The sequence below is a fragment of the Sus scrofa genome, chromosome 1 (assembly GCF_054392235.1).
Source record: "Sus scrofa isolate SSC_HxYL_T2T_F1_AM1 chromosome 1, Sscrofa_HxYL_maternal_Yorkshire_Landrace_v2.0, whole genome shotgun sequence".
In the NCBI taxonomy this organism is placed as follows: domain Eukaryota; kingdom Metazoa; phylum Chordata; class Mammalia; order Artiodactyla; family Suidae; genus Sus; species Sus scrofa.
Genome location: NC_139383.1, coordinates 74161010 through 74268827, shown reverse-complemented (window position 1 = coordinate 74268827; position 107818 = coordinate 74161010). Strand labels below are relative to the sequence as shown.

Below are 107818 nucleotides of genomic sequence, written 5' to 3'. Positions count from 1 at the left end.
TTCAACCAGTAGAGACAGATCCAGAAGTGACACAGGTATTGGAATTAGCATACAAAGAACTTAAAATATCTACTATAAATCATGTAGATATATTTGAGAATGTAAAGGAAAACATGAGCATGATGAGGAGAGATATGAAAGATACTTACTTTAAAAAGAACCAGACACTTGGATTCTAATATTCATGCTTCCACAAAATGGCTGTATGACCCTGAAGAATGACCTCCCCTCTCTGGGCTAATGACATCCCTGCAAATACTCTCTTTCTCTCAATCTCTTTCTCATCCCGTAAATTCTGTACCCTACATATCTACAGGTCTCCATCTCTACTCCCTAAACTATACCAAGTCTCCTATCCTAATCACCACCACACCCAATCCTTTTCTCCTGCAATAGCCTGAGACATTTTTCTAAAAGGAAAAATGACCTGTGCTTCTCTTTTGGCCTTTCACTGCCCTTAGGATAAAGTCCACAGTTCATATTACAGACTCAAGTCCCTTCCTGTTGTGGTCCCACCCTGGTTGCTCCTTTGAGCCTTTCTGGAAACCATTCTTCCCTATCCCTCATGGCTCCACTTCTATCCTTTCATCTTGAGACTTCCTGCCTAAAACATCTCCTCTAATGATTTTTCAGTCAGTTAATTTCTGATCCCCTTCATTGAATTGCCATGCTAAACATCACTTCCTCAGGGAAGGCGTCCCTACCCACCTGTATCCCTCCCCATAACTCAGTTAAGTGTTGCTCCTGCTGTGTACTCTTCTGTGTCTCTGATTCAATGATCACAGTACTTATCTCACCATAGGATAATTGCCTACTTGTCTCTCCTCATCCCAACCTCTGTGCCTGTTCCTCAGAGTATCCCAGCACCCAACCCAATGTCTGGTTATAAAAAGAATGACGGTTTACCATCTGTAATACATAAGGGTACGGCTCCCTCCATCCCATGCCCGGAGCCCTGTTCTAGGCCATGCCCCTGTAACCCTGCACTCCTGAAACAGCCTCAGGTCAGCCTCCCGCCCTGAGGGTCTCCGTCATCTAATCCACCGCTCACAGCAGCAAGAACCATTGTCCTCAAGCATCATTTTGATCCTATCACTCTCCTTCTTAGAAGCCTACAATAGCTCCAATTGCCTCTTGAATTAAATTAAAACTCCTAATCATGGGTTTCAAGGGTCTTTACCAATTAGCTGCTTCCCTTCCCCCACACATAACTGCTGCCATCTTTTCACAGGCCCTCAGGCATGGCTTCTCCTGCTGTCCTGCAAATCTGCTTCTTGTCCACCTCCCTCCTAAGCCCACCCCTACGGCCCTCTCTCCTCCTTTCTTAGCTTTCCCCGCCTCCTCTTTCTTTCTCCCAAATCATAGCCTTTCCTCCACTTTCAAACTATTGTTCAATCACCATTTTTTTTCTTTTTTCTTTTTCTTTTCAGGGCTGCACCTATGGCATACGGAAATTCCCAGGGTAGAAATCAAATCAGAGCTTCAGTAGCCGGCCCACAACACAGCCACAGCAACGAGGGATCCTTAACCCATTGAGTGAGGCCAGGGATCAAACCTGCATCCTCATAGATACTAGTTGGACTCTTAACCCGCTGAGCCCCAACAGAGAACTCCTCAATCATCATTTTCTTCATGACAGTTTCCTAAATCAACTCCATGTGGCTGTGTCCTTCCTATCATAACTGTTTTCACATGTGTAGAATATTTGTGCTTGTATGTATGAGGTAAGCATCCCAGGCTCTGTGGCTTCTGCGAAAGTACTTTTGGTATTGTCTGCCCTATTAGAGTCCAACAACTCCAAGGACAGGGATGATGTCTTTTTATTCCTTGGGGAAATCTTAGTGTAGTGGTTAGCAAGAGGGACATGAACAAACCTTTCTGAGGGCCCACGCTGTGTCAGACACTGTGCTAGGAGCTTAACATCTGTTATTTTATGTCTGCCTGCCAATAACCTGATGAATTAGGAATGATTATTCTTTTTTTTTTTTTGGTTTGTTTTGTTTTGCTTTTTTTGTTTTTGTCTTTTGAGGGCCTCACCAGAGGCATATGGAGGTTCCTAGGCTAGGGGTCCTGTTGGAGCTACAGCTGCTGGCCTACACCACAGCCACAGCAATGTGAGATCAGAGCTGTGTCTGCAGCCTACACCACAGCTCACAGAAACACCAGATCCTTAACCCACTAAGCAAGGCCAGGGATCAAACCTGCATCCTCATGAATGCTAGTCAGATTCGTTTCCTCTGAGCCATGATGGGAACTCCAGGAATGATTATTCTCGATTTATGAATACACTGGGAGACAGGGAGGTATATATAATTGGCACTGCCACTGATAAAAGTCTTCGTGATCCAGAATACATGCTCTGTTCTCCTGCCAAAGAAGCCACGTTTCTGGAAGAGTGGACCTTCTGATGGAGTGCCCCAGAAGGGCACCTAAGTCAGGACACATACTCTGCCCGTGTTGTGTCCACGCAACATATGCAGTGTTGACTAGCACTTTATACCTGAAGAAGATGCTCACCAAGCTCACACCTCGTGGCTCTGATAGGGATGGAGTAGGCACAAGTAGTTGTAGAAGTCCCAGTAAGGGAAGATAGATAAAGAGGGAAACACAGGGGACATTGGGAGACCACTGTAAATTAATAATTGCTCAAGAAAGCCATCAGAACAAGGCAGGCTTGCTATACTAGTGGAGGTGCAAGAATTGCCTCAGGTCATTGGGTTGGGGATGGGATGAGGCCTGCATTCAGATTCAGACCAAGGGCAGGAGTCTGAGGACTGCCCTTTGGTGGATTTGAATACATAACATTTATTGGATACTGAGGAGGAGCTACTGCTAAAAGAAAGAAAGGAGTTCCCGTGGTGGCACAGCAGAAACGAATCTGACTAGGAACCATGAGGTTGTGGTCTGATCCCTGGCCTCGCTCAGTGGGTTAAGGATCCGGTGTTGCCGTGAGCTGTGGTGTAGGTCACAGGTGCGGCTTAGATCCCACATTGCTGTGGCTGTGGTGTAGGCTGGCATCTGTAGCTCTGATTAGACCCCTAGCCTGGGAACCTCCATATGCTGCAGATGAGGGCCTAAAAAGACCAAAAAAAAAAAAAAAAAAAGGAGAGAAAGAGGCGGTCTTTTCCAACCCCGCTCACCTTTCCTCCGGGAACAGCCTCCTTGCCTTCCCACTTGCATCTCTCACAGATGTCCTATCCTAATAAATCTATTACTTGCCCATCACTTTGTCTATCACTGAATTCCTTCTGTGCATGAAGAACCTGAATCTCAGTAAGTCCAGACACCGTGTGAGTGATTTTAATTTAAAACCGTGGGTTCAAGTCCCAATCTGGGTCTAGGCTGGGTTCGAGTCCCAGCATGTGGGTTCAAGTCCCTGTCTGTGTTCTGGATAGGTTCAGACCACTAGTGAGGTCAGTTTCATCTCTTTCACCATGTTTGCTTGTCTGGGTCTCATGAGAGTAAGAAAAGGCTCCACCTACAAATGATTACTTTTTAAATTTTAGTTAAAGATTCCTTTACGAATCTGGAGTTCCCGTCGTGGCTCAGTGGTTAACAAAACCCGACTAGCATCCATGAAAACGCGGGTTCCATCCCTGGCCTCACTCAGTGGGTTAGGGATCCGGCGTTGCTGTGAGCTGCATGAGCTGTGGTGTAGGTTGAAGACTCAGCTTGGATCCCGCATTGCTGTGGCTGTGGTGTAGGCTGGGCTACAGCTCTTTTTGGACCCTTAGCCTGGGAACCTCCATATGCCCCACGTGCAGCCCTAAAAAGACAAAAAAAAAAAAAAATTCCTTTAAGAATTTGATGAGAGCCATGGACTTGACCCAGAAAAAATTAATAAACATATGACATTTATGTACAAATCAGGGTATTTGCAGACCCTCTTCCCCCTTACTTCTAGCCATAGGTTTATCTAGACCGCAGGCCTACGGAGAGAACTGCATGTTCTCCTTGTGCCTTTCCTATTTTACAGAATCCAGAACCTGTTAATGGTAAGTTTTTGAGGACTCTGTGTCAATATCATTTATGGGTATGTTTCAAAATATATGCTGCCTTAAGTCTTTAATTTCTTAATGATGCAAAGGCTAGCTTTAAAATGGAAACCTACATGAAAGCCTAGGGATTGAAAAGATGTCAGAGAAGGGGCTTTTGGGAAAATAAACTTTATGACCTGTCATTCTGGTTGTGCCCATATTAATTTGTGATGTCCACTGTTGGTTTTAATCACAGCACCTTAATCTCCAGGAAAGCTTTCATCATGATTGTTGATAACATTATCACTTGTTTCAGCCTAACTTTTTGAAGCACTGAGGCGCCAGAGTCTGTTTACAAAGGGACACTCCTTTTTTTTTTTTTTTTTTTCTTTTTAGGCCACCCCCGTGGCATATAGAGGTTCCCAGGCTATAGCTCCAGGGGTCAAATTGGAGCTATAGTCTACACCACAGTCATAGCAATGTCAGATCTGAGCCGCATCTGCGACCTACACCACAGCTCATGGCAATGCCGGATCTTTAACCCACTAAGCCTAGCTAGGGATCGAACTTTCATCTTCATGGATCCAGTCATATTCGTTTCTGCTGAGCCAAGATGGTAACTCCAAGGGAAGCTCTTTTTCACACTTCCACACTTCCCATATTTCTAGTTTTAACGGTGCTCTTTATTGATTTGAAATGATTTTTTTTTTTAAGAGCTGCACTTGAGGCATATGGAAGTTCCCAGGCTAGGGGTAGAACTGGAAGTGCAGCTGCCAGCCTACATCACAGCCACAGCAGCACCAGATCCAAGCTGCATCTTCGACACATGCCACATCTTGTGGCTACACCTGATCCTTAACTCACTGATCGAGGCTAGGGATTGAACTCGCATCCTCGTGGATACTAATTGGCCTCTTAACCCACTGAGCCACAACAGGAACTCAGAAGCTCCTTGTCAAACAGTAAACTCTTTCCTGAGACACTCTTCCCTTTGTAGTTGAGGAGAAAGGAAAAAATGCTGGTATCTTTGGGGAGGTTGTTTGAGGCTGAAGAGTGACATCTCTCGGTGGAAAGGTAGAAGGGGTTTCTTATTAGGTCACTTTTAACTGGAACGTGTTGGAGACCTAGTGTCCATGGCTTCAAAGTATCTGTGAACTCCCTAAAGTTGTATGCAAAGTTTTGAGTATAAAATGTGCATTTTTCTGAAAAAATGGTCCAGAGCTTTCATCACGTTCTCAGAGGGTTCTTTGCTCATGAAACATTGGCCCATTGAGTTGAACCTGTGTTTTTTAAAATATTTCACATCCGAATATTACGTGCAGCAGAACCACTGAGAGGAGCATATCAAACACTCAGATTCCTGGGCCCCACCTGCAATGCTCCAAAGTAGAATCTCTATGGCCATTACCTGGGGCTCTGATTCTTTAACCATCCAGGTGGTTTGGTTAAATTTCTGAATTAGCTAAGTTTCAAATATCTAACATCATCTGTTAAAATATGATCAATAATTACAGTATAGGGAAGTAGTTATACTTATCTAAATAGGCCTGGGTTCAAATGCCAGCTCAGCCATTTATTAGCTATTTAACATTGGCAAATTTTGAATCCCTCAGAACCTGAGTTCTCTCATCTGTAAATATGTGACTAAATAATGTATTAGTCTTGAGATAATATTGCCTAATACATTCTTATTCACCATTCACTGTCTCTCTTAACATTGAATCCTCCCCCAAATCTCCAGATCTAATTATTTTTCAAAAGATTTATGAGACTTTTTTCCATAGAGACATTATCAATAAAGAAAACAAAAGCGATTAATCATTTTCCACAACCATCCACATGCTATGCAGAAAGAGGTTTGGTTATGCTATCAAATATGCCTGAACTATAAACCATAAACCAAAATATTCTTTGCCTCACTAAACAAATTAGCAATATTCATATTCTGTAGGTTATAACTCTCTCTGTGGACTCTAGTGATTTTAGAAAATGGAAAGCATAAATACCAGTATTTACCAACAAGGACCAAGTCTTTCATGCTTAATAGGCACATTATTGAGAATGTTTGATTTAATAGAGAATCTACTTACAAGTACACCTTCAGAAGCAAACAGCAAAAAGGAGAAAGGAAGAAATTCCTAGTTTTGTAAAACCAGTTGTAAAATCCTAAGTTTGGTAAGTGCACCCTCACCAGCGCTCCTCACTTCCAATCCCATGCACACACTGTGTTGTTTCAAGCCAATTCCCTCCCTCTGGTGATTTTGCTACTTTATCGTAGCTACTTTCTATCATTGGAAAATTGTTTACAGGAATGTTCATTTTTACCTACCAGAGAATATTTACCCTGGTTCATGATATAAGCAGAAAAATCTAAAGGAAATAAAATGCCTACGTTAAAACAACCAACTATTTAAAATCTTTTTCACATGGAGTTCCCATTTGATTAACTAAAAAAAAAAAAAAAAAAAAAAAAAAATCTAAGAATTTGTCCCTGGTGCCTTTTTTGAAGCTAGATATTTATTTAGGTTCCTGGTGGAAGAGGACTTGTCTGTTTGGAGCCTAAGAAACCGTGGCTCTATGGAGAACTGATAGTCAAGAGGAAGAATGCAGGCAGAGGTCTGGTTATCTTAAATGTATCACCTTAGCATTTGTCAACCCATTTATCAAAAAATCTTGAAGACGATAAATTCAGGTTTCATATTCTTTGATTGCCATCTGCTGGTGGTCCTCCATAGTAGAAAGTAAAAATTCCCAGGAAGATTGCAACTACCTGGTTATCGCTTGATTTTAAGTAGCTCTCAAACCCCCAAAGAGAATGGTATTTTTAATGCTCACATGATACCAGAGAGTCATGCCAAAGTTCCAGAGACCATGTCTCTCAGAAATATACTTTGCCTGGTTGTTTCCTGGGAAGATAGTTGCACAGCTACTAGGCATCACTCTGCAGAGACAGTTCCTTATTAGAGAAAGCAAAAACAAAAACTCTTTGTTTAGAGCAGTTTTAGGTTCACAGCAAAATTGAGTGGAGAATACAGAGTTTCCATCTACTCCCTGCCTCTATACATGCACAGATTCCCCCACTATCAATATCTGGCACCAGAGTGGTACATTTGTTACAATCAATGAACTTAAATTGACGCATCTTTATCACCCAAAGTGATAAATAGTGTACATTAAGGTTCACTCTTTGTGTTGTAAAATCTATGGATTGTTTTTTCTTTTTATGGCTTCACTTGCAGCATATGGAAGTTCCCAGGCCAGGGGTCCAATCAGAGCTGTAGCCACCAGACTATACCTTAGTCACAGCAACGCCAGATCCGAGCCACACCTTCGATGTACACTTCGGCTTGTGGCAATGCTGGATCCTTAGCAAGTGCAGCCAGGGATTGAACCTGCATCCTCATGGGCACTATGTTGGGTCCTTAACCTGATGAACCACAATAGAAACTCCAATCTATGGATTTTGACATGTATCAAGAATATAATGACATGTATCCAAAATTGTAGCATCATACGAAATAGTTTCACTGCCCTAAAAATCCCCTGTGCTGCATCTCTTCATCCCTTCCTCCTTAACCTTAGCAACCTCAGATTTTTTCACTGTCTCCAAGTTTTGCATTTTCCAGAATATCATTTAGTTGGACTCATAGAGTATGTTGGTTGGAATAATACAGTTACAGTTTTTCCAGACTGGCTTCTTTTGCTTAGTAATGTGTGTCTGAGTTTCCTCCTTGTCTTTTCATGGCTTGATAGCTCCTTTTTTTTTTTTTTTTTAATATCAGATAGTACTCCATTGTGCGGATGTAGTAGAGTTTGTTTATCCATTCTGTTTGGAATGTCCTTCAACTGGAGTTTGTTCGTCCTTCCACTGAAGGACATTTTTTGTTGCTTCTAAGTTTTGACAATTATGAATAAAGCGGCTCTAAACATTTGTGGTCAGGTTTTTCTGTAGATATGTTTTCAACTTATTTGAGTAAATACCAAGGAGGGTGATCGCTGCATGGTATGGTAAACATTGCTCATTTGTAAGAGGACTAAGAGGGCAGCCCTGGCCATAAACATCTAGTTTATTTTATTATTTATTTGTTTGCTTTTTAGGGCCGCACCTGTGGCACATGGAAGTTCCCAGGGTAGGGGTCGAATTGGAGCTGTAGCTGCTGGGCCTGCACCACAGCCACAGCAACGCTGGATCCAAGCTGCATAGGCAATCTACTCTGGAGCTCAGGGCAATGCTGGATCCTTAATGCACTGAGTGAGGCCAGGGATCGAACCCAAGTCCTCATGGATCCTAGTTGGGTTTGTTATCACTGAGCCACGATGGCAACTCCCATAAACATCTATTTTTAAAATCCATTTAACGTTTAGTCCCTGGGCCCATGATGGGCTTCAGGTGTTCAGAAATCCCACCAAAATTATACATAAACTATTGGGTCATGTGACTTTTCTGGGGACATTGCTCATTTATTTTATCAGATGCTCAAAGGTGGTATGGCTCAGGAACAAGCTCCCAGGAAACTTTGAAAAGAGTGTGGTTGAGGTGCCCACGCAGGAGATGTGACAGGTCTGTAGGATTTCTCTTTGCCCTCAGACATCCATTACTGGAGTTGGAATTAGAAAATAAGAAAATTATGGAGTTCCCGTTGTGGCTCATGGTTAACAAATCCGACTAGGAAGCATGAGGTTGCGGGTTCGATCCCTGGCCTTGCTCAGTAGGTTAAGGATCTGGTGTTGCTGTGAGTTGTGGTGTAGGTTGCAGTCACAGCTCGGATCCCATGTTGCTGTGGCTCTGGCATAGCCTGTGGCTATAGCTCCAATTAGACCCCTAGCCTGGGAACCTCCATATGCCATGGGATGGGCCCTAGAAATGACAAAAAGACAGAAACAAACAAACAAACAAACAAAAACCAAATAAAAATATCATCTTCTTTAAAAAAAAAAAAAGAAAAGAAGAAAATTAGGGAGTTCCTGCTGTGGCTCAGCAGGTTAAGGACTCAGTGTTTCTGTGAGGATGCAGTTCCTATCCCTGGCCTCAATCAGTGATTAAGGATCCAGCGTTGCCTCAAGCTTCCGCATAGGTTGCAGATGTGGCTTGGATCTGGTGTTGCTGTGGTTGAGGTGTAGGCTGACAACTGTAGCTCCAATTTGACCTCTGGCCAGGGCACTTCCACATGCCACAGATGCAGCCATAAGAAGGAAAGAAAAGAATCTACCACGGCAAATAGTTTATTACTATATTTTTAATCTTACAATGACCCAATGCTTATAAATTATTTTTATTTTATAAAAATAACCAAAGGAGTTCCTGCTGTTGTGCAGCAGGGTCAGCGGCCTCTTGGGAGCTCTGGGGTGCAGGTTTGATTTCCCACCCAGCACAGTGGATTAAAGATCTGGCATTGACACAACTGCAACTTAGGTCATTACCGTGGCTTGGATCTGATCCCTGGCCCAGAAATTCCATATGCTGTGGGGTGAACAAACAAACAAAGATTAGAAAGATTACATTGCTCAAGTTTGTACAGCTAATCATGGGGCTGAAATTCAAATGCAGACCTGTTTAGACACCACTTCTGAATAATAAAGACAATAAAACAAAATTCTGATGGAGTTCCCCTTGTGGATCAGTGGTTAACGAATCCAGCTAGGAACCATGAGGTTGCAGGTTCGATCCCTGGCCTCACTCAGTGGGTCAAGGATCCGGCGGTGGTGTAGGCCAGCAGCTACGGCTCCGATTGGACCCCTAGCCTGGGAACCTCCGCATGCCGCGGGTGTGGCCCTAGAAAAGACAAAAAGACAAAAAATAAATAAATAAATAAATAAAATAAAACAAAATTCCAATGTTTGATGATTTCATGAGGGAAAACAGAGCTGCACACCATCAGTGCTGAGGAATGGGGCCTGGCTCCCTCTGTTGGGGGGTACATGGGGGTCCCCCAAAAGGAGAAAAATGTCTGAGCTAAGTCTTCAAGGGCAATAAAGACCTGGCTAGGCAGAGAGGATGAAGGCAGAGATGAAATTCCAAGTGAGGAAGCAGCACAGGCCATGACTTAGAACATGAGAAGGAGGCTGAATATATAGTCAAGGTGACTATACTCCAAGAGTGTCTGGGATATAGTGAGAAAATGACTGTATTCTAGCAGCTCCTGAGGTATGGTCATTCTTACTATATCCCAGCAGCTCCTGGCAGGAATGACTTGCCACTTCTTGGGGCAATAGGACAAAGATCAATCATGCTTGGTCTTAAAGGGAAGAAATTTCAAAAGTGAATACAAAATAGATAAACCAGACTTGATCAAAGTTATAAACCATTGTGTTTCAGAGGATACCATCAAAAAAGTAAAAAGATAACCCACAAAATGGAAGAAAATATTTGTAAATTATCTGTCTAATCTGGGATTTGTTCCAGAATATGTAAAGAATGTTTACAACTTAACAATAAAAAGACAAACAACCTCATTTTTAAAAGGGCAAAAGATTTGGATATACATGTCTCTAAAGAAGACATACAGGAGTTCCCGTCATGGCTCTGTGGAAATGAATTTGACTAGCATCCATGAGGATGCACGTTCCATCCCTCGCCTTGATTAGTGGGCGTTGCCATGAGCTGTGGTGTAGGTTGCAGACTTGGCTTGGATCCCGTGTGGCTGTGGTGTAGGCCAGTGGCTACAGCTCTGATTCGACCCCTAGCCTAGGAACCTCCATATGCCTTAGGTGGGGCCCTACAAAGACAAATAAATAAATAAATAGGACATACAAATGGCCTGTAAGAATGTGAAAGATGATCGACAGCACTAGTTGTTAGGGACATGCAAATCAAAATCACAATTAGGTATCACTTCATGTTCACTAGGATGGCAAAAATTAAAAAAATAAAATAAAAATGATGATAGCAAATATTTATGAAGATGTGAAGATATTGCTGTGGGATAGTGACCAGTCTGAGCTCACACTGCTTGCCACACAACAGGCCAATAAGTTGAGAGACAAGGTACTGGGACAAGGAATAGTGACTTTATTTGGAATGCCAGGGGACCAAGAAATAGTAGACTAGTGTCCCCAAACCCACCTTACCTGAGTTAGCATTCAGGCTTCTTTTATACTAAACAGGAGGCTGTGTGGCTGGTTGTTGCAAACTTCTTAGTGCCCGACCCCAAAGGTGATGTGATGATCCTTTATTCTTAGAGCTGTCCATGTAGGTCTGCTCCCAAAGTTCCTGTAAACCTCCAACAAAACAGATGTTATTCTCTGTCCTGCAACTTTTTATCTCTGTATGAATGAAAAGCATTATACCTTTAAAGGCAGGCCTGGGAGGCAGAGCCTTGAGAATGGGGTATTAGGTATATTTCAGGCTATAAGCAACATTCTCTCACAAGGGTGTCAAGCCAGCATGACTAAGCACAGGCAACTTGGCAAAAGGTTAGAGCTAAAGGAGAGATCCAACCTGGAGTCAGGTTTGTTCTTCTCCATTGCAGAATTACATATGGGGAAGAAACTTTGGAAGACTGTTTGGCAGTTCTTCAAAATGTTAACCATGGAGTTACTATGTGACCTACCACTCCTAGGTGACCTTACCACTCTTAGGTATGTACGCAAGAGAACTGAAAACAGGCAACCAACCAAAAACAGATACATGAGTGCTCATAGAAGTCTTATTCAGCCAAACAGGAGAAACAACCCAAATGTCCATCAGGACAACAAAATGTGGAATGTCCATATTCTGGAAGATTTTCTTCTTTGGTCTTTTTCAGGCCACACCCATAGCATATGGAGGTTTCCCGGGCTAAGAGTCAAAATGGAGCTATAGTCGCCAGCCTAGCCACAGGCACAGGCACAGCAAGGTGGGATCAGGGCCGAGTCTGCAACCTACACCATAGCTCATGGCAACACCAGATCCTTAATCCACTGAGCCAGGCCAGGGATCGAACCTGAGTTCTCATGGATGCTAGTCAGGTTCGTTAACTGATGAGCCACAACGGGAATTCCTCTGGAAGATTATTGAGGCATTAAAAGGAAGGCAGTACTGTTATGTGCTATAGCAGGAGGGAGCCTTGGAAACATGTAGATAGAAAGAAGCCAGTCACAAAAGACCACATGGCATCTGATTAGACTTATATGAAATATCCAGAATAGGCAAATTCATACCAACAGAAAGTTGATGGGTGGCTTGCCACAGGCTGGAGGGACTTGAGGTAGAGTGAAGGATGACAGGGTTTCTTTTCCAGGTAATACAATTTTAATCCTCTCAATAACCTATGATGAGAAAATTGAAGTAGAGAGAGATGGGGCTGGTATTCAAACTCAAGTACTGTCTTTTTATAACACTTTATAACTTTTCAAAGCTCTTTCATGCAAATGGAATAATATATGCAGAAGTGCTTTGTGGATGATAAAGTACTATGCAAATGAAAGTAATTATAACTATTTTAATGTAATCTGATTTGACCTCCATGGTCTTCCTGTGAGAGAGGTACGGTGTGTAATATCTTATCATTCTGTAGACAAAAACAAACACATGCACTTGTGAAGTACAAAGAAAGGTGACTTGCCCAAGGTCACAATGTGAGTAGTGGCATGTTCAGAACTAGGACCCAGATTTTGAAAGTTTTGTACTTTTATCTCTTGAGATGATAAATTCTGCTAAGTATTTTTTTTTTTTTTTGGCCAAGCATATTTAAATTACACTAATTATTAGAGTTAAAAAGTTTAGTGTTCATAAATAAATCTTTGGACTATCCCTTCTGCTGTATTTTTTTTTTCTTTTTTTGCTTTTTAGGGCCTTGCCAGAAGCATATAGAGGTTCCCAGGCTAGGGGTCCAATCGGAGCTGTAGCTGCTGGCCTACACCACAGTCATGGCAATGCTAGATCCGAGCTGCATCTGTGATCTGCAACACAGCTCATGGCAACACTGGATCCTTAACCCACTGAGCAGGGGCAGGGATCAAACCTGCAACCTCATGGTTCCTAGTCGGATTCGTTTCTGCTGCGCCACCAAGGGAACTCCTCTTCTGCTGTATTTTTAATTCCACTCACTCCCCAAGGGCCTTCCTTCTCTTCCTCATCTTGTCCCTTTCCTCTAACTTCCAGACACTGACACACCCTTCCATACACACTCCAGAAACCAGGGAGGAGCCATCCAGGCTTTAGATCCGTCTTAGTTAACACAGGGAAAAGGCATTCATCCTTTTAACGGAATGGGACCAGGTCACTAGCTCTTAAGAGAAGGTCAGAGTATAGTTACTAGGAGAAAAATGGATGTCTTAAGGTGACCATATGACTTTTGAAAATCACTCTTCAAGATGATTAAATGTGCTTGATTTTAGATGCCAGAGGTCTGAGGAAATTAGCAATTCCCCAAATGTAAGACCTATTAAGAACAAATGGTAGGGGAATTGCTGTTGTGGCTCAGTAGTAACGAACCCAATTACTATCCATGAAGATGCGGGTTCTATCCCTGACCTTGCTCAGTGGGTTAAGGATCCAGCGTTTTGGTGAGCTGTAGTGTGGGTCACAGACTCGGCTTGATCCCATGTTGCTGTGGCTGTGGTGTAGGCTGGCAGCTACAGTTCTGATCCAACCCCTAGCTTGGGAACTTCCATATGCTGTGGGTGCAGCCCTAAAAAAAAAGACAAAATAGAAAAGAACAAATAGGAGTTCCCGTCATGGAGCAGTGGTTAACGAATCTGACTAGGAACCATGAGGTTGTGGATTCGATCCCTGGCCTTGCCCAGTGGGTTAAGGATCTGGCGTTGCCGTGAGCTGTGGTGTAGGTCGAAGACCAGGCTCGGATCCCGAGTTGCTGTGGCTCTGGCTTAGGCCAGCAGCAACAGATCCGTTAGACCCCTAGCCTGGGAACCTCCATATGCTGCAGGAGCAGTCCTAGAAAAGGCAAAAAGACAAAAAAAAAAAAAAAAAAAGAACAAATGATAGCATTTATTCTTACCTTTATCTACCAGACCAGAGCTTGGCCTTTCACTGGCCATTGAGGCCCAAAGCCAGAGTTTATGAGATGTAAGATTTCAGAAAACCCTGCATTGGGGGTTTGGCTTGTGAATGGTGCTTGGGGACAAAGTATCTGCTTAGGAGACTGAGGCTACTTACCTTAACTACTCAGCTACCCAATTCCCATCCCCCATAAAGCTTGGTTCTGGACTTGTTTCTTGTACCTTTGAGTAAATTACAGCTTTAACCTTCTGTAGGGATTGGAGATAAGGCTGTTATCTAAAACTGAGAAGGATCCGGAGTTCCTATTGTGGCTCAGTGGTTAACGAATCCGACTAGGATCCACGAGGTTGCGGGTTTGATCCCTGGCCTCACTCAGTGGGTTAAGGATCCAATGTTGCTGTGAGCTGTGTGAGCTGTGGTGTAAGCCAAAGACTTGGCTTGGATCCTCATTACTATGGCTGTGGTGTAGGCGGTGGCTGCACTGATTAGACCCCTAGCCTGGGAATCTCCACATGCTGTAGGTGTGGCCTTAGAAAAGACAAAAAGACTAAAAAAATTAAAAAATAAATAAATAAAATAAAATAAAACTGAGAAGGACCCAAGCCACTTCTAGAGTGGGCATGGGAAATTCGTGGCTGCTCAGGATGGGCCCAGCCCCAGGGAAGGGCAGCAGGGCGTGATTTTTATAATGTTCCACGCAGAAGAGAAGCTAGAAACATCCTATGATGGACAGAAGACAGAGGGATGGAGAGCATGTCATATAAACACGGCCACATCATCATTATTTACTAAGAAAAAAACTCAGCAATTCATTCTCTCCTGTTCTTGCAGCCCCATCCTTGTCCGTCTTCCCTTCCTTCCTTCCCTTCCTGACGGAACAGTGTAGATGCTGAGCATCTTCACATGGCTCTGTCTTTCCTTTTCTTTCTAATCCTCACACACTGGCTCCCCCTGAAACTGATCCCAACCACTTCCTTGTGACTGCTCTTGATAAAGTCATTGGCTGTTGGCTTATACCATAGCCACAGCAACACCAGATCTGTGCCATGTCTGCAGTCTACAGGCCACTGATGGATATCAGTGGCAACCATTTTGCTGAAACTACTAGACCAGCACTTCCCAAAGGGCATTTCGACAGACCCTTGTTAGGCCTATATTTAAAAAGAAGGCAATGGTCAAATAATTTGGGAAACCTCATCTTAGAGATTTACATTCCTATTTACATACCAGGGATTTGAGGGTGTGCTTCAATCCCCTCTCTTCTCTTGAGTTCTCTCTCCCTGCCTGATTCTAGTTTAGGACATCTTCATCTGACAACTTTGACGGGGGTGGGTCACAGCCTCCTTTACACTGGCATCTGACAGTCCAGCAGCTCTGTACTTGTTCTTCTGTTCATTTATTGGAGATGGAACTGGAGCGGCCCTCATGACCAGATTAGGAACACATATCTGAGGGCACTGACAGCCTGAGCCAATGAACTTGAAATTAAATTTTTCTTCCTTCTTTTTAATCCTCCTCATGCCCTGTCATCATAACTATATTAATGATATCATCATGGAATTTGCTCATAGATTAAGGTCCAGATTCCTTATTCTAATTGGATCTTCACACTCTTTACAAACTGGCTCCACACTTATCATCTTTTTTTTTTTTTTTTGGTCTTTTTTGTTGTTGTTGTTTTTAGGGCTGCACATGAATGGCATATGCATGGCATATGCATGGCATATGGAGGTTCCCAGGCTAGGAGTCAAATTGGAGCTGGAGCTGTCGGCTTATACCATAGCCACAGCAACACCAGATCTGTGCCATGTCTGCAGTCTACAGGCCAACTCACAGCCATGCCAGATCCTTAACCCACTTAGTGAAGCCAGGAACTGAACATGCATTCTCATGGATACTAGTCAGGTTCGTTACCATTGAGCCACAACGGGAACTCCCATTCTTACCATCTTAATTTCATAACTGGGCAACTTTGCTGGACCCAAGCTGAGACTCAGATACTCTAGGAGAACCTTGGTGACCCTCTTCACCTTGTAGCTTTCTGCATTTATTGACATGCATCAGAACTGAGGAGTCCTCTGGGTAAAATACTTGAACTCTGTCCACAATTGCAGTTAAGACATATGCAGACATGTCTGATGGACTGTGGGTTCCCAGTGGAGGCTAGGTCTCTGGGAGAGCCCACTAGTAAGTAAGAGGAATCTGGTGCAGGATGCAGGTCAGGGAACAGACATAAAGAGGAACCTCTCTGTCCTGGAGTCAGATGCTTGTATCCCCAACTCACCTCCACTCTGACTACATGTGTGCCCCTGGGCGTATTTATTTATCTCTCTGGGTCTCCTTCTCCTTGTGTGGAAAATGGGTGCACTTATGGTACCTACTAATTTATAAGGTTGTTTGAGAATGAACTGAGTTGATTTATGCAAAATACTTAGCGAAATGTTATCAGCAACCAGGCTTTAGCATCATGGAGCCAGTAGTGAGCATTTCTGGATAGAGTAGAAGCCAATTCTGGATCTTCCACTTCTTTTGTATGCTCTGGGGAGAAAATGCCTACATGTGTGAACTGGAGGTTCTGTGCTCCTTTGATGCTCAAGAATCCTTTTTGTGGGAGTTCCCGTAGTGGCGCAGTGGTTAATGAATCCAACTGGGAACCGTGAGGTTGCTGGTTTGGTCCCTGGCCTTGCTCAGTGGGTTAAAGATGTGGCGTTGCCATGAGCTGTGGTGTAGGTCACAGACGCGGCTCAGATCCCGAGTTGCTGTGGCTGTGGTGTAGGCCGGTGGCTACAGCTCTAATTAAACCCCTAGCCTGGGAGGTTTATATGCCATGGGAGTGGCTCAAGACAAAAAGACAAAAAAAAAAAAAAAAAAAAAAAAAGAATCCTTTTTGTGGATTTCTCTACTTGCTCCTCTCTGCCCATCGCAACTCCAGAGAGCCCTCTACTGCCATCATACATTCCCAGACAAACAAAATAGTAATACTAGAGTATATTCTGTTGGCAAAAGAAATGGCATGGATTTTAACAATCAGGTGCAAAGGCTCTAGCCTTTAGGCCATGACAACAGTGGTAGTGAGGGCTGGGCAGTGGCCTTTCTGGGAGCTTTCTAGTCTGAGCCTGCAGGGTTGCAACCTAATAAGCCATGGCTAAGAGCAATAAGCATGTCCAAAACGGCCACACAAGAGAGCTTCCTGGTTATTTGCACAACTTTTGCATGAGGCTGGATGTCTTGCAACCTGCCAAGCAGGAATGGAGAGCCATCAAGATTGAATGAATGAATCCAAATCTTGTGAAGCCTATACGCTTGAGCGATGTTTGCATGGTTTTAGCAATCATTGGTTGAAGACCTACTGTTGCCAGGCCCTGGGCTGGGCAACTTTCATTTACTAAGCATGCACACAAAAATTCTTTCCATTTTCCAGATGAAATCCAGCCATTTCCCTAAGGCCTCCTGGGTTGCAAGTGGTAGAGCCAGGATTTAAATTTTAAGCTGATTTGGAAGACTAAGCTCTTACCTTCTATACTATCGTGCCTTCTCCATCAACACTCTAGAGATATTTTTCAGTATTGGACACACTCTTTTTTAAAAAACTCAATAAGTTTTTTTACATTTATAGTTAAATAACAATTTATAGCATTTCCATCCCAAACCCCCAGCCCATCCCCCTGTACCCCCTCCCCCAACTTGTCTCCTTTGGAAACCATTGAGTTTTTCAAAGTCTGTGAGTCAGTATCTGTTCTGCAAAGAAATTCATTGTATCCTTTTTTAAATTTCCTTCTTTTTTTTTTTTTTTTTGCTTTTTAGGGCTGCACCTGTGGCATGTGAAGTTTCCCAGGCTAGGGGTCAAACTGGAGCTGCAGTTGCCAGCCTTTGCCACAGCCACAGTGGGATCCGAGCTGCATCTGTGACCTAAGGCAATGCCGGATCCTTAACCCACTGTGGGAGGCCAGGGATCGAACCCGAAACCTCATGGATGCTAGTCGGGTTTGTTAACTGCTGAGCCATGATGGGAACTCCATTGTATTCTTTTTTAAGATTCTACATGTAAATGATAGCATATGACATGGGTGTCTCACTGTCTAACTTCACTTAGCATGATAATTTCTAGGTCCATCCATATTGTTATAAATGCCATTATTTCTTTCATTTTTATCGCTGAGTTGGACACACTCTTTAGCTAAATTTTGTCTAGATCTATCTCATCAGATTTGTTCTGCCATTCTTTCCTCCTGTGTTTCCTCAAATGCCATGATATTCACTATGTTTTATAATGTCCTACCTACATGAGAGTCACGGCTACCCGTCCCTTCTATCTTAGCATATTTGGCATAGCTATACATACTCTTGCTGCTTTTACCTCTTGATACAAGATTGGCGGGAATATATACAGCTTTGCCTCTCAAAGTGTAGTTCATGGTCCAGTAGCATAAGCATCGTCTGGAGTTTGTTAGAAATGTGGACTCAAAGAACATCCCCTGGACTTACCAAGTTCATTTATTAATATTCTCCAGGGGAGGAGTTCCTGTCGTGGCGCAATGGAAATGTATCCAACTAGGAACCATGAGGTTGCGTGTTCTATCCCTGGCCTTGCTCAGTGGATTAAAAATCCGGCAACATTGCTGTGAGCTGTGGTGTAGGTTGTAGACGCAGCTCAGATCTGGCATTGCTGTGGCTATGGTATAGGCCAGCAGCTGTAGCTCCAATTCGACCTCTAGCCTGGGAACCTCCATATGCCACAAGTGTGGCCCCAAAAACCAAAAAAAAAAAAAAAAAAAAGATTCCCCAGGGGATCGTTGAGCAGAAGCCCTGAAGCCACCAAGTTTTGGAGTAGTTCCTGATCTAGTTCAGAGTTTTCAAAAGCTAACCGATTGCTGGATTTAGCAGAAAAGAGCACTCAAGATGGATCACCTCATAAGAACTCACCTGGGGGCCACTGGTGGCTCAGTGGGTTAAAGATCCAGTGTCGTCACAGCTGTGGCTCTGGGTCACTGCTGTGGCACAGCTTTGATTCCTGGCACAGGAACTTCTGCCAATTGTGGGAGCAGCCAAAACAACAACAAACAAACAAACAAAAATAACCTCATCTGCCCCAACACTTAATCCCTCAACATTTATACAAGGGTATAAATTTTTGTGGTGATGGAAAGCTACTACAGTAGGAAGAGACTACAAAAAGTGCTTCGAAATGAAGAGGGGCTTAACTTTTATAAATTATTGTACTCCTTCTAAAATTTGGTTCCCATTTCACAGTGGGAGATGGGGAGGAAAGTTCTTTTTTTTTCCTTCTACTTTAGGGCTGCACCTGTGGCATATGGAAGTTCCCAGGCTGTGGGTCAAATTGGAGCTGCAGATGCCAGCCTACACCACAGCCACAGCAACACTGGATTCTTTACCCACTGGGAGAGACCAGGGATCGAACCCACATCCTCATGGATACTTGTTGAGTTGGTAACCCACTGAGCCACAGCGGGTAGTTCTGGGGAGGAAAATTTTGATATAATTGGTACAAGGAATGACCTAGGCATTGGCAATTCCCCAAGTGATTCTTACCTGCAGCAAAGTTTGAGGACCACTGAACAATTGTGAATACTTTCTTCATTCAGATAATTTAATTCTGGGGTCTATATTGGATTCAAAGATAATTTTAAAACAAAGTTTCCCGTATTTCTTTGATTTTAAGACTCACCTGGAGTAATTGCTAAAAATGTAACAACCAGGCCTCACCCCCAACCCACTGTGTCGAAATCACCAAGGGCCTGGAAGCTGTAATTTTAACCAGCACCTGGGTGATCTGCTCCTCCTCAGACAGGAGTTTGGAAAATACTGCTTTCAAAAACTAGTGAATCGGGAGCTCTAAAACCTGTAACAGCTGATTTTGTCATCTTCCTGTTTCTGGAAGAGTATCTGATCCTCACCCATCAAGAATGGCTTTAATTTAAAAGCACAGAAAAATATCTAGGCATCATTCTACAGCTTTCTGAAGGGAAATATTTTCTTCCTTTCCTTCATCTCTCTTTTTTCTTCCCTCCTTTCTTCCTTTCTTTCTTCTTCCTCTCTTCTTCCCTCCCTCCCTTCTTGCTTTGTCTCTTCTTTCTTCTTTTCTTTCTTTCTTTCTTTCTTTCTTTCTTTCTTTCTTTCTTTCTTTCTTTCTTTCTTTCTTTCTTTCTTTCTTTCTTTTCTCTTTCTCTTTCTCATTTCTTTCTTCCCTCCCTTCTTCCTTTGTCTCTTCTTTCTTTATTTCTTTCTTTCTCTCTTCTTCCCTCCCTCCCTTCTTCCTTCCTCCCTTCCTTCTTTCTTTCTTCCTTTTCTTCTTTCCTAACGTGCAGCATGCTGAAGTTCCTGGGTTGAGGATCAAGCCCAAGCCATAGCAATGATAATGCAGAATCCTTAACCTCTAGGGAACTCTGGGAAATGTTTTCTTATAAAATGAGAGCCTAGCACAGAGCTTGGCACAGGGTCACAATATCTGCTAGGTAAATGAATGAGCAATAATAACTCTGAAAAGAAACGATCACCAGAGGGCTGTAGGAAGGAACCAGCAAGGAGATTGTCTCCCTTAATTCCTGGCTGTTAACTTCTTGTTCATACACAAATTATAGTCACACACACATTTAACCAGTACAACAGACTTCGCTTCAGCAAACCTGACATATGACAAACAGGCAATTTAGGAAGTGGTTATTCATTGTGCCAAAGGATGACTTGATTTATAAAAATGAGTCACTAGAGCAGTGTGGTTTCCAGACAAGCAGCATTAGCATCACCTGGGAACCTGAGAGAAATGCAAATTTTTGGGCTGCCCTTCACTGCCTGAATCAAAACACTTTAGGGGCGGGGCCCAGCAATCCACTAACAAACCTTCTAGGTGATTCTCCTACAACTCAAGTTTGAGAGCTACTGTGCCACAGGTATGAGAAGCTCCTCACTTGATAAAAGAATGCTCAAGAACGTACTTACTGGAGGTTCCCATGTGGCACAGTGGATCAAGGATCCGGCATTACTGCAGCTATGTTGCAGGCTACAGCTATGGTGAGGGTTCAGTCCCTGGTCTGGGAACTTCCACATGCCATAAGTTCAGCAAAACAACAACAAAAAACCCCCCAAAAACCAAACATACCTACTGTCAAAGACCTTATTTGTATTCTATGATTGAGCATTTCTATGCATCTTCAGAAATCTTCCAGGTTGTAGTCCAGTGTTTCTTTAATAAAGCATTTCATGTATTAATAACTATCATTTACTATGTACACATTTAATAAGAACAAATATAGAATGTATAACAGAAAAAAATCACAACACATTGGACATGGTGAGGATTAGTATTTTTTAATGACATTTTCAATGTACTAAGCCCTAAGGTAAAATATATTTCTTGCTATGAATAATGGTTAAAAATAATCTGAAAGGCACAGCTGTGCATGGCACAAAGTTTGGTAGTTCTAATCCATACAAACAGAGAATAATATGTATACATGTATACAGAAGGGCTAATTATAAAAATCACATCAGTAATACCTGCCTAGGAAGATTATTCCTTAAGGTTCTAAAAAGGTTTTTTATTTCTGTGGTCCTGTCTCAGATTCAAGCAGGGAGTTTGATTTCTTAGGTTCATTGGTTTTTTGTCTCTCAGAGTCTCTGGGTTTTAGTGAGAGGAGATATAGTTACTTGGCAAATCATTAAGACATCTATGCTAGACCACCAGTATGTGCGTAATTCTATGTACACCTAACAACTGTTTAAGAAATTCATTTAGCATTTTCCTAATGTGGAAATAAATGAAGATCATCCAAATAAGAATAAACAGAGGCTATTTATTCAGAACTTCTATAGCAAGAGATTCTGCCACTGTCACCTGGGTTTGGCAGACTCAAAGCCAGGCAGGGAAGTAGGGAAGATTTAGGGTGAAAAAAATGGAAGTTCTCAGTGTGGGTTTTTTTTTTTTGTCTTTTTACCATTTCTTGGGCCACTCTCGCGGCATATGGAGGTTCCTAGGCTAGGGGTGGAATCAGAGCTGTAGCCACCGGCCTATGCCAGAGCCACAGCAACGCGGGATCTGAGCCGCATCTGCAATCTACACCACAGCTCATGGCAACGCTGGATCCTTAACCCACTGAGCAAGGGCAGGGATCAAACCGGCAACCTCATGGTTCCTAGTCAGATTTGTTAACTACTGAGCTATGACGGGAACTCCTCTCAGTGTGCTTTGATTGTAGCTTGTTGGTGTGGAGAAGCTGGAGACAGCCTGACTGGGAGTGGGGTATGCTGTGTGATTGGTTAGGGCAGCATATTTAGCTGGTTGATACTGATTTGGAAATGGGGGCAAAACATTAGAAAGCTAGTCTGATATTCTGGGCCAATTGCTGAAGAGGTTGCGTTTTGGCTTCTTGGGTTGGTTGGAAGGGTTGTGGGTAAGAATTGAATCTTCGTATAGGTCTGGCCATTGTCTCACTACCCATAAAGCAAGGATATTATTGAATCTAGAGGACAAGTTGCCACGTCTGCTTCAGCTTTCCTTCCTTCCTTTCTTCCTTCCTTCCTTCCTTCCTTCCTTCCTTCCTTCCTTCCTTCCTTCCTTCCTTTCTTTCTTTCTTTCTTTCTTTCTTTCTTTCTTTCTTTCTTTCTTTCTTTCTTTCTTTTCTTTCTGCACCTGCGGCATATGGAGTTTCCCAGGCTAGGGGTCGAATTGGAGCTGCAGTTGCCAGCCTTCACCACAGCCATACCAACATGGGATCCTAGATGAGTCTGTGACCTATATCACAGCTCACAGCAATGCGGAATCATTAACCCACTGAGTGAGGCCAGGGATTGAACCTGAGTCCTCACAGATACCAGTGGGTTCGTTACCATTGTGCCACAATGGGAACTCCCTGCTTTCACTTGCTTCTGAAGTTACTCAGCCTCAGTCTCCACTGTGGGTGGTATTGCTGCAACCTTAGCAATTCTGAGAGGTCAAATGTCTAATATTCTCTTTTTTCAACTAAAGGTCTCAGCAAGATGCCAACTGCAGCACATGAAGTAATGGATAGAGGACCTCACCTTTTAACTGCCTGGTTACCATGGACCAATGACATTCTTGGTGGCATCTGCACCCTGTCCAAAATATGCGAATCTCCCACTTTATGGGGCAGAACCTTCATCTTATCATAGAAGATGAAAACACTAAGGACTCACTTTCCAGCCTCCCTTGCAACCAGGGTATGGCTGTGACCCAGGTTTTGCCAACTGAACACACCTGTAAAAGCCTTAAATTCCCTCTTTATGTAGATGCAAAAATTCCATGATGTATTCTATTTCCTATTATCTATACTTTCTGATATTTTATAGTAGGAACCAGAAAAAATGAGGAGAAACAAGGGAAGGAAGAAAGGAGAAAAAAAGAGTCAGTGGAACTTGTTTTAAATGGGAGATTTTCGACCAGATTTTTGCAGTATAGTTATAAAAGATGTTATCACTGGAGGAGACTGAGTGAAGGATAAATGGGTCTTCTCTCTACTACTTTTGCAACTTCTTGTGAATCTATAATTATTTCAAAATAGAAAGTTACAAGAAGAAAAGGATTCCTGGCTGCTGTGTAGAAAACAGATGTGAGGCAGGACAGAGGTAGGAAAGCAGAACTGGAAGTAGAGAGTGAACAGGATGTGAAATAACAGGAGTCAGCTGAGTGAGGTAAGGTATGTCAAAGAAGTCGTTTTGGGGACATAACTGTTGTATTAGATCTAAAGAAGATTTGATTGATATCAAAGAGTAGAAACGATATTCTGGGTAAAGGAGAAAGAAAAAAAATAGTAGAAATTGTGACGTGGTTCACCCTCTTGTTTTCTGCAGGATCATACTTAATCTATGCTAGCCAAAATCATTTCTTTTTTTCTTTTTTAAAAAAGGCATCCAAAGGAGGATAATTAAGACTCCTCAATTCTAAAAGTTTCAGGACCCACAGATATTTGGTTGTCAACAAGATGATTTATGTTTTTCCTAAAGTTCTAATATCTATTGAGAAGTTTTATCCTCCTTACTCAAATATACACCTTTAAAATTGTCTATAGTGATATCTTCTGTTTATTTATGTCCATTCTTCAAATTATACTTTAATCTGGGTGGGGCATTTCATTAAGTGCTATTTTATAGCTTACTGTGAAATGTCAATCATTTATTCATTAAGCAGTATAGATATGTTGGTATGAATATATTAATTCATAAAAGAATAACCTAAGTTTATTGATACATTGTTGACAAATGACTTTAGTACCATACATTCTCAGGTTTAGTAATCACATAAGTAGGGATAGAATAAGAAAAATATTGACAGGTCCTATACACTTACGAAAAGCAAGGAGCTAAAATACAAACCTGCTCCCAATATGGAAGAAAACCACAGTCCTCAATTCCCCTTTTAACAGTGTTCATGCTTTTAGAGTTGAGCATAATCAAGTTCTAATGTCTTTTTAACCCACACCTCCCTTCACATTCTCTCCATATGTAAGATTGGGGTTTCACTGAGTCCAAAGGGACTTGAGAAGCTAGGGAATGAAAGAACTGCAGTGGGTTAGTACATTTTCCCTAAAGTTCCAACATGTGGGTCACACTTTGAAATTTCAACTGGAATAATGTTGAGGAAGAGTTGATAAATAATACGTATTGAACAAATGTTACTTTGTTGAGGAACTATTGTCATTATGATGATGTAACTTTTCCTCTCTGTAAGAGCAAATAAAAAAGAACTGTTTAATTTGTATGGGGAGAAATTTAGCTCTTAATGGAGAAAATCCTGACACTGAAACAAAGGAATAATAGATATAACATTAGAGATGATTTGCTAGGCTTTGTCAGTGAAGGTTATAGTAGGTTGGGAGTAAGGGGGAAAGACTGGAAATTCTTGCTTGTATCTACTTATTAATTCGGTTCTTTCCAATCTCTTTGATGTTAATTGCATTAATCAGAAAATTAAATCACATTGACTATGGCTACCCAAATATATTTTGGTGTGTATACATGTAAGTCAACACCAGTAGTTACAAGGATGACTTGCAATGAAGGAAAAATTCACTCTAAGGAAAAAGCAAATTATTAAGAGGAACCAAAAAATAGGCTTTCTACACTTGCGAGACCGTATCTGCCTAGAAATTGAAATGAAATTGATTAAAATACTCATTCACAGACACATAGAAATTAAAAAAATTCTTTTAACATGTCCTATTAGACTAGAACAAAATGTGCTTGTAGCTCTGTTGCTACCATATTCACTCACTACTATTAAATATTTCATTTGATGATATCTTAAAAGAAACAATTGTGTTAGCTTAAAAAAAAAAAAATCTCTGAGGAGTTCTTGTCATGGTGCAGTGGAAACGAATCTGGCTAGGAACCATGAGATTGCAGGTTTGATCCCTGGCCTTGCTCAGTGGGTTAAGGATCTGGCATTGCCATGAGCTGTGGTATAGCTTGCCGACTCGGCCACATCTGGTGTTGCTGTGGTCTAGGCTGGCAGCTGTGGCTCTAACTAGACCCCTAGCTTGGGAATCTCCATACACCCCGGGTGCAGCCCTGAAAAGCCAAAAAAAAAAAAAAAAAAAAATCACTGAGTCAGAAATTGTGATTAAGGGTATGATTCAGATTGCCTTTGGAGACTATTTGGGTCATCTAAGTTTATCTATGATGGGTAACATTAAGTTCTAAGACAAATGTGTTTATACCTTCAAAAACAGAGGAAACATTTTCAAATCTCTAATATTTTAATTTGGTAAAAAAAATCATATTTTAGACTGGTCTTAAGTTTAGCAAATAAATGTAATTTGTTCAAAATCTTGTTTCATGGTTCAGTTCTGTTCAAGCCACTCATATGCATGACCTAAAGCTGCAGTGAAAGAATTACTCTTGCAGAAAAAAAGTCAGAAGGGGAAGATTTATCATGAATAATTTATATTGAAACAAGATTATAAAACTGATGTGTTATCTTTATACTAATGCTGAGAAAAATGTATAATCAAAGTAATAAAAAAAACCCTGACCAGTTCAGAGTTATTAAAACCTGGGAATACTTAATAGCAAATTCCACATAAACAAAAGGAGCTTCAGGATCCTATCCACTTCAGTTGAGCCAATTTTAAGACTAATTTGTTTCTGAAGCAAGGCAAATTGTTTTGAGCATATCAGCACTGGATGGTCACAATGTGATCACAATGTTGTGTTGACTTCATAGTCCAATCCTCTTCTGCTCACTTGTCTCTTTTACTTCTTCTCTTCTAATATAGTCTTTGAAAGCTTTATACAGAAAAAAAATGAGGAGGGCAATGCAGAGAAAATGATTTTCTGAAATTTCCCTTCAAAATGGACATCCAAAAGGGAAGAGAGAATATATGTGAATACAATCTATTATGAAGGAAGTCATCACTGATTATGATAAATACTATTTTTGAGGACATGAAATAAAAGATGATGTGATTAGATTTCTCTTCCAGTAATGGCAGGTATATTGAAAGGAGCCTAGTAAATAGACTATATAGCCTTAAAATGTTTTAAAAATAGTGTTATATGTGGTATTTGTTTATATCATTATTTTTCTTTTGAAAAGCATTTTTACTATAGCTCTTTTTATAAATCCTCACAACCACTCTGTGAGTCGGGTGGGCCCTTCCTTTCGGTCTCCTGAGGGTAGATGGAGAAGTTGGGATAGGCCCCTGCCAGGGCTGCCGCGGGACAGTGGGGTCCTTCGCATATCAGGGCACCAGCCCTCCCCGCTCCCAGCTCGGCTGATACCGGCCTCTGGGATCTCACAGTCAGCGAGGGGAGAGGCTGCGGAGAGCGACTGCTCCCCCCGCGGTCCCTCCTCCAACAGCTGAGTCCTGCCCACCTTCTGCAGGGGCGGGGGTGGGGTGGGGTGGCAGCAGTTCTGGGGAGTGTAAGGGTCCGCGATGAGACGGTGGTCGTGGGCACTGGCTTTGTGGCGTCAGAGTGACTGGGTTTGAATTTGAATCTCCAGACCTTTTTTTACGGTGCCTGACTTAAGGCAGTCACTCAATTTCCTCATCTGGAGAGAGGACATCCTTTGATTTATCCCAAGGGGTTCACTGACTTAAAATAGTCAACGATTTAAAGCAATGAAGGTCTTAGTCTACTGCCCCTGCCGAAGAAAATGCTACAAATATTATCAGTTCTGGGATAGGTAGGTCACTATCTCTACTACTTTGGGGCATCTCCAGCTGCAAAATGGGCGCAATGTAGATTGCAGTCTTTTAATGGCACACATTACTTTGCCAACAATCAAACAAACCAGAGAAAAACAAAACCCCTCACCATCCCTCCTCTCCTTCCTGCTCTGGAGCCACTCAGTTTTGACACTTGTTTCCGGGATCTGAAGGAGCTGGATCCTAACCCAAGGAAATATTCTTTTTTACGTTTTTATTTTTTATTAAAGCCGCGTTGATCTACAATTGTGCCAATATCCCTGTACAGCAAAGCGACTCAGTCATATATAAATTCTTTTAAAAATATTGTTTTCCATCACGGTCTACCTCAGGAGATTGTATATCAGTAAACACTGTTATTAACTAGGAAAACAGAAAAGTGAGAAGGCAGGACGGGTGAGGTAGGGATGCCGAACAGGTGAGGCAAGGAAGCCTGAGCTATACTTCGAACAGCGGTGACCCGGACCGCAGTCAGGTGAACCCCGCACGCGTGGTTCGGGAAGCCCGGGATAGGACCCTCGAGACCATAGCGCGACCTGGGGAATGGAAACCGAGAAGGGAGCGAGAGGGACTCTAGAGGAAGGCAGCCGCGGGCCTCTAAGGGAGGAGCTACAGGAACTCGAAGGGCGGGGCTGAGGTTAAGGGGGCAGGGATAAGGGCGGGGCCTCGCGGAATTCTCCGGCTGCGCGCGCCACGTCTCCCTCAGAGAGCGTGTGAGGGAGAGGCTGGAGGGGGTGGAGGGGAGGGAAAAACCGAGAGGGGCGGGAGCTCTGTCTTCTCGCGAGATCGGGAGTCGGCAGCGGCGGTGGCGGCGGCGGTGGCGGCGGCGTGTCCGTGAGAGTAGCGTGGGGGCGGGGAGGAGCGGCGCCGGCGGCGTAGGAGCTACGCCACACCGGGCCGGGGCGCTGGGAGCTGGAGCACAGAGGGGGGTCGTGGCGGTGGCGGTGAGAAGAGGGAGGCGGAGGAGGGGGCGCCATGGCGGGGCAGCAGTTCCAGTACGATGACAGCGGGAACACCTTCTTCTACTTCCTCACCTCCTTCGTGGGGCTCATCGTGATCCCGGCCACATACTACCTCTGGCCCCGAGATCAGAATGCCGGTGAGTCCCGCTGGTAGCTGCCGTGGACCTGCGCAGGCCCCTCCGGCTCTTCTGGGCCGCGCGGCTTTTGCCCGCTCCGGCCCAGCCCAGTCCGCTGCGCTTGGGGTGATACCGCCCGCGCGGCCCGGCCTCGCGTCCAGGCGTCAGCCGCTGGCGGCGCCCGGGCTCAGCTGTGTTTCCCTCCGTGCCTCTCCAGGCTCCTCTCCACCCCCTTCATTGTCCTCCTCTGGAGTTTCGCTTTGCACCCTCTCCTCTATTGTTCTGGCGGCTCCTGGCAGCCTCGTCCAGTCTCTTTGTCTTCTATTCCTCGGCTTTTATGGGGGTATTTTTCTTTATGGAGGGAACAAGATGGCATAGGGAGGATGGGAACTGGAAGATGAGAGTAGAGAGTTGGCTACGGAGGAAGCCGAGCGAGCAGGCTCCACTCTGAACCCTCAGCCCACGGTCCCCTTTCCCCCACACCCCCGTTTGCCTGTTGCAGCTGTCGTTACAGATGTTTTGGGCACAGTCAGAGCTGGGTGGCATCTATAGGACGCCAACTGAGCTCGCCAGCCGCCCCTCCCCCCGTGCCTTTCCCCTATTGCCTTTTCATTTGTTCACTTACACTGCGGGGGTTGGGAGCAATGCTGTTATTCCCCTTAGCAAAAAAACAAAACAAAAAAACCAGGCTTTTCTCTATTTCCTTTTCTTTGGAGTTTCCTGTTTATGGCGGAAAAAGTGCAAGTATGAAGGAAGGATTAAGTCTATAGGTAGTTCATTTGTGAGGTAGCGGGTGCATTTGCTTTTAGTTCTAAATCTTTTCACGTTAAACAACATTGGATTAGAACACAGAATTATATAGATTCTTTTCAAGGCATTTTATGTTCGGATTGTTTGGATTCCATTTGTTGCACGCCGCTAGGACGTATGGCAGGTGATATTCTTAAAACTGATGCTGGAACTGCAAGGCCCTAATAGGTTGTTTTATGGTAGCGTTAACAGTAACGAGTAGGTTTTGAGTAAGAACAACCTTAGGAAGGTTTTCTTATTCACAAAAGCGTGCTAACTTGAATAAATACATTCTCTCAAGTTGGGTGTGGTGGTGGTGGGGTCTAGGTTGTCCAGCTGATATACTGTACTTTGGGGACATTGTTAACAGGGAAACATTAAACCAACTCAGAAACTTATTAGGCTTTAAGACATTCAGTGCTCTGTAAAATTCTTCATTTACATAATGGAACTAAATTAAATTAAATTTAGGATAAGTAATAACAAACGATTCCATCTTTTTATATATTTGACAGTGATTTTATCCACTAGGTGCCCAAAGTTGGAAACTTTCTTATTCAGTGGATAGTTTATGATAGTTGGATTTTGGGCTGTTGTGCCTTCTTTTTCTAAGTATATTTAAATTGTCTGGGTTTTTTGGATAGTGGTTGTATATAAGTGATGTAGTCTTAGTATCGTAATGGTTTTCTGTATCTGCAAAACATAGACTACTTTGGTAATTTTATTTCTGGTTAAAAGAGTGTATTTTTCAATATAGTAGTTTATTTTCACTTACTACCCATTTGTGTGTGTGTGTTGGTTGTGTGGAAGACAAAGGTATTGGGAGAGTAGGTAGGTTTGGTTAGAATGTGTTTTGAGAAGCTGCTCTGATTTCAGAAATTATTTTAATCCACACTGGATTTTTGAAACTTGAAAATCATATTTTCATGGTAGGTTTTGTATTACAAAATTTGCCTAATAACTTATAGACAAGTCATACTTGAGCCCTTTCAGCATATAGTTGGTCTTTGGAAGAGTGGTAGCAAATTAATACTTATTTATGTATTATGGACTTCAAATATTACTTTATTTAATCCTCTTAAAAACACAAGGAAGTCAGTACTATTATTATCATCTCCATCCTTACATGAAGAAACTGGAATTTAAAGAAGTTAAGTAACTTTGTGGTGTGGTGGAGACTGGTCGGCTTAGCTTCTAAGCCCTTTTTGTATATTCCATATTGCTAGACAGGATTAGGTGTTGATTTGCTCCTTCTTTACCTCTGGCTCTCTGCGTTGGACTTGCTTTAGTCTATGAGAGTGCACAGGTTGATGTATTTTTTTGGTTTTGCCCAAAATTGCATTATGAAAATTAAGGTGGATACTTAAATGCTCTTTTAATTATCATGAAAATTAGTGTACACCGCTTGGACTTTTTCTTGTGTATCTATCATAGTCACTTGAATTGTTTCTTTAGAATTACAGTGGTATTGGGAGTTCCCGTCGTGGTGCAGTGGTTAACGAATCCGACTAGGAACCATGAGGTTGCGGGTTCGATCCCTGGCCTTGCTCAGTGGGTTAAGGATCTGGCGTTGCCATGAGCTATGGTGTAAGTCGAAGACGAGGCTTGGATCTGGCGTTGCTGTGGCTCTGGCGTAGGCCGGTGGCTACGGCTCTGATTAGACTCCTAGCCTGGGAACCTCCATATGCCGCGGGAGCGGCCCAAGAAATGGCAAAAAAAAAAAAAAAAAAAAAAAAAAGACAATAGAATTACAGTGGTATTGAAAGGATGTTTTTCTCATAGTGACTTTTTACTGAGGTACAATTTTAATATCTTGAATATCAAAGAAAAATCTTGAATTATGGGTTCACCCAGATCTCTGAAAAAGAAAATTCTTTCAAGTGTTTGCAGAAATTATTTGGTGACTTGTACTGATAGTAAGCTACTTACATAATTTTTATTTATCTCACTTAAAAAGTAGTCGAAATTTGAGGTTGGAGTGTTGTTGTTTGATTATTGGTGCTGTTTTCGATCCTTAAGGGTTTTTTCTGGTAGGTACTGTCGTTCCAAAATTTGAAAAATCCTGTAGTATATCTGCCCTCAAGGGTTTTGAATAAAGCATGTGGATCTGTAGTATTTTTGAATAACACACAAGTGTTTGATTTTGAAGTTTATTTAGTTTTCCTGTGAAACTGTTATGTAGCCAAAAGCAAAAATGTAGGTGTGTGACTTTGCACTTCAGAGTTCTTATAGCAGTCTTGACTTTTCAGGGGTATCTTCTATATGAAGCATAATAAGATTTTCTTTGTCAGCAATTATATATACAACCTTAAAACAACCTTGTTTCAATGTTGCTCTTTTGGGAATTGTTGAGCTCTTGAGTACATCAGAAAGCATGGTGCCATTTCAGAGTGGAAAATCTAGGATTCTAAAATGGAAATACCTTGGTTATTGGCATAGTTGATATGTTCATTGAAGTTACTCTGTTATCCAAAACATTATTATTGGAATCCTTTTACCTGATTTTTGTCTAATCTCTTGGGTCAACTGTGCTTGTAATTAATGCCCCTGTTAATAGTTGAAGGGTCCTATTTATTTTACTTTCTTGGTTGTTTGCAAATTGGCTGAATAAGGTGACTGAGTAATTTTCCAGACCATTATGGACAAAAAGCTCTGTGTGAAGTAATAATATGGGAGACTGGATTTCCTTAGAATAGTGGTTCTCAACCTAGGCTACTCCTTTTTTTTTTTTTTTTTTTTTTTTTTTTTGCTTTTTAGGGCAGAACACACGTGGCATATGGAGGTCCTCAGGCTAAGGATCAAATGGGAGCTACAGCTGCCAGCCACACAGGATCGGAGCCACATCTGCGATCTACATGACGGCTCACGGCAATGGCAATGCCAGATCCTTAACCCACTGAGTGAGGCCAGGGATTGAACCCGCAACCTCATGGCTCCTAGTCTGATTAATTTCTGCTTCGCTACGATGATAACTCCAACACTGGCAACTCTTTAGAATCACTTGGGAGCTTTAAAAACTCTTAGAGCCATCACCAGATACCCTGATTTAATTGGTCTGGAGTGGGTTCTATGTATTGGTTTTTTAAAAGGCCCATATGTGATTGTAAATCAAAGCTAGGTTTGAGAAATGTTGCTGCATAGGTAGTGGTTTTTTGCTGGAGTTGTCATTTTTGAAAGTTGTGTATTTCTTTTGATTTGTATTCTTTGATAAAACCTTTAATGCCTTAGCCTTTTTGTTTTACAAAGCTAAGAAGGACTTACTGTAGAAAAGTGCTGTAAGTTCTTGTAGTTGATAGCTGAATATTTTTGTTACACTCTCAATAGTACAAGTTAACAGTGATATTTGACGAGAAAAATAACTGTGTGTAATTATTAGAAATTCATGTAATCCAGGGAGGGCTTCTATTCTTTTCATAGTTTAAGGATAATATAGATCCTTTGAAATAATATAAAATGTATCATTACTGTCCCTAAATTTTGATTTTTTGACTCCTTGATCTTACTTTACTGCCTAGTTTTGAAATCTGGATCTACCAATTATTGTTTTATCTTAGGCAAATGATTTAACTTTGTGTTTTATTTAGTTTATCTATTTGTAAAATAGAGACAGTAGTTATCTGTTTCATATAATTAAATTAATAAGGTAGTATATGTAAAGTATTTGGACTAGTGTCTGGCATATATTGGATCTCTTAGCGCCTGCTATTTTTACTGGTTACTTAGACTTTCTGCAACAATATGATTCTCTACTTTTGTGCTCAGATTTTTCCCCCCCTATTGTTTGAAAGGATTAATGAAACTTTAAAAAAAGTTACATTCTTTTATTCTTTTTTGCTTCCTCCCTCTCAGTGCACAAGTGATTTAACTCTCTGACTTGGGAATGTGAGTAGGAGTCCACTTTTAGTGCTTAGTAGTAAAGTAAAAAAAACTCAGAATTTAAAATTAGAGGTTTTGGCTTTAAGTTACAGCCTAGGCCCTATTTAGTTGTTTCTGAACTTTGATCCTCATTTTCTAGGGGCAGTAATAATAGCCTGCCCTACCTACCCAAGAAGCAATGATGAGAAGCAAAGAAATAAGTTAATATAAAATGCTTACTTGTGAAACTAAATGCACTGTAGAAATTCCTTCATTTTGCATTTTGCAGATATTTATAAAGCACAATACTTTATGTTAGATGATGCTCCTAGGTAATGGATCAGATTTTTTTTTTTTGGCCTGACCGTGGCATGTAGAAGTGCCAGGACCAGGAGTTGAACCTGTGCCACAGCTGTGACCTGAGCCACAGCAGTAACAATGCCCGATTGAGCGCCCTTGGTGGTGCGGTGGGTTAGCAAAGATCGGGTTTTTTTTTTGCCCTTGGCTGCCCCATGCCATATGGAGTTCCTGGGCCAGGGCTCAGATCTGAACCACAGTTGTGACCTACGCTGCAGTTTCAGCAATGCCGGATCCTTTAACCCATTGTGCTGGGCTGGGGATTGAACCTGTGTCCTGGCACTGTGTTGCTGATCCCATTGTGCCATAGGGGGAACTCCAGGATCAAATTTTTAAGCGCTTATAGCTTTTGTTTTAGTTGGTTGCATATATGCAGTGCAGAAAGGATCAAAAGGAAGAGAACAAAAATTGCTTTATAATTCTTTCACTCAAATCATTGAGAAATGATTAAACATTTTGGTGTATGCATCCCCTTAGGATTACTTTAAACATAGTTCCTTCCCTTGTGGGGGAAGACCACCACATTACTCTCCCCCCCCCCCCGCCCCCCCGCCGCCACAATCTGAGACAGATAATTGTGATCCTGGCCTCAACTCTGCTGCTGTTCATTGAATATTTATTACCCTCAAGGGTGGGGAGTGCTGAATGCACTCACCCACTGTAGCACTTCTAGCTAGATTCATGTGTTTTGACAGTTTTATTAGTGAGGTTTAGGTAGCCAGCTTGCCTAAAACCATATTGCTGCTAGGTGAAAGATCAGGTTGGACCCAAATCCTTCTTATGCCAAAGCTTCTCTTCGTAGCCACTGCCTTATATTACCTCCTGTAATTAATACAACACATTGTAAAAAGTCTTAAAGTACTATGGGAGCACAGAGGAAGGGGAGAATAATTCTGTTTCGGATGTGGGTGTTTCATGTAGAGAAGGTGATTTGAGATCTTAAAAGGTAAGTAGGAGAAGTGCATCCTAGATGTAGAGGAAAGCATATGCAAAAGCATGGAGCTGTTCAGTAGGTGGTAAAGATTTAGCAATTAGGCACTTGGGAGCAAATCAGCCATTTTAATAAGTTTATACTTTATCTTGTAAGTTGTTGGGTGAACAGTGGAGGTTTTTCTAAGTAGCATAGTTTACATGGTCAGTTTTGCTTTTGTGGGGCATTCAGTGGAGAATATTGTGGTGGAAGGCAGTGGGGTGGGAGGTGGTGGTGATGGGGTGGAGAAAAATTCGATGGAGGAGTCTCAAAGGGCTTATTATTAGTCCTTTGAGATGTCAGGATATAGGCGAATGAGCATATTAGAAAGAGAATTCTAAAACAGTGTTGGCTATTTTTGGAATATAAGTACCCTGGAGGGAATGAGAAAGTGGAGTGTAGATTTTGAATTTTCACACATTTCTGTTTTTATTTTTCTTTCTCTTAAAGCTGTTTGGTGATTGGCATAATAAGAACATATTAACTTTTATTGTTTTGGTGCCGAGTGCAGGGAAAAGGAGGAGATGAACATTTTTGTTTAAAATGAAATATTGGTTGTATCCATTGATTCAGTTTATCTAGATGATTTCTAATTACAATAGAGTTGATTAACTCAATCACTGGTTGAGTGGATGTTTTAAATGGAAAAAAAATTGGCTAGTTATTGGCTTTGTGTTCAAAGGAGTATATTTTATGGATGCTCATATTAAACTTAGAATATATAGTCTTCCTAAGATTTTAGATTTTGAAGGGATATTAGAGATCTGAGAAGTTTGAGTCCTTTTAAACTAAAGTCACATTCCCTCTCTGTTCTAACTGGACAGAAAGGGTATCAGAAGTGTAGCATATATACACTTAAGTCCCACATAATATAGTAAACCAGCTGGGAAATTGGCAGTGTGAATTAGAGTACAACATTTAGGTTTTATAAATGTGGGACAAACATTGGATTAGTAAATGTATTATATAAAAGTGTTTTTATTTAAAAGGTCATCTTACATTCTTGCTTGATCTTGGAGAACCTGAAAACAAAGATAGGTTTATTTTCATTTTCTTAGTTTTTTGTTTTTGTTTTTTTTTTTTTTTCTTTTTAGGGCTGCACCCACGACATGGAGGTTCCCAGGCTAGGGGTCAAATTGGAGCTACAGCTGCTGGTTTATACCACAGCCACAGCAAAGCAGGATCCGAGCCGAGTCTGTGACCTACACTATAGCTTACAGCAACGCCAGATCCTTAACCCACTGAGCGAGGGCCAGGGATCGAACCCGCAACCTCATGGTTCCTAGTTGGATTCTTTTCTCCTGAGCCATGACGGGAACTCCTCTTAGATGTTTGTTTGTCATACTTCTTATTCACAAATAAAGACAGTCATAAAAAATATATTCATATTGTACTTGGACTTCCTTTTTACAAAATTTTCTGTTACCAGAATTTATTGTTGAGAAATGTTTTACACCATCTCATCATCACATTGTTTGTTTGAAAGGCATTATTTTTCTTTCTCTTACTAAATGAAACCAAGTCCCCCTAAAAGCCAAGTTCCTGCGCCAAGTTTATAATTAACCTTTCAGTCCAAAACTTCATTCCCTTTCTGTCCTGCACCTGTTCCCCCAGGATTGAGGTATATCAGAGAAAAGGGGGCATTGAAACTGAGCAAGACCTTGTAAGATCTCCCAGATACAAATGCCCCCTCCATGTCTCCCATTTCTTGTTTGTAGAAAGACTGTAGTCTCCTAGGCCTTCCCTGGGTTCCAAGGAGCAGGCATAGGTTGTTACTAAGTAGGGAAGTGAGGGAATGTAGAAGCAAAAGAAAAGCGGTTAAACAAGAATAGTTATGACTATAGTTGGGATAAAACAGAGTCCTAGTTCCCCTTAAGGGATATACAGAACAAGGATTTCTTTGACTTGTTCTTCAGGAACTAAGGATCCTCCCCCCCACCCCCACCCCCTTGCCGTGCAGAACATGAGGATCCCAGACTGGTTGGATCCCAGAAGGTTGCTGATTGAGATTCTTGAAACACCACCATGTTACCTCATCATCAGCCAGTCAGAAGAAAGCTATGCATCCTGCAGCCCTTGCCTCCCAATGTTGCCTTTAAAACCTCTTGCATGGGAGTTCCTGCTGTGGCGCAAGTGGATCAGTGGTGTCTTGGGAACTCTGGGGCGCAGGTTCAACCCCCAGACTAGCACATTGGGTTAAGGATCCAGTGTTGCCCGCAGCTGTTGTTTGGGTCACAGTTGCAACCTGAATCTAATCCCTGGCCAGGGAACTCCATATGCTGCGGGGAGCCAAAAAACAAAATAAAACAAACAAAAAACCCTTGCCTGAAAACACTTGTGGAGTCTGGGTCTTTTAAGCATCACATGGCGCCTGCAATAAATGTTATACTTTCTTGCATTGCAACCTGGTGACAGTAGATTGGCTTTGATGTGTGGTGGGTGAGTGACCTGAAAGTTCAGTCCAATAACCTAAGCTGTTCCTTACATTTGGGAATTATTTGTGTCAGTATGGATGAAGGAATTTTCTCATATGGATTCCAGATCTTTTTCACTTTAGATTTTTGCCTGTTTAGTTAAATCTAGTGAGCATTCACTGTTTGCCTGTACTAGGAGCAGTAGACAATACAAAGATGAATGCAATATAAATATAGTCTTTTTTTGATAGAGTTTATAATCTGGGTGGGGTGGGAGAATTAAGATTAGACAAATGCACAAATTGTATCTGAAGCACAGCAAAGCGTAAGAGAAGTGAAAACATACTATGGAAGTTAGCTGGATAAAGTATTTGCATCAAGTTGGGGGTGATAGTAGGTAACTAGAGGTGAGGAAAGGGCTCTTTAGAATGGGTTGATTTTTTTATTTTATTTTTTATTATAGTTGATTTACAATATTCTGTCAATTTCTGTTGCACATCCATATGCATTCTTTTTTCACATTATTCTCCAAATTCCATGGCAAGTGATCAGATATAGTTTGCTGTGCAATACAGCAGAATCTCATTGCTTACCATTCTAAAGGCAGTAGTTTGCATCTACTAACCCCAAACTCCCAAGTCCTTCCTCCTCCCTCTTGGCAACTGCAAATCTGTTTTCCATGTCCATGAGTTTGTTTCTTTTCTGTGGGAAGTTCATTTGTGCCCTATGTTAGATTCCAGATATAAGTAACATCACATGGCATTTGTTTTTCTCCTTCTGACTTACTTCACTTAGTATGAGAGTCTCTAGTTCCATCCATGTTGCTGCAGATGGCATTATTTTGTTCTCCTTTATGGCTGAGTAGTATTCCATTGTGTATATGTGCCACATCTTCTTAATCTATTCATCTGTTGATGGGCATTTAAGTTGTTTCCATGTCTTGGCTATTGTGAATAGCACTGCAGTGAACATAGAGGTGCATGTATCTTTTTCAGTGAAAGCTTTGTGTGGATATATGCCCAGGAGTGGGATTGCTGGGTCATATGATAGTTCTATATTTAGGTGTTTTTGTTTTGTTTTGTTTTTTGTTTTTGTCTTTTTAGGGCTGCACCCATGGCATATGGAGATTGCCAGACTAGGGGTTGAATTGGAGCTGTAGCCACTGGCCTACACCACAGCCACAGCAATTCTAGATCTGAGCTGCATCTGTGACCTCCACCACAGCTCACAGCAACGCTGGATCCTTAACTCACTGAGTGACACCAGGGGTCGAACCTGTGTGCTCGTGGATACTAGTCAGATTCGTTTCCACTGAGCCATGACAGGATCTCCAATGTATTTAGTTTTCTGAGGTACCTTCATACTGTTTTCCATAGTGGTTATATCAGTTTACATTCCAGAGTGGGTTGATTTTGATTGGATTGTCAAAAGATGAGAAAGATTTAATGGGTGAAATAGAGAAGGGAGGTGCAAAGAAGAAATTACATGAGCAAAAATATAGAGGCTGGAGAGCATGAAACATGTTCAAAGTACAAATCAAATCAATTGGAGCACAGTTTCACAGAGTGAAAAAAATGTGAGAAAAGCCCAGAAAATTTGATTTAAGTCATATCAAGAACCTTGTATGTCTAGCTGAAGAGTTTGTATGTGATTTGGTTGACCAAATGTCAATTTGAACATTACAAGTTAATGTAATAACATCTTGTAGATTAAGAAGCAGACAGGAGAGAGAGTTCCCTTGTAGCACAGTGGTTTAAGGTTCATGTGTCATCACTGCAGCATCCCACGTCACAGTTGTGGTGAAGATTTGATCCCTGGTCCAGAAACTTCCACATGCCATGTGCATGGCCGGAAAAAAACAAAAACAAAAACAAAAAACAGACAGGAAATAATATGGGCCTGAACAATGGTGGTGGCAATAGGAAGGTAAGGGACATACTTGAGATATTACTCGATATATTACTTTTTTCTTTGCAAATTTTTATTGTGGAGGAATATGTATAAAACAAAATTTGTAGTTTTAACCATTTTTTTTTGTCTTTTTTTTTTTTTGCTATTTCTTGGGCCGCTCCCACGGCATATGGAGGTTCCCAGGCTAGGGGTCGAATCGGAGCTGTAGCCATCGGCCTACGCCAGAGCCACAGCAACGCGGGATCCGAGCCACGTCTGCGACCTACACCACAGCTCACAGCAACGCCGGATCGTTAACCCACTGAGCAAGGGCAGGGACTGAACCTGCAACCTCATGGTTCCTAGTCGGATTTGTTAACCACTGCGCCACGATGGGAACTCCAGTTTTAACCATTTTAAATATACGGTTTGGTAGTATTAATTATATTCATTGTTGTGCAACCGTCATCACTATCTGTTTCCAAAAATTTTTTACCACCCTAAATAAGCTCTGTACCTATTGAGCAGTAACTTCTCATTCTTTCTTTTCTCCAGCCCCCAGTAAACTCTTTTTGTCTCTATAAATTTGACTATTTGGATATTTCACACAGGTGGAATCATACTGTATTTGTCCTTTTGTGTTTAGCTTATTTCCTATTAGCATAATGTTTTCTGGATTCATTCATGTTGTAGCATGTATCAGAACTTCATTCTCCTTATGTCTGAACAATATCCCATTATATGGATATACCACATTTTTATTCACTCATCTGTTGATGAACACGTGGGTTGTTTCTATTCTTTATCTAATGTGAATAATGCTACAGTGAACATTGGCATACAAGTGTTAAATGTCTGAGTTCTTTTTTCAGTTCTTTTGGGTCTGTTCCTAGGGGTGGGGTTCCTAGGTCATACTGTAATTCTGCTTAGCTTTTTTTTTTTTTTTTTTTTTGTCTTTTGTCTTTTTGTTGTTATTGCTATTTCTTGGGCCGCTCCCGCGGCATATGGAGGTTCCCAGGCTAGGGGTCCAATCGGAGCTGTAGCCGCAAGCCTACCCCAGAGCCACAGCAACGCCGGATCGTTAACCCACTGAGCAAGGGCAGGGACCGAACCCGCAACCTCATGGTTCCTAGTCGGATTCGTTAACCACTGCGCCACGACGGGAACTCCCTGCTTAGCTTTTTGAGGAACTTGCTGAACTGTTTTCCACAGTGGATGCATCATGTTACATTCCTACCAGCAATGTATGTGGGTTCCAATTGCTGTACATCCTCTTCATGTCTTATTTTCCACACACACACACACACACACACACACAATTAGTCATTGTAGTAGATGTGAAGTGGTATTTCATTATGGTTTCGATATGCATTTCCTTAATGGCTAATGTTGCTTAGCATTTTTTCATATGCTTTTTAGCCATTTGTATATCTTTTTTGTAGAAATGTCCATTGAAATCCCTTGAAATTTTTGAAATTTTTACTTTTTTAGGGGTGGGAGCTCTGAGGCATGCAGTTGCTTGATATGGGATGTCAGTTCCCAGACCAGGGATTGAACCTAGGCCATAGTGGTAAAAGTACCCAGTCCTAACCACCAGGCCACTAGGGAACTCTCCTTTACCTTTTTTTAATGGCTGCAGAAGTGGCGTATGGAAGTTGCTGGGCCAGGGATTGAATCCGAGCTGCAGGTGTGGCAGCGTCATATCCTTAGTCCACTGTATTGGGTTGGGGATCAGACCCACAACTCTGCATCAAGCTTAGCCACTGCAGTTGGATTCTTTTAACCCACTGCACTATAGCGGGAGCTCCCCTTTTGCCCATTTTTATTTTTAGTTTCTTTTTACGGCTACACTTGCAGCATGTGGAAGACCCTGGGCTAGGGGCTGTATTGGAACTGCAGCTGTTGGCCTCTGCCACAGCCACAGCAACTCCAGATCCGAGTTGTATCAGAGACCTACGCTGTAGCTTGCGGCAACACCACATCCTCAACCCACTGCAAGGCCAAGGACCGAACCACATCCTCACGAACACTATGTCAAGTCCTTAACCGGCTGAGCCATAGCGGGAACTCTGCCCATTTTTAAATTGAGTTGTTTATCATTTTCATGTTGAGTTGTAGGAATTTTTCATATATTCCAGATATGGATTCCTTAGTTAAATAGTTTACAGATAAAATTTTTTCTCATTCTGTAGATGGTCTTTTTGCTTTTTTGATTATATCCTTGATGCATAAAAGTTTTTGATTTTGGTGGTGGTCCAATTTATCTTTTTTTTCTTCTGTTGCTCATGTTTTTGCTGTCATATCTAAGAATCCATCGGCAAATCAAAGGTCATGCAAATTTACCCCTATGTTTCTTGTAAGAGAAATACAGTTTTAGCTCTAACATTAATTTTGAGTTAATTTTTTTTTTTTTTTTTGGCTTTTTGCTATTTCTTGGGCCATTTGTGTGGCATATGGAGTTTCCCAGGCTAGGGGTCTAATCGGAGCTGTAGCTGCCGGCCTACACCGGAGCCACAGCAACGTGGGATCCCAGCCGAGTCTGCAACCTACACCACACTCACGGCAACGCCGGATCCTTAACCCACTGAGCAAGGCCAGGGACCGAACCCACAACCTTATGGTTCCTAGTCAGATGCGTTAACCACTGCGCCTTGATGGGAACTCCTAATTTTTGTATTCAACGTGAGGTAGGGGTCCAGTTTCATTCTTTTCCATTTGGAAATCGAGTTGTCCAAGTACTATTTGTTGAAGAGACTATTCATTTTCCATTGAATGAACAACAGCGTTTTCAAAAGTCAGTTAGCTGTTGGAGTTCCTGCTTTGGCACAGTGGGATCATTGGCATCTCTGGAGTGCTGGGATGCAGGTTCAGTCCCTGGCCTGGCACAGTGGGTTAAGGATCTGGCAACAGGTTGCAGGAGCAACTTGGATCTGACCCTTGACCTGGGAACTCCGTATGTTCTGGGGAGGTCACAAAAGAAAAAAAAATGAGTTGGCTATAGATGTGTGGATAGTATCTATTTTCATGGGATAATTTATTGAACATAGTTTACCAGTGAGGACCTTTTAATATTAGAAGGCCAAGTCCTTGACTTCTTTTCCGTTCCCACTTCTTCCCTTTGGTGATCTCCTCTAGTTTCAAGGAAATATCTGTGTGACTTATCAGGCTTATATTTCCCAAACTTATATTTCTAGTCTAAAACTCTCTTTTAACTCCAGAATTGTATGTATTGTAAGTGCCAAGTACACATTTTCATTTGCATATCTAACAGACATCTTAATATGCACAAAACTGATTTGATTTATTTTTGTCTCCACTCCAACTTTTTTTTTTTTTTTTTTGGTTGCATTTGAAGCATGTGAATGCGTGAAAGTTCGTGGCCAGCAAACAAACCCGTGCCACACCAGTGATGATGCTGATCCTTAACCCACTGAGCCACCAGGGAACTCCTTCCCAACCTTCTTGACCTATAGTCTTCTCCATCTCAATTCATCACATCTGTTTCTTCACCTGTTCAGGCAAGAAGTCCTGAAGTTATCCTTGGCTCATTGCTTTGTCTGATGTGCCATTTTCACACTGGTAGTGTCTCTCGTTGGCTCTACCTTCAAATATATATCTAGACTGGCCATTTCTTATTGCCACCTCCACCATTGTGGTTTATCGCCTGGATTATCATTAGTCCTCTAACTAGTGTCCTTGTTTCTACCCTTGCTTCTTGCAGTCTACTCTCAAAATAGTAGTAGAGTGATCCTTGTAGAGCTGAAGGCAACCTGTGTTACTCTTCTGCTCAGAACCCTTTAAGGCTCTCCCCTCTCAATTGCAGTAGAAGCTAAAATCATTAGAGTGGCCTAGGAAGTCCTTCATGATATTTTTATTTCATTTCTTAATACTTTCTCTCTTGTCCTTTCCATTCCAGTCACACTGGCTTCTCTATTGTTCTTTTTTTTTGGCCTTTTTTAGGGCCACACCTGAGGCATATGGAGGTTCCCAGGCTAAGGGTCGAATCAGAGCTACAGCTGCTGGCCTACACCACAGCCACAATGCCAGATCTGATCCGCACCTGCGACCTACTCCGCAGCTCACAGCAATGCTGCATCCTTAACCCACTGAGTGATGCCAGGGATCAAACCTGTATCATCATGGATACTAGGTAGATTCATTTCCTCTGAGCCATGATGGGAACTTCCTCTTTGCTGTTCTGAGAGCACAGGAGGGAGGCACACGCCTTTTGAACCTTTATAGTTGCTGCTTCCTGTGCCTGGAATGCTTTTCCTTTAGATAGCCATATTACTGCCTTCCTCATCTTTATGTCCTTGCTCAAATGCCGTCTTCTCAGCGATGCCTTCCTTGAGCAACGTATTTAAAATTAAGTTTCTTAGTTTGATACTGCTCTCTTCTCCACTAGAACATGAGAGCAGGGGTTTTTGTTTTGTTTTCTGCTGTATCTTCAGTGTCCAGAAACATCTAGGCACATAGTAGGTACAAATCACTATTTATTTATAAAGGAGTTCTCTACATTCTTTTCAGATATTTATATAGTGCCTTCTATATTCTCAGCAACTGGAAAGGGGAGAGGTGATATATATATATGAGATAACAGTCCCTGCCCCCAAGGGTTTGAGGACATATTGATTAAAAATTGGCTTTAATACTGGTTGCTGAAGAATAGTGGTGCCATCCATGCAAACTGCTGAAAAGAATGTTTAGTCCTATTTCCTGTTTTAGAAGGGAGCTTGTAAAAATGTTAAAAAATTTAAATTTAGTGATTCTACTTCTGGGACACTGTTCTAACGATATAGTTTTAAATACTAATAGAACCAAAGAGAAATACTGTGATATTGTGACTTACGTAAATGACCAGATATATATTCTTATGTATATTTAATCTTTGTCTACAGTTCCTGCTTACTCTTGAAATTTCCTAAGTGTCGAAAGTGATATAAAGGTGTCTTTTTTTTTAAGGGCCACACTGGCTTTATGGAGGTTCCAAGGCTAGGGGTCGAATCAGAGCTGTGGCCTCTGGCCTACACCACAGTCACGCAATGCCAGATCCAAGCCAAGTCTGCAGTCTATACCACAGCTCATGGCAACGCTGGATCCTTAACCCATTGAGCGAGGCCAGGGATCGAACCTGCATCCTCATGGATACCAGTCAGATTCGTTTCCGCTGAGCCATGATGGGAACTCGTAAAGGTGTCTTTTGTTATGTGAATGAGATGACTTTTGGAATCATCTAAAGAAGGACTCTGCTGGTCACCGGGAGAACCAGCTGTATGACTGATTAGAGGAACTCTGAGCCCTATCCCCCGATCTTCAGGGAGGGTGGAGGCGCTGGAGATGGAGCTCAGACGCCAGTGGCTAGTGATTTAATTGGCCATTCCTGTGATATGAAGCCTTATAAAACTCCAAAAGGATAGAGTTTGGGGAACTTCTGAGTTGGTGAACACACGGAGATTTTGGAAAGTAGTGCATCCATAAAGGGCATGGGAAGCTCCTTGCCCTTTCCTCATACCTTGCTCTGTCTTCCATCTGGCTGTTCCTGAGTTGTATCCTTTTATAATAAACTGGTGATCTTGTGAGTAAAATGTTCCTCTGAGTTCTGTGAGCTGCTTTAGCAAATTAATCAAACCAAAGGAGGAAGTCGTTGGAACTCCCAATCTGTAACCTGGACTTGTGACTGGTGTCTAAGGTTGGGGAGTGTGGGTGTACGGTCTTGTGGGACTGAGCCCCAACCTGTAGGATCTGATGCCAACTCTGGGTGGATAGGGTCAGAACTGAGTTAATTCTCAGACATCTAGCTGGTGTTTGAATTACTCATTGGAGATGTGGGGAACCTCCCCACCCCTACATTGGAAATTGAGTCTCAGAACTGTAGATGCCCATGATACCAAAAAATTAGAAACAGTTTGTGTAATTATAGAATCGTAGGTATATTATGGTGTCTTAATTCATTTGGTTATTAGTAGTTATTAAATGATATTTACAGTGAGTTTCTAAACATGGGAGATATTTAGAAATTAAAATATTTTTAATATTTATATTAAAAAGTTGTAAATTATAGGCAATGTGATTTTAACACAAACTTTAGCTTTGTGTATTTGTGTCTCTTAATTTATACACTGGTACATTATAGAGTGCTACTCTTAATTAGATTTTGTATGTCCTCTTTGTTCTCGTGTCTGAGAAACTATCACCTGGGCATCTGCTGCATTTGGGAGGAATTGTAGATGTCATCATTACTGCAGAACTGTCCTTGAGGGCCTTGATTGAGCAGCCCCTCAGCCCTCTAACTGAAGGAAGTACCTTACTCCTAGAAGTTAGTTGCTGGAATTTCCTAGTTTAAATATGACACTCACTTGGAGCACAATGTAATTTTTTTTGGAATTCTCTACCATCTTGCACATCTAGTTCAGTTTAAGAAATATAACTTGAAATGAATCATTCCAACTATTGAGATTTTCCTTCTTTTTTTATTGTTATCTTCTTAGAGACAAATACCTCATAAAAGCCCTTATATCCTACAGATACGAAGAATGGTTCTGCTACAAGTTGAGCTAACACAAACAAAAAAGATCTGCTAGCCCCCCCCCCCCCATTTATGTGCTACACTCTAATTCTGAAGTCCTTGCAGTAGTTTCATTTGTAGTACTTTTTTTTTCTTGTCTGTAAACTTTGTTTCACCAGATTTTTTATTAGAGGTATCACCTAATCATTTATTTTTAGCTACTCCTTGTTCCTAAATTTTTTGACTTGGATTTCTTCATATTACATTTTCTGCTTAGGAGATATAGCCAGGCCTGGTTAAGTTAATGAGAATATGGACACAATTTATTTTAGCTGCTTTTGAGACTTGTCCAGGCAGTTTAACTATTCTTTGATTAAGGCAGGCGATTAAAATAACATAATTAAGTGCATAGGGCTATGAATTTAAACCTGGGCACAAGACCCAACTGTATTCTTTAGTGGTTATTTCTGATTCCTTTGGTACCCTTTGCAACTTTGGGCACATTATTTAACCTCTCTGATCCTCAGTTTTGTTTGTTTTTTTTTTGTTTGTTTTTTTTTTTTTTTAAGTATAATGCATGCATGCATCCATACCCCCAGTGTCGTTTGGAGGTCTAAATGAGATAATTCAGGCATTCAGCAAATATTTATTAAGTGCCTACTATTTGCCCGGCGTTAAGTTAGGCAGTAGAACATACGGGTGAACAATATAGACAGGATCCCTGTTCTCTTGACTCTCATATCTAGTGGGGTGGGAGATAATTGATGTACTATGTATAAACAATCAAAAAATATCAGTGATAAATATTGTATAGAGAAGTGGAATGTTCAGAGAAACTTTTCTTGAGAAAATTTCTTCAAGCCAAGTGACAGAAGGGAGCCAACCCTTCAAAGATCTGAATTGAATGAAAAAACTTTTTTCAAGTTGGGGAAACAGTTGTGTACAGAGTCTTAAAGGCAAGGAAGAATTGAATATATTCCAGAAACAGAGAAGACCAAAGTGGCAGGAGTGTGGCAAGTGAGGAGAAGAATCTGGGATAAAGTCAGAAAGGGAGCTGGGGTGCTGATCATGTCTGTAAGCCAGGTGTGAAGCTTGGGCTTTGTTTTGGCTGCACTGGGAAGCTCTAAATTTCTAACGGAGAAGTTGACAATGTCTCCTATTTCTTAATGAGGTGGGAAAAAAAGGTTTTTGGCCAGCTCGAATATATATCCTTTTCAGGATGAAGTCATATCTACTTAAAATGTTTAATTGATACATTTTAGTTGCATATTTAAAAATCATCTACTACAAAATGTAGGACTTGAAAAATTCAGTTTTATCCCCTTATATTTCAGGAAACAATTATTGTTCATACTCATGTGTTCAACCTCAGTGTCTTTGTAATCACCAGAGCTATTTTATGACATAGTCATCTAAGAGGTTTTTTGGAATGTATACATTTTTATCTGCATTTGTTTGGGATATGGTACTTTTGGGTTCACTGGAAATTTTATTTCAAGCTACATCTGTAGCATTATGTAACATTAGGTGTTTGACCATCCTGTAGACATATATTTTTAATCTCCATAATGTAACCGCTTTTTTTTCAGGTGTTCTTTACAAAGTTTGCTTACAGTGACGGCTGACACTTGTAAGATATACTTCCAGGGATAATTGTGGAATATCTAAATTTTTTATTTTTGCCTTCAGAGGCCCTCTAAGTATGCCAGAATACCATTAATTGAGATTGTTGTGGGCTGTCTTCCTCTAGCTTTCTTTGTTTTGTCTTTTAAAATAATCAAGCCCCCAGTCTCCCCCTCCCTCAAGGTGTTCATAAGTACTCAAATAAATAGTGATTCTCTTTGCCTGCCGGAAAACTTATAGGGGAATGGAAAAAAAAGTAATTGTTGCCGTATCACCCCCAGCCTTTCCTTTCTTCTTTCACTCCGTAACATTCAACTTGCTTTCCATGACCCCTCTATAGCTGTGTGTTTTGGTGTGTGTGTGTGTGTTTAATATTGTCTCTAGTGGGGAGACGCTTTTGGCATCTAGTGGATAGAGACTGTAATGTAGCCAAATAACCTCTAATGCACAGGACAGCTGTCCACAGTTTCGTAGTCCAAAATGTCAGTAGTGCTGGGGCTAAAAATCTCTGCTCTATGGTACTTGTTTCAGTACTATAAAGGGAAAATAAAATTGAGGTGGGTAAGTGTATGCTATAGTTGGTATGTTGCTATCCAGTCAAGTACCAGCTGAATAGTTCTTGATCTATTTGAACTGCTTGGTTTGTATTGATTTGCACTTAACGTTGCACTTACATAGTCTTTCGGCATTTGGTATAGAGGGTTCTGAACTTTGGTGGTATGGTGGTTCTACTCTGATCCAAATTGTTTTCAGTTGCCTTCTGGGTTTCCTTCTCCACTGCCAGTGTATGCATAGTGGGTAGGGGGCAACTGAACTTCGGGTTTCTGAAATCCTTCCAATTTAGGTAATCTGTGATTGTGTGTACTGGGTAGTGGTGATAGTGAGTAGTGTTTAGTCTAGTCAAACCTCTACCCCAAATCTAAATGGTTCTGACTTGAGAATGACACATCATGGCTAAATATTCAGATTCAGATTAAGAGCATAACAGAAGCTTTAGTTTCTTAGTCTTTTTTGAGATTAGGATGACTAGGTTTTGGTGGTCTAGAGCAATGATTCTGAATTTTTCATTTCCAAATTATCATTTTCATGCCTTTTCTATTTTAAAGCATCCTGGGAACTAAACTGCACTACATAGTGAAATGTTTCCTATTTTTTAAATTAATAATTTAAATTAAGAATTTTAAGTTAATAATTGGCCCAATAATGAGTGAACCAGTATCATCACATTGAGGTAATATATTCTCAACTAGCTGCAGAGAGAATTTGAGTAGCTGGAAAACTAATGTATAGTCTCTTCTAGACTCTTTGGAATATTGAATATAAGCTTTTGATTCTTGTTATTACTTTCTTGGACATCTTAGGGATTTAGGAGTAGTTTTAGGAGTCACTGAATTTTGGAAAGAAGTGTGGTAGATTTTATTTTCTTTAAGGTAAGTTATGTTATCTGTATCATTAAGCTTTATTAATTTTAGTAATCTGTATTGCAAGGCATGTTCTTAAAATTTATGTCTCAGTGATTTTTATAATCCTTGAAATATCAAAATGTCTGTTGATATATTTATTTGAACTGAAAAATGAAGTCAGACTTTTTTGGACCAGGTTTGATTTGCCTAACTGGTTTAGCAGTGAGGACTGCCTTTACCAATTAGGTTATACAGCATATTTTTTCTATAAATTGAATGATTTACGATAATCTGCAGTTTCAGGTTTTGACAAAATGTAAGGTAGAAGATAATGCTCTTCTGGTTATCATTGTGTCATATTGGCAAAAGTGTGTACTTTTTATTTTTAAAAATAAGTTTTAGTCTTTAGAGTTTTAACTCTTTGAACATATGAGATATTTACAAGTTGCTTGTGGTGAAAGTGTAACATATTTTACTCTTATTTTAGTAATATATCAATTCGTAATATTTAAGTTCCCTTGCTAACACACACACAGTAGCATTAGAAATTTTAACATGTATGGTGTTCACATTGTGGCTCAGTGAGTTAAGAACCTGACATAGTATCTGTGAGGATGTGGGTTTGATCCCTGGCCTTGCTTAATGGGTTAAAGATTGGACCTTGCCACAAGTTGCAGGGTAGGTCACAGATGCAGCTCAGATCCAGTGTTGCTGTGGTGTAGGCCTACAGCTCCAATTCGATCCCTAGCCCAGGAACTTACGTATGCTGCAGGTGCCACCTTAAGAAAAAAAAAAAAAAGATGGAGTTCCCGTAGTGGCTCAGTTGTTAACGAATCTGACCAGGAACCATGAGGTTGTTGGTTCCATCCCTGGCCTTGCTCAAGGATCCGGCGTTTTCGTGAGCTGTGATTAGGTCGAGGATTCGCTCGGATCCCGCATTGGTGTGGCTGTGGTCTAGGCCAGTGGCTACAGCTCCAATTAGACCCCTAGCCTGGGAACCTCCATGTGTCGCGGGTGTGGCCCTAGAAAAGACAAAAAAAAAAAAAAAAAAAAGACAAAATCAAAAAACAAACACACAAAAGAACAAAAAAAAAAAAAAAGAAAAAAGAAAATTTAACATGTAAAACCTTATGATGTTAAACTTTACTATGATAAACTTACTTGTGTTCTTTGGTAATATGTGCCATAGCATTTAAAAGTGAAATGTCTTGAGGACTGCAACTTACTCTATGGAAAGGGGAGGGGAGGGAACTAGAAATAAAGGCAAGACTTGCAAAATGTTAATAGATTTAGGTGAAGGATATTGTTCATTGTAATATTCTTTCAGTTTTTCTGAAGGTTTGAAAATTTTTAATATAAAATTTGGGGGAAAAAGTCACAGGGAATAAAACAAATTAATTTTAAGAGGTATGTGTCAGTATTATAAGAAATGATTTACTGGGATAAAAATATATTACATTATGGTAAAATTATATGGGGGAAGTAGAGTGAAGGGCTTGTTCATGAATTCTTATAAATGGATGAAGGTGGGTATGAAATTGCTATGGTTTTTAGATTTCATTGGTACAAGAGAAGGAACAGTTTTATTTTAAAATGTCAGTTTGTTTTAAAAATGACATCTATTGCAACTCTTCAAAATTACAATGAAAATTTTGGATGCCAAATTAGAATTCTACAAAAAAGTACATGATTTAAAAAAATTCTTTTGTGATAAGCAGGTACACAGGTCTGGCTAACATATTTTCAGCTCTTCAGGTTCTAGGAATATGGTGCTAAGAGTTCTCTTGGTTATGCTATGGACTGGCAGGTCATTCTGCATGACAGATGGATGTGACTCCTTTAGGCAAGGCACTGTATAGCTTATGAAGCACAACCATAATAACCTGCCCCCAAATCCGGACTACTCCCACAGACATATAAACTTTATTTTCAGCTGCTAAGGGCAAGCAAAATATGTTGTTATGTCATTTTTTTAAATCACAGAATTGTTTTATCACCTTGTAATTTCCTTTTTCTATAAATGTGAATAATTTCTTTAAAAACTGTATCATAAGTTAATGATATTACTTAGGTAATTTTTGCTCGCTGTGAAACTAGTAATTTTATAAACTAGAAGTGTATAAATGAATTTCTTCTTTTTCTAAGTGTCTTTTATTTATTTTTTTCTTTTTAGGGCCGCATGTGCAGTACTTGAAAGTTCCCAGGCAAGGAGTCGAATTGGAGCTGCAGCCACTGGCCTGTGCTACAGCCATAGCAATGTAGGATCTGAGAGGAGTCTGTGACCTAAACCACAGCTCATGGCAACCCCAGATCCTCAACCCACTGAGCAAGGCCAGGGATTGAACCTGTGTCCTCATGGATCCTAGTAGATTCATTTCCGCTGAGCCACAATGGGAACTCCCATTCCAAATGTCTTTTAAAAACTGTCTGGAGGGACTTTGTAATAGTTTGACTTGAGGTCATTCATGTAGAATTTTGGAATATGTGCTATGAGTGTTTAGTTGTACTGGATGTCACTGTGTTACTGTGTAAACCATACCCTATAGTACTTATTGATTGACTTAAATATTCTCATAAAATGTTAAGGTGTTAATTTTGGATGTTAGAATGAGGCATACAAGGTGCATGTACACATTGTGCAAGACTTTGGGGGCTGAAAGCCACGTGTACTTTCTCTTGAATAGAAATATTGGGAGAATATCATTCCTTGGAATAGATAAAGCTATCTGGTTAATAAAGAGACTTCAGAATTGTTCTTATAACCTTATCAGATATTTCCTTGGTTTTATACTTAAAATGGGAGACTGTGGAGGCTTAATTTAATGAAATACAGATTAAAAAATCAGTGGTAGTTTCAATATTGTCAATAATTTAACCGGGAAAATCAGAAAATTGACATGATTGCATTTCGTTTTCAGACCTGTTCAAGTTTTGTCACTTGTCTTAATGATGTCCCTTATAGCAAAAGATCCATTTTGCAATCACACATCACATTTAGTTGACATGTTTCTTTAGTCTTCTTCAATCTGGAACAGTTCTTCAGTTTTTCCTTGACTTTGAGGACACAGGCTGATTATTTTGTAGAGCGAACCTGAATTTTTGTTGTCTGATGTTTTCTCATGATTAGATTCAAGTTGTGTATCTTAGAGAAGAATTTCACAAAACTGATTCTTTGTTCTTCTCATTGCATTCTCTCAAGTGCTATATGATTGCATTTTGTCTCATTGCTGGTGATGTTCACTGATCACCTGATTACTATTGTGTCTGCTGGATTTTCTGAATTAGTTTCCTATTGTTGCTTTAACAAACCACAGCACACCACAACCTTAGTAGCTTAATATAACACAAATTTATTCTCTTATGGTTCTGGAGGCCAGAATTCCAAGATAGGTTTTTCTGGGTCAGTGATGGTGTTGGCAGGGCAGGTTCTTTCTGGAGGGTTTAGATTGGAGTCCTGGTCTCTTTGAGCTTCTAGAGACACCCTGTATTCTTTGACGTGTGGCCCCTCCCTCCATTTTCAAAGGACCTCTCTCCAACCTCTGCTCCCATTGTTATATTCTCTTCTCTGTCTTTGACTCTCCTGCTTCCTTATAAGGACCCCTGTGATTATACTGGGACCACTCAGATAATATAGGATAATCTTTAATTTAGTCACATTTGTGAAGTCCTTTCTGCCATGTAGGATAATATGTTCACTGATTCTGTGTGGGATATGGTGGACATCTTGGAGGGGGGCAATTATTCAGCCTATCACACTTCCCCACTGTAAAATCATTCTTTCCCTTTCGTAAGATTTTGTGGGAAGATACTTGAATCTCTGGTTCCTGTTAGTGGAGAATGCTGTTTAGAAATCAAGAGCTGAATGCTAGATGGGCTGTTGAGATGTCATTGTTTCTAGGCTCACTTAATAGAGTTAGGACATATGTATGCATGTATGTAGATCTACATCTGTATTTCTCTATTAAAAGATATTAATCAGTTCATACCGATACTTTCAGTTCCAGTCCCACACCACAGAGTTCATTCATGTTTTCTAATTTTTCATATATGTAACTCCTTGCTTTGACAGTGAAAAACTGATTCCAGTTATCCTTAATTGTTAACTTACTTGATCAGTCCCCTACATATTACCAGTCTCCTTTTCTGCCACCACTCCTTCTGCTACATGGATCACTCTTCAGAACATATGGTTCTGATACTTCCTGCCACATAGCTCTCTCATGGATTCTTTCCTCAAAGCATGGTGATAACAGGGTAGTTGGACTTCTTACATGGCAGCTTTGGAACATTCTATTATATGCAAAGATCTTTTACTAATCTGACATCTCATTTAAGGACTTTGGTTTTATAGGTTTTTTTTTTAATATTGTGAAAAAATTTTTATTTAATATTAGCCAGCTGGACTCAGTTTAAATGATCTTGTTCTTTTGGCAACATGCAAAGCATCATAGTCAGGAACCAGTCAAACATATACTTTCTTCTCTCCATCAGGCCTGATCCAGGGTGTTGACCTTGGCCTTATCAGTGATGTAGAGCTTCTTCACAGTCTGTTTGTTCTGGTGCTTGTTGGCTTTGGTATCCTTAATGAACACAAATGTGTTGCTGTCTCTGTCTCCTTCCTGGCCACTCAGTGCTCAGGGGGAACTTGAGGATGACATAGTTGTTAAGATTCTTGCTCTTCCAAGCATAATTGGGCTGCCTTTGGAGTGTCTTGGGCCACCAGAAGGTGCGTTACATGCAGATCTTCTTTTTCCCTTTTTTTTTTTTTTTTTTTTTTGTGGTTATGAATGCTTTTTTGCATTGTTGCCTTTTTGGCCTTCCAAGCTTTTGCTTTGCCTTTGGCTTTGGGAGTGGCAGGGGCTTCTTTTTTGCTTTCTGCATGTCATCTTCATAAAAAGGTAGATTTTTATTTTAAAACTTACTTAAATTTTTTTTTAACTTTTGGGGAGTTATTCAAACCAAGTGATTGTGGTGAGCTTAGTAAAATGATATGTTATATTTTGGCTTTGGTTTAATTCCTTTTTAGTTGAATTACAGATTTTTTTTCCTGGGGACTAAAATAATAACTTTTGTTATAACTCTTTTATTTATTTATTTTTTGTTTTTATTTGCCATTTCTTGGACCGCTCCCGCGGCGTATGGAGGTTCCCAGGCTAGGAGTCGAATCGGAGCTGTAGCCACCAGCCCATGCCAGAGCCACAGCAACTCGGGATCCGAGCCGTGTCTGCAGCCTACACAACAGCTCACAGCAACACCGGGTCCTTGACCCACTGAGGGAGACTGGGGATCGAACCCACAACCTCATGGTTCCTAGTCGGATTCGTTAATCACTGAGCCACGACGGGAACTCCTTATTATAACTCTTAGATAAACCTATTTTAACTTCTTATGGGTTTGGGTGACTTCTCATTTAACATAATTATTTTCATGTTCAAAGACTGTCATTTCTGCTTAGCTTCCTTAATAAACTGTACATTCCAACTATTTTATACTTTTGTTTACTTCTTATAGCAGAAGGGAAAGGAGGAAAGAATTTTTTAGAAATTACTGATTATGTAACTAATATTTTGGATTCAAGTCACTTTTTAAGTTTTTCAATTAGAATTTGTCTCACATGAAAAATGGTTGCCTGGTAGTTGAATAAAATTTTCCAGATAGATCATTTGTTCTAAGTGGTAGAAAATTTGGCTTATTTGTGAATTGTTCTTTTTTTTTTTTTTTTTTTTTTTGTCTTTCCGCTATTTCTTTGGGCCGCTCCCGCAGCATATGGAGGTTCCCAGGCTAGGGGTCCAATCAGAGCTGTAGCCACCGGCCTACGCCAGAGCCACAGCAACGCGGGATCCGAGCCGCGTCTGCAACCTACACCAAAACTCATGGCAACGCCGGATAGTCAACCCACTGAGCAAGGGCAGGGACCGAACCCGAACCCGCAATCTCATGGTTCCTAGTCGGTTCGTTAACCACTGCGCCACGACGGGAACTCCTGTGAATTGTTCTTAAAAGGTTTAAATAGCACTTTCATGTTCAAATAAAATGTTAGCATGATAACGAAGGCTAGTATGGTGTTAATTCTAGTTTTGCCTTCATTGTGAAAATGGTTTAACTTATCACCTTATTTTTCTTTTTGTTGACAGAGCAAAATCGGTTAAAGAATATTAGAAAAGTATATGGAAGATGTATGTGGTATCGTTTACGGTTATTAAAACCCCAGCCAAATATTATTCCTACAGTAAAGTAAGTAATTGGTTTCAATAAAAAATCATACTTTGTGCTTACTCTTTGCTAGGTATCATCTAAAATAGAGGTATAATGATGAATAAAACATGTGTCTATAAAGAAATTGTAGCCTTAGTAAGGCTAAGATGTGATTAGTAAATTTGAGAGCAATGTCAAGAGTGGTTTAGAAGTTCAAAGGGGAGAGAGCATACTTCTGACTTGGGAGAGGATGGGGAGGAGTTCAAATCTTGAAGGAAGACCTCACATATCTTGTGTCAGGATTTGAATTTTATCTTAAAGACTATGGGGAAATCTTTAAAAGATTGTCAAAAACATGGAAGTGACACAGTCAAGTTTGCATTTCATGAAAATTGAATTTTATGGAGCATAAACTATGTGCCAGGTGCTGTGCTAGGGTTTTATATGCTATCTCATTGATTTTATATTAAGTTCAAGGTTGATGTTTTTGCTTTTTCTCAGATGAGGGAACTAAGAAGATGAGGTAACTTGACCAAGTTCCTACAGCCAGAAGTGGTGAAAAGGGGACCTAGTTCCCCTTTACTTTGGCAGACTAGTCTGCTTAAACAGGCCATTAGCATGTTTAATTGGAGCAGGTGTCTTTGGTTTTGCAAGGCTGTGGGGTATGCTGATTAGAGCCTAGGCTTTGGACCTTCACCCTGAGTCACTAGTTTAGTGGTAGAAAGTAATGGGAGGCAAAAGAGTTGCTATTATTGGAGGACTGTATCCTGTGAATTACCTACATGTTATCTATCCATTATTAGGAGGGCAAGACCTAACAGAGGAAATTAGTAAAAGTAGAACCAGTTTTTTTTTTTTTTTAAGGGCTGCACCCATGGCATATGGAGGTTCCCAGGCTAGGGGTCTAATTGGAACTACAGCTGCCATCCTACACCACAGCCAGAGCAACACCGGATCCTTAACCCACTGAGCAAGGCCAGGGATCAAACCTACAACCTTGTGGTTCCTAGTCAGATTCGTTTCTGCTGCACCACGATGGGAATTCCGAATGAGTTATTTTTAAATCTTGGTTTAAATTATGATAGTTTTCAATATTTAAGGGGGTTTAAATAGTTTTCTTTGTGAAGTTTGACTATGGCTTAGTTCTTTTGTAGAGGGAGGGAAAGCTTAGCTTTGGTGATAACAGTTCTTCAGTGGTGTGAAACTAAAAGGCAAAATTGATGTTTCAAGAGTAGTTTCACATTCATTATTTCTTCTTTGCTGTTGCTTCTCATTTTAAATTAAACTTTTATGAGGCAACAGTGCAAATATTTTTGGCTTTCCAGTCTCTTATTTGTTGGACTTTGTGGGTATCTCAAACTCAGTTTTCAAGAGAAAAAACCTAACTCTGTGCTGTTTTTATTAGTGACTAGTAAAGAGATTTACTTAAATAGAAGTACAGATCAATGGATGTTTAAGTAAGGAAGAATTAAATAATACTGGTAAAAATTTAGATAAGGTCAGAAATTATCAAAACCTTTTTGCTACTTTTTTGATGCAATTTTATTATTATTTTTTATAATGATCATAACAATCTAATTTCACAGGATTTCCATCCCACAGCCCAAGCATATCCCCCCACCCACCAAACCTTCTCCTCCAGAGACCATAAATTTTTCAATATCTGTGAATCAGCATCTGTTCTGCAAAGAAGTTCAGTCTGTCCTTTTTTCAGATTCCACATGTCAGTGAAAGCATTTGATGTTGGTGTCTCATTGTATGGCTGACTTCACTTAGCATGATAATTTCTAGGTCCAACCATGTTGCTAAAAATGCCGGTATTTCATTCTTTTTAATGGCTGAGTAATACTCCATTGTGTATATGTACCACATCTTCTGGATCCACTCCTCTGTCGATGGACATTTAGGTTGTTTCCATGTCTTGGCTATTGTATATAGTGATGCAATGAACATCGGAGTACATGTGTCTTTGCGAGTCGTGTTTTTTTCTGGATAGATGCCCAGGAGTGGGATTGCTGGCTGAAGTGGTAGTTCTATGTTTAGTTTTCTGAGGAAATCTCTATACTGTTTTCCACAGTGGTTCCACAGTGGTTTACAATCCCACCAACAGTGTACTAGGGTTCCTTTTTCTCCACACCCTCTCCAGCATTTATTGTTTGTAGACTTTTGGATGATGGCCATTCTGGCTGGTTTAAGGTGGTACCTCATAGTTGTTTTGATTTGCATTTCTCTAATAATGAGTGATGTTGAACATCTTTTCATGTGTTTTTTGGACATCCGTATGTCTTCTTTGGAGAACTGTCTGTTTAGATCGTCTGCCCATTTTTGGATGGGGTTGTTTGTTTTTTTGGTATGGAGCTGCAGAAGGTGTTTATACATTTTGGAGATTAATCCCTTGTCCTTTTTGCTACTTAATCTTGAAGTATCCTTTCAAAATTAAGCAATCATTGTGTAATACTCTAATTTCTGGAAGCTGCTTCCAAAATGACTTTTAAAGTATGCTTAAAGAAAAAACACAAGGAGTTCCTACTGTGGTGCAGTGGGTTAAGAATCTAACTGCGGCAGCTCAAGTGCTGTGGAAGCTTGATCTCTGGTCCAGCACAGTGGGTTGAAGGAAGAAACCACAAGACTTCAAGTTAATTACTGAAGCCATAAGTAGAGAAAATGCTAATCTTTTCAAAGAAACTAAACATGCTTTTAAACAATCGGTGGGGAGTTGGAGTGGAGTTCCCACTATGGCTCAATGGGTTATAGCCCAACTACTATCCATGAGGATTTGGGTTAGATCTTTGGCCTTGCTTAGTGGGTTAGGGATCTGGTGTTGCCATATGATGCACAGGCCTCAGATGTGGCTTGGATCCTGTGTTGTTGTGACTGGTGTAGGCTGGCAGCTGGAGCTCCTTTTTGACCCCTACCCTGGGAATTTCCAAATGCCATGGGTGCGGCCCTTAAAAAAAACAAACAAAAAAAGAAGCAGGGGGGAAAAATTGGGAAATAAAGGAGTTCCCTGGCGGCCTGGTGGTTAAGGATTCATACTGTCACTGCTGTGGCTCCAGTCACTACTGTAGTGCAGGTTTCATCCCTGACCTGGGATTATCTGGATGCCATGGTGAGGCCAAAAAAAAAAAAAATTGGGCCCAGAGTGTGATGTAATCCATTATATTTCTACCTTTGCTTTAGGAAATCAGAGCATGGTTTTCTTGGTTGTGGTAGTTTCCATCAGCCTAGGGATTCTGTCATGAACCTCTCTTCTCCTCCCTTGATTCTTTGGCTCAGAGAGCCAGATGCTACACATAGTGCATCTAACATGGGATGTAGGATAGGTTAGGGGTTTGATCCCTTTCTCTTCTACCCTTGTTTGCTTTAAAAATTTTACTTTAGTGATTTTTAATTTCACCTTTATCTTTGTTTTCTGAGCTTTGTAGCATTTTTGGAAAATTGGCAAAATGTGGCATTATTAAATTTGTGGAAATAGAATATATTTAGCAAACTTTAAGTTTGAATCAGAAGTTACTATTTTATTTTTGTTATTCATTCAATAAGTATTTATTGAGTGCCCAGTATGTATGTGTCAGGTATCATGTACTAGGTGCTGATATACTGTGGTTAACAGGTACTGGCAAGTTAATAAATAATGATAATAGAGTCTAATGAGGGTTGTGGGAGGAGGGCGTGCCAGCCATGAAAAAGCAGAGATAGGGCTCTTAACTCTGGCTTGAGACAGAAGGCTTCCTTGAATAAGTGAGGTCCAGGCTGAGAGCTGAGACTTGGGTGAGAGTTACTAGTAACAGCCAATAACTACCATGAATTGATTGTTTACTATCTGTGAGGCACCTTCTAGGTGCTTTATATACCTAATCTCTAATTCTCAAACCCACCCTAAAAGTTGGAAACTGAGCTGTAAAAGACTAAGCAACTTGCCAGGATTCCTTAGTTAATAAGTGGTAAAGCTGGGATTTGACTTCAGGTAGTTTTGCCCCAGAGCTTGTGTTCTAAACCACCTGTCTCTAGATAGCGAGGTAAAAGTGGGAATATTCCAACTAGGGCTCCCTCTTTGTCTCTGGGCATACAGACAGTATGAAAAGCAGCTTGCAGTATTATGTCTTTTATAAGGTTTAGAGCATTAGTTTGGCCAGATGGAAAGAAATTTGCAGCTGAGTGCCATCTGTGTTTGTTAGTCTCAGGTTAGTCAGAACTGAATAAGATCCTGTCCATGTGCTCAAAGAGTTTTGCAATGAGTCAGAGGAGGAAGATCTTGTGCTTCTTTGTGACTGAAACCGTGTTCTCTCCATTGATCCTCTTGACAGCAGTTAAGGATTGCTTCTTGGAGGGTAGATAATCTGAGTTGTCTTGAAGGATGAATATAGTTTGGATATGCATAGATAGGGAGTGGAAAGACCCAAGAGAGCAAAAGCATGGTGGTGGGAAAGACTTAGGGGACTTTGGGAGATGGGGATTTAATTTTGTTTGAAAAACCAGAGTGATCAGAGTTAAGGAGGTGTGTTGGAACTGGATCTCAGAAGCTTATTCCAAGTCAACACGTTTAAGCTATGTTCCTACTAAGAGACCTTAAACACATGGAATGCTTTCTTTCAGTATTTGAAAATAAGTTGCTTTAGTTTTGTTTGATTAGACTTATGATTCGTTTATCTCTCTAACAATCCCTACTTAATGTAACAAATTGTGTTACAAATGGTATAAAAAATAAAATTATTCAGGAGTTCCCGTCATGGTGCATCGGAGATGAATCCGACTAGGAACCATGAGGTTGTGGATTTGGTCCCTGGCCTTGCTCAGTGGGTTAAGAATCTGGCATTGCTGTGACATGGCTTGGATCTGGTGTTACTGTGGCTCTGGCATAGGCAGCAACAGCTCCGATTAGACCCCTAGCCTCAGAACCTCCATATGCCATGGGTGTGGCCCCCAAAAAAAGACGAAAAATAAAAAATAAAAAAGTAAAATAAAAATAAAATTATTCACTTCTCTTTTTAATTTAACAGTAATCTTCTGTAGCAAGTAATTTTAATGGCTAGATAGTATTTCTTTGTGGATATACTGTTATTTATCTTTTGATGAACATTCATGTGTATGTGTTTTTCGCTCTTTACTTTAGAAACTTAATTTCTTTCCTTCTGAATTTCTTAAAGTGGAGTAGATTGATTGTTAAAAAGGTATATACTTCTTTGGGGCATTTGTTATTGCCAGATATTCCTTCAGAGTGTAGAGTGTATGGGAGCCCATTTTTTTTTTAGCCTCTCCAACACTAGTAATATCAGTCTTTTAAATATTTTTACTAAATAGAACATATCAAAGAGAAAAAATCAGGTTTTTTCAAACTATATGTTCTTTTATATTTTCTTTAACTTGTTAGGCACATCTTTCTATGTCTATTAGCTAAAAATTTTCCATTGTGTGACTATAACTTGGTCTCCTATAATTGGTTTATTTGATTAGTTCTCTGTAAATGGACATTAAGGTTGTTTTCAAATTTCTACTATTATAAATAAGGCTGTTTATTTATTTTGCCCAATTGACCTATTTTTGGTAGTTTACTAAAAGTGTAATTACAAGGTCAAGAGCAATTCTTTTTTACTTTAAATGGTTAACTGAATACTAATATATTTTGATCTAATGTCGGGGGTCCAAAAAGTTTTAATGAGGTGAATTAACTTCTTACCAAAAATTCTGCAAATGGTAACTGAGAGAATATTACACGCCAGGCACAGCTTTATTCTAGAGAACTTAAAGGTGAAAAAAGACACTGTCCTTGCTGTGACAGCTTACAACTCAGTGATTATAGAATTTGAGTCTAGGAGTTCCCGTCGTGGCGCAGTGGTTAACGAATCCGACTAGGAACCATGAGGTTGCGGGTTCGGTCCCTGCCCTTGCTCAGTGGGTTAAGGATCCGGCGTTGCCGTGAGCTGTGGTGTAGGTTGCAGACGCGGCTCGGATCCTGCGTTGCTGTGGCTCTGGAGTAGGCCGGTGGCTACAGCTCCGATTCAACCCCTAGCCTGGGAACCTCCATGTGCTGCGGGAGCGGCCCAAGAAATAGCAACAACAACAACAACAAAGACAAAAGAAAAAAAAAGAAAAAAAAAAAGAATTTGAGTCAATACCACAGTGGTAGATGAGACTGCTTTAGATTGTTTTATGCCTTGATCTTGCCATACTGTCTTTAGAATCTTAAAGGAAAACCATGTAGATATATTTATACTTTACTTGTCTTTTTTCTGAACAGGAAAATAGTTCTGCTTGCAGGATGGGCATTGTTCTTATTCCTTGCATACAAAGTTTCCAAAACAGATCGAGAATATCAAGAATACAATCCATATGAAGTATTAAATTTGGATCCTGTAAGTAGTATTTTTATATAATGTACATTATTTTTTAATGATCCTATGAAAATACTAAAGGGGTCCACATTCTAAAAGAAATTGAGCTGTACCTAAAGAAATCAGACTCTGGTCAGTTAAAATAAGATAACTAGTCTATTATTATTTTAATGTATTTATATTTTTTAAACTATAGATGTTGATTGTCATCCCATTAAGGGTTGGTTTATAATTGCTAAAATGTAAAAATATTTGAAGATGAGATAAGTTAGCATATTTTAAAAGGTTGGTTTAATGCAAAGTTAAAACCATGTGGTTTATTGATGTTAGTTGGATGATGAAAGGCCCTGTGTCAGTTGACACTAAAGTAGTGTGTTAAATCTTTATGCCTAACAAAGAACTGGTGTCCCTGTCATAGAAATTCAGGTTAACCTTGAGTGGTTAACCTTGAGTGTACCTCTTAGGTGACCTTCTTGATTAAACTTGATTGATGGGTCACAGTAGAAAATTAAGTCTTTTATCAGTGGAAAGTTAGAACTGAAATGAATGCTAAAGATCACCTACTCTTTTTTTTTTTTTTTTTTCTGTTGGAGCAAATGGCCTAGAAAATTTGTGTCTTGTTTGGGGTCCCATAACTTCTTAGTGGTCAGGCTGAATCTGGTGCTCTTTTCATTTTTTTCCCCCCATAATACTCTCTTTTACTTCTAGTTTCTGCTTAGTAGATGGCTTGGTCCAGAGATTCATATAATACAAAGTAAGGAGTGTATTTATCTTCTAGTTTTCTGCTTTGTGGAAGAAAAGTTTACATATTGTCTGAATTTTCTTACTGTGATGATCATGACTATCAAGAGAGTTTTTGTTTTTTTTTTTTTTGTTTGTTTTTTTTTTTGTCTTTTGTCTTTTTGCTGCTGTTGTTGTTGTTGCTATTTCTTGGGCCGCTCCCGCGGCATATGGAGGTTCCCAGGCTAGGGGTTGAATCGGAGCTGTAGCCACCGGCCTACGCCAGAGCCACAGCAACGCAGGATCCGAGCCGCGTCTGCAACCTACACCACAGCTCACGGCAACGCCGGATCCTTAACCCACTGAGCAAGGGCAGGGACCGAACCCGCAACCTCATGGTTCCTAGTCGGATTCGTTAACCACTGCGCCACGACGGGAACTCCTCAAGAGAGTTTTTTTAAGATTAAAATGTTTGGGAATTCCCATCATGGCTCAGTGGTTAATGAATCTGACTAGGAACCATGGGGTTGCAGGTTCGATCCTTGGCCTTGCTCAGTGGGTTAAGGATCTGGCGTTGCCGTCAGCTGTGGTGTAGGTCGCAGGTGAGGCTTGGATCCCACGTTGCTGTGGCTCTGGCGTAGGCCGGAGGCTATAGCTCTGATTCGACCCCTAGCCTGGGAACCTCCATGTGCTGCGGGAGCAGCCCAAGAAATGGCAAATAAATAAGTAAGTAAGTAAGTAAGTAAATAAATAAATAAATAATGTTTGGAGGCAATTTACTGCCATAAAAATCAGTATGAGAAATTTATTAATGGAAACTAGTTAGGAAACAACTAAGGTAAACTTACTAAATATTTCCTTAATATTAAAATATTAACAAGCAGGTGAAACCAAATATTCTTAAGGTTTCTTTTTCTTTTTTTGGCTGCACTTGCAGCATGTGGAATTTCCTGGGCCAGGGATGGAATCTGAGCTTTTGTGACTTACGCCAGACAGAGCTGCAGCAATGCCGGATCCTTAACCCAGTGCACCACAGATTATTTCTTAAAAAGGAAGTTAACCTTTGATTTGAGGTTTTTTTTTAGCCAGACTTAATTTATTATGATCATTATTTGATATTTAAATGTCACTATCATTTTATTTTAGTGGCATTATATAATATCACTCTCAAGTCGGCGATGTCTAGGTTACTGCATGGTACATAATAGGTGGTCAATAAAACAAAATATATTGGACAAAGTAAATATTTTTATTCAGAAAATATCTGGGTGAAATTTATGGGGCAAGATATATATAGAATGAAGACTTTCTCTTTCTAAAAATATTGAATAGTTCAGTACTTGAAGTTCAAAGTGGTGTGGATTGTTTTTATAGCCTTGTACTTATTTTTACTAAAACAAAGCCTTTTCTTTTAGGGTGCAACAGTAGCAGAAATTAAGAAACAGTATCGTTTGCTATCACTTAAATATCATCCAGATAAAGGAGGTGATGAAGTTATGTTCATGAGAATAGCAAAAGCTTATGCAGCGTAAGTATTATAGGACCTGTTACACATTTTAAAAAGTGGTAAAGATAGTTTTCTTTTTGAATTAAAATAGTAATAAATAAAATAGTTGTCGAACACTTTTATTAATTGCTTACCTCATATGTTGTTTGTCATTTATAGAACTGGCTGACAAGCCTCAAGTGGTAATTTAGCTAAACCTTAATCTTAAGTATGCAGTAGTGCTTTTACAAGTTTGAGTTGGTTAAATTAAGTAGTAAGTGATATGTTAATTGAGCTATTTTTGAAGCATCCTGATTAGAAGAGGATATACTTACATCCTGTTTTTATTTCTAGACTTTTAATTAGGTTAGATGTATTTCTCTTGTTTTGGAATTGTAGCTTATTTCAGCTAAACTGTTTAAAGATGAGTTTAATTTTGGGGAAACAGGATAGAGATATGAAATTCAAAGTAGTTATTCCTTGAGTATTAATATTGTAAGAGATAAAAAGTTAGCTGAACTCTTCAGGACTCATGATAGGTGTATCCTACATAGCTCTTATGTTGAATTAAAGAATAAAATAGAGATGTTATGTTATCTGTTTTTTGAGGACTCAGTGACTTATAATTTTTTAAGCTACCTTAAAAAGTAGAAGTAAATAATAGTAGGATATAATAGCAGACGGTGAAAGTGTAATGTGAATGACAGAAGTTTGGGAAATACTGTCTTAGGCATTTTTGTGCTTAATAAAAGTATATTGACCCTATCTCCTCTCTGCCTCCTAGCCCCCTTTTGTGGATTGCTTGCCAATCTATGTGACTATGATTCTGAAATCAAGCAGTACTTCAGGAGCTTCTGAAGCATGCACTACATTTTCCTTTCTACACAGCAGATATCCTCCAGACTGCTGTCCTTCAATTTGTACCTCCTTTTCATCTTTTTTCAGTGTGTCATCTCTTCAAGCATTTTTCTTTGTTGCACAAGTATTGCAGTGCCTTAGTTGCTGTCTTGATGATTTTCAGAGGAAGTCAGATAGCCAAGATTAATTAGTAGTTTTAATTTTGGCGCTTTTGGTGCAGGCTTTTTTTTTTTTTTTTTTTTTTTTTTTTTTTTTTGCCCCTCAGTTTTCAGGTATTGTAACATTTTCAAGTTCACGATTTTGTTCTTAGGTTACTGGACATCTGACTCTGTGATGTATGGTCACTATTCTAAAAAGTACAGAAGAGTAATATATAGCCTTTGCTTTTAACTCAGTTATATGATCAAGATGTAGAATGTTTTTTATGTAAAATGTCTTAAGTAGTTTATGGTCTGTTAGTCGAATGAAGAAGGAAAATGGTTATGAAACCCAGAACTTTGAGTTATTGTAACTTAATGTAAGTCGATGAGTTAGAAGCATAAATTTTACTAAAGTTCTGAGTGATTGACTTGAAGCTACGGCCGTATATGTAACACTAGTAGCCTAAGTTACGTATTCAAGCAGCTTATGGAATGTAGTTACAGGCTTTGATTTACAAAGTTTTTCAGAATTTGCTTTGGTTATTCAGGCTGGGTTCTCTTATTTGCTCATTGTAATAAACAAGCTGGGTCATTCCTGTTTCTTTAGAACAGACTGTAACTGAAAGGGAAGGAGGTGTGGGTATTTTTGAGAAGTTAGATCAACTATTGAATTCTCTAGCTGTCTTCTGAATATAGTTGGACTTTCGTTTTAGGACATAAAACTTGTCTTTAAATTACTTTATAATGATTGGACAGCATGGATTAACATCCTTGAAGCTATTTTAATTTTTAAAAACTTTAAGTTTTTGTGTGTTCTTAACAAGTGGATTTGTAACTTGGCCCTACATAGCTAACTCAGGCCACAGATGTATAATTTAGTGAAAGCATTCTCTAGATCAGTATTTATAATCAGAGGTCTCTGAAATTGTATACAGAATTTCTGTGTATTTGTATATGTCCATTTTTTCCCCCCCAGGGCAAGAGGGGCATAGATTTCATTAGATTTCTAATAGGATCTATGATACAACATCCCTATCCCCAAAGTCAAGGGATATAATCATGTTTAGGAAACTTTATACTCATTGAATTAAAGTTGTTGTTTAAGCTTGTTATGTATAAATGTCACTAAAACCACATAGTTTTTAGATCTTAGGAATGGTATTATACTGAAGCACTAATAAGTAACAAGATCGGCTGCTTTCTTACACTGATTTTTTAAAAAATTGATAATTCCTTTGACTATACAGTATAGTTCCTGTTACATAACAGTATACAAGGTGGTTTAATGAATAAGTTAATGGAATTTTGATCAGGTGTGTGTGGAGGTTGAAAAATCGAGTACTTCTGTGATAAAAGCTATGCTTTATTTTGCAAAATCTGAGGGCATTGTATAGAGAGCAGAACAGTTTATGGTGCTGTCATCATTAGAAAGGCAGAAGGGGGTAGAGAGAATTATTTGGGGGAAAAGAATCTAATTAGGAAACAATATTGCAAGTAACAATAGCTAAAGCTCTGACTGGGATGGACAACTGAGGGAAACAAGGGCAAAATTTTTTGAGAAACATCCCTCCCTTAGCAGAAAAAGAATCTTAATTTTTGTTAACTTTCAGTATCTCTAATAATGACTTTCATTGGCTCCTCTATTTTACTGTGGTCTAAGTAGAGTTACAGTTGAATAAGGACTAAAGATGTCAAGGTACTTGTTTTCATAAAGGATTAAATTGATAAGTTTAAAAATATTTTCAAATCATTGAAAAATTTTTGTTTTATTAAAAGTACTTCTGCATTCTCTCAACTTGGAGCCTTATTGAATAGAAAATATGTTGTATCTTAAGTGTATATATTCTAGGAAATATGACTAAAATTAGATTTGAACATAAACACACTCTTGCCTGTTGGTCTACAAGAATGCCTTCCTTGTTATATTATTGGTTTGTGTGTGTGTGTGTCTCTACCCCCTTGTCTCCTTAACAACATTGTAGAGCTTTTGAAGGAGTTGAAGATTTCTTTCTTTCTTTTTTTTTTTTTTAAACATCTTTATTGGGACCTGTAATAGAACCATTTTCACTCTGTGCCTTGAGCCAATGACTAGGTCAGGGGTTATATTTATGTTTAGGTGTCACTTTCTTTCTTTTCTTATTATTATTTTTTTTTTTTTTTGGCATTTTAGGGCTGTACCTGCGGTATATGGAGGTTCCTGGGCTAGGGGTTGAATCAGAGCTGTAGCTGCAGGCCTGCGCCACAGCCATAGCAACACAGGATCCAAGCCGCTTCTGTGACCTATACCACAGCTCACAGCAACGCCGGATTCTTAACTGACTAAGTGAGGCCAGGGATCAAACCTGCGTCCTTATGGATGCTAGTCAGATTCGTTAACCACTGAGCCACAGTGGGAACTCCAGTCACTGTCCCTTTCATACTGTGTATGTTCAGAGGCTATTGCAGGTATTTTCCTAGTCCTACTGGCAATTGGCTTAGAAAATTGTGATCTTAGCACAATGCAAATGACCTTTTTCCACAGAAATGGAATTTTATAAGTGTTGTTCATTTTTTTTCTTTGAGAATGTGGTGCCAGTTTGGGGGATTATTATTGATCATATTTTAAGTTTATTTTTTAAAAATAGATTAATAATATAACCTATTTATAAACTAATATATTTGAAACTAATATAACATTGTAAGTCAGCTATACTCAAATAAAATTATTTTTCAAAAAGAAAAAATAGGTATATCATTATTAAAGTATAAACAGCTCATTGAAAAAATTTTGGGAAATTCATGTGTAAGATTTTAGATAGTCATCTATAATCCTCTGTGCCTTCCTAGAAGATGTAGTAGCCTTTAAAGTTCCATCTTCTGGCTCAAACTGGATAAACTTGAGAACTCATGAGCCAGCTGGGGGAACTCAATAGTTAGCATTGTATCAGGACTCGATAATTAGCATTTTCTGTTAGTGCAGAATTCCTTCCTCTCCTCTTCCTCCTTTTTTTTTTTTTTTCTGATTTGCAGAGAGGTTTTTCTTGATTCTCTGATTTTATTCTCTTTAAGAAGTGAGTTGGTTCATTAATGGAGTATATGAGTACTTGTTTTTCAGATGTGGCTTCCTAATTTTGCACCTTTGTTCCTTTTATGCCAGTTTAACTGATGAAGAGTCCCGGAAAAATTGGGAAGAGTTTGGAAATCCAGATGGGCCTCAAGGTGTGGTAAATGATTAAAAAATACTGGGGTTATGGTATGTGTATATTATGAAAATATTAACTACATTGAAAAGAATTTTTGATTTTCTTAGTTGATAAATAGGAAAATTACAACCACAAGGAGTTTAGATATGTGAATTGAGTTCTTTCAATTAATTTTTACTTTATTTTTCTTTCTAGAGACTAGTTAGAAAGGTAGAACTTAGGTTGATTTGATGAGAGAAGTAGTCATTGTCATTATTCATCATTTCCACTTTAGTAGTTGATAAAAATTGGATACAAAATACCTGTTTTTCTTTACTGACTAAACATTTTCTCATGTATTTGAAGTGTTTATATAAACTCAGAATATATAAAAGAGTTTAGGTGTTTTGGGAAGAAGAAATTCACAATCTTAGAGTTTTTTTTTTTCCTTCTGGAAAAATTTAAAGTTTCGTATATAAGCCATATTTATCAACTTTTATGTAATGGGGACACACATAATAAGTTAGTCTCATCTTTTGTTGGGAAGAAGGGGGAGGCAAAATTTGGGGATATGAATAAATAAAACTGGAAGTGGAGACTCTTCAAAAACATTCTTCCCATTTTAGCCACGAGTTTTGGAATTGCCCTGCCAGCTTGGATAGTTGACCAGAAAAATTCAATTTTGGTGAGTACATTTAAATAAGACACATTATAATGCGTTTGACAGATCTTGGTAATAGAAAGAGACTTTTACCAAGAAAATACTGGTGAACTGTGTATTATGAAAACTGCTTTTTATATAATGGAAAAGAGAATTGATTTCCTGTTATTAGGTTGCTGATTTGGGGCAGTGTGTTCTAATGTAGTTTTGTAATCTTAAAGTTGCAGTGATTTCTTTTGGGAGTAGTTTCCACGATAGGGTCCTACCCTTGGTTTAGGAAACTACTCTTTTTTGTGATATCTACATTTATCTTAAGTAGTGCTCAAAATTTACATTATCCTTTATTCTACATTTATTCAGGCTAAATTACTTTTAATGTGTGTTAACATAATGGTGTATATTCTGTATGGTACTTCCGGAGGCAGTAGGATATCAAACTTCAGTCATTGATAAGACTGCAGCTCATAGAACATCAGGAGTTATATATATATATATATATATATATATATATATGTATTTTTTTTTGTTGTTGTTTGTTTGTTTGTTTGTTTTTGTTTTTGTTTTTGTTTTTTAGGGCCGCACCCAGAGCATATGGAGGTTCCTAGCCTATGAATCAAATTGGAGCTTCAGCTGCCAGCCTATGCCACAGCCACAGCAACACAGGATCTGAGCTGCATCTGTGGCACAGCTCATGGCAACACCAGATCCTTAATCCACTGAGTGAGGCCAGGGATCAAACCTGCAACCTCATGGTTCCTAGTCGGATTAGTTTCTGTTGTGCCACAACCGGGAACGTTGGGAGTTATCTTAACATATTGTTCAGGAATTACTTATTTCTTTCTTGAAAATAATTATCTAGGACTTAGTTTTGAAGCAATAAAATACAGAATCCATACAGTCTGATTTGTTTTGAAAAATGGCTATTTAGTGTTATTTTGTGGCTATTTATTTACATGTTGTCTTCAAGGGATTTTGTTGTTGTATTCAAGCATGTTTATTATGTTTAGGATTATTCTGGGAGTACAAGAGAAAGTTAGCTGCCAGATTTGGGATCTAGCAGTATGACAAAAATCTTAAGACCAATGCAAAGGAGTTACTTGCAAACAGAGCATTATGTGTTATGTTTGATATTTAGGCAGAGGAACCAAGTTCTGTCATTTATTTCCAAGGCACTAACTACTTATCAAGGTGAACCTGGATGAATGATACAGTTCATCCTGAACAACAGGGGCTTAAATAAACTGTGTGGGTCCACGTATATGTGCATTTCTTTTTCAGTAAATATGGACTGTAGTACTACACAATTGATAGTTGAATCTGTGGATGCACAGATATAGAGGACCAACTGCAAAGTTATAGGTGGATTTTCCACTGCAAAGAGGTCAGTGTCCCAGCCACCATGTTGTTCAAGGGTCAGCTGAAGTTGGCACTCCCTGTCAGCATGTTTCACATCCATTGGTACAGAGGGCCTGCTGTTACCACTACTTCTTATAAAGGACTTGAGCATCCCTGAATTTTTGTGTTCTTGGATGTCTTGGAACCAGTTCCCCAAAAATACTGAGGGGCGACTACATATGATGCAAGTTCCTATCTGCCAAAGGAAAATAATAGTTACTTCTTCATAGAGTTTGAAAATAAGGATTAAATGAAATACTACATGAGGAGTACTTTTAATAGTGCCTCCTCCATTTTAGCCTCAAAACAAGTGTTCCTGAATTACATGAATGTTGTAATTTACCTGATGAATGCCTTTTTTTTTTTTCTCTCTCTCCTTTTCAACTTAAGGTTTTACTTGTATATGGATTGGCATTCATGGTTATCCTTCCAGTTGTTGTGGTAAGTTCCAGTTCTTTTTATTAACATTTTTTAGGGAAAGGAATTGGTGGCATGCTTTGGAGTCTCCCTGTAAGATTGTAATTTGTATTAGAATATAATCCATTAGTCCTTGAATTTTAAGAATGTTATATTCAAATATATTTTAAAGGTCCCTCTAAAGTGATGTCACTTTAGTATGTTGAACCATACCTCCTCCTAATCTAAAAGTTACACACAAATGAGATAATGCAGAGATATTTAGAGTTTAAAATGGAAGTCTTCCCAACTCCATTTCTCTGTCAGAGATAGTCATTGCTATGTTTCGTGTTTTCCTTTTCAGATGTTTTTCCTATATAATATGTATACATACACACGAACTTTTTTTTTTTTTTCACTGCCCCATGGCATATGGAGTCCCCAGGCCAGGGATCAGATTCAAGCCATAGTTTCCACCTGAGCTGCAGCTGTGCTAACGCTGTATCCTTAACCCACTGTGCTGGGCCAGGGATTGAACCTGTGTCCCAGTGCTCCCAAGACACTGATGATCCCGTTGTGCCATAGTGGGAACTCCACAGAACAACCTCGTTTTTGTTTTTGTTTTTGTTTTGCTTTTTAGGGCCACACCCATGACATGTGGAGATTCCCAGGCTAAAGGTCGAATCGGAGCTATAGCCATCAGCCTGTGCCACAGCCTCAGCAACGTGGGATCTGAGCTGTATCTGCAACCTACACCACAGGCCACGGCAACGCCAGATCCTCAACTCACTGAGCAAGGCCAAGGATGGAACCTGCAACCTCATGGTTACTAGTTGGATTGGGTTCTGCTGCACCACAATGTGAACTCCCAACCTTTTTAAAAACAGTTGCATTGTACCTCAATGTGTTGATACTGTAAAGTTAATGATTTTATTGATTACTTTTATGACTGGTGGTGTTATTTCTGATCGTACGGTTCAGTTGTGAGTCTTATAGTGAGGTTAACAATTAACCTGTCCTGCTGTCTTCATAGGATTGTTGAGGATCCAATTTTATGCAATAATGTGAATGAAAGTAGTATATCAGCTATTAAATTGCACCTACACTTGTCAAATGTTTATTGAAGACATGCTGTGTGTTAGGAACCAGCATGTTGCTTATAGCTATGGGTTGTTTCATTCCTATTTTGTCTTTAAACAATCTCTGGTGGAAATTTAAATGATTTAACCATATATATATATATATATATATATATGTATATGGCGTGAGTTAGATTGGTGTTTAGGCATCAGGCGGTGTAAATATTTGCCAAATAAATCATTTCAAGTACATAAAAAAGGCATTTGTTTTCAAGAGTGAGTGTTTTGTTTTGTTTTGGTCTTCTTAGGGCCACACCTGTGGCATATGGAGGTTCCCAGGCTACGGGTTGAATCGAAGCTCTAACTGTTGGCTTATGCCACAGCTACAGCAAGGTGGGATCCAAGCCGCATCTATGACGTACACTGCAGCTCATGGCAATGCCAGATCTTTAACCCATCTTCATGGATTCTAGTTGGGTTTGTTATCACTGAGCCACAATGGGAACTCCAAGAGCGATGTTTTTTTTAATTGGTTTACGAACATAAAGTTTGACTGTAAATATATGAGTTAACATTTATTGGGGTTTTTATGCTTTATTTCTTGTTTAATTTTATTTGTGTTTTAGGGCTCTTGGTGGTATCGCTCAATACGCTATAGTGGAGACCAGATTCTAATACGCACAACACAGATTTATACATACTTTGTTTATAAAACCCGAAATATGGATATGAAACGTAAGTAAATTTAAGTAACTGTGATATTAGATTATTTTCGGAGTCATTTATGTGGAGTTGATATATATTCAACTGGAAAAATTCTATTTTACCGTTTTAATTCAGTTCATTATAACTAAAGCTGGAGGAAAATGCCAACATCCTTTATCACATTTCTTGATCTGTGTCCTATTATTCCCATTTACCCAGCTGTATGTATGTATGTATGTATGTGTGTGTGTGTGTGTATATATATATATATATATATTTTCCCCATGTATGTATGTATGTATGTATGTGTGTGTATATATATATATTTTTTTTTTTTTTTCCCCATTTTCCCCATTTTTTGGTAAAGCTTCTTGTGGACTAATTTTGTAATAATACCAGTAAACATTTCTTTCTTTCTTTCTTTCTTTCTTTCTTTTTTTTTAAATGTCTTTTTGCCTTTTCTAGGAACACTCCCACGGCATATGGAGGTTCCCAGGCTAGGGGTCGAATCGGAGCTGGGGTTGCCGGCCTACGCCACAGCCACGGCAATGCCGGATCTGAGCCGCGGCTGTGACCTACACCACAGCTCATGGCAACGCCGGATCCTTAACCCACTGAGCAAGGCCAGGGATCTAACCCGCAACCTCATGGTTCCCCGTTGGATTCGTTAACCACTGAGTCACGATGGGAACTCCATATTTCTTGAGTATTTGTTGCTAGGCACTACATATGTATTAACTCCTTAACTCATTTAATCTTTGTATACTCCTATAAGTGATGTTTTTAAACATTTTGTAGATGAGGATACACAGTAAATGACAGAGCCAGGACTGAACCCAGGCAATGTGATTCCTAAGCTCTAAACCAGTACATTATACTGTGTTCATCGTATAAAATAAGTAGATGTCTTAGGGGTGTTGAGAGAGATCTGCCAGAATATTTCATTCCCAGAGTCTTATTTCAGAATTTATTATGGAAAAAAAAAAAGGTACCATCCTAAATACTTTCTTTGATCCCATAAAGCTAACATTGTAAATTTTATCCCTGGAGTATGTAGTATTTCCTTTCAGAATCATTGCTCTGTAGAAATTATAGATAGACATCTCCCTTCCCCTCCTTAAAAAAAAAAAAGAAGAAGAAGAAGACAAAGATTTTAAAATTGTGCCTCGCTGGAGCATGTGTTTTTGTTTTTTGTTTTTTGTTTTTTTCCCAGCTGTGGCACATGGAAATTCCTGGGCCAGGGATTGAACCTGTACCATAGCAGTGACCCAAGCTGCTATAGTGACAGCATCAGATCCTTAACCTGCTATGCCACAAGGAAACCTTTAGAAGATGCATTTTTGTTCCAAAAATTGGAGTGGACTTTTTCGTATTTTGTTTTTGCCAATTTTACTAACTTTCTTGGTAATGAGAAAGAGACTTCTCAGCTCCTCAGGGTCATATGTCTGTGTGAGATGATCTTATATTTCTGAAGAATGAGCAGATCTTTTATTTCTGAGGAATGAGTGAATGTTACCCTCCCTTATGCACAGGCCCACTCTTCCTTTTGCTGGACTGAAATATTAATATATAAGCCTATTCCCTCATGAAAATGTTCCATGTTTGTCATCTGTTTTAATGTGTTATTCAGGTCAGTGATTTTGATTGCTGCTTCATTTTTGAGGGTGGTACTTAGTCTTACACAATTCTGTCAGAAAAGCATTGTTTAGCTAGTAGATTTCGCTCTATATCCTTGGTTTTAGCATTGGCATCATTTATATAGCTGTCTAGGAACAGTTGTTTTCATGCAAACATTCGAGAATAGTAATAGTCAAAGCTTGCACACATTGTTATATTGACTGTGTGTCAGGCCCATTTGAAGAAACTGAAGCTCATAGAGAGGTGAAGAATATTGTGTCAGGCTATTCCACTAGGAAGTGAAAACTCCAAGGTGTACATACTTAATGTCTATACTGTCCTGAATTCTTGTGAGGATGTTACATGTATTTTCTGCTGTGAGGTAAGATTGATGACAATAGTGTCAGTCATTAAAGAGTTTGTATGGACTAATGAGAGTAATGCTAATGTATGTGACCTCAAATCATGTGTGTTTGAAGGAACACTATTCCTACAAAACCCTCCAGGGTTCCATAATAAACATTTCTATAAATTAGTGTATTTTAGTTTATTCAAGGCTCTGAGGAGTCATGAAGTGAAGAAACCTGAAACTCCTTTTAACTATTTCTCAGCTTTATTTAATCATAGAGCCTCCCCCCCTTTTAAAAAGCAGTAACATCACATAGAACACTTAACACTGTATAGAAAGTTTCTCTGGAATACAGGCTTAGGTTTAGAAACAGATGCTATTTGTAGTGATTTTAATGCACCTAGTTGCTTCTGGGCCCTATTCACTTGTGATAGGTAGTATTGCACACATTTTAAAAAATGAGATGTTTCTTCTTTTATGGAAGAAATTTAATACTTGTTAATAGTGGAGTTCAGATGCTTTTAGCATTATGTGTGATTGGAAGACTACCTCACTCTAGATTAATCACATATCATAGGGGAAATTAATAGGTGAGCAGATTTATTTATCTTCATATTTCTTTTGTTTTCTTAGGTCTTATCATGGTTTTGGCTGGAGCCTCTGAATTTGATCCTCAGTATAATAAAGATGCCACAAGCAGACCAACAGATAATATTCTAATACCTCAGGTTAGGCTTGCTTCCCAATTCCTTGGTAAACATTTAAGCATTGAAGTTAATTCTTTTTAATGTATACATTATTTGAATAATGATTTTATTTATTCTAGCTAATCAGAGAAATTGGCAGCATTAATTTAAAGAAGAATGAGCCTCCACTTACCTGCCCATATAGTCTGAAGGCCAGAGTTCTTTTACTGTCTCATCTTGCTAGAATGAAGATTCCTGAGACTCTTGAAGAAGGTATTTGTGATTCTAATATCTGTAGGGTTTTAGTGGTACAAAAGCAGTGGACTTAATTAGATCTCATGGTGCAGTGTTTTTGTCACAGTTCTTTTTTGCTCAATCAGATAATTACTCAAGGACCTTTTAAAAGCAAATGTATATGCTACATACATAATTACTTCACAAATTCTTTGAAGATCTTAGTAAGTCAGGTGTTTCAGCAAATGTTAAAATGTAGCATTTCAAGGTGAGAGAATACTTTATATGAGAAATGTTTGGTCATTTGCAGATTATGCAATAATTACTCATGATTCTTTATAATAGGATTTTTATAAACTTTTTAGGGGGAGAAAAAATGGGTTTCACAAGAGTTATCTCAATCAACACCACCACTACCACCACTACTCCAGTAGTAGTTATCAATAAAGTGTCTGTTTAATGTTTATTTAAAGCTTCATAAATACTTGAAGCTATTTATTCTACTTAAAAGTAGGGGATTGGGACAGTGGTGTTTTCAGGGACGTCATGAATGAGTGTCATCTCTTTTCATTTGCATTCTTTTTCTTTCTGTCTTTTTTTTCCCTTGGGCCACAAGTGCGACATATGGAGGTTCCCTGGCTAGGGGTCGATTCAGAGCTACAGCTGCTGGCTTATACCACAGCCACAGCAACAGGGGATCCAGGCCATGTCTGTGACCCATGCCATAGCTCACAGCCATGGCAGATTCTTAACCTACTGAGCAGGGCCAGAGATTGAAACTGCATCTTCAGTGGATAATAAATGGGTTCTTTCTGCTGTTCCACAGTGGGAACTTCTCACTTAAATTATTTCTATTGAAAGTTTTTTTACTTTTTAGGGCCGCACCTGCTGCATGTGGAAGTTCCTAGGCTAGTGGTGAATGGGAGCTGCAGCAACTGACCTAAGTCACAGCCACAGCAGTGCCAGATCTGAGCTACACTCTGGGACCTACACCACAGCTCATGGCAGTGCCCGATCCTTAACCCACTGACTGAGGCCAGGGATTGAACCCATGTCCTCATGGATACTAGTCGGGTTTATAACCACTGAACCACAACGTGAACTCCTTAATTGAAAGTTTTTTTAAAAAGTTGTTGTCCTTAGGGAATAAATTTTCTTTTCTGAATGAACCACCCCATCCCATCCACAACCTTTAAGCCAGTCATGCAATCAAATGCTTTTGAAAACAAGGTTAATTGATGCTCTGTGGTTAATGACAGGATAGGCTACTTATGATGGAATGAAGGACCACTATTCAGGCATTGTGTATTGGAGTTGCAAGTTAACTAGTAATGCTGTTCCTAATGTTCTGTACAGTTTTGGAACCATTTCCATTTTACCAGTTAAGAAACAGGGGACAGATTTTTTTAAGGTAGATTTAATCATTATTATATGCCATAGGTATAAAAGAGTGTCTCCCTCTTCTCCTGTCCACCTCTCTCTCCATTTAGTTGACATTTATTCTCAGCTTAGTCTTTGGACATATCTGTAATTACAGAACCCTAGGTGCACAAGAGGAAAGATTTTTAAGTTCTTAAATTAGTAAGATTATGGTTAAATTTATTTATTTATTTATTTATTTTTTGTCTTTTGTTGTTGTTGTTGTTGTTGCTATTTCTTGGGCCGCTCCCGTGGCATATGGAGGTTCCCAGGCTAGGGGTTGAACCGGCCTACACCAGAGCCACAGCAACGCGGGATCCGAGCCGCGTCTGCAACCTACACCACAGCTCACGGCAATGCCGGATCGTTAACCCACTGAGCAAGGGCAGGGACCGAACCCACACCTCATGGTTCCTAGTCGGATTCGTTAACCACTGCGCCACAACGGGAACTCCTATGGTTAAATTTAAAATTAAGATAGTTTCCAAAAGAAAAAGCTAGGAAGTAATTTATAAAGCTCAACGCCATAATATTAAAGTTTGCCTTTGAAAATCTGACCTGGGGTTTTGTGATTGATCTTTGATATAGTGCCATTGAGGAGAAACTATTGTGCTCAACCTGTAAAATTCTGATTATATGAAAAACTTGTGGGACAGTTTAAATTTAGCATTAGTCTTAGACCACAGGTGATAAAGATGTTTTGACTATAAAGGAAGAATGATTTACTTCAGGTATTTTATTATTTTGCAGATCAGCAGTTTATGTTGAAAAAATGCCCTGCTCTACTTCAAGAAATGGTTAATGTAATCTGCCAACTGATAATAATGGCCCGGAGCCGTGAAGGTGAGGAGGAAGCATAATTATGTTCTCCGTTTTTTTTGCAAGCACATACAGATTGCACTTCATAGTTTTAAGATTTATGGGTACTTAGTAATTTTGTCTGTAAGTTGAATCAGCTTTCCCAGTTTTGTTCATGGTTTTTCTTATTTCTTTCCTGTATTTTCCATTACATAAAATATCACAATTTATTGTTGAATTTATTTTTTTAATTGTTTTATTGTTTATTGTTTTCCTTCCTCTGAATATTTTTAGAACTAGTTTAACAATGAGTTTGAAATAATTATTTAAGTGATGTAAGAATGATTCATCTGACATGTAGTGTTCTTTGCATGAAGGGAAAAAAGATCAATGGAGTTTGTGGTCACTAATGGAAAGAAACCCTTAAAAGAAATGGTGGTGTTTGTTGTTAGGGACGATGTCAGTTTTTGGCATGATGTCAGTATGTTCTTGATAACAATAATGTCTGATAATTTACTATTTTTGGAAGTGATGCAAATACTGTTTTCAGTGCTTCTTGTTGGATAATGTGTACTTGACCGAGTTTCTTTATTTTCTGTGTCTTATCCAGTAACTTTTAAAAGAAAATCAATACCATGATCATAAAATTTGAGGTGTTAAGGATGTTTACATGTATCTTGTTTTTGTGATGAGTTGTGTACTCCTGAACATATAAAAAGTCCAGCCCTGTTTTTGCTTTTCCTTCTGTTCTTTCTAAGAAAGGGAGTTTCGTGCTCCAACTTTGGCATCCCTGGAAAACTGCATGAAGCTTTCCCAAATGGCTGTGCAGGGCCTTCAGCAGTTTAAGTCACCCCTTCTCCAACTCCCTCACATTGAAGAGGACAATCTTAGAAGGGTTTCTAATCACAAAAAGGTAATTCTTTGCTACTTTAAATTACTTTAAGCAGCTTGTCATACCATTTAAAGATAACATGAATGAAAAAATTTCTAGGAATGGTTATTATGAACTTCTCAGGTTTACAGCGTTTTAAACATTCTAAAACTATCCCTCAGGTAGTTCCGTTAACACTTTCTTGATTAGGTATTTTACAATATTTTACTACTGTAATGATTTATTACTGTGGTGGTCAGTGTATTTAGCAGTTAACACTTTGTTCTTTTTGTTGCCAAAAATAATTGTACTAATTAAAATGTACTGTACACTTTATATTTATTTCATTTGTGGCTTAAAGGTCAGGCAGTAGTTTATTAGTTGAGTGTGAACAAAAAAAATCACGCATTCAAAAAAGAAGTATATCAGAGTTCCTGTTGTGGTGCAGCGGAAACAACTCTGACTAGGAACCCATGAGGTTGTGGGTTTGATCCCTGGCCTCAATCAGTGGGTTAAGGATCTGGCATTGCCGTGAGCTGTGGTGTAGGTCGCAGACGAGGCTTGGATCTGGTGTTGCTGTGGCTGTGGCGTAGGCTGGCGGTTACCCCTCTTATTCAGCCCTTAGTCTGGGAACCTCCGTATGCCTCAGGTGTGGCCCTAAAAAGACAAAAAAAGAAAAAGGCCTTGAAATGCGTAAAATTGTATTTTTCTGTTTTGAAATGTATATTATCCTTAACATTTGTCTAAATGTTGGATTTTTTTTTTAGTAAACATGCTAACTTTTATGAAGAGTTTTATGATGTTGGAATTTATTTTCTCTCTCTTTTTAAATTTAGTACAAAATTAAGACTATCCAGGATTTGGTGAGTTTAAAAGAATCAGATCGTCACAATCTGTTGCACTTCCTCGAAGATGAAAAATATGAAGAGGTTATGGCTGTCCTTGGGAGTTTCCCGTATGTGACTATGGACATAAAATCACAGGGTGAGTGGGAGGTTTCCTGTTGCTTCCCTTTTGATAGATTGCCTCTTGTTTATTTAGCTCAAGATTCTCAAAATACTTCATTTAATAACATAACTTTTAATTAGACTTTGCAGAACTGTAGTTTACCTGTCAGATTTACTGCAATGGAAAATGATGTATATACATTGTAGTTTTGAGAATCCTACATTTATTATCCTCATAATGGGATTAGGTTTAAGGACTCTTCCCTAGTTCAACTTTTATGAAGATCTTTTTTTAATTGCTCAATGAATTTTATTACATTTATAGGTGTACCACAATCATCACAACCAAATTTTATAGCATTTCCATCCCAAACCCTCTCTGCATCCTTGCACCCCACAACCTGTCTCATTTGGAAACCATAAGTTTTTCAAAGTCTGTGAATCAGTATCTATTCTGCAAAGAAGTTCATTGTGTCCTTTTTTTAGATTCCACATGTAAGTGTTAGCGTTTGATATTGGTGTCTCATTGTCTGACTGACTTCACGTAGCATGGTAATTTCTAGGTCCATCCATGTTGCTGCAAATGCCGTTATTTCTTTCCTTTTAAAGGCTGAGTAATATTCCATTGTCTATAGGTACCACATCTTCTTTATCCACTCCTCTGTCGATGGACATTTAGGTTGTCTTGGCTATCGCAAATAGTGCTGCAGTGAACATTGGAGTACATGTGTCTTTGCGAGTTGTGGTTTTCTCTGGTTAGATACCCAGGAGTGGGATTGCTAGATCAGATGGTAGTTCTGTTTTTAGTTTTCTGAGGAATCTCCATACAGTTTTCTACAATGGTTGCACCAATTTATGTTCCCACCAACAGTGTAATAGGGTTCCTTTTTCTCCCACAACTTTTATGAAGACCATAACTTTTCACAGAATGAAAGAGACTTCCAGATGTAGTGAAAGGTATTTGAAATATACCTATTGTTAGTATAAAATTACTTTAAAAAAAAGTCTTATTTATATTAATTAGGCCTTGGAAATTACTGTGCTTTATGCCGCATTTCATGTGTTTTTTCTTGACTTTCTATCTTGGAGTGAAAAAAAAAAAAAAAGACAGTTTTTCTCCCTACATAATTTTCTTGTGTGTCCCATTTTATAGCTGAACATATCTTCAAATGGTGAGAGAATTAGAGATTATCTGCTTCATTCCTTCATTGTGATATTGTTCTGAGCTTTGACATTTACTAAGTTGCTGTTGTGAGAACATTCTTGCGGGGGCGTCAAGAAAACAAAGATGTATTAGAATCGTTTCTGTCTTTAAAGGGCTTATAGTTAAGTTTATTTTATTATTAGACTTGTGGGGTCGTATGTGTGGCAAATGTAGTTTTTAAAAAATTAAAAATTGCAGAAACATTGCAAAAATATTTTAAGGTGCTTTTTAATATAAGAAATATTTTGAAGTTCTTGCCTTAAAAAAAAGTATCTTTGATGTTGCTTAGAATGCTAGTATTTTTTTTTTTTTCTTTTTAGGCTGCACCTGTGGCATATGGAAGTTCAGGTTCCCAGGCTAGGGGTCCAGTCGGAGCTACATACAGCTGCTGGCCTACACTGCAGCCACACTTCATCAGATCCGAGCCGGATCTGTGACCTGCACCACAGCTTACTGCAACACCAGATCCTTAACCCACTGATTGAGGCCAGGAATCAAACCCATGGATATTAGTAGTGTTCATTTCCACTGCATCAAAACAGAAACTCCTAGGATACTAGTCTGATCATACAGGTAAAATCTTATGAATATAAAGTTTGCACAGTTTAATTGAGTGACAGAATGAGACTGAGAGAAAGCTATGGTAGTCCTCACATTATACACTGTTTTAAAAGATCTGAGTTTGAAACTTGGCAGTGCCAAAAGATCTGTTATGTGACTTTAGGCATTTCACTTTATTTCTGAACATCTGTTTCTTCTTTAAAGTGGAAATGATAATAATGCTTCAAGGAGTTCCCTTGTGGCACAGTGGGTTATGGATCTTGGCATTGTCAGTGCAGCTGCTTGGGTTGCTGCTGTGGTATGGATAGGTTGGATCCCTGGCCTAGGAACTTCCGCATGTCATGAGTGGGGCTAAAAAAAAAAGCTTCATAGATCTAGTTTAAGGATTAAATCAGTACATTGTTGAAGGCATCTACTTGAGAGCTTTATACAAAGTGTATAGGCAATAATTTTTTTTTTTTAATACAGTGTGTTTAAAATTCTATATGTTTGAAATACTGAAGTACCAGCTTGACTTGGGTAAGTTAAATTTTGCTGTTTGCCTTAACATAGAGATTGATTTTTATTTTTAAACTCTACTTTTTTTGCTTTTATAGTACTGGATGATGAAGATAGCAACAACATCACAGTAGGATCCTTAGTTACAGTGTTGGTTAAATTGACAAGGCAAACAATGGCAGTAAGTAGTCTGTGTTTTTATGCTTTGAAAGTTATGTGTTAAGGTTTTTATATTTATTTCTTCATTTTAAGTTATACATTCCAGTCAAAACTATTGTAGCAAAATGTAATTTTGCAAGTTCTGTTAGCTGTTTTGTAATTTTAATTTTCATAGTTTTCACACATATAAAGTTGGAAAATAGATTAATTCTTCATGTGATGATTTGTTAATTCCATATAAAACGTTATAATAAACATGAGGGTGTCTTTCTTAAACTGTAAAGGGCTGTACAGAGATTAATTATTGATTATTGTTGAGAATTTCATTACCTGCTCTTTTTTAGTCAATTTTTGAGAATTTACTCTTATTTTTTATTTTAAAAAGTACAGTAAAAAATGGCATTTTTCCCATTATGTGAAAAGTTCATGACTGGGAAAAAAATTCAGACGATGCAGAAAAATATAGGAAGTAATTAAAATCACCTAAAATTCTACCACTCTGAGATCATCAAATTTAAAGCTTATTCCCACCACCGCCTTTTTTAATGGCCACACCTGCTGCAAATGGAAGTTCCTGGCCAGGGATTGACTCTGAGCTGCTCCTGTAACCTGTCCTGCAGTGCTGGATCCTTTAACCCACTGTGGTGGGCTGGGGATTGAACTCAAGCCTCTTCAGCAGATTAACTCACTGCACCATAGTGGGAACTCTTGAATCTTAACTCTTTAGATAGCTTGATTTGTAACTAGCCACAGAGTTAAATGATTTTTTTTTTTTTTCATGGATCCTTTAACTCACCTCTCCCTGCCCCCCTCAGGAAAGCTCCTTGTCAGACCTAGATGACCAGATTTCAGTCTTGTATAAATCCTGTCATATCTTTCTCCATGCTCCTATTTAATATCTGGACCTTTATAGTGCATATACATACACACACACACACACACACACACACACACATATATATATACTGGTACTTTTCTCATTCTTTTTCATTAAATCCAATCATATTGTAGTTTGGGGTTAATAGATTTACGTATTACATTTGGAATGGATAAGCAATGAAATCCTGGTCTTTGCACAGGGAACTATATCTAGTCACTTGTGATGGAACATGAGGATAATGTGTGAGAAAAAGAATGTGTGTGTGTGTGTGTGTATGACTGGGTTACTTTGCTGTACAGTAGAAAATTGACAGAACATTGTAAACCAACTATAATGAAAAAAAAAAAAAAAATAGGGAGTTCCCGTAGTTGCTCGGTGGAAACAAATCTGACTAGTAACCATGAGGGTGCAGGTTCAATTCCTGGCGTTGCTCAGTGGGTTAGGGATCCAGCGTTGCCATGAGCTGTGGTGTAGGTCGAAGACGTGGCTTGGATTCCGAGTTGCTGTGGCTGTGGTGTAGGCAGGTGGTACAGCTCTATTTTGACCCCTAGTCTGGAAACTTCCACATGCTGAGGGTGCGGCCCTAAAAAGCCTAAATAAATAAATAAATAAATAAATAAATAAATAAATCCAATCCTATTGTAAATGTTTCCTACATTGTTTTTCTCAGTTTCTATTACGTATTTATATTACCTCCCAAGCCAAGCCAACTGTAACTCCTAAGTTTCAACTATAATTGTAATAGATGGTAGTATTTCAATTCAGTTTTATTCAACCAGTGGTAGATTTTAGCCTATTACTTTGGGATCTCTGGGCATCTGCCAGAAATGTATGCTGCATTTAAAACCCATGTTTGAAACCTCTGGTAGGAAAGGTGTATTTTGAACATGTCGGAGAGGCTGATTTTATGGCGGCAGGTGTTAAGGAAGCATTCATATTAGGGACACTGGATGAGAGGTGCCTCCTGGGAGAAGAGGAAACCCTAAGCCAGTGGCCAGGATTGGGTTTGGAATTCGAACTTATACTACCCATATGCTTTGAAATTCTCAGCCTAAGAAATGAGCACAAAACTTGCCTTGGGCTGTTGATACTTCTGGAGTGGTTGGTAGAAGAAAAAGCAGAAGTACTCTGGCGAAAGGGAAGGAATCAAGTTTTTATCTTTCAATTCTAGTATCAATTATATCTCACTGTAATTAGGTATTAGAACCTAACTAATAAGTGAAGAAATGAAGCAGAGATGATAATACTAGGTGAGGGGCTGGCAGACTTTATCTGTGAAGGTAAATATTGCCAATTTTTACAAGCCATGCAGTCTCTTTAACAACTGCTAAACTCTCAAATGAGCGTGGTCATTCTAGTAAAACTTTGTTTAAAAAGCTGGCAGTGGGCCATAGTTTGCTGGCCTCTGCCTTAGGCCAACAGTTTAGGGCCCAGCATCATTGTTTTTACTTGTTAGCTTTAATAATTCTAGGGAGTTTATGAAACATAACCCACATTGTTGACGTCTTCTAATACAGATTCTTACTGGATTCTTATTGGATTTCAAAACCTAAATTTATAGCTTCTGTACTGATTCTAAATGGATTATTTGGTAGGTGGGTATGTTGTTAGGATTTGTAGATTTCTTGGTATTGCACTTCTTTCTTTTTAATCTTTTTTTCTGTCTTTTTTTTTTTTTTTTAAGGGCCACACCCTTGGCATATGGAGGTTCCCAGGGTAGGGGTCCAATCGGGGCTGTAGCCACTGGCCTACGCTGCAGCCAGTGGCGTAGGATCCAAGCTGCGTCTGTGACCTATACCATAGCTCACGGCAACGCCAGATCCTTAACCCGCTGAGCTAGGCCAGGGATCAAACCCATGTCCTTGTGGATGCTAGTTGGATTTGTTATCTGCTGAGCCATGATGGGAACTCCAGTATTCCACTTCTTAGTTATATCAGTAATATCGGCAATATCACTTACAATCATAAATAAATACTGGTCTCATGAAGTTTTAATGTTAGAAAATAACAATATACTCAAATTCTCATAATTTTAAAGTAGTCATATCTGATTACTATTTGTATAAAAGAGAAAATTTTAAATTTAAATTATACAATAGGACTGACTTTATAATGAATTTACATATTTTATATCATTTATAAATTTAAGTAGACTTTACTTTTCAAACTATACTCAAGAGATGTGACATATTTCAGAAGGTAACTTCTAAAGTATCATTTAGTGATTGCTAAATTCGCACACATCATTTAGTAGTTGCTAAAGTCTCCTGTGTCTTTGTCCCCACCCCCTGCAATAGTCGGCACTTAAAAAACTTATAGTGAAAGATTGAGAGATTGCTTTCTTTATTTAAAAGATAAATATAGGTTGACAGACTTTATATTTTTCTTCTTGTTACCTCTAGGAAGTGTTTGAAAAGGAGCAGTCCATCTGTGCTGCAGAGGAACAGCCAGCAGATGATGGGGTAAAAACTCATTTTCTTACCTTTCCTAGTGAACGAACTGTTTTGTTTAGTTCTCTGATTTCTATTGCTATGGGAGAGTAGTTCACTTTGAACATTTAGTTTGGCCATTTCCATCTAGAATTTACTATGTCTCCCAAATGAAACTATTACCATGACTTCTGAGTGTATATATGTATGTTGTGATTTACAGCAGGGTGATACTAATAAGAACAGGACAAAAGGAGGATGGCAGCAGAAGAGTAAAGGACCCAAGAAAACTGCAAAATCAAAAAAAAAGAAACCTTTAAAGAAAAAATCTACCCCTGTGCCCTTATCACAACCAAAGCAACAGAAGCAAAAGCAGGCAAATGGAGTTGTTGGGAGTGTAAGTTTTTTATCTTTATTGAAGTCTAATACACACTAAAATGAAAGAGGATATCCAGTACTCAATATCATTACATATCAGATAAATACAAATAAAAATACACACAGTGATACCACTACAGATCAAGCACAGTGGCTCAAATTAAAAAGACCGGTAAAACCGAGTATCAGTTTGGATGACATGGAACTGGACTCATTTTGCTGGTAGGAGTATAAAATGGTACAACTTTAGAAAGTGGGCTCTATCAACAAATTAAATGTACACCTGTTTTACCACCCAGCAAGTCCACTGTTGGGTACATACCCACCTCCAAAAGTTGCTGGAATTTACATTGGTATTTTGTTTAATCTTTGGTTCATCATGGGACAGATTTCAGTGTTAACAATATTGACTCGATTCAAAATTATGATTTATCTTTATTAATTTGGATCTTCCTTAATTTTTCTCAGAGTTTTGTGATTTTTATTGGCAGAGGTTATGACATCTTTCATTAGATTTACTCCTGTTTATTTGGTGCTTCCTGTTCTGCTGAGCCATGTTGGGAACTCCTAGAGTCCATTTCTTTAACACATACTACTTTTTTCCTTATATCAGCTTTAGTAAATTTTTGTTTTGTTTTGTTTTGGTCTTTTTGCCTTTTCTAGGGCTGCTCTTGCAGCATATGGAGGTTCCCAGGCTAGGGGTCTAATTGGAGCTGTAGCTGCTGCAGCTGCGTCTGCGACCTACACCACAGCTCATGGCAACGTCAGATCCTTAACCCACTGAGCTAGGCCAGGGATCGAACCCAAATCTCATGGTTCCTAGTCAGGTTCGTTAACCACTGAGCCATGACGGGAACTCCAGTAATGTGTTTATGTGTGTTTCAAGGCTTTTGTCCATTTCCTCTATGTTGTCCCGTTTGTTGACAAAGTTATTCATAACATCCTTATTTTTACTGTCTTTTGAATTGGTAGTTATAGCTCTTTTATTCCTAACATTAGTAATTTATATAGTCTCTTTTTTTCTTCTATCAGTCTTGGCTAATAAAACTTATCAGTTTTATTAATCTTTTTGAGAACCAACATTTGGTTTGGTTTGGATTTCCCTTTTGTATATCTGCATTCTCTTTAATTGATTTCTGGTCTGTGTTATTTACTTCTGCTTTCTTTGCATTTAATTTGCATTCTTTTTCTTGCTTTTTGAAATGGAGTAGTAAGTATTTTGTCTGGGACATTGTCTCCTTACTACATTTTACTCCTATCCGTTATCAAAGATTATATTAAACTCCCAAACCAGTACTTTTCTATAAACTTTTCATTTCTTCTCAAATAAAATATATTGTATAATTGATGTTTTTGAAAGATGAGCTGTCTTAGCCATTGTGGTAGTATATATTGCAAATAGAAAGAAAATATTTTTGTTTTATAAACTGTGAAGAATGAATCAAATAACTGATAGTGGGCAAATAAGCCAAATGGTAAATGTCTTCAGTCTGACTCCCATATGTTATACATAAGAATATTTATAATTCTGTAAAATTCTCTATGAATAGGAAAAGTGTAATCTTGAACCATTTTAATTATAATAACAGTAAATTAGTTTCAGGGACTCAGAATGATACATTTATTGAGCTGTGCAAAACTTTTGTGGTTGCTTTTTCCTTTTAGGAAGCTGCAGTAAAAGAAGATGAAGAAGAAGTTTCTGACAAAGGCAGTGACTCTGAGGAAGAAGAAACCAATAGAGACTCTCAAAGTGAAAAAGATGATGGTAGTGACAGAGACTCTGATAGAGAGCAAGATGAAAAGCAAAACAAGGATGATGAAGCAGTAAGACTTATAGGTTTAAATAATTGGAATTATACCTCTGAGGGTAGTTTTGGGTTTGTTGATTTTTCATTTGCTTGCTTACTTTTTTTGGCTTCTCTTAAACAATACCAGTATATTTTATAATCTTATATTACTTTCTAAGAATGTTTTTGAGGGATGGTAGTCATTAATTGTAATGAAAAATTGTTTCTGACAAGGTTTGGAAATCCTAATTTTCTTAAATCTTAAATTGCTAGATAGAGTAGGACCTGAGCCTGTGGTGAAGTTAGTTTGGTTTCTTAAGGCAATTTTCAGTGTTAGAGATGACTCTGGAAATATGAATAAGGAAAGGTGGGTTACGAAATAGGTAGCAGTTACTTGGAAGAGGATACCAGAAATTGAGGGAAATGTTGAGGGTAAAGAAACATTACTATAGGCTCTAATGTCAAGAGGTTGGTTAAGGAAAAAGTTTACAGAATGCCACCTTGTTTCAAGAGGTATGTAAGACATTAAGGAAAGGAGTCACTGAGGAACTAAGATTGTGAGGGTATAGGGAATAGGAAAAAAATCTCATGACATGGCATTAAGTTGCACATGATTTATAAGAAGGCTGTAGAAAAGAATGTTTCATGGGCAAATAGGAGTCCTTAAAGACTCACTGCAGATGAACATGGAAGTTCCCAGGCTAGGGTTCACATTGGAGCTGTAGCTGCTGGCCTACACCACAGCCACAGCAATGCGGGATCCAAGCCACGTCTGCAACCTACACCACAGCTCACTGCAACGCCAGATCCTTAACCCACTGAGGAGATCCAGGGATCAAACCCGTATCCTTATGGATACTAGTTGGGTTCATTACCACTGAGCCACAGCGGGAACTCTCTGATCAGCCATTTTCTTTATGTTTGTGGTATCCTTCTTGACTGGGTCATAGATTTAAAAGTAGCCTTGTGGTTTAGGAGTTTAAGAGATTCCCTGAATAGCCTCTGAAGCAGAGGCCAAAAAAAAAAAAAAAAAAAAAGAAAAGGTAAAGGGCAAAGGATAAAAGTATAAGGAAATGATGTAGTTGCCCTTGCAAAAGATGGGAGGAACTGTTTTTAGCAGTTGTTGTTTCATAGGTGTTTTTGTCCTTTGGGAATTAAATTGATTTCTAGGAAATTAAAACCTATCAAAGAAATTATTCCTTCATCCTTGCCTTGAGGAAGAGGTGCCATACTTCTTTGTAAGTATATTAGGGCCAGTAGAGTGATTCTTAAGGTTTTGATGAACTGGTTTCCTCAGATGACAAAAAAAAAAACAAAAAAAACAAAACCCAAACATTCATTCAATCGACAGTTATACAAGTAACATTATCTGTCACATTGCAAGCACTGTTAGATAATAGGAATGCAAAGCCAAATGTGCTGTAGTTTCTGCCCTTGAGTGATAGTAGCCTAATGAGCAAGGCAGACTTGTAAATAAGTATTACAGTACAAAAGAGACTACACATTTTGTGCACGGGGCACTGATGGCACCGAGGAAGGTATGATCACCTCAGCCCTGAGGTAGAGGGTGATCTGTGGGACTCAGAAACTCATGCTTTAGACTTTAGCTGCTCTTGAAAGAATAATGAGTAGGAATTTGCCAAGTACAGAAAAAATAAAAATCCAAATAGGATTTAGGAGTGCAGTAGCTGGTGAGGTAGAGTAGTTTAGGTATTTTGAAATGATTAGAATTAAAAATTCAGGAAGAAAAGCAATAACAGGAGACTGACAAGCCCAGGTCAAATCACAGTTGGCTGTGTAGTTCATGCTAGGTGGGTTAGATTTGATTTATGGAAAGAAGCATTGTACATTTTGAGCAGGGAAAGGATCAGATTTGTGGGACTGAACTCAGTAGTGGTTAGCAATCTCAGGGGTACCATGTGGAAGAAGATGGACACCCGTCAGAATGGTTGAAAACCTGCTTAAATCAAATATTTAATTTTCACTTTACTAGGAGTGGCAAGAATTACAACAAAGTATACAGCGAAAAGAGAGAGCTTTGCTGGAAACCAAATCAAAGATAACACATCCTGTTTATAGTCTTTATTTTCCTGAGGTGAGTTTATACACAGTCTAGTGTTTTCCTTACTCTCTTCAGATTTTTCTTAGTTGCCTTTCATTTCTCTGTAGTGTGTATTGGCTCAAATGTGCTGAATGTGGTGTATTTTTGATAGGTCACGTTTTTGAAGCATATTTGATATGAATGCCTTTTAGTGACTGTGTTGTTAAAAAGGAGAGTTGTTAACTCTAAGTACTTCTGTGTTTTCCTGGGCTTCTGTTCTTTCTGTGCCCACATCACTGAGGGTTATGCCTGATGATGATTTCGCCTTAGCAGTTTGGGCAGAAAAATCAGAAAAATGCATATTTTGCCTATGACTGCATGGCTCACGTGAATCTCTCACCTCTGTCATGTTTTAAATAGAATGAAATATGCTTAAATTTCCCCTGGGTTTTCTCTGAGGGTCATATACTGGTCACCTGGAGCCACTAGACTTACTCCAGTAATTGCTGTGGTCCGTGGGAATAGGCAAGGCTATGGCTGAGGGACCAGCTGAGTTCAGTAGCTGAGCCTTAAGCTCCAGACAAAGACAGATCATTGCAATGCTCTTTGTTCCTTTGTGCTTGTTTACTTTGTGGTTGTGGCCTGCTCAACTTTTGATTTCTTAGATAGGCTGTGTTGTTCGTCTTTCAAATGAATTTGGGGTCTGCTTGACATTTTGCTTTTGTGGATGTTTCTGTCTGGCTAGAGGTTAAGGACTGGTTGCCTCTTAGTTCAGGGAAACTGTTCCTCAGTGTGCCTTGCAGCTTTGCCACAGAACCTTCTGCTCACTACTCATACCTGGCAGGTGATTTCATGTGTAAATCTACTTATTCTCTACAATGTCAATCCATGGTTGCTGGGAATTTTTGAAGGTAAATTCCTAAGTAGTTTTGCTTTCCTAATAATGAGTGGCTCTGCACAGACTTGGTTTGACTTGGAGAGAAGTTGACATAGGATTCCTTCTTACTATGCATGCTGATCTTCTGGCATGTCCTGAGCTGTAGCCCATCTGTTAGGGGCATTTTGCCCATTGCATTGTGGTCTGCCAAAGCCAAGGCTCCTGAAATCAGGCAGGTAAATTTCACTCATTGATTGTTTTTAAAAGTACCAGGGGATGCTGTAAGCTGCATGATTTGTACCCTTATAATTGACAGCCTCATTTTAGACCATACTTAGTTAATAGATAAAACATTCATTTACTCCCTTAGAACATTTTAGCAGTGAAAATGCCATTTCATAATTTCATCTACATAGTAAATACCGCAAAGTGCCATTTATCAGATAAACTTTACTTAGAATTTTCTTAAATCTACCTTCCCATGTACCTACCTAACAACCACACTACCCATTTAAGTTACTGGAAGTTTTATATTAATAATTAAATTACATGTTATTGAAACTAATTTATTAGTAAGTTAAGAATGGTTGGGAATCTCATACAACAGAAAGACAATTTTGTTACCAAACATACAAAGAGGAATTTATACCCATCCTCCTCAAACTTTTTCAAAAGGTCAAAGAAGGAACACTCCCAAAGACATTCTATGATGCCACCATCACTCTAATTCCAAAACCAGACAAAGATATCACCAAAAAAGAAAACTATAGGCCAATATCTTTGATTAATATAGACGCAAAAATTCCCAACAGAATTTTAGCCCAACTGAATCCATCAACATATAAAAAAGATCATACACCACAAGTAGAATTCATCCCAGGTGCACAAGGATGCGTCAACATCATATGCCACATTAACAAAAGAAAAGTCAAAAACCACATGATCATCTCAATAGATACAGAAAAAGCATTTGACAAAGTCCATCCTCCATTCATGATAAAAACTCTTACCAAAGTGGGTATAGAGGGGAACATACCTTAACATAATAAAAGCCATTTATGACAGACCCACAGCAAATATGATACTCAATGGAGAAAAGCTGAGAGCCTTCCCACTAAAATCTGGAACAAGATAAGGATGTCCACTCTCACCACTGTTATTCAGCATAGTATTGGAAGTCCTAACCACAGCAATTAGACAAACAAAAGAAATAAAAGCCATCCAGATAGGAAGAGAAGAGGTAAGACTGTCACTGTATGCAGATGACATGATACTATATATAGAAAACCCCAAGGACTCAATCCAAAAACTGCTTGAACTGATCAACAAATTCAGCAAAGTAGCAGGATATAAGATTAACATTCAGAAATTAGTCACATTTCTGAATACTAACAATGAAATATTAGAAAAGGAATACAAAAATACAATACCTTTTAAAATTGCACCCCAAAAATCAAATACCTGGGAATACACCTGACCAAGGAAGTAAAAGACTTATATTCTCAAAACATTAATCAAGGAAATTAAAGAAGTATAAAGAAATGGAAAGATACTCCATGCTCATGGGTTGGAAAAATTAATATTGTAAAAATGGCCATATTACCCAAAGCAATCTACAGATTCAATGAAAACCCTATCAAATTACCCATGACATTTTTCACAGAACTACACTCCAAACACTCCAAAATTTTATATGGAACCACAAAAGACCCAGAATTGCCAAAACAATTCTGAGGAACAAAAACCAAGCAGGAGGCATAACTGTCCCAGACGTCAGGCAGTATTACAAAGCCACAGTCATCAAGACTTTGGTACTGGTACCAAAACAGACATACAGACCAATGGAACAGAATAGAGAACCCAGAAATAAACCCAAACACCTATGCTCAATTAATCTTTGACAAAGGAGGCAAGAACATAAAATGGGAAAAAGACAGTCTTCTCAGCAGGCATTGCTGGGAAACCTGGACAACTGCATGCAAATCAGTGAAACGAGAACATACCCTCACACCATGTACCAAAATAAACTCAAAATGGCTTAAAGGCTTAAATATAAGATGACGCACCATCAAACTCCTGGAAGAGAACATAGGCAAAACATTCTCTGACATCAACCTTACAAATGTTTTCTCAAGTCAGTCTCCCAAAGCAATAGAAATAAAAGCAAAAATAAACCAATAGGACCTAATCAGACTGACAAGCAAAGGAAACCAAAAAGAAAACAAAAAGACAGCTTACAGAATGGGAGAAAATAGTTTCAAACGATGCAACTGACAAGGGCTTAATCTCTAAAATATACAAGCAACTTATACAACTCAACAGCAAAAAAGCCAACAACCCAATTGAAAAATGAGCAAAAGACCTGAAGAGACATTTCTCCAAGGAAGATGTATAGATGGCCAACAAGCACATGCAAAAACACTCAACATCCCTGATTATTAGAGAAATGCAAATCAAAACTATCACAAGATAACCACCTCACACCAGTCAGAATGTGGAGAAAAGGGAACCCTCCTGCACTGTTTGTGGAAATGTAAGCTGGTACAGCCGCTATGGAGAACAGCATGGAGGTACCTTAGAAATCTATACATAGAACTACCATATGACCCAGCAGTCCCACTCTTGGGCATATATCCAGACAAAACTTTCTTGAAAAAGACACATGCACCCGCATGTTCATTGCAGCTCTATTCACAATAGCAAGACATGGAAACAACCCAAATGTCCATTGACAGATGATTGGATTATGAAGATGTCGTGTATATACACACAATGGAATACTACTTAGCCATAAAAAAGAACAAGGTGATGCCATTTGCAGCAACATGGATGGAACTAGAGACTCTCATCCTGAGTGAAGTAAGTCAGCAAGAGAAAGACAAATACCATATGATATCACTTATATCTGGAATCTAATGTCGGGCACAAATGAACCTTTCCACAGAAAAGAAAATTATGGACTTGGAAAACAGACCTGTGGTTGCCAAGGGAGAGGGGGAGGGAGTGGGGTGGAAGGGGTGCTTGGAGTTAATAGATGCAGACTATTGCCTTTGGAATGGATAAGCAATGAGATCCTGCTCTGTAGCACTGGGAACTATGTATGGTCACTTGTGATGAAGTGTGATAATGTGAGGAAAAAGAATGTATACATGTATGCATAACTGGGTCACTTTGCTGTACGGTAGAAAATTGACAGCACACTGTAAACCAGCTGTAATGGAAAAAAATAAAAATCATTATGCAAAAAAAAATAAATTTAAAAAAATTTAAAAAATAAAATGCAAATAGCTCATGGTTAGAATATCTTTTCCACTTTCCATGTGCATCAAGAGTCTACGTAGGGAGTTCCCATTGTGGCTCAGCAGGCTAGGAACCTAACTAGTATGCATGAGGATATCTGTTCGATCCCTGGCCTTGCTCAGTGGGTTAAGGATCTGGTGTTGCCATGAGCTGCGGCGTAGTTTGCAGATGCATCTTGGATCTCCCAGCATTGCTGTGGCCATGGTGTAGGCCAGCAGCTGCAGCTCCAACTGGACCCCTAGCCTGGGAACTTCCATATGCTGCGGGTGTGGCCCTGAAAAAGGGAAAAAAAAAAAAAAAAAAAAAAAAGAGGTTACCTAGAGGTGCAGTACCATAGATTGATAGTCACTAATTTCTTAATAAAAATATTCTGCAATGAGTCTCATTTTAATCAAATATCATGGGGGTGCTGGGAGAGGCAGTCTCCAAGTGAAGAGAGGAAGAAGAAATGCACTTTATTGAACATATCCCTGTGCTGCTTATATTACAGACATGTTCTGGTAAGGATATTTTTGATAATGAAATGTCAGACCACTTAGAGATGTTTACCTCATTTCATTAATAGTTATGACTTTTACAATTACTGAAATGTTGTTGACAATATTATGTTTCAGATGTGCCATGTAGTGATTTGACATTTGCATATGTGATGAAATGATCACCATGCTGAGTCTTCTTTTTTTTTTAGGTCCTTTACCTGCATCATATGGAGGTTCCCAGGCTAGGTGTCAAATCGGAGCTTTAGCTGCCAGCCTACACCACAGTCACAGCCTTGTCTGTGACCTACACCACAGCTCACCAAGCCAGGTCCTTAACCGACTGAACAAGGCCAGGGATAGAACCTGCATCCTCATGGATACTAGTCAGATTTGTTTTCATTGAACCACCATGGGAACGCCACCATGCTGAGTCTTAAAATATTAAGACCCATATTCCTTTTGCTGTATATTACATCTCCATCCCATGGCTTATTTATTTTGTAACTGAAAGTGTGTACCTTCACTTACTTGCCCCCATCCCAACCCTCTGGCAACTACCTGTATATTCTCTGTATCTATGAGTCTGTTTTCATTTAGCTTTGTTTTGTTTTTTATATTCCACAAATAAGTGTGATTATTTGGTATTGGTCTTTCTGTGACTTCACTTAGCATGATATCCTCTAGGTCCACCCATGTTGTTTCAAATGGCAAGATTTCAATTCTTTTTTGTGTCTGAGTAATGTTCCATTGTACATGTATACCACATCTTTATCCTTTCATCCATTGATGAGCACTTCAGTTGCTTCCATATCTTGACTATTGTAAATTGATTCAGTAAATTGGTGTGCCTGTATCTTCTCAAATTAGTGTCTTTTTTTTTTCCCTTTGGGAAAGTTGCCATAAGTGAAATTGTTGAATCATATGATAGTTGTATTTTTAATTTTCTCCATAGTGGCTACATCAACATAACTATAATTTCATATCACTCTTAAAGTTCTAGACATTCTAACAGATGACTTATTTGTATTATCTCAGTTTATCATCACAACACAGCTTGGGGTAGGCATTCATCATATAACAGAAAAAAAGTCAAGTTTAGAGAAGTGAAGTAATCAAGTCTGGGTCGCTTTAAAACAAGCGTTGGCAGAGTATTGTTTGCAGACAAATCTTCCTCCCTGCCTGTTCTTATAAACAAAGTATTGTTGTAAATGAAGTTTTATTGGAACACAGTTAGACTCATTCTATTTGGAAAACAGTGGCAGAGCTGAGTCGTTGCAATAGAGACTCTGTGGCCCACAGAGCCCAGGTATTTATACAGTTGGCCCTCTGTCTCTATGGGTTCTGCATCTGTGAATACAGGGCCAACTGTGCCATGATACTTTATATAAGAGACTTGAGCATTCGCAGATTTTGGTACCCTGGAAATGGGAAGAGGGTTCCTGGAACCAATACCCTGTAGATATTGAGGTACATCTGCCCTCCAGTTTGAGTCTGCTATGTTTTTCCCCATTTTGTGTGTGCAGAACATACATAGACAAATGTATACCTATTGTGGTAGTTCTTGCCTTGTGTAAGCAGAGGTTGGGTTAATCATGCACTTGTGATTCATTATTCTGTTTCATTAATGTTTATTAATGTTGCAGGGCTTGTAGTTTAAGGCTTTTGAATAAAAGCTTTTAGTTGAACTTAGTGTAGCATTAATAGAAAGATAATGAACCAAATATTAATGGCTTATGATTAAAATAGAAAGTGCAAGTGATTTTGGCTTAAAAATAAATATTTTTCATATGAAAGTCTTTTCAGTAAAAAGTTACTTCTTTAACCTTCTTTGGGATAATTGAGACTTTAGAATAGTCTCATGTTGTTTTTGTTGAGTATTTAGAATATTCTAGAGTTTATTTTATTTTTACCTCTAACACATTTTTCTTTGAGCCATTTTAGAAAGATATTTTCCTTATTCAGTTCGTAAACAGCAGATGCTAAGCAGGTAACTAAGCAGTTACAGATCTGTGCTGTAACACAGGGATAGTTGCTGAGTGCACTAAAGTTTGGTGCTTCTAAGTTGGTCTTCTGATTTTTTTTTTTTTTTAAATAGTTTTTGTCTCTTGTCAGTGCTCCCTGCCATCATTGTGCATTCAAGTGGTGGTTTCTTTACCCAGCTCTTTTTCTGTTCCTGATCTGTTATGAAGTACAACTAAAACTGCTGGGCTCATAAAAATCATGTGCGGGGAAGGGTAGTCTCTTAGAATCCAAGATACTCTCTTGTGAGTAATGTGTTTAATGTATTGATTTCTGATTTTGTTGTCCAAGTCCCTCCCACTCCTACTTGCTGGCTTTTGCTTATTGCTATGTAAGATTACTAAAATTACTTGCTAAATGGTATTGTAGTAGTTTATCCTTTTTTTTAATCATTTAAGGTTAATCGGGTTTTTAATACAGAAATTCATGAATAGGGCTTAAGGGGCCATTTGATAGCCCAAATTACATATGAAATTCTTTCGATGAGCAGATCTACAAATGGTTAAAACAATGTGTTCATTCAGTAAATATTTATTGACATCTATTTTGTACCAGACACTGTGTCTGTGCTGGAAGTATAGCAGTGAATAAAACACAAACAATACAGTTGGTCCTCTGTATATGTGGCTTTTATATTTATGGATTTGACGAGATGTTGAGGGGGAAAATTCCAGAAAGTTCCAAAAGGCAAAACTTGATTTTCTAGCATTGGCAACTATTTACATTGTGCTAGATATTATAAGTAATCTGGAGATGAGATAAAATGTACAAGAGGATCTGCATAGGTTAACTTGCAAATACTGTACCATTTTATATAAGGAACTGGTGAGCATCCATGGGTTTTGGTAGCCACGGGGGGGAGTGGTGGTGTTTGGAGCCAGTCCCCCTCAGGTACCAAGGGATAACTGTACCCCTAAAATGAGACAAGGGAAAACTGTATTTATCTAATTTCTGATTATTTGTACACTTTTCTTTCTTTGCAGGAAAAACAAGAATGGTGGTGGCTTTATATCGCGGATAGGAAGGAACAGACATTAATATCGATGCCCTATCATGTGTGTACACTAAAAGATACAGAAGAGGTAATTATACAGTAATGTTATTTCAATATAGAAATCAGTATAGAAATCAGTTTATCATATTTGGTTTATTGCATTTTATTTAAGACTTTTTTTTCTGCTTTTTTAGGGCCACACTTTCAATATATGGAAGTCCCCAGGCTAGGAGTTGAATTGGTCCTGTAGCTGCTGGCCTATACCACAGCCACAGCAACGGCAGATCCCAGCTCCATCTGCAACCTTAACCCATTGAGCAAGGCCAGGGATCAAACCCATATCCTCATGGATACTAGTTCGTTTCATTTCCGCTGAGCCATGATGGGAACTCCTCTGTGCTATTGATTTTTTTTTTTTTTTTTTTTTTTGTCTTTTTAGGCCCATACCCACTGCGTATGGAGTTTCCCAGGCTTAGGCATCAAATCAGAGCTATAGCTGCTGGTCTTTACCACAGCCATAGCAACGTGGGATCTGAGCCCTGTCTGCGACCTACACCACAGCTCACAGAAACACTGGATCCTTAACCCACTGAGTGAGGCCAGGGATCGAGCCTGTGTCCTCATGGATGCTAGTCAGATTCATTTCTGCTGAGCTATGATGGGAACTCCTGTGCTATTGATTTTTAATACACAAAGTCTTTTCTCTCTAAGTAATAAGTAAATGTATGAAGTGGTTTATTGTTGCTTATTTGACTCTTAAAGTTAGTGCCAACTTAAGGATATTTCCTTGACAGAGTAATTCTAACATTTAAAACATATTTTTGAATAGGTAATATGTTAACCTAGTTAATACTTCAGAACATATGCAAAAGTGCATACACTTAAACACCTAATTACATCCTTGTCTCAGTCATCCACTCCAGTTCCTGGAGACTCAATTTTTATGTATTCTTCATGTGATATTGTATGTATGCAAATTATATAAGCAAATACATAGGTGTATTTTCTTTAGTTTTGCACAAAAAGTAGCATATACCATGTTCTGCCCCTTACTTTTCCTGTCAAGCATATCACCATACCATGTTAATACAGAAAAAGCTTCTTCATTTGTTTTTACAGCTGCATGATACTCTTTTATGTGCAAGTTTATTCAGCACTCAGCTCTTTAATGGGTACAAGTTTTTTCTTGTCTTTTGCTGCAGTGAATAACCTCATATGTCATTTTGCACATGTACAAACCTATCTATAGGATAAATTTGTTTAATCAGACACTCCACACATTTAAAATTTTGATACATAATGCTCAATTTATTTCTTCATATAGAGAATGAATGTTTAAATATGCCCATTGCCCCTCAGTGTGTGAGATATTTTGCATGTCATTGCTGATCAGAAGGGTAAATAATGACATCTCAGAGTAATTTTTCCCCTCTGATCTTTTACTTTTAAAAGTTTCAAACCTATAAAAATGTTGCAAGCACAGTATCATGAGGCCCCATAGACCTTTCATCTACAATGACCAGTTGTTAACATTTTGTCATATATATTTTATATTTTTCTCTGTATGTGAATACACAAAAAACATATTTCCCTGCCTGACCCTCTTTAGGTACTTTCAGACATCATGACAATATATCCTGGAATAATTGAACAGGTATCTTCTTAGAACAAAGTCCTTCTCCTGCCTGAGCATGGTACAATGATTATATTTGGGAAATATAGCATTGATATGGTATCTAACATGAGCGCCATATTAAAATTTCCTCAAATATTCCTCTAATGTCTGTCACAGGATTTGTTTTGTTTTTAAATGCATGGTCCAGTCAAGGACATACATTGCATTTGAATGTCATTCCACTTTAGTCTAGAATATTTCCTTGGCCTCTTTTTAAATATTTTATACCATTCACATTTTTGAAGAGTCCAGGCAAGATATTTTGTAAACTATACCTTAATTTGAATTTGTGTCATTCGTGACTTATGATTATATTCATCTTAAATATTTTTGGCAAAAAAATACTGCATAGGTGATGTAACTTTCTTAGTGCATCATATGAGGGACACATTATATCAGTTACCTGGCATTGGTGATATATTATGGTTGATCATTTAGTTAAGACTTTCCTCTGTTGTAAAAATTATTTCTCTCTGCAATCTGTGGAGTAATGCTTGAACACTATGTGAATACCCTATTCTCCAACAGTCTGTTACCCATTCATTTTAGTATATATTGGTGATTCTGGCCTGAATCAGTTTTTACTATGCTGGTTGTATTCAGTGTAGTTTTCTTTTTATATTTCTCTTAAGAGTGAAACTGGGAGTTCCCGTCGTGGCGCAGTGGTTAACGAATCCGACTAGGAACCATGAGGTTGCGGGTTCAGTCCCTGCCCTTGCTCAGTGGGTTAACGATCCGGCGTTGCCGTGAGCTGTGGTGTAGGTTGCAGATGCGGCTTGGATCCCGCGTTGCTGTGGCTCTGGCGTAGGCCGGTGGCTACAGCTCCGATTCAACCCCTAGCCTGGGAATCTCCATATGCCGCGGGAGCGGCCCAAGAAATAGCAACAACAACAACAACAACAAAAAAGACAAAAAGACAAAAAAAAAAAAAAATGAAACTGAACATCTTCCATCATATTTCTTTGTGTGTCTCTTTGTGACCATTGTTCATTTTTGTTGCTTTTAAATTGGTTTGGGGACTTTTTTTTTTTTTTTTTTTTTTGTAGTATTATGAAATCAGCCCTTTGTGATATGCGTTGCAAATATTTCTCCCTAGTTTGTTTTACTGTATGGGTTTTTTTTACCAAGCAAAAATAGCAATATTAATTCATTTGTTTATCCATTGATTTATCTAGGGGTTTGATGGTATGATTTAGTAATTTTTTTCTTTTATGATTTTTAGTTTTGGTATTACATTTAGAAAGGCCAGACTTTGAGATACATTTTAAAAAAATATTATTCCCCATGGTATTTTCTCATTAGTTTGTTTAATGGCATATTTTAATATATAATCTTGCCTACAAAATCTGGATTTTGGAGATTGGTGGCAGATTATCAGAACATTTAAGTGTTGTTGTAAAAATTTATTCTTCCTGTGTCCATCTGGAGTAAAAACTTCTTTTATTGTAACTCTTTTTATTTGAAGTGTATTATTATATGATAGGAAATAAAATATCATTTTGAGCTTTTAAGGCATTAGGCATCTGTAATGGAAAAATGCGTTTTTCCCATGTGTTAGTCCTTTACGCTTACACTACTGCCACACTCACATTTCTGATACCAGTTTAACTTAGTGCTGGCACTGTCTACCCAGATATCTATCTCAGGTTATGGTTTCAGGCTTACAAGCCTTCCATTCTCCTGCTCCCATCTTTACATTTCTTGGCAAGTCCCAGGTTGTCACCTATCACCTTGGCCAGTCTGACCAACGGGCTGTAAATTGTGGTTCCCATGATCCATGCTATAGATTCAATAATTTGCTAGAATGGTTCACAGAACTCAGAGAAATCTATTTACCAGTTTATTATAAAAATAATAACATAGGAGTTCCCATTGTGGTGCAGTGGTTAACGAATCCGACTAGGAACCATGAGGTTGCGGGTTTGATCCCTGGCCTTGCTCAGTGGGTTAAGGATCTGGCGTTGCCATGAGCTGTGGTTGCAGACGCGGCTTGGATCCCATGTTGCTGTGGCTCTGGTGTAGGCCAGCAGCTACAGCTCCGATCAGGCCCTTAGCCTGGGAACCTCCATATGCCGCGGGAAGCGGCCCTAGAAAAGGCAAAAAGACAAAAAAAAAACCAAAACAAAAAGACAAAAATAAATAAATAAATAAAAAATAATAACAAAGGATATAAATGAACATTCAGATGGAAGAGATGCATAGGACAGGGTATGTGGGGAGGGCCATGGAGTCTCTCTTCTCTTTCTGAGCGTGTTCTTCTCCCAGCCCCTCCACATGTTCTCCATCTTGGAAGCTCCCTGAACCCCTTACTTGGGGAATTTTTATGGAGGCTTTATCATAAGCATAATTATCATTAACTCAGTTTCCAGCCCCTCTCCGGAGAATGAAGGATGAGACTAAAAGTTACAGACTTCTAATCAGGGATTGGCATTTCTGCTGACCAGTCTTCATCTAGAAACCTACCAAGAGTCACCTCATTAGAAGAGAACTCATTCCTGTCATTTAGGAAATTCCAAGGATTCATGAGCTCAGTGTCAGGAACCAGAGTCAGACGAAATATTAGATCAAAGGTGCTTCTTGGACTTTTATCACTTAGGAAATTACAGGAGTTTGAGGAGCTCTGTGCCTGGAAATGACTATATTCTATTATTTCACAGAATTTGTCCTAGAAATAAGAAAATCTGGCAATAACTATTCCCCATCTGGCGAAGTCTTATTTTAGTTCAACATTTCATTTGCTTTACTTTTATACCCTACCTTGTTTCTTCAAGTTGTCAGATGTGATGGGTCAACATAGAACTTGATTACTTTAAAATATGCATTATTGAGAATTCCCCTTGTGGCTTAGTGGGTTAAGAACCTGACATAGTATCTGTGAGGATTTGGGTTAGATCCCTGGCCTTGCTCAGTGGGTTAAGGATCTGGCGTTGCCACAAGCTGCAGTGTAGGTCATGCTTGTGGCTCAGATCCATCATTGCTGTGGCTGTGGTGTAGGCTGGCAACTGCGGCTCTGAACTGCCCTGTGCTGGAGGTTTGGCCTTAGGAAGGAAAATTAAACAAACAAACAAACAAGCTTTCTTGAATTGTAGAGATAGAAATTAACTCCATCAATTCTGCCTATTTAGGTTTCTTTTTTGTAAAGTATATGTAATATATGACAAATAGATATGTGGTGTTTATTTCTTGTGATAGAACTTTGGTAATGTTTGTTAGGATATCCATTGTCATTTGAGTAAGCCCTAGCTATTAAATACTCTGGTATAAGAATTTTCAGAGTGAGCAGTTGTTTCCTCCACTCCTCAAAATGCAGATTTTAAGTGCTGATTTTATCTTCTAGGTAGAACTGAAATTTCCTGCACCAGGCAAGCCTGGAAATTATCAGTATACAGTGTTTCTAAGATCAGACTCCTATATGGGTTTGGATCAGATTAAACCATTGAAGGTAAGAGTAATGATTATTCAGTAAATATGATTATCTGTTTGGATAAGTCCTTAATATACTAGGGAAGCATTTTGGTTTTGAAATGTAGAGTAATAGAGGGAAAGAGAGGTCATCTCATACTCTTATGTAATACACTTGATGGACTATTTTAATAATAAATTGTATTAAAGGAATATAATGATTTAGAATTTTGTATATAAATTACTTAAGTGATACATTTTAGTGTTCTGTCATATGCTATAACTTTACAGGGCCTCAACGAATGGGTTCTGTTTTCCTACAGAGTCTCTTGGAGAGTGTTTATTAATTTCTGGAACGAATTTACTTTTTTGTCATTTTAGAATACATACACTTTATGGGAGTATCATTTAAAGCACACTCCCATCAACGTTTATCATTTCACTGGAGGTTTTTATAAAAGGCATGCTGTTGTGTTAGATTATGCTGAAGAATGGTTGCACTGTGTACTGGAGACCCAGTGCATGGAGGGGTAAAGGCATGCCTCTCTTTTCCCACGAGGGTACTGTTTTTCTTTCCATTGGCTATAGAATGTTACTTCATTCAGTCTCGAAACTGCAGAATACCTCTTTGGAGGTCGCACTTAAGTTTTTCTTCCTTCAGCAGAAGATTTAAGACAATAATTTTTTTTTTTTTTTTTTTTTTTTTTTGCTTTTTAGGGCCGCACTTGCAGCATGTGGAGGTTCCCAGGCTAGGGGTCCAATCAGAGCTATAGCTGCCGGCCTACACCACAGCCACAGCAGTGTAGGATCTGAGCCATGTCTGCGACCTACACCACAGCTCATGGCAACACTGGATCCTTAACCCACTGAGTGAGGCCAGGAATCAAACCTGCAACCTCATGGTTCCTAGTCAGATTCATTTCCACTGCGCCACAATGGGAATGCTGATTTAAGACAAGAATTAAGTGTTATTGTTCAAGAATCACAATTATTCATCTTGCATACCACAGAATAAATTGTATAGCTTCTATAAAATGAAAATATCAAACTGCATTAGAAATTTAACCACATTTACATAGTAATAGATTTACCTTTGTATTTCTGGGATGAATATCAATTCTAAATATGTTAACTTTAGAGTTAAAAGCATAAAATCTATTTCTTTATAATTATTGTGGTCAAAGAAAACCTTTTCTTTCTCAGATATTTCTTCCAGTATTCCTCCCCAAGTTTCTGATGTCTACATTTAATACTTTTTTATAGTTGGAAGTTCATGAGGCTAAGCCTGTGCCAGAAAACCACCCACAGTGGGATACAGCAATAGAGGGGGATGAAGACCAGGAGGACAGCGAGGGCTTTGAAGATAGCTTTGAGGAAGAGGAAGAAGAAGAGGAGGATGATGACTAAGCAGTACTACACATGGACCAGAATATTTGCACAGATTTGCAAATTTTGCTGTTTTGGAAGTGTATAATAAACCAGAAACAGTGCAGAACTGATCTTGAGGGAGGTATTAGTTCTTTACTAGAAGTGCGTGCATAATACAACTAGGCATTGGTGGTGCCCTGGTACAGTCTGAAGAATGCTTAAGGCTTACTAAAGCCTTTCAAGTATGGGATGGTGCATTTATTTAATCTGCAAATGATAATAAACCCTTTGTTACAACTGTCCAGAAGTGTGGGCTATGTATTATCTGATCATTTATGGTCCCAGTAAAAGTAAAGGTACATGAAAAACAATCTATAAATGAGCAACTTTTTTTGGTTTGTTTAGCTTTAGTTTTAGCAAACATTAAGATGAATACCACAAATGTTTTAAGTAACATCTCAAGTTTTAATCTCCTGATAAGCTCTATTATTCATTTGTTGACATTTTGCAGTGATACAAGACTTTTATAACAGCTCCATTCGTAGCTTTGAACATTTTATTTTTGCCTATATTATAGGTCGAAAATTGGCGTTCTGTCACATTCCACATAATATAGAGGGCTACATTTTGGGATTTTCCTTTTCTTAATTGCCCAGAGTTATCAGATAGATTATTAAAATGGCTTTTAATGGCTTAAAACATTTTTAAGCCTCTATTTTAGCAGATCAATGCAGGATCTAGTTCTTTTTATAAGCTATAAATGATTGTGGGACCATATGTTCTCTGATGTTGATGACTTATGTTATTAAACCTTTTTAAAAAGGTCACTATGAAAGCTGAAATACATTCTTAGCTTTTAATCTACCTGACTCTATCAGAAGCCTTTTAAGAAAACAAAAATATACATAACATACAAAGGAGGCATTTTTTTGTATTCATTTTGGACTCCTGTCAATAAAATAGAAGTTTGACTCATTTTACGTTTGTAATGGTGTGTCTTTTTACTCCCGGAAAAGGATATAATGCGATCATTGATTCTTTTTTTTTTTCAACTAAAAGTTTAATAATTCTATACATGACTGCTGAAGTGACTGCTGTTTCCTTATATTATGGAAAACCCATTTTGGGGAGGAATCTCCCCCTCACATACACACATTACAACCTGGAAGGATAGTGCTCATGAAGAGCAGAAATGTGTACGTGATGAATTATTGAGGTAAGAGGAGTATTTTTATTAACTAAATATGGAGGAAGCGTAAGTCTGTGATATTATAGGACTGATTGTAATAATCCTATCACAATCTCCATAGACCAAAGGACTATTAGAATACTAATTTGTGACCTTGTTAACAGGTTGCCACTTTCCATGCGGAATTACCACTGGTATTTGTTACTGCAGTAGTTGGAAATAAAATTTGAAAGAAATGAAATTTGAAATTTACAGAAACCTCTAATGGTTTCTTTTCCCTTAAAATCTAGGATGTAATATTTCCTATAATATAGTCAGAGCAGTTTTTTTCACTGAAACCTCCATCACCTGTTTTTCTTTTAAAGGTATTAGTGAGACCCCTCCTTGGCAAGCAGGAGTGCCACTGAAGATTTGTTTCATTTTATAAGTAGAGGGCAGGTTTAATTTTCAAGTCAGGTTTGCTTGGGAAGCTGCTGGTTACCTAAGTGAAGTGGAAGGAAATGAGCCAGCCTGAAGCATCCAGTGAAAGGAGAGGTTAGAGAAAATGCAGGTGTCATGAAGGCAAGGAAAATGTGCAAATGAAATAATAGGTATTATGTGCAGTCCTGGTTTTCTTTAAAGATACTTTTGAAGAAAAGTATTTCTATTCCAGTGGCTATTTTGTCTTAAAGAAGCTTTATAAGTTATTCAAACAGCTAGTTTCTTTCTGGTTTTTAAGACCAGAGAATGATTTCACAACCCATTAACTCACCACCACAGTGCTTTAAAAAAACCAGCGTCACCTCATTAGGACATCCTACTAGTCTGTTTTCCTTTGCCATTTGTGTGATATATGTGTCCTTCCCAACAAAATAATGCATTTTCCTCTAATGAGTACTTTAGGTAAGCTCTTCCCCTATTACAGTAGTGAAAGAACTGAGCCTTCACTTTATAGTTGTCATCTCCAGTAGGTTTCTGAACTCTGTATCCCTTCTTTTTCTCATAACTGCAATTTAATAACTTGCCTTGGTTTGCATTTAATCGAATGAAACTTCTATTTTCTAAGTTTGTTTTGTTCCCATCAAGAAACAGTGGCATTTGGTCAACAGAATAGATGAGCGTAGGGATGAAAACATTCAGTGTGTACAAAGTGAAACTGTTTATGAAATTAAGCTACTTAAATTGTATAATCTTTTTATTTCTTTAAATTGGTGAGGTACCTATTAAAACAAAGGTACTCTTCTGGAGATCACAATTGAAAATCTCTGTTACAAATTTTTGTGTTATAAAACTTGATTGAGGCCTCACATGCATATCTTCATCCTAAAGTCAGGTGTTTGTGTCTTTAAAAAAATTGTTTTGTGAATATTTCTTTTTAAAAAATTAAGGAGTATGTTGAATAAGGTTTTCTGAGTAGAATACACTATTCTATTTCTCCCAGCTTGCACTGAAGGGTGGGGAGGGGTGAGCCCAACTGGCTGCGTGATGGAAGGGCAGGGCTCCCCTGCACGCTGGAAGCTTAGGCCCTGGCTTGAGGCAGAGCAGGTGGATGCCAAAGCACTGATGTGAAAGAGGGGGCAAGGGTATTGAGTGTAATGAGGCTCTCTGAGCATATTCTTGACCACAACATTTATCCAGTTACTTGCTTCAGCCAATCAAAACCAGATACTGGCGTGTTCTTTAGCAACAATTATTATTTCAAATGTATTTCATCACTTTACATGTTTTTAGAGGACTTGTTCATTCATCACGTATTTACCGAGTTTCAGCGTGGCAGGGTCTGTTTTTGGACACTGGGGCTATAAAAGTCAAAGAATTTTTGTTCTTAAGCATTCACAGGTATTAGGACAGGCAGGTATGTGGCAATCCTTTATAATCCATTCACATTGGTTAATGGCCATTGTTTAAAATGCTTTTGTTTGTTTTTACATCTTTCCACTGTAAGTAGAGGAGATTTTTTAGGTGCTAGCTATTTGTGGGCTTTTTTTTTTTTTTTTTTTTTTTTTTTTTTTTTTTTTTTTAATGGGCAAACCTTCATCCTTTATGAAGTGTTTCTTTAGAGCATTTTCTTCCCCAAGTATTCAACTCCATAAAATTCCCTATTTAACCTGCGTAATGATAACTGAAACAGCTGTCAGTGAACCATAATGTGAAATTTTACCAGCTGTGTGGTGATTAGTTCAAATCTGTCTTTAAAAGTTAGCATCAAGCATCTTCACACATTTAAACTTGATGCTTAGGGCTATTTTGCAAAACCGAAGGAAAAAAAAAAAACAGCTGTGATCCTGTACTTTTTTCTGTACCTTGAGCTAAAAGTTCAAATCTAGCAAAAGCATTGGCATGCTTTAGGGCCAGTGGTTTCAGGTAGGGGTGTTACATTCCTGGGATATGCAGATGATCAGTCCATTGGGAAAATGTTAAAATGCTTATTTGTATTTAATCTCATCCTTTTAAATTTCTATTTTTGTGTGTTTTATAATGTACATAATATATTGTACAATTGTACACTTCTATAATTTATAAATAAATAATACATTCATTGGTGTATTATACATTCTTTTCTGATTTCAGTGCATGGTTGAAATATTTGGATATGCTGCTTTGAAGTATTGATATAGTTCCATTTAAGCTAAAATGAAGGTGATGGTTGCTAGTCACAAGGGTTGGCATTCAAGCTGTGGAGCAAAGTGATATTTTTTGAGGTGGAACTGAGTAGGTTTGGTGATGAGGTTAATAGAGTGAAGATGGGAGGGTGGGGTTTCTAAGTAGCTGTTGTCCATGGAATGGAAGTGCGACAGGTGAGGGTAGAAGTTCTAGGTGTGGTTTCCTGGGACTTTCAGCAAAGTCTGCAGCTCTGTTAGTGGTGCCTGCAATTTGTGGCTGCAAAGATCACAGGTAAGTGTGAGAAGGACTGTCCACTGTCTTTGCAGCACTAGATGGTTCAGCATTAACCTCTCAGGCTATCTGTGCAAAGGGATCTGTGTTCCTCTTACCTTTGTGAACACCTGAACTTTACACTTAAAAATCTGGACAGTTGCAGCAATGGATAGGTAGGAGCAGATTCCAGAGAGAGCAACTACTTCCCTAGAGTTGCTAGCCTGGTTCCTGTAGAGGGCGATAGGGCTATAATTTTCTTTGGCAAAGAATTGTTTAGTTTGTGGGACTAAGAACCAAAATTAAAGATATGTTCTGTAATTTATTTCTATCTCCACCTTCTAGGATTACCTCCTTCCCCTTTGATGTTTTGTATTCCTATCTAATGTTAGTCTTTCTTATATGTTTTGTTAATACATTAAATTTACTTGGTTTTCTGGTTGGATACATTAAGTCCCTTTGCAACAAACTCCAGAAAACAACCCATATTTATTAATGGTGCAAGAGTTGTATGAGACTGCTTAAGAGAGGTGGGAAGTCAGGTAGGACAAAGAAATCCTTCTATTCTGCAATATTAATTTTTTGGGTAGTAGATGTCAAGAACTGTTGGATGGCCTAAGATTTTTATTCTGTGTGCAAGCTATCAAGTTTACCTGCTACAGTGACAGACACTGGCAGAAGACAGGAGACTCCTAAGTCAGAGGCACCCAGGTTGCATGAGCTTCCTGTTCCCCCACTGCTCCTCTGTCCCCATGGGGGTGCAGCACATGCAGTGTGCTGTGTCACAGCTAAGCAGAAAACCTACTCTTGAAGGGTATGCAAGCAAAGCTGCCCAAGAAGAAGAAACTCTTTCTTCCAAAGCTGCTTGCTATATAAACAGAGTCTGGAACAAAAGCTATGTGCCTCTGCTCATAAGGTTTGCAGAGAAACATGAGATACACATAGAAAATTTTCTCTCAAAATTTGGAATTCGAATGTATATATATGTATGACTAGGTCATTTTGCTGTACAGCAGAAATTGGCAGAACATTGTAAGTCAAACTTTTAATTGAAAAAAATTTTTAAGTTGGAATTCAACATATATACTTCGATAATTGCCTCTGCACCTTTCCCTCAAACAACCCAAAACGTGTCCTACCCCCATCCTCCAACCCCTGTCCCCAAATTCCATTTTTACCAACAAACTGAATATGTGTCTCCAAATGAGCCTGGATCCTTGTAGAAGAGCTGCATTCCTTTATAGTGTGTCCTCAAGTCCAGGGAGTCTTGGAGATCCTTGGGTGAAATAATTGAGGAACTTGAAATATTCTGAACAGTTCCGGCATCTGATCATCCTTTGAGAGAATATGTATGTTTGTTTTTTTTACTGTGAAAAGTCATTTAGAGATGATGTAGATGAACTGGGAAAGTAGTCAGATTTGCTGGTATTTATATAAAAATATTCAGAATGTGACTAAAATTAGTGAGGTTTTTGTTTTTGTTTTTTGGGTTTTTTTTTTGTCTTTTGTCTTGCTAGCCACACTTGCAGCATATGGAGGTTCCCAGGTTAGGGTTTGAATCAGAGCTACAGCTGCCAGCTTACGCCACAGCCATAGCAACACAGGATCCTAGCCACGTCTTCGACCTACACCACAGCTCATGGCAACGCCGGATCCTTAACCCACTGAGTGAGGCCAGGGACTGAACCCTCAAC

General features: G+C 39.0%; 1 protein-coding gene and 1 pseudogene across 1 annotated transcript; one reads left to right on the top strand and one right to left on the bottom strand.

Moving 5' to 3' along the window:
- The first annotated feature begins 27888 nt into the window (after positions 1-27888).
- Positions 27889-103057, top strand: SEC63 (SEC63 homolog, protein translocation regulator). Its single transcript, XM_001925479.8, has 21 exons — positions 27889-28197; positions 54117-54216; positions 60416-60530; positions 62645-62757; positions 66850-66911; positions 67501-67559; positions 69321-69371; positions 71032-71140; positions 73710-73804; positions 73903-74035; positions 76166-76258; positions 76972-77126; positions 77921-78068; positions 80393-80475; positions 83736-83795; positions 83986-84159; positions 85806-85964; positions 87921-88022; positions 95627-95725; positions 100650-100754; positions 101978-103057. The coding sequence occupies exons 1-21, from the start codon at positions 28074-28076 to the stop codon at positions 102119-102121; spliced, it is 2283 nt and encodes a 760-aa protein (XP_001925514.4). The 5' UTR covers positions 27889-28073; the 3' UTR covers positions 102122-103057.
- LOC110256579 (large ribosomal subunit protein uL23 pseudogene) lies at positions 52445-53411 on the bottom strand (annotated as a pseudogene).
- Positions 103058-107818: the final 4761 nt, after the last annotated feature.

Excerpts from the sequence above, each read along its gene's own strand:
- SEC63 (XM_001925479.8), top strand. The coding sequence starts at position 28,074 with ATGGCGGGGCAGCAGTTCCAGTACGATGACAGCGGGAACACCTTCTTC. Across the intron at positions 54,217-60,415 it reads AATATTATTCCTACAGTAAA|GAAAATAGTTCTGCTTGCAG; the intron begins GTAAGTAATTGG and ends TTTTCTGAACAG. Across the intron at positions 76,259-76,971 it reads AATGGCCCGGAGCCGTGAAG|AAAGGGAGTTTCGTGCTCCA; the intron begins GTGAGGAGGAAG and ends GTTCTTTCTAAG.